Here is a 144179-nt window from a genome sequence, read left to right as displayed (position 1 = left end):
CATGATTCATATGCAACAAGTATTAAGAATTAAAAACAATATTATTGTAAAAAGTATATACAGTACATCTAACTGTAGAAATAAAGTACGCTGATTTCGGTAGAAGAATCAGAGTTATGCCGTGCACACACGATCGGAATTCTCGTCAAAACAAGCTCTGATGGTTTTCCTGACGGAATTCCGATGGAATTCGGCTCAAGCTGTCTTGCCTACACACGGTCACATCAAATTCTTTATAATGCGGTGACGTACAACACCCACGACGTGACTAGAAAAAGGAAGTTCAATAGCCAGTAGCCAATAGCTTCTGTCTCATAGTTGAATCTGAGCATGCGTGATTTTTTTTGTGTGTCGGAATTGCATACACACGATCGGAATTAACGATAGAAAGTTTTTCCATCTGGAAAATTGAGAACATGCTATCAGTTTTTGGCTGGCGGAAATTCGGACAGCTAAATTCCGATGGAGCGTACACATGGTTGCATTTTCCGATGAAAAGCTCTCATTGGTCTTTTTCTGGCCGGAATTTCCGATCGTGTGTACGCGGCATAAGGCTACTACGAGAGGAGAAAGGAGGTATGCTGTGGAACAATAGTTTTAGGTAAATTCATTTGTCTATTCTTTGGGATAATTTTATTATTTGATATGGACTAGTGACTATACTATCATTCCTCAGATCTCCAGGGCTCTTTTTCCTTTGGGGACCGTTTGGCTATATCAGTCACCTTCAACCTGAACACGTGGATGTTTATTCATATGAACTGAGTCCTTAGTATCTAATTTACAAAGGTACATTTTTGTTTGTGGTTTAGTTAAATCCCCTTTGAATTACCGTTTGTTACTAAGTTTTTGTTTGCACCTCCATCCTCATTTAGGCGTATCACCTACCAGTTCCCAAAATCAATAGGTTTCAACACATACCACCCTCTATGGTTACACCAGATGATCCATGTGTGGGCGTTCCTCTGACCAATTTGGCCTCCGTGCTAGCCTTCATATAGTCTTTTGATTTTGATCAGTCCATTTCTATACAGGTAATTTTGCCTCTAAATAGTCTGTCATTGTGGTATCAGTCAAAACATGGGGGTTTAACCACTTCAGGACCAGGCCTCTTTTTTTTACATGTTTAAAACAGTTTTTTTTTGCTAGAAAATTACTTAGAACCCCCAAACATTTTATATTGTTTTTTTTTCTAGCACCCTAGAGAATAAAATGGCGGTCATTGCAATACTTTTTTTTCACACCGTATTTGCGCAGCGGTCTTACAAGTGCACTTTTTTTGGAAAAAATTCACTTTTTTGAATTAAAAAACAAGACACCAGTAAAATTAGCCCAATTTTTTTATATTGTGAAAGATAATGTTACGCTGAGTAAATTGATACCCAACATGTCACGCTTCAAAATTGCGCCCGCTCGTGGAATGGCGTCAAACTTTTAGCCTCAAAAATCTCCATAAGCGACATTAAAAAAATTCTACAGGTTGCATTTTTTGCATTACAGAGGAGGTCTAGGGCTAGAATTATTGCTCTCGCTCTACCGATCGTGGCGATACCTCACATGTGTGGTTTGGCTACCATTTTCCTATGCTTCTGTGAGCGAGCTCGTCGGGACGGGGTGTTTTTAAAAAAACTTTTGTTTTTCTTATTTATTTTAATTGATTTTATTTATTTTTACACTGTTTTAACATGGATCACTTTTATTCCTATTACAAGGAATGTAAATATCCCTTGTAATAGAAAAAAGCATGACAGATCCTCTTAAATATGAGATCTTGGGTCAAAAAGTCCTCAGATCTCATATTTGAACTTAAATGCAATAAAAAAAAATGTAATTTGAAAAAATGACATTGAAAAAATATACCTTTAAGAGGTATGGGCGGAAGTGACGTTTTGACGTTGCTTCCGTCCTCCTATGGTATAGAGACGAGTGGTATGGTACAGAGACAATCTTAGCCTCACTCGTCTCCATACCCAGCCATTGGTAGGACCCGATCACCTTCGCCGCTACCGACGGCTCCGGTAAGCGACGGAGGGCGCGGGAGAGCAGCGGAAGGGGGGGTGGCACCTCTCCCAAGACCGATAGCGGTGATCTCGCTGTGAATCCGCCGAGGAAACCACCGTTATCGCACACATGACCAGCGCCTGAAGAGATGGATATCTCGGTTGTGGCTGCCAAAAATAGGACATACATCGGCGTGCGCTGGTCGTTAAGTGGTTAAATAACCAATTTTTGTACTTTTTTGATTTTCTTGTTGCGTTTTTGTATTTGTTATATTGTAATTATGTGTCTTGTACCTTCCTAATTTCAGTAGATAGTGCCTGACAAATGTAATTCTCCTGAGGAAGCTACTAATTGTGGTGAAACATGTTGAGATTTTTTTCAGTCGCACATTCTGAAACTGTACTGTATAATGTTTGATGGACTTTTTTTTATCTGTCATGTTCTTAACTTTTCTAAATAAATATTATTTTTGATATATTTACTGTGTTGAATCTTCCACCCTAAAAATCCCATTATCCTTATCCTTTATGTTATACACTGTTCCACAGATAAACAGTATAAAAATAAAGCTTTAAGAAATAAATCAGGCTGAAAAAGTTCAACAAGGAAAGCTCATTGATAAAGAAAGTAAGACAAATCTTTTTGTCTTATAAATTTGTCTTATTAGATTATAAATACTAAAATTAAAAATTCTAATTTATATATATATATAATATATGTATAAAAAAAGCTTAAAAAATATTAATGTAGACAATCAAGAAGAGTAGCTGAATGGCCGCACACCAAATTACCACCTTTATTTGCAAAATAGAATAAAATCCAAAACAGTCAATCCATGGACAAAGGAGGTACAGAAAGGAATGCTAACGCATTTCACATCATTGTAGATGCTTCATCATAGTTGATGATCATGATCTGATTGTAAAAATAAATAGGGTTTTACCAATCAAGGAGTAAAAGTTCCTAGAGACTCCTCCTATAGACAATCAGACTATAATTGAAAATAAATGTGCAAGTAAGGACATCAGGGAAACAGAGACTCACAGATCAAGCTTCGAATACGATATAGTTAATTAATAATCACAGATTCTCTGTAACAACTGATAGTCCCCCTGCCAAAAAAACATAAAAAGTGTATATATGCAAAATTATATACAAAAATGGAAAATAAAAATGTGAGACACAAAACAATACATTGTTAGGTTTGTGTTTTCAGTTACCGCAGACCGCAAGAAACAATCACCATCTCAATCTATAATAATAAAATCCATACAGTCCAATAATATTAAATCAAAATTACAATTATGATACATTTTAGACGGTAATTTAATTATATAACATTGTCATTAAATGATGTGCTCTTTTTCTTGTTCAGCGTATCTGCAGTAAAAAGAGGACCCTATATTGCATAAAGAAGAAAAAAAGAGAAAAAAAGAGAAAAGGGAAAGAAATATATATATAAAATATATGAGAGGAAAAAATAAATACAAAAAATAAATAATATATATATATATATATATATATATATATATATATATATATATATATATATATATATATATATATTTATATTTATTTTTTCTTTTTTTCTTTCAAAAAAGAGAAAAATAAAATAAAAATATATAAAATATATGAGAAAAAAATATATATATATACACACACGCACACACATTATATATATGTATATATATATATAATATTTTTTTTCTCATATATTTTATATATTTTTCTCTAATTTTTCTCTTTTTTGAAAGAAAAATATATATAAAATATATAAGAGGAAAAAAATAAAATTAAAAATTATATATATATATATATATATCTATATATCTATATATCTATATATCTATATATCTATATATCTATATATCTATATATCTATATATATATATATATATATATATATATATATATATATATATATATATATATATAGATATATATATATATGAGAGAAAAAAGGGAAGGAATGTATATAAGGAATATATGCAACCACAAGATTGCACACATAATCTACATTAAAGATCAAGACAAAGTTCAAAACAAAAATAAATAATATATTAGGTTTGATCTAATAGAAAAATCTAATGAACCAAACTTGATTGAATTTAATTAAATATATGGAAAAAAAATTAAGCAATTAGAATGAAATTACATATGGACAAATGAAAAATGATGAAGGCATCTACATATTCATAAAAATAGGAAACAAATGTAAGCCCACTGCCTTTCTGGCGTGTAAAGTAAATATCCAGAAAACTTCTTTCCTGCATAAAATGCCAAATTTATCACCAACTCTAGTGGGCATAGTGATTTTCTCCATGACTTGGATAACATGACTTGATACATTTTTCTTATGATGTTGAACCCAAAGCCTGGCCACATTTGTGGAATGATCTTTTTCTATATCGTAGAGATGATTGTGTAAATGATCTCTCAATCTCCGAGTGGTCCTACCTACATATTGGACCTGGCATGCGGTGCATGTAATGACATAAACCACATAACGTGTGTAACAGTTAATAAAGGACCGAATCCCAAATGATTTACCTGTGGACACTGAGAGAACATTATGACCCTTTTTAATAAGTGAGCAGCTGCCTAGTGCCGCATTTGAATATACCCTTAAATTGCAACCAATGTGCAGGTGACCACTCACTTGTAAATAAGCTCGGGGATAACCATCCGCCTAGGGTAGGTGCCCTTCTCGAGACCACCTGTATGCCATTTGATAGAATCTGTGCATAGGTGCGATCATTGGACAAAACTGGAAGATATTTCCTAATAACATTCCTTATCTTTTCAAACTTCACACTATAGGTCAGGGATATGCAATTAGCAGACCTCCAGCTGTTGCAGAACTACAATTCCCATGATGCATAGCAAGACTCTGACAACCACAAGCATGACACCCAGTTGCAGAGGCATGATGGGATTTGTAGTTTTGCAACAGCTGGAGGTTCGCTAATTGCATATCCCTGACTATAGGGAGTTGAGAAAACTGGAACCCTCGAAAATTGTGCAAACTTGTTTAGTCCAATGTCTATTACCTAGGGATGTCTTGATATAAACTTAATTTGTGTACAGTGTTGCATATCTGAGTATTTGTCAATCAAATTATCACATTGCAGAAAAATGGAAAAATGACCTGGACAGGAAGGAGATTTAACATTTACGTGGTTGAATTAGTTGCCTGTAAAATACATGAGGCTTAATTCGCAAAGTTTTTTTTCATATAAGAATCATAATTTTTTCCATATGACTGTTATTTTCTAATCTCATTTTATGTTTTTATTATTTAAAAATTTTCACAATAATTATATATAAATATATATATATATTTTAATAAGTATCCCTTTTCTAATTTTTCAGCTTTGTGTTTTAAACCTAAATTAAATGCTTTTTTTTATTGACTACATAACTGCATTAAATGGTGTTCTTTAAAAATGTCCGGTGTTCAGTAATTCCTCATGTTGGGGGTCACACTTTAGCACATAGATTAGGAGTTAAAACTGTAAACAAAATATCCAACATAAATGAGAAGATTCCAAATTGATTATTATGAACACATTTCATGATTCATATGCAACAAGTATTAAGAATTAAAAACAATATTATTGGGGGTTACTTTTAAAGTAAAAAGTATATACAGTACATCGAACTGTAGAAATAAAGTGCAATGTTCCACAGTTAAAAAGGATAGAAATAAAACTTTGAAAAATAAATCAGGCTGGCAAAGTTCAACAAGGAAGGCACATTGATAAATATAGTAGTATAGTAGTATAGAGTAGTATAGAGTAGTATAGACAAATCCTATATAAGAAATAACTGAGGTTTTTGCATTTACAGTAGTTCTCCTAAAAAATGACAATGCTAGGCTGGTAACTGGAGACAAAGGACAGCATTATTATAAACCACTTGAGTTCCAGGAAGGTTTTACCTCCTCCATGACCAAAGACTTTTTTGATATTCAGCACGGCGCTACTTTTACTGGCAATTGCATAGTCATGCAACACGCTACGCCAATTAACTGTCTAACATTATTTTATTACATTTTTCTCACACAAATAGAACTTTCTTTTGGTGGTATTTGATCAACAATGGGTTTTATTTTATTTTATTTGTGATATAAATGAAAAAAAAAGAAAGAAAAAATTGAAATTAAAAACAATATTTTCTACTTTCTGTTTATATATATATATATATATATATATATATATATATATATATATATATATATATATATATATATATATATATAAATTGGCTCACATAAATTTGGGCAATAACATATTCTGCTAAATGCCTTTGATTAAAAAAAATCTCAATAAGTGTATATTAGTTGGTTTAGGAAAAAGTTATAGCATCTACAAACTATGGTATATACAGTTGAACTCAAAAGTTTGCATACCCTGCCAGAAATTGTGAAGTGTTGGCATAAATATTGAAAATATGACTGATCATGCCAAAAAACTGTCTTTTCTTTAAGGATAGTGATTACATGAAGCAATTTATTATTACATAGTTGGATCCCTTATAAATCATAATTATAACAGAAATCACCCAAATGGCCCTGATAAAATGTTTACATACCCTGGAATGTTTGGCCTTGGTACAGACACAGAAGGCGGCACACACAGGTTAAAATGTCAATTAAAGGTTAATTTCCCTCATTTGTGGCTTTTTAAATAACAATTAGTGTCTGTATATAAATAGTTAATGAGTTTGTTATCTCTCACATGGATGCACTAAGCAGGCTAGACACTGAACCATGAGGAGGTAGAAAAGAACAGTCAAAAGACCTGCGTAACAAAGTAATGGAACCTTTATAAAGATGGATATAAAAAGATACCCAAAGCCTTGAATAATCCAGTCAGTGCTGTTTAATCACTTATTTAGAAGTGGAAAATTCAGGGCTCTTTTGATACCAAGCCAAGGTCAGGTAGACCAAGAAAGATTGCAGCCACAACTGGCAGAAGAATTGCTCAGGATACAAAGAAAAACCCCACAGGTAACCTCAGGAGAAATACAGGCTGCTCTACAAAAAAGATGGTGTGGTTGTTTTTTAGGAGCTCAATACGATGTTACTTGAATAAAAAAGAACTGCATGGTTGAGCTGCCAGAAGCCCAATGCCACAAATGCCACAAAAAAGCCCAATGAGGCATGTCAAGGTGTTGTTGGGCATATAGTAACCATTTTTTTTTTGTGGAACTTGTACAGTAAAGGCTGCATTCTGGCAACTTGACCATGCAGCTCTTTTTGTTTAAGTATCATCATATTGTGCTCCTTAAAAATAACCACGCCATCTTTTTCCAGAGCAGCCTGTATTTCTCCTGAGGTTACCTGTGGGGCTTTCTTTGTATCCCAAACAATTCCTGTGGCAGTTGTGGCTGAAATCTTTCTTGATCTACCTGACCTTGGCTTGGTATCAAGAGATCCCCAAATTTTCCAAATGATTGACTGGCATATTCAAGGCTTTGGATATCTTTTTATATCCTTTTCCATCTTTGTAAAGTTTCATTACTTTGTTAAACAGGTCTTTGGACTCTTCTTTTCTGCTCCCTGTGGCTTAGGCTTATCTAGCCTTCTTAGTGCATCCATGTGAGAGCTAACAAACTCATTAACTATTTATACACACTAATTGTGATTTAAAAGGCCACAAATGTGGGAAATTAACCTTTAATAGACATTTTAACCTGTGTGTGTCACCTTGTTTGTGCACAGGTGCGCAGTCATGTTGGAACAGGAAGGGGCCATCCCCCAAACTGTTCCCACAAAGTTGGGAGCATGAAATTGTCCAAAATGTCTTGGTATGCTGACGCCTTAAGAGTTCCCTTCACTGGAACTAAGGGGCCAAGCCCAACCGCTGAAAAACAGCCCCTCACCATAATCCTCCCTCCACCAAATGATTTGGACCAGAGCACAAAGTAAGGTCCATAAAGACATAGATGAGTGAGTTTGGGTTGGAGGAACTTGACTGGCACATAGTCCTGACCTCAACCCGATAGAACACCTTTGGGATGAATTAGAGCGGAGACTGCGAGCCAGGCCTTCTCGTCCAACACGAACGCGCTTCTGGAAATATGGTCAAACATTCCCATAGACGCACTCCTAAACCTTGTGGATGGCCTTTCCCAGAAGAGTTGAAGCTGTTTTAGCTGCAAAGGGTGGGCCAAATCAATATTGGACCCTACGGACTAAGACTGGGATTCCATCAAAATTCATGTGTGTGTAGAGGCAGGTGTCCTAATACACTTTTGGTAATATAGTGTGTGTGTATATATATATATATATATATATATATATATATATATATATTATATTCTTCAAAAAGAAACAGTGAGGGCAGGAGAAGTAGTAATTGGTCGTGTCTAAGCCCTTGTACACATGGTCGGACATTCCGACAACCAAATCCATCGGATTTTGTTCGAAACTGTTGCATACACACGGTCGGACAAAGTTGTCAGAAAATCCGATCGTATTTAACGTGATGACGTTATTTCATTAGGACAGGACTACGTTCAGGCTAGTAGCCAATAGCTCTGGTCTCGTAATTTGGTCTGAGCATGCGTGGCACTTTGTCCGAATGGAATTCTATACACATGATCGGACAAAGTCCAATCGGATCATGTTGTCGGAAAATTTTATAGCCCAGCTGGAAAACTTGGTCCATCGGATACTCCGACGGAAACAGTCCGATGGAACCCACACACTGTCGGTTTATCCAACAACACGGTCCTATCGGACATTGTCCATCGGAATGTCCGACCGTGTGTACAAGAGCTTAGAGTGTCATGTGACTAGTCTCTCTGGCAAGCCAGCTGACCTTGCAGTTTAGTATAAGAGTTGTGATTCTGTGATGAAGATGGCTGGGAAACGTAAAAAATAAATAAAATTGTGGAAACTTTTTGAAGATCCCTTGTATACACACATATATTATATGGAAGTGAGGACACAAATACAGCCATGTTATTTTTGTTTGATATTGAACGATTCCTGTAAACTTGCAAGAGCCTGATCCTCTGTGATCTTCTTCCAGACTCTTGGAAGGTTGGCTGGCTTTGCAGAATATGCATCTGCAAATTTGGTATTAAAAAGTACAAATACGTATTTCCAGTAATCGGAGGATTTGAGGTTGGTGTCAGGCTGAATGGCCCAGTCTGGATAGTATTTACGGTAGTCTTTGTATGGGTGATATTCCCCTCCTGTGTCAGAATTTTTGAATTTACTATTAGACACCACAACAGTGGAACAGATGTCAGTGATTAAAGTCCTTTTTTTGTACCATTTGTACCATCTGCATCCTCCCAGTCCCTGAGGTCTATGGAGAGAAGCAGAGTGCTCCTTGTGGTCGCCCCCGACATTCTCACAGGGGACATTACAGAAAGGACACTGCTTCCCACAGCCAATCACTTTCTTCAACAATTCCTCCTGAGCCTTCGGTTTGACTTTGGAGAGAATTAATTCAGTGTCCTGCAAATCTTTGTCTGATAAAAGTTCCTGCTTCATGTTGAGGACAAATAAATAAATGTCCTCAGAGAACTGGATGACACTTGATTTATTGTGAAAAGTTATAACTGCCATTTCATTCTGTGAAATAACTAATTCTTTATCCAGTAACTTACAGAAACTTTCCAGAAATGTCGCAATGGACTCTGTTTTCACACATTTCTCACTCTTCAGGACTTCTTTAATTTTTTCAATGATTAGAGATAAAAGTTTTTCTGCTAAGATGTTTAGAGTTGGCAGACCCTTATATTTCTCAGTAATGTACTGGGAGATCCATTCTTTCAAAAAGACCCTATATTTATTAATGTACAAAAAATATTGTTCAACTTCCTTTTTCTTAAGCAAATCCTTTAGCACAGCAAACTGAAAAGCGCTTCTGCTGTTAAATATGTGACTGTCAGAATTTTGTAGAATGTCGTTAATGATTTCCTTGCCGAGATGCTCCAGAATATAATCAATTAGTGCGGGTTTCAGGCAATGATCACAGAATCTTTTGGCCCTACTCCGACACTCGTCTTTCTCACGGAATATGCTCTGAAATGTGGCCAAGTATTTCGGTTTAAATTTTTCAAGGCAAGTTTTGGGGTAATTTTCTTGAATGAATCTGTCATGTAATTCCTGAAATTCTCTGGATGCTTTGCCAAAGATAAAAAGTTTTATATCTAGCTCAAACTTGGAAGATAAATTAAGTTTTTTTGAAGTTTTGTCTTTAAGTTTATCATTGATCATGCGTAGCAACCCCTGAAAGTAAGTATCATCGTAATCCCCTTTGTTGACTACCTTCTCTTTGATGTAGGTGTCACACATATCTATCAAAGCTGTTGAAAGGCCTTCTATCTTGTCCAGTTGGCGTGAACAGACTGGATTGCGAGATATATAGCTTTTGTCAGGAACAAATTGATTTTTCCCATAGTCATCGAAGCTCATCACATTTGTTAGGTTTTTATTAATATCACTTCCCTTTACAGCCATTTCGTTCTTAAGTTGCTGAAGAATCGTTTGTCCGATGTTACGTTTTTTTAGCTCCTCCATTTGTATATCAGAGAGTGTTTTCTTCCACATCTCTTCAAATTCTCTCTCTATATCTATGTCACCGAGTTCGCAATTTCTTTCTCTGCAGCTATTCAGGAGAATTGTTATTTCTTTCTCAATCCGTTCCAGAGATGTCTTCTGAATATCCAGAATCTTGAATTTGCATTTATGGATTGAAATTGCTTCGGCGAGTTTATTTAGAGTATTCCTTTCCAGTTCTTTCTTCAGGAACCTCACGCCCATGAAGAAATCTTCCTTGTATCGCTCAATGAGATGAACGTTCTCACGTTTACTGTCAAAATATTTTTCTAGTAGCTTCAGCATTTTATTTTCCTCTTCTACTAGTAAGCTCTGAAGATCAGTTTTAAACATCTCAGCATTGAGACTGGCTGCAGATTGATTTCTGATGTAAGTTTCATTGCTGATCATCCAGCTATGGATCTTTTTGGAGAATTCCCATTCCCACAGGGAGTATTGCATAGACAGTTTGGTATAAGCTTCAGCCACCAGACTGTTTCTGAAATTAAAGATGAATTTCTCATGTTTCACTGCACTCCATAAACTTTTAATCCATATGATGAAGTCAAGGATTTTGCACTGAGTGTTGTTGGAGTTTTGTGATTTTAAATATTCCAACAAATATTTCTTTAATTCATAAACATTTTCACTGTAGCCAATGTTTACCGGAGCCATTGGTGGAACCCCTTGCCACAGTCCAGGAATGTACCAAGTGTGCTTATCAGGATCATAATCCATCACATCACTGAAACATGTAATTCCACATTTCATTTCCATATTTGCAGCTACTCTTGTCATTTCATCAAGTTGTTCCAGAAACTTCTTCCTGTCTCTCACATTCTTTTCATGAGCGGACACATCACTGACATTCTGATGTACAAACTGGCAGTTGGGTTTCTTCCCAATTTCTTTCATCCGAAGAAAAGCATGGACCACAATCTGTAAAATATCCTTCATTTCTGATGTGTTTTCTGTGGCCATATTAATGATGGTGATATCACTCAACCCAACCACTAATGTGGCCAGTTCATTGTCATGTTTGTAGCTGTGCTCCAACAAGGCCAACTCTGGAGCCTTCAGCCCCTCAGTGTCAATCACCAGAATGAAGTGACAGCCCAGCTCCTCCTGGAGGTTCTCTTTTACTTTCAGAAGAGTCATGAAGGCTCCTCTTGTACATCTTCCACTGGCCACCGGGAACTGCAGACCAAACATGGTGTTCAGAAGGGTGGACTTCCCTGTACTCTGCACTCCCAGCACAGTTATCACTCTCATTTTACATTGTCCTCCTATCTTATTGTCTAGCTCAGTCAGAACATCAGTTATCCACTGTAAAGGAATATTAGAGGCGTCCCCATCAATCAACTCCAATGGAAACCCATCTAGTAGAAGACCAGCAGCAATTCCTGGAAGTTTGGTGAATTGTCTTGTGATTTTTTTTTTCTGTTTGTTAGCAACCATGGAATACTCGGCCTCATAAAACTGTCCTAGTTCACGTAGAAAATGTTCTATTCCTAAAGAACTGTCTGAGATCTTCTGATCCAGCTGCTTAAGATTTGATATATCGGATTTATCATTAAATTTTTCCTTGTATTCAGACTGCAACAAGGAAATACTATTTCTTGCAATCAAATCCAGTTTAAATTTCATCCATCTCAAGAAATAATGTTTTTCAGCCTTGGAGAGGTTAGTTATTGCTTTAGTAAAATCTGATATGCCTACAGGAATATGATGCTGGTATTGATTTTCGTGGAGTGAATTGCGCTTTTGTTTGAGCTCAGATTGATATTCTTGTGCATCTTTTCCTCCTTGTTTCTCCATTCTGCAAAGTTCTTTCTCTACTTTAGACAATTCTTTCCACAGATCTCCCTGTAATTTCAGGGTTTCCTTTTTATATCCTTCCACATCTTTTATTACAGAAGTAATTTGGTTTGCTTTTTTTTTCGCTTTCTGACATTCAGCAGAATTCTCATCAACAAAAATATGAAGTCCTTCGGTATTATTTTTAGCACTACACAGGTTTCTCTTTTCTTTCTGACAGTTTTTTAAAACATTCTCAATGCCATTTCGAACTTTTTTCACTAACGCTGCATCATTTTCAGTGCTGATTTTTTGAATAATATTTGTTTCACTCATCTTTAAAATTGGCATTAGTATATTTTTGTATTTTAAGGTCTCCGTGTTTATTTCTTTACCCTTTTTTGGTGTAAGAATGAGATAAAACTGGGTGCCAGCGTTACTGAAGGATGATAACAGTTTGAATTGTTTCTCAGAAATACTTTCAATGAATATAAACACAGCTGATGAGACTCGAGTTAGAAACATAAACTGGTCCCAGTTGGTCTCCAGGCCTCCACGGAGGTTGGTCACTGCGATGGGTTCTGGGAAAACATCTGACTTACCACAGGGAAAATACCAGGACATTTCCACCAGTCCATCAGATATTTTCCTCTCAATATTTCCTCCCTCCATATCATTGTGTATGAAGAAGTTTTGGTCTTGTTGGGTTGGATTAAGTACTTGATTCAGGATTTTAGATTTGGATAATTTGGTGTCACCCAGTCTGATGAAGGAGAAAACTGGCATGGAAATATTCACCACGTTTTCCTCACTGAACCCTTTGCTGTCAGATAGTGACTGGGGTCTCCACTTCTTAACAATGCCCCTCATTGCCCACAGCATAAGGATGCAGTGTGACCCATCACCAGCAGGGAGAAGCAGAGGGATGCCAAATTGGCACATGGATAGTTTGGATACAATTTCTTGTTGTAGAAAACTGTCTGAACAATGGAGGAGAACACACAGGATATCCAAAGGGTGAATAGATTCAGCTGAACTACTTTCCTCTTCGATCATTGATAAGTCAAACAAGGTGTCTTCATTGAAATTTGTTTCTTCAGCTTGTTCATACTGAGCATTAAGTGCAGCTCTGTTCAAGGCCATCAGCTTTCTCAGAAAATGCCATGGTACATCTTGAATGGTCTGGGGATGGACATCACTCAGAATCTCTGCTCCAATCCCTAGGACATGACTCAATGTCAGTTTGGAATCGATTAAATGCTCCATATTTAAACTGACAATAAGTTCTTGGAAAATCTTCAATTTATCTGAAAAAAGAACATAATGTTGTTAACATATAACCTAATGCTAAGCTTTACCAATACAAGGGATTTTAAATAATGAATGTGTGTTTGAATGATTTTCTTGAAAACCAATGGCAATCATCTGTTTTCACTGGAGAAATAAGGCCATCAAATTACTTGAAGCTTCTCACATTTTTTTTTTTTGCTACCCAGCAGTGGATTTGGAAACTCAGTAAAATTAAGCAATGATTTTATAATATGCTATGTAGACAAGGAATGTCAGGTCTCTGGGCCATTTAGGGACTGTGGGAATGGAACAACAGGCATATTACATATACCAACAACACAAACCTATTCATATATTACAAGAGCCTGAAAATGACTAGTTGGCAGACGATGAGCCCTCCTGTGCTTATGACAGGTGCAAAAACAAAAACAAAAATTAAAAATTAAAAAAATTAAAACCAACCTAAAAATAAAAAAAATATTATTCACCAATGCCAGGAATGGCACTAGGCCAGGGATATGCAATTAGCGGGACCTCCAGCTGTTGAAGAACTACAAGTCCCATGAGGCATAGCAAGACTCTGACAGCCACAAGCATGACACCCAGAGGCAGAGGCATGATGGGACTTGTAGTTTTGCAACAGCTGGAGGTCCGCTAATTGCATAACCCTGCACTAGGCTATCAGCACTCAACCACTCATGGGAAATATGAATGATGACGTTAAACAAATATCCCATAAAGGGATTATTGTGGTGCCTGTCATTCAAACCAATAGACAAATTGTTTTTGTTTAAAAAATATATAAGAAATTTTTATTACAACGTGATTAAGTAACAAATATTGCATTCAAATGTAAAGAATAAAGGTCATTAAAATACAACATGGGAAGCACACAAAGAGTATGTTGAATAGGGCCCGAGATGGTGGCAGCCTTAACCACTTCCCACCTGGCCAATGTACATATACAGCCGGGTGGGAGCCGCCTCCTTCTGACTGGACGTTCCTAAACGTCCATCAGAAGGAGGGGGATCGCGCACGTGCCCGCGCACGCGCCCGCGCACGTGCCCGCGCAGCGGCACGATCCCGATGTGCTCGTGTCACCCGGACACAGCGTATCTCGGATCGGCAGGAGGGCTCTGTGATTGGCCCTCCTGAGCACATGACGGCCGTGTCCAATCACGGCCGTCATGTGATGTAAACAAACAGCCGGTTGCTAGGCAATCGGCTCCTCCTCACACGGAAGTCATCGCTGAGGAGAGAAGAGCAGATTGCTGCAGCCGGCTGATGATCAGTGAGTATGAACTGTTTTTACAGCTTTTTACTCACTGATTACCAGTCTAGTGTAAACCTACAGTGTAAACACACATGTCACCACAATACATGTCACCACACTTGTCCCCAAAACACACATGTCCCCAAATAATGAAAAGACATGTCCCCAAATAAAAAAACACATTTCCCCCACATATGTCCCACTAAAATCACATGTTCCAATGATTATCTCCACACTTATGTCCGTGATCACCTGCACACATATGTACATGATCATTTGCGTACATATGTCCGTGATCACACAAACCAATTATTATACACTTAACAGAGTTTTTTTTACCAAAAACATGTAGCAGAATACATTTTGGCTTAAATTTATGACAAAATTAGATTTTATTGGATTTCTTTTAAAATAGAAAAAAGAAAATATTGTTTTTTTTTTCCAAATTTCCACTTTTTTTGTGCTTATATCGCAAAAAATAAAAAACAGAGTCTTGAATAAATACCACCAAAATAAAGCTTTATTTGTGCGAACAAAATGATAAAAATTTCATTAGGGTACAGCGTAGCATGACCGCGCAATTGTCATTAAAAGTGCGAGAGCGATGAAAGCTAAAAACTGGGCTGAGAAGGAAGGGGGCGAAAGTGCCCTGTATTGTAGTGGTTAAGGGACTATTGGGTCAATCCGTCCCTACATGTTTCACCATAACAATGGCTTCTTCAGGGGAAATAATTGGGTACGTATGGAGGCCATGCTGGCTCCAATCTATAACTCCAACTGGAGTTTGTTTATTTATTTGTTTAATTTGAACCTGTTATTGTCCCCTTTTTCTTTAGTTTTAGGGCTACTGGTTGCCTTTTCTGCCCCCTGCAGTCACATCAAGGTGGCCCTTAGGTTGGGGTGCTTCCCACCTGGGGGGGGGGTTGCCCTATTCATCTTACGTTGAGGGAGAAGTTTGGGATATGTATGCACTTATTTTGATTTGACGCTGATATATCATCTAACGGGGAGATAGAAAATTTGGGGAGGAATTTTTTTGATCAATTTCATCTGATCGCTTTTATATAATAGCCATGCAGCAGTTAACCCAAATCCACTAACAATTTGTTATTTATCTTTTGTAGCCTCTTTTGCTTTTTTGCCGGTCAAGTTTTATTTCCCCTGAAGAAGCCATTGTTATGGTGAAACATGTAGGTACAGATTGACCGAATAGCACCTTAAGGCCGCCACCATCTCGGGCCCTATTCAACATACTCTTTGTGTGCTTCCCATGTTGTATTTTAATTACCTTTATTCTTTACATTTGAATGCAATATTTGTTACTTAATCATGTTGTAATAAAAATTTCTTATATATTTTTTAAGCAAAAACAATTTGTCTATTGGTTTGAATGACAGGCACCGCAATAATTCCTCTTGTTCTAAACATTCAATTTTTCCAATAACTCAAATTTGAGATGAGGTGCCATATCTGAAACGGACCCTTCTGCCATTTCCATCCATTCCTTCTTTTTCTCAAATATCCCATAGAATAAACAAATACAATGATACAAACCCAAAAAAATACTGACCAAAATTGGGGAGGGGGGGGGCTTTATGAGTGGGTAGCGCTTATAACTAGACAAAAGGAACTGATGACCTAGGGGTGCTGCTGTCAAAATGGAGGGGGGGGGGCTTCATCTGTAAAACAAAGACCACTCTGGTGTACTAAGTTCCAACAAGGTTTAATTACAAAGAAAAATGAATACCCACAAAAGTATAAAAACCACACATACTGTATATATATTGGAGTCCACAGGAAAGGATGAGCCTGTGGTGGAGGCACAGTCCTGAAAAGGTACAGCTGGATGGATGGATGGATGGATGATGAGCTGCTGCAGGCACAAAGTCCAGATCTCTGTGCCTCTGACTATTAATAGGGAAATGGTTCTGATAGCCCAGTAAGCATGTGCAGTGCCTCGGCTTCCTTGTTCCTGGTGTCAATGGCCGATGGATGGTAATGTCCACCTGCAGTCCAGGGTCACAGGATGTATTTCGAGGGACCTTCCTCTTCTTCAGCTGACCCCAATGGGCTACCTGCTCTGTTTAAATAGCCCCCCCCCCCCCCCAGGAAACAACCTGGGACACACCAAATACCTGAATAAGCTATATCAATTACTGTAGCTATGGGCTAAATACAAGATGTGGACTGGAGCGATCCATCCCAAGTACAGCCTTTCCAGGCAGCCATCCAGTCTCCCTACACCCTCAGCAGCCTAGAGCTGATAGAGAGCGACTATCCAGCTGTACCCTTTCAGGACTGTCCCTACACCACAGGCTCACACTGTCCCGTGGAGTCCCATATATGTATATGTATATATATATATATATATATATATATATATATATATATATATATATATATATATATATATATATATATATATACACATATATACATATACATACACAACATCTCACAAAAGTGAGTACACCCCTAACATTTTTGTAAATATTTTATTATATATTTTCAAACTGAAAAAATGACACTTGTCTACAAAGTGAGTGTACGGCTTGTATAACAGTGTACATTTGCTGTACCCTCAAAATAACTCAACACACAGCCATTAATGTCTAAACCGCTGGCAACAAAAGTGAGCACACCCCTAAGTGAAAATGTCCAAATTGGACCCAATTAGCCATTTTCCCTCCCCGGTGTCATGTGACTCGTTAGTGTTACAAGGTCTCAGGTGTGAATGGGGAGCAGGTGTGTTAAATTTGGTGTTATTGCTCTCACTCTCTCATACTGATCACTGGAAGTTCAGCATGGCACCTCATGGCAAAGAACTCTCTGAAGATCTGAAAAAAGAATTGTTGCTCTACATAAAGATGGCCTAGGCTATAAGAAGATTGCCAAGACCCTGAAACTGAGCTACAGCACGGTGGTCAAGACCATACAGCGGTTTAACAGGACAGGTTCCACTCAGAACAGGCCTCGCCATGGTCGACCAACAACGTTGAGTGCACATGCTCAGCGTCATATCCAGAGGTTGTCTTTGGGAAATAGATGTATGAGTTGTGCCAGCATTATCTGGGTTACTACAGACTACAGATGCCCATTAAGGACTCTTTACTGTGTATACCTAATGCACATATAAAAAAAAGCAAGAGAGGGTGCCTCCATCTAAGGCTCGGTTCACACAGGGGCGACTTGTCCAGGCGACTTAGCCGCCTGACAAGTCGCGCTCTGTTCTGTACTATGGAACCGTTCTAATAGGAGTGACTCAAGTCGCTCCGACTTAGAAAAAAGGTTCCTGTACTACTTTGAGGCGACTTCAGGCGACTTGCACTGACTTCTATACAGAAGTCGTTTTGCAAGTCGCCGCTGATTGTGTGCAGGTCGCGGCGCTGCAAGTCGTGCCGCCCCTGTGTGAACCGAGCCTAAGTGTAAACTGTTTTATTAACAAAAAAAACCCCAAAATAAATATTGAAAATGAAGTCATTTGTGGAGCGGCTCAGTCATGGAGAGATCGACAGGCCAGCGGCTGTTCCAAGGTGCAGAGGAGTGGCAGGCAAGTGGCTGGTGTATGCAGAGTTCAGCCAGGAAGCTGCTGGTTGGAGGAGAAAGAGTGATGTCAAGGTGGAATGAGTTGGCTCAACAGCAGCTTCCGGGAGACATCCATATAGGAGCGGCTCAGCTCTGGGAGGGGGCATGGCTACACATTTCAGGGAGAAAATCCTTTCTGGCTTGACAAAGGGGCGTACCTTGTGCCATGAAATGCTTATGCCATGTAAACACGACCGGTTTTCCCGTTGGAAAACACTCTGAAGGTTTTTCCAACGGAATTCCACATAAACTGTCTTGCGTACACATGATCACATCAAAGTCCGACCGTCAAGAACGCGGTCACGTACAACCTGTAGGACGGGACTAGAAAAAGGAAGTTCAATAGCCAGTAGCCAATAGCAGCCGTCTCGTACTTGCTTCAGAGCATGCGTCGTTTTTGGTACGTCGGAACAGCATCGGTTTTCCTGATAGGAATTGGTCCCGTTGGAAAAATTTAGAACATGTTCTATTTCTAGGTCCGTCAGAATTTTCGACGTAAAAAGTCCAATGGGGCATACACACGATCGGAATATACGATGGAAAGCTCCCGTCTGACTTTTTCTGTCGGACATTCTGCTCGTGTGTACACGGCATTAGCCATGGCCCCTTGCATGCAACAACTGCTTGCCTTGCCGATATCTGCACCTTCGAACAGCCACTTGTCTGTTGATCTCTGCATGATTGCGCTGCTCCACAGATCGGAGACATGCTGACTTAACCTGTCATGCAGTGAATGCATATATTTATTTATTATATTTATATTATATTTATATTTATATATTTATTTTTTTATTTTTTTCTCTTAATAAAACAGTTTAACCACTTGCCGACCGCCGCACGCCGATGTACGTCGGCAGAATGGCACGAGCAGGCATAAGGGCTTACATGTACGTCCCTTGCCTCCCGCGGGTCGGGGGCCCGATCGGGCCCCCGCCCGGTGCCTGCGGCGCTCGGTATTCGTTCGGGAGCGATCCCGGACGAGGGGACGGCCATTCATTCATGGCCACCCCCTCGCGATCGCTCCCGGCGAATGAAATTGTCCGGTGACATCACTTCCTCTCCTGTAATGTAAACACAGGAGAGGAAGTGATGTATTCTCTCCTCCGTGTCGGTAGTTTTCGTTCCGGCACCGAGGAGAGAACATCGGTGAGTTGCACAAGCACTACACTACACAGTAGAACATGCCAGGCACACTCACACCCCCCCTTTACCCCCCGATCACCCCCCAATTACCCCTGCCCCCCCAGTCACAGTGACACCAATTGCTTTTTTTTTTTTGCATTGGTGTCATTTGTGACTGTAATAACTGTTAGGGCAGTTAGGGTTAGCCCCCTTTAGTTCTAATGTGCCCCCCTAACCCCCCCAATAAAGGTTTAACCCCGTGATCACCCCCCGTCGCCAGTGTCACTAAGGCAGGGTTCACATTGCAGCGGTTTATGAGAACGAATGTGATTCGCACCGCACTGCAGTGCAAATCACATCCGATCTCTGTGCGATTCGAGTTCAGCCATTCGCCGCACCCGCCGCAAAATCGCACGGGACCCTTTTTTTGGCCCGCAGCAGAATCGGATCGCATGGGTGTTCACACCATGCGATCCGAGTTTGCAGATCGCACTGCGATATGCGAACTGATCTGGGGGTGTCATTAACATTTCACTGACACTCCCAGCAGTTCGCATAGGGCAGTGTGAACTGCCGCCGGGAGGCATGCGATGCGGGAACCCGCCGCGGATTCGCGGCGTTTCCGCATCGCTCCAGTGTGAACCCAGCCTAATAAGCGATCATTTTTCTGATCGCCGTATTAGTGTCACAGGTGACGCTAGTTAGGCAGGTAGGTATTTAGGTTCGCCGCAGCTTTTTATAGCACCAGGGACCCCCATATACTACCGCATAAAGCCCCCTGATTGCCCCCTAGTTAACCCTTTCACCAGTGATCACCATATAACTGTTACAGGTGACGCTGGTTGGTTAGTTATTTTTTTATAGTTTCAGGGCACCCGCCATTTATTACCTAATAAAGGTTTAACCCCCTGATCACCCGGCGGGTGTCATTTGTGACTGTAATAACTGTTAGGGCAGTTAGGGTTAGCCCCCTTTAGTTCTAAGGTACCCCCCTAACCCCCCCAATAAAGGTTTAACCCCGTGATCACCCCCCGTCGCCAGTGTCACTAAGGCTGGGTTCACATTGCAGCGGTTTATGAGAACGGATGTGATTCGCACCGCACTGCAGTGCAAATCACATCCGATCTCTGTGCGATTCGAGTTCAGCCATACAGATAGTATGGCTGAATTCGTGTCGCACCCACCGCACCCGCCGCAAACTCGCACGGGACCCTTTTTTTGGTCCGCAGCAGAATCAGATCGCATGGGTGTTCACACCATGCGATCCGAGTTTGCAGATCGCACTGCGATATGCGAACTGATCTGGGGGTGTCATTAACATTTCACTGACACTCCCAGCAGTTCGCATAGGGCAGTGTGAACTGCCGCCGGGAGGCATGCGATGCGGGAACCCGCCGCGGATTCGTGGCGTTCCCGCATCGCTCCAGTGTGAACCCAGCCTAATAAGCGATCGTTTTTCTGATCGCTGTATTAGTGTCACAGGTGACGCTAGTTAGGCAGGTAGGTATTTAGGTTCGCCGCAGCTTTTTATAGTGCCAGGGACCCCCATATACTACCGCATAAAGCCCCCTGATTGCCCCCTAGTTAACCCTTTCACCAGTGATCACCATATAACTGTTACAGGTGACGCTGATTGGTTAGTTATTTTTTTTATAGTTTCAGGGCACCCGCCATTTATTACCTAGTCTCACTAGTGTACCCCTAAATTTAGGGGTGTCTACTTTCTAAAATGGGGTCATTTGGGGGGGGGGTTTGTGCCATCTTGGCATTTTATGGCCTTCAAAACTGTAACGCCCTTAGAAAGCCTGAAGGCGGTGCTTGGTTTTCGGGGCCCCGTACGCGGCTAGGCTCCCAAAAAGTCCCACATATGTGGTATCCCCGTACTCAGGAGAAGCAGCAGAATTTATTTTGGGGTGTCATTTCACATATGCCCATGGCATGCGTGAGCAATATATCATTTAGTGACAACTTTGTGAAAAAAAAAAAAAAAAAAAAAGTTTGTAATTTTCCCGCAACTTGTGGCAAAATATAAAATATTCCATGGACTCAACATGCCTCTCAGCAAATAGCTTGGGGTGTCTACTTTCTAAAATGGGGTCATTTGTGGGGGTTTTGTGCCATCTTGGCATTTTCTGGCCTTCAAAACTGTAATAGGTAGTGAGGAGTGAAGTCAAATATTTACGCCCTTAGAAAACCTGAAGGCGGTTCTTGGCTTTCGGGGCCCCGTACGCAGCTAGGTTCCCAAAAAGTCCCACATATGTGGTATCCCCGTACTCAGGAGAAGCAGCAGAATTTATTTTGGGGTGTCATTTCACATATGCCCATAGCATGTGTGAGCAATATATCATTTAGTGACAACTTTGTGAAAAAAAAATAAAAAAAAATTAAAGTTTGTAATTTTCCCGCAACTTGTGGCAAAATATAAAATATTCCATGGACTCAAAATGCCTCTCAGCAAATAGCTTGGGGTGTCTACTTTCTAAAATGGGGTCATTTGTGGGGGTTTTGTGCCATCTTGGCATTTTATGGCCTTCAAAACTGTAATAGGTAGTGAGGCGTGAAATCAAAAATTTACGCCCTTAGAAAGCCTGAAGGCGGTGCTTGGTTTTCGGGGCCCCGTACGCGGCTAGGCTCCCAAAAAGTCCCACATATGTGGTATCCCCGTACTCAGGAGAAGCAGCAGAATTTATTTTGGGGTGTCATTTCACATATGCCCATAGCATGTGTGAGCAATATATCATTTAGTGACAACTTTGTGTAAAAAAAAAAAAAAAAAATTTTTTTGTCATTATTCAATCGCTTGAGGCAAAAAAAAAAAAAATATTCAATGGGCTCAACATGCCACTTATCAATTTCCTCAGGGTGTCTACTTTCCAAAATGGGGTCATTTGGGGGGGTTTTGTACTGCCCTGCCATTTTAGCACCTCAAGAAATGAGATAGGCAGTCGTAAACTAAAAGCTGCGTAAATTCCAGAAAACGTACCTTAGTTTGTAGATGTGACAACTTTTGCGCAAACCAATAAATATACAATTATTGACTTTTTTTTTACCAAAGACATGTGGCTGAATACATTTTGGCCTAAATGTATGACTAAAATTGAGTTTATTGGATTTTTCTAATAACAAAAAGTAGAAAATATCATTTTTTTTCAAAATTTGCGGTCTTTTTACGTTTATATCGCAAAAAATAAAAATCGCAGAGGCAATCAAATACCATCAAAAGAAAGCTCTATTTGTGGGAAGAAAAGGACGCAAATTTTGTTTGGGTACAACATTGCATGACCGCGCAATTACTAGTTAAAGCAGCGCAGTGCCAAAGTGTAAAAAGACCTCTGGTCATTTACCAGCAAAATGGTCCGGTCTGAAGGTGGTTAAACCTAGTGCCGGTTCACACATGGGCAACCCCGACTTACAGCGCGACTTTACAAGGCAATTTGGAGGCGACTTCAGCGCGACTTTGAGCAACTTACAGACTTAAAGTTGCCTCCAGGACAGGCGACTTTGGCTGTGGCCAATCACAATATAATCAGCTCTGTGGGAGGTAGGGGGTTGCCTGGGTAAATGTGGGAAGTACCTGGGTAAAGTATTTTATTTTTCCTGTAAAGTCGCTTCAATATAGATGGAGATCCGACTTGGGGGCAACTTCCATTGAAATCTATGGGTACAAGTTGCCTAGAAGTCGCCTTGAAGTAATACAGGATCATTTTCTGAAGTCGGAGAAACTTCAGTAGTGTACATTAAGACGGCTCTCATTCACTTCAATGGAATTTCTTAAGTCCAGCGACTTGGGGCAAATTGAGGTCTGACAAGTCGGATCCCAAGTCGCTGTAGTGTGAACCGGCACTTAGATGGTGGCTCTCTTGCTTGTTTTTAGAAGCTCAGTAGACAAACAGATAATACCCAACCTCTAATATTCCTATAGCTGAGATGACTTACTTTCTGGAAAGTGTTGGGACAGGTCACTCAGGGCTGGAAATTTGGGGATCATTTCCTCAAAATGACACAGGAATGTCTGGCAGTGTTCTTCTTTCTGTAGTATGAGGTTCATAATTTTTCTGACTCTCCCTCTTGGATCTTTATCATGTTGGAGTTGATTCCTCTCATCCGGGGTTATGAGGCCTTGAGACCCCAACTCATCACACAGACCCTCCGCGTCCTCCTCAAATGATTTCCTTCTAAGACGCTTCATCGTCTCTGCGGAATCTGTGGCAGAAGCCATGACTTCTTTATTTCAGAATCTAAAAAAGAAACCAGCATAAATAAATAATTAAAGAGGAGGTCCACCCAAAAAAAAAAAAAAAAATTAAAAGCCAGCAGCTACAAATACTGCAGCTGCTGACTTTTAATAATCGGACACTTACCTGTCCCAGGGTGCCCGCGATGTCGGCAGCCGAAGCCGAGCGATCGCTCGTCTCTCGGCTGCCCCCGCCGCCATCCTCTGTGATTGAATCGTTGCGGCCTCACTTCCCAGTTCCCTACTGCGCATGTGCGAGTCGCGCTCTGCATCCTCACTGGTCCCCACTGTGTTCTGGGACCCGTGGGTTTCCCAGAACACAGTGGGGGGGGGGGGTGATGCAAAGGGAAGTGGGTGCAGATACATGTATTATACAGGTATCTGCACCCCTACCCCGTGAAATGCGCCAAATGTGACACCGGAGGGGGGGGGGTTTCCGAAAAGCGGAGGTTCACTTTTTGTGTGAACCTCCGCTTTCAGTAAATAAATAAATAACCAGTTAGTCTGTAATTATTAGTATGCAACCAGTATTTGGTTTTAAAGGAAATATAGTGCATTTTTACTGAACGTCACATTAGTCTATCTTAACCACTTCAGCCCCAGAAAGGATTTCCCCCCTTAATGACCAGGCCATTTTTTGTAATACGGCACTGCGTCGTTTTAACTCACAATTGTGCGGTCGTGCGACGCTGTACGCATACAAAATTCACGTGCGTTTTTTCCCCACAAATCTTTTTTTGGTGGTATTTGATCACCACTGAGGTTTTAATTTTTTGCGCTATAAACAAAAAAATGAGCGACAATTTTGAAAAAACAAAACAAAAACAATATGTTTTATTTTCTGCTATAAAACATCTGTAATAAAAAAAGTTGAAAAAAAACGTAAAATTTATACATAAATTTCAGCCAATATGTATTCTGCTACTTATTTTTGATTAAAAAAAAATCCCAATAAGCGTACAGTATATTGATTGGTTTGCACAAAAGTTATAGCGTCTACAAACTATGGGATATTTACAGGAATTTTTATTTAATTATTATTTTTTTTTATATATATATACTAGTAATGGTGGCGCTCAGCAGCTTATATTGGGACTGCAATCTTGCGATGGGAAACTTTTGAAACTTTGAGGGAACCAATGACACTAATACAATGATCAGTGCTAAAAATATAATAAGTAAATATAAATATATACGTACTAATGACACTGGCTGGGAAGGGGTTAAACATCTAGGACAATCAAAGTGATAACTGTGTGTCTAGCCAGTGTTTGTGTGTACTGTGTGGTGCTTTTCTAAGGGAAGTGATGAATGTTCTTCTCTGCCTTGCTTCCCCCCACTGTCAGAACGGAGCTCTGTCTTGTTTACATAGGCAGACCTGCATCCTGTATCTCTGCCCGACGATCAGCAGGTGCCCATGGACATCCGAAAAACAAAGACAGAACATTCCATAGCTCAACTCACCAACCAGTCTGCTAACTGATCAAATTAACCTTTCCAACAGTCTGCGTTAAGAACAGGGGTTTAGTTAGCACGCATTTGCAAAAGCATGCATAAGCTGCAAGGCCTCTTCACGGCACCCTGTGTATGCTTGCAGTCCTAACGCTAATGAATTTATGTTTATAAGTGCCTCCACAATGGAAGCACATGCATTAATGGATAGATGAGGGGCAGGTGGACCATGGAGGAAGCCCAATCCCCCTTAAAGGACCAGGAGCACACTGGACGCCCAGCAAGAGCACAATGGAAGCGAAGGTGTACAGTGTGTCTCCGGACCATATTATATACCAGTAACAAACCAAAAGGTCCCTGCCCCCACCTATAACTGGCCTTTACAGCAAGGGCAATAAAGTATGTTATTTGACCATTCAAGAAGTATTAAAGTGGTTGTTACGCCACTTGTACCTACAGGTAAGTCTATATTAAGGCTTCCCTGTAGGTACTGGAAATAGCTGGTAAACCTACATGGTTTAGCAGATATTTACCATATACTCCTGCGCACTGAAGGAAGGGCACGATTGTGCAGTTTTTAAAGGACCCGTGCCATAACGGCCGCCCCGTCTGATTGACGTCATCACGGATCCGGCCAATTACAGCCCTGGAGCCCACGAACCCGAAAATAATTCCGGGGGACCGCTGCAACAGCTTTGATCTAAGGGAAGTATTTCAGAATGAGCTAGTGTGCGATGCATACTAGCTCAATATGCCTTTGTCTTATGCCGCGTACACACGAGCGGACTGTATGGCGTACTTAGTTCGTCGTACAATCCAACGGACAGTCCGTCGTACTTTCGACTGAACGGACTTGACCACACACGGATGCACAAACAGTCCGTCGAAAGCTTGCGCGATGACGTGTACAGCACGTACAACGGGACTAGAAATAGGAAGTCCAAGACACAGCAAAGCACCCTTCCGCCGTGTAAATCCTTTCTGGGCATGCGCCATTCTTAGTCCGTCGAACTAGCATACTGACGAGCGGATTGTCCGCTGAAACCAAAGTACGACGGACAGAATTTCGAAAAATCAGAAATTCTTAGTACGCCGGACTGCACGCTGAAAAAGTCCACTGAAGCCCACACACGAGCGGATTGTCCGCTGAAATGTGTTTCGACGGACTAAGTACGCCATACAGTCCGCTCGTGTGTACGTGGCATTAGTTACATAGTTAGTAAGGTTGAATAAAGACACCAGTCCATCCAGTTCAACCTGAGTTAGTGTCTACAATTGTCCCTATCCCTGTACATTGCCCACTCACATCAGTCCCTACCCTCAAGGAGCCCACAATCCAAGGTCCTCATTCATATACTAGGGCCAATTTTGGACAGAAGCCAATTAACCTACCTGCATGTCTTTGGCGTGTGGGAGGAAACTGGAGTACCCGGAGGAAACCCACACAGACAGAACATGCAAACTCCAGGAAGGTAGTGTTGTGGTTGGGATTTGAACCAGCAACCCTTCTTACTGCTAGGTGAGAGTGCTAACCCCTACACCACTGTGCTGCTGCAGAATAATTTTTTTTTTTTACAACCACTTTAGGATAAAAAGCCTGCTCTGTGCAGCAGCCCCCCCCCCCTAATACTGAGGTCCATCTAGATCCAGTGATGTTGTAGAATTGTCTCAGCTGCCCGGCTGAGACAGTAGCGTGGCACCATTGCCTCCATTGCCTCCTGCTACTGTCAATCAAAGCCAGTCAGCCAATGAGGAGAGAAAGGGGGTACGGACCAGGCCACGGCTCCGTGTCGGCATGGACACACAGAGCAGCGGCTCGGCTCGGGTGCCCCCATAGCAATCGGCTGGCTGTGAGGGGCACTCAATAGTAGGGACTTGCCAGGAGCACAGAAAAGGGATCGGAGAAGAGGAGGATCCGGGCTGCTCTGTGCAAAACCAACTGCACAGAGCAGGTAAGTTTAACATGTTTTTTATTTTTAACAAAAAAAAAAAAAAAGAAAAACGAGACTTTACAATCACTTTAAGATCAAATGTATTTGGTTAACCAATCAGGAACGGCTCCAGTTTCAGACACTAGTATATCAGCGAAAGGTTTTAGCGGCTGAACACACATTCATTCTTCTCCGCGATGAAAGCACAGGTCTAGCTTATGACGCACGTTATTGCAAGTATGGAAGCTACTTAGGTGCATATTATAGACTGGACATATGCTGGATTGCATTGTCCTATGACATTAATAATGAGTGGGACTCTGAAGGCTGCTGTTCATTGGAATGTTTACAATTGCTCTGCTGGATTTGGTCATCAGTGTTAATTTTGTCAACTAAAACGACTAAAACATTTTAGTTGACTAAATTAACCACACTCCGACCGGGCCATAGCCAAAAGATGGCTACAGTGCGGTCGGCTTATTCTGGGTGGACGTCCGTTGGACATCCTCACAGAATCTTGCTCCTGCGCGCCCACTGGGGCGTGCACCCGGGAACATCCATGACCGCCGGGTCCAGAGGACCTGGCGCATCACTTTAAACGGACGCTGATAGTGCCCGTTTACCACTTGATCGCTCCGTCAAATGACGGAGCGATCACTTGTAAACAAACCAGCGTCACGTCATTGATGCCGGTTCCTCCTTTCCCTCTCTGTACCGATCAATACAGTGAGAGGGGAGAGGGGGAGAGATGGCAACAGCGCTGCGGGCTGGATGTGTTGTGCCCACAGCGCTGCTCATTGACAATACTCTGCCCGTACTCTGTATCACTGTGCAATACTCTGCAACAATGTGTAATACTCTGCCAATACTCTGCAATACTGCAATATTCTGCTAATACTCGCCAATACTTGCCAATACTCTGCCAAAGAAAGCTCTATTTGTGAGAAAAAAAAAGGACAAACCTTTCATATGGGTACAGTGTTGCATGACTGAGTAATTGTCATTCAAAGTGTGAGAGCACCAAAAGCTGAAAATTGGTCTGTTAGGAAGGGGGTTTAAGTGCCCAATGGACAAGTGGTTAATATTATTTTATTTTGACTAAAATACGACTAAAACTAAAACAACAAAAATGACTAAAATAAGACTTATGTAGCGTACACACAATCGAAAATGCTGCCAGCAAAAGACCAATTTGAGCTTTTGGTCGGAAAATGCGACCGTGTGTATGCTCCATCGGATTTTTCCTGGCGGCATTTCCGCCAGCAAAAGATTGAAAGCATGTTCTCTATTTTTCCGACGGAAACAGTTTCTATCGGAAATTCCGATCGTTTGTAGCCGATCAATTCCGACGTGCAAAATTCCTACGCATGCTCGGAAACAATTCGACGCATGTTCGGAAGCATTGAACTTCCTTTTCTCGGCTCATCGCGGTGTTGTACGTCACCGCATTCTTGACGGTCGAAAAGCTCAGCGAACTTTTGTGTGACCCGTGTGTATGCAAGCCAAGCTTGAGCGGAATTACCTTCCAAGTTTTTTCCGATGGAAAATCCACTCGTGTGTACGGAACATAAGACTAAACTAAATTGAAATTTGACTTCAAAATGAACACTGGTCTGTAGTGTATGTTCATACCTCAATGTAATAATAAATAATATATTAGATTTTTCACTCCAGCAGTATATAATGAGTTTTCAAATTGTAGAGAATTGTTAACTAATGCATTACAATTGAATTACACCCATTGGATTTTAGACAACTAAAATGAGTTTCTAGAGTCGACTAAAATGCACTGGAGATTGTTGACTAAATACGACTAAATCTAAAACAATTGCAGAAGATTAATATGGAACTAAAACTAAAATGCCATTTTAGTCCTAATACTAATGCTCCATACACACAATCGCACATTCCGACAACAAAATACATGGATTGTTTTCCGATGTATGTTGGCTCAAACTTGTCTTGCATACACACGGTCACACAAAGTTGGTTGGAAATTCCGAACGTCAAGAACGCGGTAAGGTACGACGAGCCGAGAAAAATTAAGTTCAATAGCCAGCGCGGCTCTTCTGCTTGATTCCGAGCATGCGTGGAGCTTTGTGTGTCAGAATTGTGTGCATGCGATCGTAATTTACAAGACCGGATTTTATCTGAAAATTTGAGATCCAGATCTCAAATTTTGTGTGTCGGAAATTCCGATGCAAAAAAATTCTGATGGAGCCCACACACGGTCGGAATTTCCAACAACAAGCTCCGATCGAACATTTGTCGTCGGAAAGTCCGACCGTGTGTACATGGCATAAGACTAAAACTAAATCAAAATTTGCTGCCAAAATGAACACTGTTGGTCATCTGTTGCAATTATCTGAACTTGGGTTGGGATTCCATAAATGCATCTCTCTGGATGAACCGAGTTGCTGCCGGAATAATTCACTCGTGGGTTAGCCCTTGTACACACGGTCGGACATTCCGACGGAAAAAAATGTCCGTTCGGACCATGTTGTTGTCGGATAATCCGACAGTATGTGGGCTCCATCGGACTGTTTCCGTCGGAATATCCAACCGACAAAGTTTTAGAGCTGGGCTATAAAATATTCCGTCAACATGATCCGATCAGACTTTGTCCGATCGTTTGTAGAGAATTCCGATCGGACAAAGTGCCACGCATGCTCAGATCAAATTCCTAGACCAAAGCTATTGGCTACTAGCCTGAACGTAGTCCCATCGTAAAGGAATAACGCCATAACGTTACGAACGATCGGATTTTCCGACAACTTTGTCCGACCGTGTGTATGCAACACCAGTTTCGGACAAAATCCTTCAGAAAAAATCAGACGGATTTTGTTGTTGGAATGTCCGACCGTGTGTACAAGGGCATAGAGGAATTTTGCATTCCATACTCGCTAGTAAACAACAACAATAATTATAATAATTATCACTACTCCTCCCTTTACTATAGGACAACAGGAGGCTGTATGGGGCCCCGTGGTTTCTAACAGTCACCCCATAGCTCCCTGATTTGGAACAATGTCCCTTCTGTCCCTCCTTCCTCCTCATTTGTCCCTCATTTTGGCATGATCTATGTAGTTGTATATAAAATTATCCATATATCTTTTAAAAAAAGTTTTTCCCAGTGCTAAACCTTTCATCCAATTTTTAATTGCTGCATTTGTAAATTCCAGAAGCTGATATAAAGGAATAGTAGTGGTAAGAAAAAGCACTTTTAGGTTTAACTAATCTTTTTTGTTTGTATAATTCCCCTTTGAAGGGCTGCGGTAGGGGGAGTAACCTATATCTTCCTAATAGGTGTCCCTTGTTCCCATCTCAAAGTGTTGGGAGATATCCCACCCTGGTACCTACCTCTAACCCCATGAACACGATCGGTTTGCTCTCAGCAGTGTCTCTGCAAATTCCTCAGTGCTGATACTGCACTCCGGTTTTACAGGTTGTGTAACCAGAAGTTGGGCAGGGCAGGACCTCACAGCAATCAGACTATTTACAATACATGAAAATAATTCTGCTTTCACTTTCACTCACTGTGATATACATGGGGGGGATTTACTAAGACCCCTTTCACACCGAGGGCGTTTTGCAGACGCTATAGCGTTAAAAATAGCACCTGCAATCAACCCTCAAACAGCTACACCATTGTGTGAAAGCCTGAGGGCTTTCACACCGGAGCGGTGCGCTGGCAGGACATCAGGGAAAGTCCTGTCAGCAGCTTCTTTGGAGCGGTGAAGGAGCAGTGTGTTTACCTCTTCTCCACCACTGCTCCCCATTGAAATCAATGGGGCTGCGCGGCTATACCGCCAGCAAAATGCCGCTATTGCAGTGTATTGCGGGAGGTTTTAACCCTCTTTTGGCCGCTAGCGGGGGTTAAAAGCGCCCGAAATGCGCCGCAAATCCGATGGTAAAACGCCGCAAAAAATATGGGTGGCGCAATGTGAAAGGGGCCTAAAATTGGAGAGTGCAAAATCTGGTGCATGCTGGCCAATCAGCTTCTAACTTCAGCTTGTTCAGTTACGTTTTGGCAGGTCATTGGTTTATGTGCAGAGCTGCACAAGATTTAGCATTCAGCAGTTTAAGAAATCAACCTCTATATGTCATCATTTTGAGTATAAAAAATAAGTCCTATGTACAACTAAATGTACAAGTAACACTTCTCTTGTCCTGTATGTCGGGTGTAATTCTCAGTATCTGTTCTTATTCTGTATGTATGGACTCTGCACAGTACTACTTCTCTTGTCCTGTATGCCAGGTGTAATTCTCGGTAGCTGTTCTTATTCTGTATGTATGGACTCTGCTCAGTACCCCTTCTCTTGTCTTGTATACTGGGTGTAATTCTCGGTATCTGTTCTTATTCTGTATGTATGGACTCTACACAGTACTACTTCTCTTGTCCTGTATGCCGGGTGTAATTCTCTGTATCTGTTCTTATTCTGTATGTATGGACTCTGCACAGTACCACTTCTCTTGTCCTGTATGTTGGGTGTAATTCTCAGTATCTCTTCTTATTCTGTATGTATGAACTCTGCACAGTACCACTTCTCATGTTCTGTATGCCGGGTGTAATTCTCTGTATCTGTTCTTATTCTGTATGTATGGACTCTGCACAGTACTACTTCTCTTGTCCTGTATGCCGGCTATAATTCTCAGTATCTGTTCTTATTCTGTATGTATGGACTCTGCACAGTACCACTTCTCTTGTCCTGTATGCCGGGTGTAATTCTCAGTATCTGTTTTGTTATTCTGTATGTATGGACTCTGCACAGTACTACTTCTCTTGTGCTGTATGCAGAGGCGTATCTAGTGAAAATGGCACCTATGGCAAGAATTGAAACTGAGCCCCTGTCAAAACATTTGAAACCCATCTTTCAGATAACCTTAACAAAAAAACAGCTAACAAAACTGCAAGCCAAACTCTTTAATCTTCCAATTAACAAATTGCAAATGCAGTAACATCAGCACCCATAAATGTGGCCTCACCAGCACCCATATAAGCAGTGAAATAGATATTTTATAGATAGGCAACTCTTATCCTCATATTGATTAGTGGTTCCAAATTAATAATAACTACTGCAGTAGGGAACAGACACAAGATACGCTCAGCATCTTTCCACATAACCGTTCTCCTTTATTATGACACAATTGAAGGTTTTTATACACATGATTACGTAGGTATAACATTAATAGTACAATTGTATGTTTATGGTAAGAAGGGGCGTTACATAGGCAGGCTAATTCTAATCAGAACTCGAAAGAATGCAAAACATGTACTGAAAACATTGTTAGTGCCGTGTGCACAGTGAGGGCATTGTGCAATACATATAAAATAGAATACAATTATATACAGAACTTACACATTTCTATTACAGTCTCCTCTCTTTTAATCAATATTTTAATCACTAACCATACCTGCTATCACCTTTAACCTGGAACCTCCACACGCTTAGGTGGAGGTAGTCCTGGCCAAAGAGGCAAAAACTCCATTGCGGAGAAAATAATAGCTGAGCAGCTTTTTTCATTACAAAATGACTTTTCATTGTGAAAAACAAATGATTGATAAGACATATTTACAGAGTACTGGCTGTACACTCCTGTGGCTAGAATGACCTTCTAGCTTAATTGTTGGTATGCTGACTTATCAGCACATGTAAACACAGACAATTCTACATACAATGGAAGACAAATATGACTTCAACGTGGCTAAACTACTTTTCAAATATATATATATATATATATATATATATATATATATATATATATATATATATATATATATATATATCCCTTACAATTAAAGTAATTGAATCATAAAGTACCCTAGACTGTGATTGCAAGAGGGAAACAAATCAAACACAGAGATTTCTTTAATTTAGTAATTTTTGCAGTGTCTGGTGTGGATCCAGGTGACTTTTCCTTCAAGTTTTGCACAACTGTACATGAAATAGATGCTGTATTGAGTCTTCAAACATTTCCTTAACAATCCACAAGTCACCTGGCTTTAGTTTTAGATCCTTCCAAACTTTTAGGATCTGGAATTGGGGAGAAAACACATAAATTAATTTGTCAAAAACCTTAAAAGATCAGCAACATTATCTGTGAGATCCGAATGGAGGACTTCAGCTGCTGAGACAAAATATAAGCAAGTGAGTAACACACTCCCCAACCAAATCTCATAGGGAGAGAGTCCAACATCCACTTAGGGGCTTGATGAAATATAATAAAACATTCAGGCAAAAGTTTTCTATTTTCTTACTCTACTTTGTCCTCTACATTGTAGACAGTAGGGGGTGTAAAAATAAAACCTCAAAACTTCTAATAAGGACTCTCCTATAAAAATGATTTCCTCTGCTACTCTCTGTAGATTCTGCACTCTGTACTTATGAACTACTTCTGATAGCAGTTTTTTACTGAGGCCTTTGCAGTAGCATTTGCCACTGGACATCCATAAAACATGTCCATACAAACAAAATACATACTCGTAACATCCTGACTTGGGCATTTGGATATATCTTTTTGTTATCTCTGGAAGGGATGTTCAGCTTTTGGTAACACCTTTGGTAACAGGGAAAACAAGAAGTGGTATGTTATAAAAACAACTGTGGTGAACCCTGGCTCTATCCCACGCTCATTTACTAAGGCAGCCATAACTGCTTGTGACTGATGACACGGTCCATGTGTCAAGCTGAAGGGAAAATAGTGTCTTACAAATATGAATGATCACCTTTTCCAAAGTCTTGTTTCGTAAGAAGTTGCCCTCTGTGGACCACTTGTGCTTCTAGTTCTGGGGTCCTTAAAGTTGAATTATTAATCCCAGCTATACTGGGCCAGAACTCGGGTGGAATCTGTGAGTTGCACAGACCCAGCAAGTGTCCGGGGCTGTAAATGCAGCATCCTTAGAGTTGCCTGGTCTGCTTCCATATGTGAGTTTTACTGTTAGTATGGCTACCTCAGCAAGAACCTGGAAGGCTGAAAACAGCCAATCAAATTAACTTGGCGTGCTTGATTGGTTTACCTGCTGAAGTAAAAACAAACTTCTGGCCCTTCAAATGGAACCAAAAACTCTCTATATCTTGACTATCTATATAAATATATACTCTTTTTATAGCTCACAGGCTTTGCTAAAACATGGAGCTCTGCTTCTTGAGCTGATGGAAAGAATCCAATGACTCTAAATACAGAGAATCCTTCTGGGTCATAAACTTCATACTCAGTATGGGTATTGCCATCCTCAGTATAAAACCAGGAATAACACTACAAAAAAGTAAATATCTGGGTCTTCAGGGAGTGTGTCCTGCACGGGGCTTACAGCAGCTGATTCCTATGTCATCAATGTAACACATGTGCTTTTTCTTTGTCTCCAGCCTCCTCCAATAGAGGCAATAAGGTGGCTGGATTCAAATGTACTCATTTTTCATTGCTAGATTTGTACATAAACACACAAAACAAATTCATATTTTGAACCTTTCATTAGACAAACATTTAGTTAGCTATATATTTGCTGTGCAGAATGTCGGACCATTAAAAATTCAATATTTGACCAAAATAATATCTGTAACTTTGTCTAATAGCAACTTTGCATAAAGCTACAGCTCTGATATATCGGAGTGAACCCTTCATTACTGGGTCCAGCTTGCAATATATAAATATAAATAAATATAACAATGGCTTGTTTTCTATCATGCTGTTTGTGTAAGAACTCCAATTTCATGTTTCAAAAAGGCAACTTTTTCCTGGCAATATTATAATACATGATAAGAATACCCTGCGGTCATGCAGAGATGTCCATAAATCCAAAATATTCTTCTACTTATACCCACTGCACTTACAAGGAAAGGGGCACATCATTTCACAATCCACACATTCTGCTTTGGTTTTCAAAAATAAAAATACATAAAAACAAAAGGACCAACAATATGTATGATGGACCAGAAAGCACTCAGCCATCAAAAACTATAAAACAACTGGCTGCAGGCAGCAGCTTTCCTAACAGGATGTATGGACTTGATGTAATGGGTCTGTTATACTTAAATGTTATTTATTATTACTCTCACATCATGGACCGCACATTAAGTTATTATCAGACTTTAAGATTTCATTTCTGTAGAAAAACTTTATGTATCCCATCCATCTCGGCTTTGTTAAACATTATGGCAGCTGTATTTAAATTAACAACCTCATCTTAATCTTTCCACTCAATAAATGTAAAATTACAAAATTTTTATCTTAATCTAAACTAATCCCATTTTTACCAATTTCCCCATTAACCTGATTTCATTTCCAACCAAAGGTTGTCTAAACCAGTTTCAATATATCTATATTTATTTAAAAAAATTGTTAAACTCATATTAGAAATTAATACTCATATGATAATTTCAATAATTTCAATATCACACACTAATATATATGGACAGATAAATGTCCTTAAAGGGGGACATAATACTTAATTTTACTCAATTTCTCTTTTTTTTAGTGCACTGTTTCCACTATCACAGGATATTCAATTTGTGTAAGACACGGTTAAATGTAACCTTCATTTTACCATGTTTGGAAAACAGATTAAAAAATAATTGTGATCACATTATTTATCATTAGATTCGTTAACCCGGCACATTTTGTTATAAATGTTTTGTCTAAAAAACTGAAATTGGCATGGTGTCCTTCCAGCTTATCACCAACCTCTCATCCCAGCTACATTCTTTCATGAGAGCACAAAGGAGGGGGCCACATCTGCGTACATGACACACACAAGCGATAGAACTAAAGGTTCCAGCATTCACACACATACACCAATATCTCTCTCACTTTCTTTTAACCTTTTTAATACTTCCTTGCTTAACCCTTTCATGACTAAGCCTATTTTTGGAATTTGGTGTTTACAAGTTAAAATCCATATTTTTTTGCTAGAAAATTACTTGGAACCCCCAAACATTATATATATTTTTTTAGCAGAGACTCTAGAGAATAAAACGGCGATTGTTGCAAAATTTTATGTCACACGGTATTTGCGCAGCAGTGTTTTTTAAACGCAACTTTTTGGGAAAAGGGACACTTTCATGAATTTAAAAAAATTCAAACAGTAAAATTAGCCCAATTTTTTTGCGTAACGTGAAAGATAATGTTACGCCGAGTAAATAGATACCAAACATGTCACACTTTATAATTGCGCGCACTTGTGGATTGATGACAAAGTACGGTACCTAAAAATCTCAATAGGCGACGCTTTACATTTTTTTTACGGTTACCAGGTTAGCGTTACAGAGGAGGTCTAGTGCTAGAATTATTGCTCTCGCTCTGACGAACGCGGCGATACCTCACATGTGTGATTTGAACACCGTTTACATATGCGGGCGCGACTTCCGTATGCGTTTTCTTTGCTTCGCGAGCTCACGGGGACAGCGGGCGCTTTAAAAATTGTTTTTTTTTATTTATTTAAAAAAATAATAATTTGATCACTTTTATTGCTGTCACGAGGAATGTAAACATCCCTTGTGACAGTAATAGGTGGTGACAGGTACTCTTTATGGAGGGATCGGGGGTCTAAAAGACCTCCCACCCCTCCTTTACACTTCAATGTATTCAGATCGGCGAAAACGGCAATTCTGAATACCGTATATCTTTTTAAAACCGGTGCCATTGGCAGCCGAGTAAACGGGAAGTGACGTCATGACGTCGCTTCCGTGTTTACTATGAGGAGACTGGAACGAAGCCGATTACGGCTTCGTTCCAGTTCCTCCCCAGCAGCCGGAGGCAGCGCAACTTGAATCGGTGCTCCCGATCGAGCGGGAGCACTGGTAACAGCGGCAGGAGGCGGCGGGAGGGGGGGACGGCATAACAGCCGAGCGGCTTTTAGCTGCATCGGTTGTTATGCCTGGATAGCCAATCGCCTGCTGAAAAAAACGGTAGTGGGATGATGCCTGCAGGTGCGGGCATCATCCCGGTATACCCCCCGGAAGCCGAGTACGCACATCTGCGTACGCTCGGCGGGAAAGGGTTAAACTTCTGCTTTCTTTATTTTGTTCTGATATCCTTTGCATCCAATGTATTGTAATACTATACTTCACATACTGTACATTCTATGATCAGACGGGCAACCATAGTGCTCATCCCATCTTCCCTCTCTGACAACATATAAAGCATTCTGTTTTAACTCTCATTACTGTTTCTTGACTTTACTAGTTGTAATGCCTGACCCCAAATTCATCCCACAACTTAACATCAAAAAGTCCCTTTCTGTCTCGTGTTAATGTCTCTCTTGATCCATCCTGCTCACATATAGTGATGGCCGAACGGTTCGCCCGGCGGTCGTTTCGCGGCGAATTTCCGACTTTCGCCGTCCGCGGGTTCGAACGCCTTTTTCCGTCGTTCGCCCCGGCGGACTTACGTGTTTAATGTATACAAGAACTTTAACCTTTCGTGACACGTTTATCATGTGTTACAGGACAACCAATTGAGACATGACAGCTCATGGACACTTGGACATTCCCCCTAACCTATAAATACACCCGATCCGGTGGCCATTTTACATTCTTTCTTCTGTCACTGTAGGGAAAGGATCCTGTGTGGAGTAGGGACAGAGAAAACGCTAGCTATTTGGTACACAAAAGTTCTTTTCAGGACTGGTATAGGTGTTAGGTCAGCAGCCTGAGTTTCTTTTGTCAGTTTAGATAAAGGGACAGAGCGCTGTATGCTGCTATTTTAGGGACAGCTCAGCCAGATTAGTCTTTCTTCATCATCATCATCATCATCATCATTAGCTGTTACTATCAGGTCCACAAAAGAGCTGTTCCAGCTAATCGTTCCAGCCTACTCTTTTTTGCCAATTTGTATAGGGACAGGCAGGAAGCAGTGTGTCAGGCAGTGAGGATAATTTTAAAGACTTGCTGTTACTATTAGTTCCACAAAGGTTCTTTTCAGGACTGGTATCAGTGGTACGGTAATAGGCTTGTACACGTATAATATTCTTTCTTCCAAATATAGAAAGAATATTATACTTGACTGCTGCCCTTCTGCTGCAGTCTGCTAATCATTCACAACTCACTTGTTCCACAAAGCTCTTTATCAGGACTGGTAACTTGGTCTGTCTAGGGTGCTACGGTACATAGGCTTGGGTGCGGTACAGTCTGCTGTTCTGTAAGGACCGCTATCGGTCCACAATACATAGGGTTGCCGTGCACTACTGCTGACCGCTGCCCTATACTGCAGCAGTCCTTCATTGGTATAGGGACTGACGTACAGTCTGCTAATCACTAACACACAACCTGCTTGGTCCACAAAAGTTCTTATAAGGACTGGTAACTTGGTATAGGGTGCTACGGTACATAGGCCTGAGTGCGTTACAGTCTGCTGTTCTGTAAGGACCGCTATCGGTCCACAATACATAGGGTTGCCGTGCACTACTGCTGACCGCTGCCCTATACTGCAGCAGTCCTTCAGCGGTATAGGGACTGACGCACAGTCTGCTAAACACTAACACACAACCTGCTTGGTCCACAAAAGTTCTTATAAGGACTGGTAACTTGGTATAGGGTGCTACGGTACATAGGCCTGAGTGCAGTACAGTCTGCTGTTCTGTAAGGACCGCTATCGGTCCACAATACATAGGGTTGCCGTGCACTACTGCTGACCGCTGCCCTATACTGCAGCAGTCCTTCATTGGTATAGGGACTGACGTACAGTCTGCTAATCACTAACACACAACCTGCTTGGTCCACAAAAGTTCTTATAAGGACTGGTAACTTGGTATAGGGTGCTACGGTACATAGGCCTGAGTGCGTTACAGTCTGCTGTTCTGTAAGGACCGCTATCGGTCCACAATACATAGGGTTGACGTGCACCACTGCTGACCGCTGCCCTATACTGCAGCAGTCCTTCAGCGGTATAGGGACTGACGTACAGTCTGCTAAACACTAATACACAACCTGCTTGGTCCACAAAAGTTCTTATAAGGACTGGTAACTTGGTATAGGGTGCTACGGTACATAGGCTTGAGTGCGGTACAGTCTGCTGTTCTGTAAGGACCGCTATCGGTCCACAATAGATAGGGTTGACGTGCACCACTGCTGACCGCTGCCCTATACTGCAGCAGTCCTTCAGCGGTATAGGGACTGACGCACAGTCTGCTAAACACTAACACACAACCTGCTTGGTCCACAAAAGTTTTTATAAGGACTGGTAACTTGGTATAGGGTGCTACGGTACATAGGCCTGAGTGCGTTACAGTCTGCTGTTCTGTAAGGACCGCTATCGGTCCACAATACATAGGGTTGCCGTGCACTACTGCTGACCGCTGCCCTATACTGCAGCAGTCCTTCATTGGTATAGGGACTGACGTACAGTCTGCTAATCACTAACACACAACCTGCTTGGTCCACAAAAGTTCTTATAAGGACTGGTAACTTGGTATAGGGTGCTACGGTACATAGGCCTGAGTGCGTTACAGTCTGCTGTTCTGTAAGGACCGCTATCGGTCCACAATACATAGGGTTGACGTGCACCACTGCTGACCGCTGCCCTATACTGCAGCAGTCCTTCATTGGTATAGGGACTGACGTACAGTCTGCTAATCACTAACACACAACCTGCTTGTTCCACAAAAGTTCTTATAAGGACTGGTAACTTGGTATAGGGTGCTACGGTACATAGGCTTGAGTGCGGTACAGTCTGCTGTTCTGTAAGGACCGCTATCGGTCCACAATAGATAGGGTTGACGTGCACCACTGCTGACCGCTGCCCTATACTGCAGCAGTCCTTCAGCGGTATAGGGACTGACGTACAGTCTGCTAAACACTAATACACAACCTGCTTGGTCCACAAAAGTTCTTATAAGGACTGGTAACTTGGTATAGGGTGCTACGGTACATAGGCTTGAGTGCGGTACAGTCTGCTGTTCTGTAAGGACCGCTATCGGTCCACAATAGATAGGGTTGACGTGCACCACTGCTGACCGCTGCCCTATACTGCAGCAGTCCTTCAGCGGTATAGGGACTGACGTACAGTCTGCTAAACACTAATACACAACCTGCTTGGTCCACAAAAGTTCTTATAAGGACTGGTAACTTGGTATAGGGTGCTACGGTACATAGGCTTGAGTGCGGTACAGTCTGCTGTTCTGTAAGGACCGCTATCGGTCCACAATACATAGGGTTGCCGTGCACTACTGCTGACCGCTGCCCTATACTGCAGCAGTCCTTCATTGGTATAGGGACTGACGTACAGTCTGCTAATCACTAACACACAACCTGCTTGTTCCACAAAAGTTCTTATAAGGACTGGTAACTTGGTATAGGGTGCTACGGTACATAGGCTTGAGTGCGGTACAGTCTGCTGTTCTGTAAGGACCGCTATCGGTCCACAATAGATAGGGTTGACGTGCACCACTGCTGACCGCTGCCCTATACTGCAGCAGTCCTTCAGCGGTATAGGGACTGACGTACAGTCTGCTAAACACTAATACACAACCTGCTTGGTCCACAAAAGTTCTTATAAGGACTGGTAACTTGGTATAGGGTGCTACGGTACATAGGCTTGAGTGCGGTACAGTCTGCTGTTCTGTAAGGACCGCTATCGGTCCACAATAGATAGGGTTGACGTGCACCACTGCTGACCGCTGCCCTATACTGCAGCAGTCCTTCAGCGGTATAGGGACTGACGTACAGTCTGCTAAACACTAATACACAACCTGCTTGGTCCACAAAAGTTCTTATAAGGACTGGTAACTTGGTATAGGGTGCTACGGTACATAGGCTTGAGTGCGGTACAGTCTGCTGTTCTGTAAGGACCGCTATAGGTCCACAATAGATAGGGTTGACGTGCACCACTGCTGACCGCTCACCTATACTGCAGCAGTCCTTCAGCGGTATAGGGACTAAGAGTTTTGTCACAGGGTCATTTAAAAAATGACATGCAGAGGAAGAGGCAGGCCCTTCCGCAGGGGTGGTAGGGGTAGGGCAGGAGCAACAGGCTTGAGCCAAAGTGGGAAGTTGCAGAAGGTGCGTTCAATTACTTTAAAGGATGCACCAGACTTGGTTGAGTGGCTCGCTCAGCCTTACTCTTCTGCACCCTCCTCATCCTCTCGATCTGCACCCTCTTCTTCACTCTCTGCTATGTGCACCCCCAAAGACACTACCACCAACAACACGACCACCACCACCACCACCACATACCTTCCGCTTGAGTCACTGGAATTATTTTCCGATCCATATCAAGAGGACATTTCTGATGCGCAGCCACTCTTGGTATTGGATCAGGAAGAGGAGGTAGCAACAAGCGCTACTCAGCAGTCTGACGCCAGTACCCAGATCAGCCCAAGGAGGAGGTTGGTCCCCGGTGTTGCTGCCTACTCTACTTATAGCGGTGGGGAAGGTGACGTTGATGATGACGTGTCTAGTGATGTCACGTGGGTGCCCACAAGAGAGGAAGAGGAGGGGAGTTCAGAGGGAGATATGGACCAGCAGATAGGGAGGAGAAGCAGCAATGACTTACATTGCACAGCAGGGACAAAGCAGACTGCAAATGTATCAGGAGCGAGTCATCGACCATGTACGGTCACATCTGGCGCTCCCAGGACACCGGCACATGGCTCCGCAGTGTGGGCTTTTTTTAACGTGTCCGCTGCTGACAATAGCGTTGCCATCTGCAATCTTTGCAGTCAACGCGTTAGTCGCGGTAAGCCCAATACTCACCTAGGGACGACCGCCTTAAGAAGGCACATGAGCAGCCATCACCGAGCCCAGTGGGAGCAACGGAACACACAAAGCCACACTGCAGGCTCTCACCGTCCAGCCTCGTCTTCTACTTCTCCTTCTCCTCTCTCCTCACAATTGTCCTCCACTCCACCTTCCATCACGCCAAGCTCACATTTTTCTGCAAAAAGGCAGGCTTCCGTGGGCCTAATGTTTGAGCGTAAAAAAATGATGACGCCGGATAACCCTCTTGCCCAACGGTTGGCGGCTGGCTTGTCAGAACTCATAGCCCGCCAACTACTGCCATATAAACTGGTGGACTCGGAGGCCTTTCGCAAATTTGTGGCCATTGGAACACCACAATGGAAGGTCCCAGGAAGGAAGTATTTCTCAGAGAAGGGCATCCCAGAGCTATATGGCCATGTTCAGCGGCAAGTGAATGTATCTCTGGCACACAGTGTCGGTGCCAAGATACATCTGACCACAGACACGTGGTCTAGCAAACACGGGCAGGGAAGGTATATCAGTTTTACTGCCCACTGGGTGAACCTTCTGACGGCCGTCAAGCATGTAACCCGTGGCACCCGTGTAGATTTGGTTTTACCGCCACGGATTGCATGCAGGCCTGACTCTTCTTCTCCTCCTCCTACTCCATCCTCCTCCCTCTCCTCCTCAGCTGCCTCCTCCTTTTCCGCTGCTAGCGTCTCTTCCACTGCACCGCCCAAGCTCCCCAGAACCTATTCCACATGCCAGGTGAGACGTTGCCATGCCGTGCTGCGTCTGTTGTGCCTGGAAGCAAAGAGCCACACTGGCCCGGCACTCCTTTCAGCTTTGCGTTCACAGGCAGATGAGTGGCTAACACCGCTCAATTTGACAGTTGGTAAAGTGGTGTGTGACAACGGTGCCAATCTGCTTAGCGCATTGAAACAGGGCAAAATCACGCACGTGCCGTGCATGGCACACGTCTTAAACTTGGTCGTGCAGCGATTCCTTGTCAAATACCCTGGGGTCCAGGACATCTTGCGGCAGGCAAGGAAAATCTCGGCCCATTTCAGAAGATCTTACACGGCCATGGCTCGCCTTGCTGACATTCAGCGGCGACACCATCTGCCGGTCAGACGTCTTATTTGCGATTGCCCGACGCGATGGAACTCAACCTTCTATATGCTTGATAGGCTGCTCCAGCAGAAACGTGCAGTTAACGTCTACCTGTATGAACTCTGCGAAAGAAACGGTTCTGGGGAGCTGGGTTTTTTTTCACCGCGCCAGTGGCTGCTCATGCGCGACACATGCAGACTTCTGCGGCCATTTGAGGAGATCACCAAACTGGTCAGTCGCAGCCATGGCGCCATCAGTGACATGGTACCTTATGCCTTCTTTCTGGAGCGTGCATTGCGTCGTGTCATTGATCAGGCTGTGGAGGAGCAGGAGCGGGAAGATGAGGAAGTCGCAATGCTGGATGAATTCCCAGGGGGGGCTACTCTATCTGAGACAAGTCAACAACAGGAGTCTGATGAGGAGTCAGAGGAGGATGGTGCCGGGGCGGATGAGCAGGAGCAAGAAGAGCATGCTTTAAACCTTTCTGGGATCCCTGTTGTGCGAGGATGGGGAGAGGAGAATGAAGAGGACGACATTATCCTGGATGATGAGCAGGAGCCAGGCCACCACACCGCTTCCACTTTAGTGCAAATGGGGGCCTTCATGCTCCAGTGTTTTAATAGGGACCCCCGTATAAAAAGCATGAGGGTCAAGGACCAGTACTGGGTGGCAACGTACTTAGACCCCCGGTACAAACACAAAATGGCGGAAATGTTACCGCCGTCGCAGAGGGCTGTCAGAATGCAGCACTTCCAGGCCTTGCTTCGAGAAATGCTGCATTCTGCTTTTGCGTGCGCTGGCAGAGGAGCAATTCCCACTCCCAGAGAAGGATTTGCGGGTACCAATCCAACAGCGCCTGCAAGAAGAGGCCGGTTTGAAGATGTGTTGGTGACTTCGGATATGAGGTCATTCTTTCAGCCGACCCATCGACAGGTGTCATCCGGATCCAGCATCAGGGAACGCCTAGACCGTCAGGTGTCCGACTACATTGGGTTAACGGCCGATGTGGACGCTCTGAGGAGTGATGAACCCCTAGACTACTGGGTGGGCAGGCTTGACCTCTGGCCAGAGCTTGCCCAATTTGCAATCGAACTGTTGGCTTGCCCCTCATCCAGTGTCCTGTCCGAAAGGACGTTCAGCGCAGCAGGGGGGATTGTGACCGATAAGCGTACTCGCCTAGCTCACCACAGTGTTAACTACCTCACATTTCTAAAAATGAATGAGGCATGGATCTCGGAGGAATTCAACACATGTGATCAGTAGACCATGTATATGTCTATAAACAATTTTTGGAATCAAGCACACAGACCTTCTTAATTCATTTGGCTCACTTCCCTGACCCAAAAAAGCACACCGTACTATATGCCCCTACCCTCCTCTTTGAAGAGGTTGAGCGGTGTCATATTTCTACTGGGGCTGCTTATTATGAGGGGTTCCCACCATCCCTGTGCTGTGCTGACTTCCTCCTGGGTGTTCTTATTATGAGGGGCTCCCACCATCCCTGTGCTGTGCTGACTTCCTCCTGGGGGTTCTTATTATGAGGGGATCACACCATCCCTGTGCTGTGCTGACTTCCTCCTGGGGCTGCTTACGGTGCTGCTGTCAGCGCTGTATGTCACGGAGCTGCTGTCAGCGCTGTATGTCACGGAGCTGCTGTCAGCGCTGTATGTCACGGAGCTGCTGTCAGCGCTGTATGTCACGGAGCTGCTGTCAGCGCTGTATGTCACGGTGCTGCTGTCAGCGCTGTATGTCACGGAGCTGCTGTCAGCGCTGTATGTCACGGAGCTGCTGTCAGTGCTGTATGTCACGGAGCTGCTGTCAGCGCTGTATGTCACGGAGCTGCTGTCAGCGCTGTATGTCACGGAGCTGCTGTCAGCGCTGTATGTCACGGTGCTGCTGTCAGCGCTGTATGTCACGGAGCTGCTGTCAGCGCTGTATGTCACGGAGCTGCTGTCAGCGCTGTATGTCACGGAGCTGCTGTCAGCGCTGTATGTCACGGAGCTGCTGTCAGCGCTGTATGTCACGGAGCTGCTGTCAGCGCTGTATGTCACGGTGCTGCTGTCAGCGCTGTATGTCACGGAGCTGCTGTCAGCGCTGTATGTCACGGAGCTGCTGTCAGTGCTGTATGTCACGGAGCTGCTGTCAGCGCTGTATGTCACGGAGCTGCTGTCAGCGCTGTATGTCACGGAGCTGCTGTCAGCGCTGTATGTCACGGTGCTGCTGTCAGCGCTGTATGTCACGGAGCTGCTGTCAGCGCTGTATGTCACGGAGCTGCTGTCAGCGCTGTATGTCACGGAGCTGCTGTCAGCGCTGTATGTCACGGAGCTGCTGTCAGCGCTGTATGTCACGGAGCTGCTGTCAGCGCTGTATGTCACGGTGCTGATGTCAGTGCTCTGTATTACGGTGCTGCTGTCAGTGCTCTGTATCTCCTGCACCCTCTTGTTTGCCTACCCTGGTCCCTGACCTTCCCTCTCCTCCATTGCCTTCATTAGCTCCATAGTCCTGAATTGTCAGAACAATTTCCCAAATAAAAAAAAAATGCTTGTAGTTATCGATCCCAAATTCACCTCATACATGTATTATGCTATTGTCCAGGTGGTGGGACTACGTGCTACCCCCTAATAATTACCCCGTGGCCGCAAATTCGACCTAAAGGTTTGCGAAATTCGCCTCCCATTGAAGTCAATGGAGCCCGCGGCGAACGGTCGTTTTCGCGAACGTTTGTGTCCGTTCGCGTTTCGCGTTCGCGAAACGTCCCGTCGGAAGTTCGTCCATCACTACTCACATAGATAGCTGTTTCTCTAGCTGTATACTCTGCATGATTCTTCGTCCCTATGGATTTTGGTGGTAACCCAGTTACCCATTGTGGATCCCTGTCCACTTTAACCATTAATCTAGGGGCTCAGTATAGGCAGAACCACTCCTTCGGTTCATATATAGCGCTTCTCTTGCGCTGGGCATTTTTGAGGGTCTCTTACCCTTCATTCCCTTACTAAATTTAATGCCCATAATGACTGGCCAGTCTTCTCTACGTGTACCTATACCCTTTTGCCTCTAAACTACTTTATCTAGCAGATGTACTACATATACCTGTGAACAGCACTATTCTTCCCTTTCTTATCCATAACACTCTGATGGACAGTAGACAGTGACAACATAACATATATCCACCAATCAATACATTTCGATTAAGGGGAGTAAAATAGGTACCCTTTGTCCCAAAAATGCCTTACCGATCAAGGAAGTCTGATAACTCAAATGTAAGCAATAGGCTTACCTCAGCCGGCTGATTATCAGAAATTCCCGGATCGTCTCAAGCTCCTCCTTTCAGATACTCAGGGTCACCTGATAACCCTTCCTCGGCAAAGCTCGCCACCTGAAATAGATAATTTGTAGATAGGCAACTCCTATCCTCATATTGATTAGTGGTTCCAAATTAATAATAACTACTGCAGTAGGGAACAGACACAAAAGATACGCTCAGCATCTTTCCAAATAACCGTTCTCCTTTATTATGACGCATTTGAAGGCTTTTATACACATGATTATGTAGGTATCACATTAATATTACAATTGTACGTTTATGGTAACAAGGGGCGTTACATAGGCAGACTAATTCTAATCAGGGCTCGAAAGAATGCAAAACATGTACTGAAAACATTATTAGTGCCGTGTGCACAGTGAGGGCAGTGTGCAATACATATAAAATAGAATACAATTATATACAGAACCTACAAATTTCCATTATAGCAGTAACATCCACACCCATAAATGCGGCCCCACCAGCACCCATAAATGCAATAACATCAGCACCCATAAATGCGGCCTTACCAGCAACCAAAAATGCAGTGACATCAGCACCCAAAAATGCTGCGCCAGTGCCTCTGACACTGTACCAAGGTAGAGAGGGAGTAGGATCACCAATGGCTGGGTGCCCTAGGCTGCCTAGTTTGCCTAGTGGTAGCGTCGGCCCTGTCTGCTTGGCACACACACAGAATTGCACATGATGACTTTAAGACCCCTTTCACACTGGAGGCATTTTTCAGGTGCTACAGCGCGAAAAATAGCGTGGCATAGCACTTGAAAAAAGCCTCAGCTGCAAACCCAGTGTGAAAGCCTGAGTGCTTTCACACTGGGGAGCTGCTCTGGCAGGGCATCACAAAAAGTCCTGCCAGCAGCTTCTTTGCAGCTCTGTAGGAGCGGTGAATACACCGCTCATTCGCAGCTTCTGCCCATTGAAATGAATGGGGCAGCGCTGCCATACCGCTGGTAAATCGCCGATGTAGTGGCGTTTTGCGTACGGATTTAACCAACTTTACCGCTAACACCTGGGGCGCCTCAGTGTGAAAGGGGTCCAAGTCATCATCATGTGAGATTGTGTGTGTGTGCCAGGCCCAAGCAGAAGCAAGCAGCCAATCAAATATAGTGCTCAATATGGATTAAATAAATATGCTTAGCCATTGATATCATAAATAAATAATAAAGTGATTTGTGCAACAGCAGGTACTACTTGCACAAATCACTTTATTACACTATATGGTATCGATGGCTAAGCATATTTATTTAATCCAAATAGTTTGAGCACTATATTTGATTGCTTGCTTTGCAGTTGCCACTGGTTACTGGTACACTGTACACATGCTGCATGCACATGATGATCAAGATCGTGGTGACATGTACTGTAGTAGTACCTGCTGCTGCTGCCTGGGGGGGGGGGGGGGGTTCCAATTATTTTTCTTGTCTCTAGTGAGGTCTCTTTCTTCTCCTGGTCTCCAGCCTCCAGGTTCCACTTCAGAATCCTCACCGGTGTCACCGACCACGTCACACAGACCCGGGAGACCCAGAGAAGAGAAGATGAAGCAGACAGCAGTTGCGCAAAGGAGGGTAGGCGGAGCTTTAGGCTCCGCCTCTGCCAGTTTTCCTATGGCTACAGCCGGTCACTCTGGCCAGAGCCAACTCATCGGCCATCATTAGTGCGCCTGTTGCCTCCCTCCTCACTTGCTAATGAAGTGCTGTGCCGGCGCCGTGCTCCAACAGGCCGGCCGTGGCGCTGGGGACTAGATTGTGCAGAAGGCGGCCACGAGAAGACGGGTGGGACTTTGTGCGGGGAGGTGGCTTTTTTTTCCGACCCCCCCCATGGCGCCCATGGCACTTGCCATGGCTGCCTTACCCTAGATACGCCTCTGCCTGTATGTTGGGTGTTATTCTCAGTATCTGTTCTTATTCTGTATGTATGGACTCTGCACTGTACTACTTCTCTTTTCCTGTATGTCGGGTGTAATTCTTGGTATCTGTTCTTTTTCTGTATGTATGGACTCTGCACAGTACCACTTCTCTTGTCCTGTATGCCGGGTGTAATTCTCAGTATCTGTTCTTATTCTGTATGTATGGACTCTGCACAGTACTACTTCTCTTGTCCTGTATGTCGGGTGTAATTCTCAGTATCTGTTCTTATTCTGTATGTATGGACTCTGCACTGTACTACTTCTCTTTTCCTGTATGCCGGGTGTAATTCTCAGTATCTGTTCTTATTCTGTATGTATGGACTCTGCACTGTACTACTTCTCTTGTCCTGTATGCCGGGTGTAATTCTCGGTATCTGTTCTTATTCTGTATGTATGGACTCTGCACAGTACCACTTCTCTTGTCCTGTATGCCGGGTGTAATTCTCAGTATCTGTTCTTATTCTGTATGTATGGACTCTGCACTGTACTACTTCTCTTGTCCTGTATGCCGGGTGTAATTCTCGGTATCTGTTCTTATTCTGTATGTATGGACTCTGCACAGTACCACTTCTCTTGTCCTGTATGCCGGGTGTAATTCTCAGTATCTGTTCTTATTCTGTATGTATGGACTCTGCACTGTACTACTTCTCTTGTCCTGTATGCCGGGTGTAATTCTCAGTATCTGTTCTTATTCTGTATGTATGGACTCTGCACTGTACTACTTCTCTTGTCCTGTATGCCGGGTGTAATTCTCAGTATCTGTTCTTATTCTGTATGTATGGACTCTGCACTGTACTACTTCTCTTGTCCTGTATGCCGGGTGTAATTCTCAGTATCTGTTCTTATTCTGTATGTATGGACTCTGCACTGTACTACTTCTCTTGTCCTGTATGCCGGGTGTAATTCTCGGTATCTGTTCTTATTCTGTATGTATGGACTCTGCACAGTACCACTTCTCTTGTCCTGTATGCCGGGTGTAATTCTCAGTATCTGTTCTTATTCTGTATGTATGGACTCTGCACTGTACTACTTCTCTTGTCCTGTATGCCGGGTGTAATTCTCAGTATCTGTTCTTATTCTGTATGTATGGACTCTGCACTGTACTACTTCTCTTTTCCTGTATGCCGGGTGTAATTCTCAGTATCTGTTCTTATTCTGTATGTATGGACTCTGCGCAGTGCTACTTCTCTTGTCCTGTATGTCGGGTGTAATTCTCAGTATCTGTTCTTATTCTGTATGTATGGACTCTGCACAGTACCACTTCTCTTGTCCTGTATGCCGGGTGTAATTCTCAGTATCTGTTCTTATTCTGTATGTATGGACTCTGCACTGTACTACTTCTCTTGTCCTGTATGCCGGGTGTAATTCTCAGTATCTGTTCTTATTCTGTATGTATGGACTCTGCACTGTACTACTTCTCTTTTCCTGTATGCCGGGTGTAATTCTCAGTATCTGTTCTTATTCTGTATGTATGGACTCTGCACAGTACTACTTCTCTTGTCCTGTATGTCGGGTGTAATTCTCAGTATCTGTTCTTATTCTGTATGTATGGACTCTGCACTGTACTACTTCTCTTTTCCTGTATGCCGGGTGTAATTCTCGGTATCTGTTCTTATTCTGTATGTATGGACTCTGCACAGTACCACTTCTCTTGTCCTGTATGCCGGGTGTAATTCTCAGTATCTGTTCTTATTCTGTATGTATGGACTCTGCACTGTACTACTTCTCTTGTCCTGTATGCCGGGTGTAATTCTCGGTATCTGTTCTTATTCTGTATGTATGGACTCTGCACAGTACTACTTCTCTTGTCCTGTATGTCGGGTGTAATTCTCGGTATCTGTTCTTATTCTGTATGTATGGACTCTGCACAGTACCACTTCTCTTGTCCTGTATGTCGGGTGTAATTCTCAGTATCTGTTCTTATTCTGTATGTATGGACTCTGCACTGTACTACTTCTCTTTTCCTGTATGCCGGGTGTAATTCTCGGTATCTGTTCTTATTCTGTATGTATGGACTCTGCACAGTACCACTTCTCTTGTCCTGTATGCCGGGTGTAATTCTCGGTATCTGTTCTTATTCTGTATGTATGGACTCTGCACTGTACTACTTCTCTTGTCCTGTATGCCGGGTGTAATTCTCAGTATCTGTTCTTATTCTGTATGTATGGACTCTGCACTGTACTACTTCTCTTTTCCTGTATGTCGGGTGTAATTCTCGGTATCTGTTCTTATTCTGTATGTATGGACTCTGCACAGTACCACTTCTCTTGTCCTGTATGTCGGGTGTAATTCTCAGTATCTGTTCTTATTCTGTATGTATGGACTCTGCACTGTACTACTTCTCTTGTCCTGTATGCCGGGTGTAATTCTCAGTATCTGTTCTTATTCTGTATGTATGGACTCTGCACAGTACTACTTCTCTTGTCCTGTATGTCGGGTGTAATTCTCGGTATCTGTTCTTATTCTGTATGTATGGACTCTGCACAGTACTACTTCTCTTGTCCTGTATGTCGGGTGTAATTCTCGGTATCTGTTCTTATTCTGTATGTATGGACTCTGCACAGTACTACTTCTCTTGTCCTGTATGTCGGGTGTAATTCTCGGTATCTGTTCTTATTCTGTATGTATGGACTCTGCACAGTACTACTTCTCTTGTCCTGTATGTCGGGTGTAATTCTCAGTATCTGTTCTTAAAGCGGGAAATATCCAGGACAACAGACTTTTAGGAAAACAGATTTTCTTTCAAACCGGCCAGCATGGCATCCAGCCCGACTTGTGCCAGAGCCAAATGCGTCATCTATGGACTCTTGCGGTGTATACCAGGGATGTGCAGTCAGGGGAGGCAGAGCCATCTGCTTGAGTACAGTTTTTGAAAATATAGTAAATGACCTCAAAAACAATATCTAATAATTATTTGTATATTATTTATGGTAATTAACCCCTCGCCACCCAGACCAGTTCTGGCACTTCTCTCCTACATGTAAAAATCATAATTTTTTTTGCTAGAAAATTACTCAGAACCCCCAAATATTATATATATATATATATATATATATATATATATATATATATATTTTTTTTTACCCTTTTTTGGGATAAAAAATGTGTGCAGACTAAACCCCTGTTTTTACACATACTGTTAGATAGGTTGATTCGGTTTGTCAGCGGGCTGGCCGGTGACTAGGGCTGGGGAAAAAATCTATTTAAATCTTGAATCGAGTTGAGAGGTCAAATCGATTAAAAATTTCAGCAAATCAATTTCTTTTGATTTTTTTTTAACCAGGACTGGCACCGACACCGCGCCGGTACCGAGGAGCTGCGGGCAGGAGTTTTTAGGCGAGGCCTTGCCTACAAAACTCCTGCCCGCAGCTCCTCAGTACCGGCGCGGTGTCCATCAAATAAATAAATAAACTCGATTCGAATCGTGAATCGGGTTTCTTAAAAAAAAAAAAAAAAATCGCATATTTTTTTTTTATTTGAGAAAATCGCTCAGCTCTACCGGTGAGTAAAGCTTGGATCCTTCCTTGGATTTACTCACTGAGGGGATTGAAAGCGATTCAGCTGGCATAATTACGCATGGGGTGCTTATATACCACCCCCCTGCATCTGCAATCTATCTTGCTCTCTGACAGGTCACTCATCGCACTGTTCTTATGTGTGGGGTAAGTCACCGGTCTACCTTATCGGAACTTCTCTCACTAGTCTATACATAGCTTAGTCTGCAGTAGGTCCATGTTAACCTCTGTTTATTTTCAGACCCAGGGCCTTTTACATTCTGCGGCAATACAAGACTGAAAGGGGCTATTTCGCAATTTTTAAAAAAAAACTTATTTACTACTTCTATTACAAAGCCTTTTTGGGTGTTGTTACTACTGCTGCATTCACTTGATACTATTTATCAGGTATATACACACAGCTTTATTCTATAGTCACTTGAGTTCCACTGGGTTATGTTTAATCGCCCAGTCATGTGGGGCTGTGGTGGATTCTGCCACATGGGAATTTTTCTCTCACCCACTTTAATTCACCTTATCTTCCTTTCCTTCACTAGTTGTTATATTTTGTTATCGTGGTTTCTTTTGGTGAATTCACACCAATGGGTTCTTAATCCTTTCTTGTCTATTTCTTATTCTCTGGCTGCACTTTCATCTTCAATTAGTATGCTTCACTCTAGCACTCATACACCCCTTCTCACTCTGGTGCACTTCCTGTTTCTTCATATGGTGGGGGCACCTTTGTAATAGTGACTCCCCTACATATATATATTCCATATATATTTTTCTTTTTTCTGTTTACTTTTTCATCATAGGTTGCCCTCCCCTTGGCCCCTGTCTACCTACACCTATACCTTCCTCCACTGTATCTTATATTGGAGGGGGTAATAGGGATGTGATCCCCTGTAAGCCATTTAATCTTTTGGACTCCGCTTTCCCGCTCCCCTTATCGGTAGAGCACAGCGACGAATTCCAGCCACACAAGTCTGGGCTCATCTACGAGGGATATGGGAGAGGCGGTGGACTCCATATTTTAAAGAGGACCTCCCATGTGCACTATATAGGTATTCATTTGTAATGTATATCAATTGTTCACTAGCCATGTAATCATGTTATGTTTGATGTATACTTTGCTTACAGCATACTGTTTTTGTCTACTACAGTATATTATGTATGGATATATATTTATATTTGTCTTCTTTTCTATAATAGACAACAACCTTCTGAAGAAGACCCCCGAGAGGGTCGAAACGCGTAAAGGGTCTATATTATCTATTATCCATTTTTTACTGCAATCATAGCTATAACAGGGCTTAAGTGTTATAAAATTTGTACACATATGTAATACCATACATTTTTATCCACACAGTGGAGCTTTGTCCCTGACCATTGTGTCACTTGTCTAACCCTCTTTTTTATTAATAAAACATTTGTATCATTAACCATCTGCGTCATGGTGGCATCTATTATATATATATTTACTAGCATCTACAGCAGGGGTCTCAAACTGGTGGCCCTCCAGATGTTGCAAAACTACAAGTCCCATCATGCCTCTGCCTGTGGGAACCATGATTGTAACTGTCAGCCTTGCAATGCCTCATGGGACTTGTAGTTTTGCAACAGCTGGAGGGCCGCCAGTTTGAGATCCCTGATCTACAGGTAATACATGCTGTTAAAAACCCCACTTCGGGGATATTTTTTCTTTTTTTGTTTTCTATGCACTAGGGGTGATCAGCGCCCTCTGACCCTACATTGGGGTGTTACTGTCCATTTTTTCTACCTTCCTTGGATTTATCCTCCGTCTTGTTTATACCCTATGGGATTAAATGGTGGTCATTGCAACTTTTTATGTCACACGTTATTTTCGCAGCTATTTTTCAACTGCGTTTTAAAAAACAAAAACAAAACAGTTTCATGAATCTAAGAAGAAAAAGAAATTCGTCTAATTTTTTTTTTGTATGTGAAAGATGATGTTACCGCGAGTAAATACCTAACATGTCACGCATTACAATTCTGTACACTCGTAGAATGGCGCCAAACTTTGGTAAAATCTACAAAGGCAATGCTTTACTTTTTTTTTTTACAGGTTACATGTTTAGAGTTACAGAGGAGGTCTAGTAGAATTATCGCTCTCACTCTAACGATCGCTGCGTATATGTAACCTGTGTGTATCTGGCTCTGATATTAGCCAGTGCCTCGCCAGCCACCCATACTTACCGCACGTCCCTGGTGTATACATATTTTACAATTATGGCACAAAATATAAAACAACTTAAACCTAATTTTTTGCAAAAGTTCTCTTTAAGGGTTTCCTGTAGCTTTGTGGTTTTCTTCATTTGCATACATCTATCTGTATTAGATAACTAACCGCAGTGTTTTACACATTGATTAACTAACTGTAAAACATCCTGCTTTTGCAGAGCAGTCTAAGTTTCGTGGTATGGGTGAGTGATAGAGATAGGTGCCCCGAAGCTCGTCATACATCAGAAATATGCTATAACTGCACAAGTAAAGAAAACATATCATCCATTTCGCATACTATATAGAATTCACTAATTTTGTCTTTTGTCAGCCATTAGCCCCACCTACCACAATCTGTATGTATGGACTCTGCACAGTACCACTTCCAGGGCCGTCTTTAATACTGATTGAACCCTGGGCAAAAATTTTTTTGGGCCCCCACCCCATGCAATTTCACTCTCTACCTGCTCTGAGACATACAATAAACAGCAGCTAGACTCAAAATTTGTTTACTGTATCAGATCAGGCAGCAATTGCGATTGGTTGCCGGAGGTTACATATCATTACCGCTTACTGACTGGTTGCTAGAGGTTACAGCATATGATTTATGTTTTTTGATCGGTTGCTAGAGATTACTGTACAGCAATACTGCTCACTGATTGGTTGCTAGAGATTACTGTACAGCAATACTGCTCACTGATTGGTTACTAGAGATTACTGTACAGCAATACTGCTCACTGATTGGTTGCTAGAGATTACTGTACAGCAATACTGCTCACTGATTGGTTGCTAGAGATTACAGTACAGCAATACTGCTCACTGATTGGTTGCTAGAGGTTTACAGCACATCATCGCCTCACTGCCTGCCCCCCATGGACTGGGGAGGTGAGGGAACCCATCAATCGACAGAAAAACCCTAGGGATCCTAGAACTCCTGGGATTAGTGGCAGTGCTGGGTGGAGTGGAGATCAATGGCCATGCTATTTTTTTTTTTTATTACCGACTACCAATATAAAGAGGAGTTTTAGCACTGGCCACCAATGTAATAGAAGCATTCACAGAACACTAATGTAATAGGGGTTTACACTGGCCACCAATGTAACAGGGGTTTACACTTACTACTAATGTAATAGAAGCATTCGCAGTAACCACCAATGTAAGGAGGGATTTACACTGACCACCAATGTAAGGGCAACATTCACACTGCCCACTAATGTTATATGGGTTTACACTGACCACTAATGTAATAGGGGTTTACACTGACCAATAATGTAATAGAAGCATTCCCAGTAACTACCAATGTAAGGAGGGATTTACACTGACCACTAATGTAAGGGCAACATTCACACTGCCCACTAATGTAATAGGGGTTTACACTGACCAATAATGTAATAGGGGTTTATACTGACCACTAATGTAATAGGGGTTTACACTGATCAATAATGTAATAGAAGCATTCACAGTAACTACCAATGTAAGGAGGGATTTACACTGACCACTGATGTAAGGGGAACATTCACACTGCTCACTACTGTGAATGAAAGGATTCTACACCAAGCCCCAATGTAATGAAAATATTTACACTGACCACCAATGTAACTGAGACATTTAGCCTGCGTTCATATTTGTGTGTGTTGGGAACGCATGCAAAATCGCTTTCCTGACACCACAGAAATGTGCTGCCCTTTAGCAGATACACAGCAGTGCCATTAATTATTAATAACACCCTCATGCATCCGCTCACATGTGCTTTGGCACCATGTGATTTTGAAAAAGGGTTTGGGACCTTCTTCCGCATTTCTATTGCATTGAGCAGCCCATTGAAATGAGTGGACTGCCCTACACATGACCTACGTTTTTATCCACCCTGTCAATACACCTTTGCATCCTAAAACCCCTGCTACCCCTGCACTCCAAACCTCCCCCGTCCTCTCCACTCCAACCTTTCCCTCCATTAACTCTACCTGCCTCCTCTGCTCATCTTTTCACCCACCTTCCTTACCTCCATACATCCCCTCCTTCCTCACCTGTGCACCCTAAACTGTAATTCCTTCTCTGCCTACCTCTGCACACCCCACACTACCCCCCCCCCCCACCACCATTTGCTTACCTTTGCAGAACAAGCGGATGTTAAGTTTAATGAACACAGGTGCCGGCAGGACTTTCAAGCATGCCCCTTTATCTCCCCAGTGGGCAGCATTCCATATAGGTGATGGTGGATATGATCATGATTTACATATGAATGCCACCTTTATTTACATATCAGTGCCTCTGGCTATTTACATACAAATGCCACCACTGTTTACATATGAATGACGGTTATATGCCATTTTTTTCAATGACTTTTATCTGTATTGCCGGGACCCGACAATTCATTATGGCCGCGGGTAGTTTTAAATTACTTTTTTTCCTTTAGAAATGTAATTTTCCTCTCGGACTGATCTAAACACGGGAACAATGCGGCACTTTACAGGCATACTGTAGACACCCCCCAGATACGAAATTTAAAGGAATATTTCACTTTTATTGTTTCACTTTAAGCATTATTAAAATCACTGCTCCCGAAAAAACTGCAATTTTTAAAACTTTTTCTTGCATTGATACATGTCCCCTGGGGCAGAATCCGGGTGCCCAAATTCTTTTTATGACAATAACTTGCATATTAACCTTTAAAATTAGCACTTTTGATTTTTCATTTTCGCATCCCATAGACTTTAACGGTATTCGAACAAATTTTTTGCTCCAATGAAATTCAATAAATTCAATAAAAAGTGAAATAACGATCGTGGAGAATCTTGAGTAAATATCCAAATACAGAGTGAGTGACAAAGGAAATCCACCACCAGAAGCACTAGCCACTTACCGGAAAGCGTGGACTACACCTGGTAAGTCAAACAAGCTTTAATGATGACCAAAGGGACCCAGACTCACTGGATGGATGAAATCTCCAGATAATCGTTCTCTTAAACATTGGATATAGCAGATTAATGATACATGGGTGAATGAGCCCAACCAGGAGGATATGGAAGAAGGAGAGAGGGGCACATAGCATATGCCCATAGGGAATATTTATTAAAAAATATATAAGAGTAACACTTACATATTCCAAAAAAGATAAACGCTTCAAACAACTCAACGGTAATAAAGGGATCAGCGTAAGCAGCTGACGCATTTCGCCTCAACAAGCATCATCTGGGGTCAGATAACATATATAACAGATAACATGATCTTTCATATTTTACAGACAAATTGGGATAAATATTGCTTTTTTGTTTTTAACTCATCAAAGTGTATTTAAAAAAAAAAGTGCGTTTGAAAAACCACTGCACAAATACCGCGCGACATAAAAAATTGCAACAACCCCCATTTTTATTCTCTATGGTCTCTGCTAAAAAATATATATAATTTCTGGGGTTTTAAGTAATTTTTTTTGCAAAAAAATTCTGATTTCTACTTGTAAACATAAAGTGTCAGATTAGGCCTGGTCCTTAAAGAGAGGAACTGCGGTCTGCTCACATAATTTTTAATAAAAAAAAATCTTTGCCATTCTGAAGCTTCCCTCCAAACACTTTGCATATTATTTTATATATACTGTGATTCTGTACTAGCCAGATTTGCTGCAGAAATCTCCCTCCATTGAGTCTGGCTGCAGCCATTTTAACTGTGGGCATCTGAAGCTGCTGCCTGTTCACTTCCTGGATTTACACAGACGCACACCTCTAGCTATGCGAGAGAGAGAGAGAGAGAGAGAGAGAGAGAGAGAGAGAGAGAGAGAGAGAGAGAGAGAGAGAGAGAGAGATCTTCTCTATTTATTATATATATTCTTCTGTGTGTTAAACAGATGGTTCTCTAGAATATATCCCTCTTTATGGTATCATCATATGATCCTTGCTTTTATCCAACCACGTGTGGATTATACATATTAGTCCAATTGAAATGTACAGGTCAGCTTTTGAGGTCGAGACTTGTTGTCTCTATTAGAGGTCGACCGATATGGGTTTTTCTCTGGCCGATGCCGATATTTAGAAATCATGGCGGCCGATAGCCGATATATGATGCCGATTTTTTTTGGGCCGATATGTTAGGCCGATTTTATTTTATTTATTTATTTTTAATCCCCCTTGATCTAACACACCTTTCCCACTGGGGCGTTTTTCAGGCGCTTTTGGGCTAAAAATTGCGCCTGTAAAGTGCCTGCAAAATGGCTCCCCTGCAGTCTGTGTGAAAGACGGAGCGCTTTCACACTGAGGCGATGCGCTGGCAGGATCTTAAAAAAAAGTCCTGCAAGCAGCACGTTTGGAGTGGTGTACACCGCTCCTCCACCACTCCTGCCCATTGATATGAATGGGCACCACTGCCGAAGCGCATGCAATGCGATTTGGCAGCGGTGCTTCATGGGCGCATTTAACCTCTTCCTTGGCCGCTAGCTGGGTTATATGTGCCCCACTAGCAGCCAAATAGCACCGCTAAAATGATGGTAAAGAGCCGCTAAAACTTGCGTTTTACCATCAACGCTCCAGTGTGAAAGCAACTTCATAAGTGATACAGAAAATTTCTTACATTTAAACATTTATTAAACAAAACAAACCTCCAATCAGTTTACTTGTATGTATGATCTAGATTAAAAAACAAACAAACCTATATATTAAATAAAAACGGGTAGTCAAAACTTTTGGACAAAAAAAAAAAAAATGGGCTAACTTTACTGTTTTTATTTTATTTTTATTTTTTAAATGGTGTAATTTTTTCCCCAAAAAAATGCATTTGAAAGACCTCTGTGCAAATGCCGTGTGACATAAAATATTGCAACAACCGCTATTTTATTCCCTAGGATCTCTGCTAAAAAATATATATATCCTTTTTGGGGGGTCTAAGTGATTTTCTGGCAGAAAATACAGGATTTTTACTTGTAAGCAACAAGTGTCAGAAAAGATTTAGTCTTTAAATGGTTAAACTGAGAACTTCTACACACAGAGATGACTTCATTCATTGAAGTGTAAACATTGTATCATTTAGTTCTTTTCTTGGCATTCTGCCCAGAGAGGAGGAAAGTGTTACTATGACGACTCAGGCAACTTACACTGACTTCTTACAGAAGTCATTTCAAAGTCCCGCTGTAGAATCGGCTTTTTATCAGCACAATCAGCCGATGCCGATTATTTAAAAATCGGAAAAAAATCGGCCGATATATCGGTCGACCTCTAGTCTCTATGATATTTTGTGGTGCTAAATTGTATTGATTAGTGTTTTTGTGTGTTTTTTTGATTTCTTTCTATTTATTTCAGAGATTATATGCTTATGCGAGATAAATTAATTCTCCTGAAGAAGCCTTATGATGTATGGTGAAACATGTTGAGATGTATCCGCATTGCAATTGTTTATATTCATCTTATACTATTTCTGTACTGGTTTCAATTATGTATCTATATGTTTTTTCTATATTATATTAAAATGTATATTTTTTATATAATATGGTGTCATTGCGCTTAAAATGTCCCTTTTAGAAACCTTATATTTTTTATTTAAAAAATACCTTATACAGAATTTTTTTTAATTAAAACAACAACAAGGGCAGAAGATTTAACCACTTGCTTACAGGGCACTTAAACACCTTCCTGCCCAGACCAATTTTCAGCTTTCGGTGCTCTCACACTTTGAATGACAATTACTCAGTCATGCAACACTGTACCCAAATGAATTTTTTGTCCTTTTTTTCCCACAAATAGAGCTTTCTTTTGGTGGTATTTTATCACCTCTAGGGTTTTTATTTTTTGCGCTATAAATGAAAAAAGACCGAAAATTTGGAAAAAAAACGCATATTTCTTTGTTTCTGTGACAGAATTATGCAAATTATTAATTTTTCTTCATAAATTTTGGTCACAATTTATACTGCTACATATCTTTGGTAAAAAATAACCCAAATTAGTGGATATTATTTGGTCTTTGTGAAAGTTAGAGAGTCTACAAGCTGTGGTGCGAATCGCACAAAATTGATCACATCTGATGTACTGGTGGCCTATCTCGCTTCTTGTGACCCGAACAAGTCAGGAAAGTACAAATACCCCCCAAATGACCCCTTTTTGGAAAGTAGACATTCCAAGGTATTTAGTAAGAGGCATAGTGAGCTTTTTGATGTTGTCATTTTTTTCCCACAATTCTTTGCAAAATTAAGATTTTTCATTATTTTTTTTTTTCTCCACAAAATTGTCATTGTAATAGGTTATTTCTCTCACGTGGCATGTGTATACCACAAATGACACCCCCCAAAAAATTCTGCTACTCCTCCTGAGTATTACAATACCACATGTGTGGGACTTTTTCACAGCCTGGCCACATAGAGAGGCCCAACATGCAGGTAGCGCCATCATGTGTTCTAGGAACATAAATTACACATCTAACTTGTTGACTATTTATTACACTTTTGAAGCACCAGGACAATGACACGTGACACTGATGACAGATGGCACTGATACGTGGCAATGATGGCACTTATACGTGGCACTGATGACAGGTGGCACTGACAGATGGCACTAATATGTGGCACTGATGACAGATGGCACTAATATGTGGCACTGATGACGGGTGGCACTTATACGTGGCACTGATGACACGTGGCATTAATACGTGGCACTGAAACGTGGCACTGATGACAGATGGCACTAATACGTGGCACTAATATGTGCCACCGATGACAGATGGCACTAATACATGGCACCGATGACGCGTGACACTGATGACAGATGGCACTGATAAGTGGCATTGATGACACGTGACACTGACAACAGATGGCACGTGACACTGACAGGTGGCACTGATGACAAATGGCACTGATACGTGGCACTGATGACAAATGGCACTGATACGTGGCACTGATGACGGATGGCACTATGTGGCACTGACGACACGTGGCACTGGGGGCAGGTGGCACTGGGGGCAGGTGGCACTGGGGGCAGGGGGCACTGGGGGCAGGCAGCACTGGGGGCAGGCAGCACTGGGGGCAGGTAGCACTGGGGTGGATGGCACTGGGGGCAGGTAGCACTGGGGTGGATGGCACTGGGGGCAGGTAGCACTGGGGTGGATGGCACTGGGGCGGATGGCACTGGGGCGGATGGCACTGGGGCAGATGGCACTGGGGCAGATGGCATTGGGGCAGATGGCACTGGGGCAGATGGCACTGGGGCAGATGGCATTGGGGCAGATGGCATTGGGGCGGATGGCACTGCTGGGGGCGGATGGCACTTTATTTATTTTTTTTTACCTTTTTTTTTTCCCCCCACAGGCAGAACGGCTGCCGCTGCAGCCGTTCATCTCTCCCCTCTCCCCTCCTCGCACAGACAGTGCGAGGAAGGAGAGCGGCGCCGAGAGATGATCTCATATGTTTACATATGAGATCATCTCCCATTGGACACGCCGATCACGCTGTAAACGGCCGCTGTGATTGGCCGTTTACAGCGATCTGTGTTTGCCTGTCCCCGGGGGACACGGCGAACACAGAGCTTCCGCGATGCGCGCCCGCGGGGGCGCGCATTGCGGAAGTAAACATCGGGCCGTCCAGGGACGACCGCCCGGACGAATGCGCCTGCTCTACGGCCGTCATTCGGCCATAGGGCGGGCGCGAGGAGGTTAATAGATGGAAAGTTGAAAAATTGACTGTAGGTTCCGCTTTAAGCGAGAGCAAGTTATTATGTCTTGAGCAAGTTCTAAGCCTGTGCCTCTCAACATAATGAACATGCTGGTTTCAACAGCTCGGACACTTAGAAAAAGATAAAGAACTATTAACCACTTAAGGACCGCTGCATGTAAATGTACGTCGGCACAATGGCACCGACAGGCACAAGCACGTACATGTAGGTGCTTGCCTTCCAGCGGGTGGGGGGTCTGATCGGACCCCCTCCCGCTGGCTGCGGCAGTCCGTTTCGCTTCAGGAGCGATCCGGGATGAGGGGATGGCCGTTGGTTTCTGGCCATCCCCTCTCGATCGCTCCTGGCGAATGAGAAGCTTCCTCCGCCTGTGTAGTGTAAATACAGGCAGGGAGGAAGTGATGTCATTCTCCTCGGGGCGGTCTTTTTGACCGGACTGCAAGGAGAACAGAGAAAGTAAGTGCACCAAACACTACACTGACATGTAGGTACACATAGGCACACAAATCACCCCCCCCCCCCCCCCCCGATCACCCCCCCTCCCAGTCACAGTGTCACTGATTGCAGTGATCATTGATTTACTGATCACTGCATTTAGTGTCAGTTGTGACAGTAAAAACTGTCAGGGCAGTTAGTGTTAGGTCCAGGGTAGCCCCCTACCCCCCAATAAAGGTTTAACCCCCTGATTGCCCCTAGAGTTAACCCTTTCACCCCCTTTTGCCAGTGTCACTATGCAATCGTTTTTCTGATCGCTGCATTAGTGTCACTGGTGACGCTGGATAGCCAGTTAGTTATTTAGGTTCCCCGTCAGGTTTTTATATGGCGTCCGGAACCCCCATATACTACCTAATAAAGGTTTTAACCCCCTGATTGCCCCCAGGTAACCCTTTCACCCCCTTTTGCCAGTGTCACTAAGCGATCGTTTTTCTGATCGCTGAATTAGTGTCACTGGTGCCGCTAGGTAGCTAGTTATTTTTTATGTTCACCGCCAGGGTTTTATAGCGTTAGTTATAATACCTAATAAAGATTTTAACCCCCTGATTGCCCCTAGAGTTAACCCTTTCACCAGTGATCACCGTATAAGTGTTACGGGTGACTCTGGTTAGTTAGTTTGCTTTTTATAGCATCAGGGCACCCACCATTTATTACCCAATAAAGGTTTAACCCCCTGATCACCCGGCGGGTGATATTAATTAGGTTTTAGGGTCAGGGTCTGCATTGCCCCAGGCAGCGCTAGGTTAGTGCCAGTACCGCTAACACCCACACGCAAAGCATACACCTCCCATAGTGGTATAGAATCTGAACAGATCAATATCTGATCTGATCAGATCTATACTAGCGTCCCCAGCAGTTTAGGGTTCCAAAAAAACGCATTGTTAGTGGGATCAGCCCAGATACCTGCTAGCACCTGCGTTTTGCCCCTCTGCCCAGCCCACCCAAGTGCAGTATCGATCGATCACTGTCACTTACAAAACACTAAACACATAACTGCAGCGTTTGCAGAGTCAGGCCTGATCCCTGCGATCGCTAACAGTTTTTTTTGGTAGAGTTTTATATTTAAATCCGGAAGGCAGTGCTTGGTTTTCGGGGTCCCGTACGTGGCTAGACTCCCAAAAAGTCCCCCACATGTGGTATCCCCGTACTCGGGAGAAGCAGCAGAATTTATTTTGGGGTGTAATTTCACTTATGCCCATAGCATGTGTGAGCAATATATCATTTAGTGACAACTTTGTGCAAAAAAAAAAAAAATTGTAATATTCCTGCAACTTGTGGCAAAATATAAAATATTTCATGGACTCAACATGCCTCTCAGTAAATAGCTTGGGGTGTCTACTTTCCAAAATGGGGTCATTTGGGGGGGGGGGGTTGTGTTATTTTGTCATTTTATGGCCTTCGAAACTGTGATGGGTAGTGAGGAGTGAAATCAAAAATTTGCACCCTTAGAAATCCTGAAGGCAGTGATTGGTTTTCGGGGTGCCGTACGGGGCTAGACTCCCAAAAAGTCCCACATATGTGGTATCCCCGTACTCAAGAGAAGCAGCAGAATATATTTTGGAGTGCAATTTCACATATAACTATGGCATGTGTGAGCAATATATCATTTAGTGACAACTTTTTGTAAACTTTTTTTTTTTTTTGTGTCATTATTCAATCACTTGGGACAAAAAAAATATATAATATTCAATGGGCTCAACATACCCCTCAGCAATTTCCTTGGGGGTTTGTACTGCCCTGCCATTTTAGCACCACAAGAAATGAGATAGGCAGTCATAAATTAAAAGCTGTGTAAATTCCAGAAAATGTACTTTAGTTTGTAGACGCTATAACTTTTGCGTAAACCAATAAATATACACTTATTTACATTTTTTTTTTACTAAAGACATGTGGCTGAATACATTTTGGCCTAAATGTATGACTAAAATTTAGTTTATTCGATTATTCTTCTAACAAAAAGTAGAAATATCTTTTTTTTAAAGAAAAATTCAGTCTTTTTCCTTTTATATTGTAAAAAAAAAAAAATCGCAGAGGCAATCAAATACCATCAAAAGAAAGCTCTATTTGTGGGAAGAAAAGGACGCAAATTTAGTTTGGGTACAACATTGCATGACCGCGCAATTACCAGTTAAAACAGTGCAGTGCGAAATTGTAAAAAGACCTCTGGTCCTTAGGCTAACAATTAGTCCGGGGCTGAAGTGGTTAAAAATACTCAAAAAATATTGTTTTAACACACGTTTACTTGTACACATACCCGCATTGCAAACAAGGAATCTGGGCTGAATATCTATAATGTCATCATCTATTGTCACGCAAGCTGGTTCTTCAGACACATTTGTTTTTGAAGCCTCCTGCACAGCAGCTATTTTGTTTTCTTCTATCTAGAAGTTAAAATATGTGGTCAAAGGTTGTAGCATAGAAAACCTATGTGCATTGAATAAAGCACAGATTATACAACCATATAAAAAAAAAAAAAAGAGGGGGGGGTGAAGAAATGCGCCAATGCACACAAATTGTATTTTAAGGTTGGTAATGGTTGATGGTTGAGCAGACTAATAGTCCATATAAAGAACAGAGTCCTCCTTTACATGACACCACAGTCACTCCACACACAAAAAGAGTGCCCGACCACGTATCATAAGCCCGCTTACCAGATAGCAAGCAAAAAAAAAGCATTTGGCTGTAACCCAGCCACGGCCTTTATCTTGCAATGTTGACCACTGGAACACACAGGAAGTGGACCGTAAAGCTGGAAATCCCCCTAGGCATCACACAGAGTCAGTGGCTGTACTTCAGTGATATGCTCAAGATATGCTCAGGAGGAAAGAAAGCTCACCATAGGGTAATACAGTCTCAAATATTTATAAAAAATTAGTAATGCACTTACATGCTAGTTGATAAAAAATTGCACGTAAAAACTAATGCCAGCGGGCAAATACAGGAGCCCGTCCTCCTCTAGAACGACGTAGTGATTTCAATAGGTGCCCTACCTGATGCGTTTCGTCACAGGTGATGGGGATGACACCTGTGACGAAACGCGTCTGGTGTTAGGTACCTGGGTGGTGAGCCTGACTTGGTGGAAGAAGACTTCTCTTACGACTCTGGTTCAGGGCCCACTGGAGTGAAGACAGTGGTCCCCTGAGCGCAGCTGGGTAGGAGTGTCTGAGCTGGATGCGGCAGCTGATGCAGGCAGTGGAGATGATCCTCCAGATGGCTGGAACTGCAGAAACTGGCAGAAGCTGGCGGAGCAGGAGGACGATCAGCAAGCCGGGTAGAAGAAGGCACAGGAACAGAGGCAGCGGATCCTGGATAGACTCAGCACACTTGGAACAAGCAGAGGGTTGGCCAGACAAGCTGGGTCAGAGCAGATAGGCAAACAGGCAGTAACGGCAGGCAAAGGCAAGGTCACAGACTAGCAAAGGTTCAGCATCAAATAGGCAGTCCATAAACAGAGTCAGGCAGGCCGGGATCAGGGCAGGAGAGATCAGCAGAGTCAGACGTAAGCCGGGTCAGTAATGGCAATCAGATGAACAGGTAACAGGAGTCTCAGGTACAAGTTGCAGTCAAACAGCACTGAACAAATGCAGCTGTACCTTTAAATAGGGCCACTGGCGCCAAACCGCGTTAGCCTGCACAGGTGTGCTCGCGGGATGTGTGCACATGCGCCCATTGCGCATGCCTCTGAGATGCATACTGGTGCACACACATGCGCCAATGCTTGGATTGCCTAACTGCGTGCATGCGCATGCGTGCACGCAGATTCGCCCGCAAATCGCGAGCAAAGCCCTGAAAGCGCCTGGGAGGGCACTTATTGACATCACCACATCGTTCTAGAGGAGGACGGGCTCCTGTATTTGCCGGTCGGCATCTGGTTCTTCCCTCCTGAGCATATCTTGAGCATATCACTGAAGTACGACCACGGACTCTGCGTGACGCCTAGGGGGATTTCCAGCTTTACGGTCCACTTCCTGTGTGTTCCAGTGGTCAACATTGCAAGATAAAGGCCGTGGCTGGGTTACAGCCAAATGCCTTTTTGCTTGCTATCTGGTAAGCAGGCTTATGATACGAGTTGAGGAGGTGCCAGAGGGATGGCTAGACCTAGCTGGTCGAACATCAGCACGTCCCAAGAAATTCCCTTGGGTGGTTCAGAGTGGGCGACTTGCAGCACAAACGGAGGTTGCTTGTCTGTAGTATGTGCTTTCATTAGTGTAGTAGTATCCAACAGAGGTTGCTGCAGAAGGGCTGGTACCAGAGAATCCAGGATAGGCAGGGGGGAACCACAGTGGATGAGTGCAGAATTGGTATCATGAACTAGAAGTGACCAGAACTGTGTGACTGCGACAGAGTGAACCAGACGTAAATAGGTAAAAGTAAGTTTATTAGAGAAAATGCATATAAATGTGAACACACCACCAATACAAACTGAGTGAACAAATCAAACAACCAAACAGTGAAGATAAACGAACAAACCAGCATATGTAGCAAAAGGGAATACCAGAATCCTAGTCAAGCCAGGCCAGGGTCATAAATAGGAGGTCAGCAGATGCGGGGGACAAGGAGAAAGGGATCAGGTTGTAACAGGTTCAGGAGGCAGGATGCAGGAAACAAGGATCGGTATCAGGTATCAGGTATCAGGTATACAGGCTGCAGGTCAGGGCACAAGGACAATACCAGGGCAAGGTGTGTGTGCACTTGCCGGGTATTTATACAATGGCTGCTATCAGTCGCCTGACTGCAGAAAGTAATACCTGCTCCACACTGCCGGGATCCCTCCGCTGGTGGACGCCAGTACTGCGGACCAAAGATTACATAATTCCAGCAGGGAAAAGCTCTTCTGACAGCTCCAAACTGCCAGGAGACACCTGCTGGTGGATCTTAGTACTGCACGCCAAATGATCGATATTACCAGTGGAGGGAACCTTTCCTGACAATTGGTGGTGATGGAACCTCATCATATAGGGTCTCCAGGGGAAGAACAGATGGAGACCCCACCTTGGGTGAGCAGGGCTGGACCCCAGGTTCGATTTTGGAGGCCACCCTAGGAAAGTCCCTCAGTGTTGGCCACAAAATCTTGGCTGGGGGTTCCTGGTGAGTGGCACTCCAGTGCTCTCGAATGTCACAGGTATGTTGGAGTCGGGGTCTGAACGAGATCACCTAGCATTGAGGGCAGCAAGCCTGTGGGAAGGGACAGATGTCTCCGACCGTGGGGCAGATGACCCAGAGTTCTTCACAGGGGCTTGTGTGACACTGGGTGAACCCTACTGCAGACATGTACTGAGCTCCGGTGTCAGTGGTAGACAGGTTATTCCCTGGCATCTGTTGTCCAGGTATAATGACTTGTAGCATGCACATGGAGGACCCAAGTGTGTTCAAGAATACGTTCCTATATACACCCCTCAACAACTTCTCCGCAAATCCAGTGATTGTACCTTGAGCAGGAGCCAAATCAGGAAGTAGACATGTGCTATCCACATGGGCTGTCACGGGTAATGGTCTCTTTAGAGGCGTAGCCCCATGTTGGGAGCCCAATATTGTAAGTGGGGTAGGGTGATAGGATAATCGCCCTGTCCTCCATGTTTGCCTCCTCGTTGGGCACCAAGCAAGGGTAACATAAGAGGCCTAACCTGGGGGGGTTTCTTCTGGGCTACACCAGGCATTAAACAGGTCACCAACCCTTGCACATGGGTAACACTTTGCCCAAAGTTGTGCACACCAATGCCCAGGATCAGACGGGAGCCTTGGTCATATGAAGAGTCTCCCAACTCAGAGATGAGCCACATGTGTGCAGTATGAAGTTTCTCCATAAGCTGCTTTGTCCCATGGTCTACACACTTGTACTGATGTATGTGTTGCATTCAGAGGGACAGACTGAGCCCCTGCCCACTCCACCAGTCAGCAGACCTTGGTTATCTCACACTCAGTAACAGAATGGGGTCCTGCTGAGCAGACCTCATGTATGCTCCCTCTTAACTCTTCTCTTCCTGTACCAAGTGACCAGGCCATAAATCTCCGTAATGTTAGTCCACTCTTGGTGACCGGCAGAGATGGACAGACAGAAACGGAGTCAAAGCACCGACCCCCTCGCTACCAGAGAATATGTCACCTAACCAGGTACCACGCCAATAACTCGTTTCTGTTCTTCCTTGCAATTCATGGCTACTACCTCTTCCTTCCTGTCTTGTTGAATAACCTCAGTCGTAGTGATGTTACACATACCCCATTTAGTGATTATGGACCCAAGTTCTCTAGTAATACACCAAGACCTCACATGCACCCCTTGAGTAACTTCATACCAGGCTCTGAGCAGTTGAATACATTTTTACTGTTAACTTCCCAGGTTCTCAGGTAGTGCCCACCACAAGAAGGGTACTTATTCGCACCCACTATACCACTGCGCAAATACCTTGTGACATAAAAATCAAACGATCGCCATTGTATTCCCTAGGGTCTTTGCTAAAAAAAAAAAAAAAAAAAAAGTATAATGTTTGGGGGCTATAAGTCATTTTCTAGCAAAAAATACTGATGTAAACTTGTAAACAAAGAGAGCCATAAAAATGTTGTTAATCAAGAGAGCAAGATAAATAAAGCATGTTTTTTTCTGCTTTGTGAAATGACATTTAGGAGATCTGACGCAGATAAGGTGTGGTGTTGAGAAAATAACACTAGAAAAATAGAAAAACAACTTTGTGAGCTATTTTAGTGTCTTAAAGCATGTATAGTATGTATTGGGGAAAATCCGTGAGTTGCAAGAATGAAATGGATGGGCGAGCCCTTATGTCACAAGACAAGACACTCATAGCTCCCAACTCTCCCTGATTTTGAGGGACTGTCCCTGATTTGGAGCAATGTCCCTCTATCCCTCATTCCTCCTCATTTTGGTCTGATATATATATAGTTGTATATAAAATGCACTTTTTATCTATCAAAAAGTGTTTTCCAGAGCTAAACCTTTGAATGAATGAATGAATGAATGAATGATTTGTATAGCGCTGCAAATGCAAACTCAATCACCTCAAGGTGCTTGGTCGGTCCTGGGTTGTCTAGCTTCTATGCCCCTGTACACACGGTCGGAGATTTCCACAACCAAATCCGTCGGATTTTTCCCGTCGGATTTTGTCCATTGGATCTTGTCCGAAACTGTTGCATACACACGGTCGGACAAAGTTGGCGAAAAATCCGATCTTTCAGAACGTGATGACGTAATTTCGTTACGATGGGACTTCATTCAGGCTAGTAGCCAATAGTAGCCAATAGTAGCCAATAGCTTTGATGTAGGAATTTGATCTGAGCATGCGTGGCACTTTGTCCGATCAAAATTCTCTACACATGATCGGAGTATGTCCGCTCGGCAAAGTTGGTCGGGAAATATTTCCAACATGTTGGAAAATTGAGTCCGACGGAGATTCGGACTGAATCAGTCCGATGCATACCACACACAGTCGGATTATCTGACAACACGGTCCGATAGGACACATTCCGACGGATTCTCCGACCGTGTGTACAAGGCTTTAGAAGAGGTGGGTCTTGAGTTTTTTTCTGAAGGCCCGATGGTTTTCTTCCATGCGGATGTTGGTGGGTAGAGCGTTCCATAGCCATGGTCCTTGGACTGCGAATCTTCGTTCTTCCCTAGATTTGTAGCGGGACTTGGGGATGAGGAGGCGGTTTTGGTTTGTTGATCGGAGGCTGCGATTGGGTATGTAGTGTTTTATTTTCTCACATAGGTATTGAGGAGCGTTTCCTTGTGTACATTTGTGGGTGAGGCAGAGGGTCTTGAATGTGATCCTATCCTTTACCGTTAGCCAATGGAGGGTCCTTAGGGATGCAGAGATGGATTCCCAGGGTTTATTTGCCGTGGCTAGTCTTGCTGCTGTGTTTTGGATGACTTGTAGACATGCAATCTGGTAATTAGGTAGTCCTATGTAGAGGGAATTTGCATAGTCGAGTCGCGAGTTGATGATTGTTCCAACTACTACTACTTTCTCTTTTTCTGGAATGAAGAGGATGAGTTTGTGTAGCAGGCGGAGAAGATGATGGGATCCAATGACTACTGATCCTATTTGTGCATCCATAGTCATCTCTGCGTCAAAGATGGCTCCGAGACTTTTGGCTTTGGTGCTTGGAAGGATGGTCTGTCCAAGGATGGTGGGTGGTGTCCATGGGGGTCTTAGTTTTTTTGCGTTGAGGAGCAGAAACTCTGTTTTTGATCCATTGAGTTTGAGGGAGCTAAACCTTTCATCTAATTTCTAAATTGCTGCATTTGTAAATTCCAAAAGCCAATATAAAGGAATAGTAGTGGAAACTGTGGAAACCTTTTGAACATTTACATTTTTTAATTATTTTCTGAATGCACCAAAGACTGAGCTTTGTTTTTCTCATAACTCACATCTCTCGGAGCTTTGACTGGACTTGTTATACCACAGTGTCTCCCGCTACCAGTGACGGCTGGTGGTGTATTTTTTTGACGGGGGAGCGGCAAACAATGCACCCATATCCAACCATACCCAATTACCCTCCCGGTCGATCGCACCTCCAACCATGCCCAATTACCCCCCCCCGGTCAGTCACTGGCCCCGCACTAACACCATCTAGGTCGCAGTGGCTATGGGTGATGGCTTCCCCTGTGTCTCCTCCTCCCCTGCATCACTCCGGTAGTCTCCTCCCTCCACTTGTCCATGTGCTGTGCATCTCCTTCCTCCTTCTCCTAGGCGGCCAATCGGATCACCTCTATTTTCAGGCAATCAGGTGACGAGTCTCGGGACCCATTTCCTGATTGGTCGGGAGGAGAAGCAGAAAAACAATAGCGAATATTCATTCGGTATAGTCACACAAGTGGGTGTGATTGGGGCGCAGTGCCCCCTATTAGGGGGATCTTTTTAACCACTTGCCGACCACATACTGTACATTTATGGTGGCAAGGTGGCTCTCCTGTGCAGAATCACATAAATCTATGTGATGCTGCACTTCCGGGTCTTGGGCGCGCACGTGTGCGGTCGGCAACCCGCTCCCATTGTGATTGGACACATCGGGAGCCAACTAGCTGGTCCTGGCGGACTCGATTCTCTCCGGGACCCGTTGTTTGTTCGGAAGAGAAGCAGAAGGGCGGTCTGCCTATGTAAACAAGGCAGATCGCCGTTCTGTGAGAAGGGAAGGTAGCGATCCTGTGTTTCTGCTAAGCAGGGACACGGATCTCTGCCTTCCCCAATACAAGCACCTCCCCCACAAGCACTGTTAGGCACACATTTAACCCTTTGATCGCCTTTGATGTTAACCCTTTCCCAGCCAGTGTCATTAGTACAGTGACAGTGCATATTTTTTAGCATTGATCACTGTATTAGTGTCACTGGTCCCCAAAAAGTGTCAGTTAGTGTCTGATTGTCCACCGCAATATCATAGTCCCGCAATAAGTCGCTGATCTCTGCCATTACTAGTATAAAAATAAAATAAAAATCCATAAATATATCCCATAGTTTGTAGACGCTATAACTTTTGCGCAAACAAATTAATATACTCTTATTGGGATTTTTTTTTAACCAAAAATATGTAGCAGAATACATATTGACCTAAATATGATTTTTTTTACATATGTAGCAAGGTCCCAGGCCTCCTTTTGTCTAATGAGAACCTCCAGAGCCAGGGACAACTGACATCCTTCTGTATACAGTGGGTTGCAAGGCATGGTGGGTGCAGTGCAAGGCATGGTGGGTGCAGTACAAGGTAGATTCATGGGCGCCAGACACTTCTTGAATGCAAAGAGATTTATTTTCTCTTGAACAGAACTGTGGGGGAGAGGGTTTAGTGCCAGGGCACCCTTAGGTAGTTACAATGTCAATTGGTAAACTTAGAGACTTCTACAGGTAGACAGCCATGCAGGGAAAGACATCCAGCAAGACACCACGTCTGCATGTGTAGGAGTGCTGTCTCCTATGGCAATAGTCTTAGAACAGTTCCTAACACAAATTGTAACAAACTCCTTTACTTTCATACAATCACTTCTTGTAGATTCTCAGCCCACTGAGCTCCCTGTCTCTCTCCCTAGACTTGCTGATTCACTGCCTCTGGATCTTGTGAGCTCTTCTAATTTTCTTACTCAGTATCTTCCTCAAGCGTCACCCCAGCTTCCCTGCTGGGTTCCTGGCTTGGCACTCCAGATACTCCTCAAGTGTCACCCCCACGGGCTGGGTCCCTGGCTTGGCACTCCAGATACTCCTCAAGTGTCACCCCCACGGGCTGGGTCCCTGGCTTGGCACTCCAGATACTCCTCAAGTGTCACCCCCACGGGCTGGGTCCCTGGCTTGGCACTCCAGATACTCCTCAAGTGTCACCCCCACGGGCTGGGTCCCTGGCTTGGCACTCCAGATACTCCTCAAGTGTCAATCCCACGGGCTGGGTCCCTGGCTTGGCACCTGCTGAAGTTTCCCAACTCTTCACCATCCCCGGTTGGTAAGAATACTGCTCTGATACTTCAGCTACTCTCTGTGGTCCCCGGTAATAAGGTGGTTGGTCCCTTAGTGGCAACAGCTTTCCCTTCTACCTCCAACCACGACAGGTTCTCCGGCCAGCACAACTGTCGCTTCTGGTTGGACTGCAAGCCACAATCCCAACCCAATGCTGCTCTCTTGCTTCGGGATAGGCCCTCAGACAGCCTAACACCCAGATGTGCCCGGGATGAGCCCAAACTTCAGTTTAGCAGCCCGGGCAATACAACACGCGACCACCTTGATAGCCGTCCAGAAGCCCCACCCCTCTTGAGTAAGTGCTCTCACTGGGGGTGGCAATCTCCGCAATGGTGATTGTGACAGAACAAACTGTCACTGTGTGTTTTGGAAGGGGCCGTGGGCTCGCCTCCTACCCACAGACTATGGCCCAGCAAAGAGCGTGATATTTGGAGGGCTATTTGCCATCTCCCACCACCTGGAGAAGTTGCCACCTCCAGACATTTGTGTGCAGATTCGCCAGTTATCAGAACCGGGTGAATGCGGTATCTGTGGCTGGGCTTGTGGAGTCGTTCCTGGCTACCTAAGATAATGAGATAATGTAATGTAATGCTGCATCCCTTCTCTCCCCCCCCCCCCCCCTTGTTGTTGTGTTAATTGTGTTGGGTCATGGCATGTAGACAAAAGGTCTGGTCTGGAGACACATCCCGGCAGGGGATGTGTAAGGAGGGGCTGCCTGCTTGTCATAATCCCTTCATGTGCTTCAACTGTAGTTGTTTGAATATACAAGTGTTGAGTTTCCATTGGTTCTTCCTTGTTCCCTACCCCCCCATGACCAGGCTAAGGGGAGTGTCCCTAGCTATGTTAAAAGTGTATGTTTGGCACTTAAAGCGGGAGTCCACCGTTTTTTTTTTTTTTTTAAAAGCCAGCAGCTACAAATACTGCAGCTGCTGATTTTTAAAATAAGGACACTTACCCGCCCAGCGCGCCCGCGATGTCGGCACCCGAAGCCGATCTCTCGATTGTCTCTCGGGTGCTGCCGCCGCCATCTTGGGTATGGGAATCAGGAAGTGGAGCTGCGCAATAAGGATGATCCCCGCTGTCTCTGGGATCCGTGTGTTTCCCAGCAGGCAGCGGGGGACCTTCGGAAAGGGGCGTAGATTCTGCGGAAAGGGGCGTAGCTTCTGCAGAATCTACGCCGGAAGTGGGTGCAGATACCAGTACTGTACAGATACCTGCACCCCCCTCCCCCCTGAAAGGTGCCAATTGTGGCGCCGGAGGGGGGGAGGATTCCAATGAGCGGAAGGTCCACTTTAGGGTGGACCTCCGCTTTAATAAACAGTTTATGCTCTGGATGTTTAACCCTCAACACCTGTGTGGCTTGTCTCATGATTGAGGGGGAAAGGGCTGGTTATGGCGAATCTGAAGGCTGCAGGTGTATTTGGAGGACAGGAGACACAGGTCTGGCAGAGATGCTCAGCAGGAGTATCCGAGATCCGTCACAGTGATATATATATATATATATATATATATATATATATGAGAAAAACAATCTCATAGCATAATTTTGTTCCCCAAAAAGTTTTCTTCCCCAAAAAATCCCTCAAGAATTACACTTACAAATGATATATTTCATATAGGCATGAAACAAAAGAATTCATCACAACGCTTGTGTCGCTCACACCGCTCCTGGATGGTATCAGTCGCGGTGCTACCCGGGTTGAGCTTCACACTGGTACGTCTGAATAGGTGGCCATGTGGACATGCCCTAATGCATTTCGTCATCGAAGGGCCCTAGAAATAGTGATGAGGTGATCAAATACCACCAAAAGAAAGCTCTGTTTCTGGGAAAAAAGGGACATACATTTTATTTGGGTACAGTGTGGCACGATCGCGCAAAAAAGAGGAGATTGAGTGGATATTTAATGATCTCCCACCGCTATCCATCTTTACACCCTCCATGAAGGTCTTGGGTTCCCAGGAGGGATGGGGGAGCTCGAGATACATGGTGACGGGGGGGCACATTCTTTACAATTCAAAAGGTTTAGTGTAGTGCTTAGATAAATAGAACAAACAATAAAAAAAATGTCATATATATTATCGCACAATGAAATCTTCAGTGAATAAAAGAAAGTTCATCTGTGCTTGTCCAGAAGATGAGAGAGGAAGACCGTCACCAGCACCCAATCACACTGACTCTTACCATCAGTGCATTTAACCACTTACTTACTGGGCACTTAAACCCCCCTCAGTCCCAGACCAATTTTCAGCTTTCAGCGCTGATGCACTTTGAATGACAATTGCGCGGTCATACAACACTGTACCCAAATGAAATTTTTATCATTTTTTTCCCACAAATAGAGCTTTCTTTTGGTGGTATTTAGTTACAGCTCGGAGTTTTATTTTTTGCTAAACAAACAAAAAAAGATGCAAAAAAATTTTAAAATAAATCATGTTTTAATAGTTTGTTATAAAATTTTGCAAACGGGTAATTTTTCTCCTTCATTGAAGTGCGCTGATTAGGCGGCACTGATAGGCTGCATTGGTGGGCACTGATGGGCTGCATTGGTGGGCACTGATAGGCTGCATTGGTGGGCACTGATAGGCTGCACTGGTGGGCACGGATAGGCATAGTTAAGGCGGCACTAATAGGCACAGATAAGGCGGCACCGATGGGCACAGATAAGGCGGCACTGATGGGCAAAGATGGGCACAGATAAGATGGCACGGATGGGTGGCACGGATGGGTGGCACGGATGGGCACTGATAGGTACCACTGATAGATGGGACTGATGGGCACTGATAGGTGGCACTGATAGGTGGCTCTGATAGGTGCCACTGCTGGGCACTGATGGGCGGCACTGCTGGGCACTGATGGGCGGCACTGCTGGGCACTGATGGGCGGCACTGGGGTGCAGCACCTTTGAGGCAGATTGTGGGCACTGTGGGTGGCACTGTGGGTGGCACTGCTGGGTGGCACTGTGGGTGGCACTGTGGGTGGCACTGTGGGTGGCACTGTGGGCACTATGGGCACTGCTGGGTGGCACTGACGGGGGGCACTTACTTTTATTCAGGATGGCACTGCAGGGGGCAGGTGGGCACTGGCAGGGGGCAGGTGGTCGCTTGTATTGCTGGCCGTGATTGGGACTGAGGTCCCGTGATCGCCTTTTTTTTTCTCTCCTCGCGCTGTCAGAGCGAGGAGGAATAATAGCCGATTACCGGCTCCGTTCTATCACATGATCAGCTGTCATTGGCTGACAGCTGATCACGTGATAAAGGGTCGGGATCGACCCCTTGCACGGATCGGTGATCAGGCGAGTCTCATGGACTAGCCAATCACAGAGCGCACCGCGCGCGCCCCTCAGGGGGCGCGCAGGCCGCTCGTACACGGGACGACGTCAATAGACGCCCTGCCAGCGCACCGCTCTAATGTGAAAGCCCTCAGCCTTTCACACTGGAGTGAATGGAGCCGCTTTTTTCAGGCGCTATACAGGTGTTATTTTTAGTGCTGTGGAGCCTGAAAAATGCTGGCAGTGTGAAAGGCGTTTAATACATTTTGTACGGCGTTTTACCGCCGGATTTGCGGTGCATTTCGGCGATTTTAACTCCCGCTAGCGGCCGAGAAAGGGTTAAAACTGCCCGCAATGAGCCGCAATAGCGGCGTTTTGCCAGCGGTATCGCAGCGCTGCCCCATTGATTTCAATGGGCAGGAGCGGTGGAGGAGCGGTAAACACACCGCTCCTTCACCACTCCAAAGAAGCTGCTACCAGGACTTTTCCTGACGTCCTGCCAGCGCACCGCTCCAGTGTGAAAGCCCTCGGGGCTTTCACACTGGAGACAATGGAGCAGCAGTTTGAGGGTGGATTGCAGGCGCTATTTTTCACACTATGCCGTTTTTCTGAAAGAAGCCTCATCTGCAATCCCAATGTAAAAGCCCGAGTGCTTTCACACTGAGGCGCTGAGCTGGCAGGGCGTCACAAAAAGTCCTGCAAGCAGCTTCTTTGCAGCGCTTTTGGACCGGTGAATACAACGCTCCTAAAGCTCCCCTTCCCATTGAAATCAATGGGAGGCGCCTGAAAAATGCTTTTGGCAGCTGCGCTTTGTGGGTGCTTTTAACCCTTTATTTGGCCACTAGCGGGAGTTAAAAGCGCCCCCGCTAGCGCTCAAAAACGCTGATAAAGCCCCGCTTTACCATCGTTTTTCGGGCGCTGGCAGTGTGAAAGCGCTCTTAAAGCGCTTGGGCTTTCACATTGGGATTGCAGATGAGGCTTCTTTCAAGAGCTTTATAGATGCTTTTTTTTTAATGCTAAAGCGCCTTAAAAAACGCCCCAGTGTGAAAGGGGTCTAACGCCTGCAAAACGCCCTCGGTGTGAAAGGGGTTTAAGTGAATGTCGGTGAAAGTGAAAGCTCTTGGCTTGTTTATTGTAGAAGTCTGCCCTGCCCAGATCTAGTTCTTGTTATACAGCGGCACAGTCTCAGCATAAAGGAGACTACCAAGGCTCTGCTAGGAGCTCGTAGATCATGTTCATGGAATACGAGGTGGGTACAGAAGGGTTGTGGTCGAGGGGGGGGGGGGGGGCATTTACCAATCCTGGTTCAAGGAAACATAATACTAAACAGCAGCAGTGAGACAGGTTTAATACACGGTTGTGGTCTGAGTGATAAATTCCTCCTTTGACTCACACTTGACAATGACACCTGACCCTGACCATCTCCTAATTCTGCATTTGGGTGGAAATCTTTTCTATCTCCAGTAATAAATCTGTATTTGAACTTTTCAAGCTTTGTCACTTGACTGCCCAGGAATATAGGCACATGGGTCTGTAGAAATGTCAATTATTACTAATTATTATGTTGGTAATTTGCTTGACTAATGTCCTCCTTTGTATTATGACTTCCTTTGCCTAATATCTGCAAATCATCTGTAGTGTAGTAAGATAGTATATTGCTGTGTGACGCTTACATTGTGTGTGTTTTGGAAGTGATGCAAATCTTCAGGTGTTGGGTGGAGAGATTGTTCAGCCTGAATCGTTGTTCCAAAGGGGTTGATTTACTAAAAGCAAATAGACGGTGCATTTGCAAAGTGCAGTTGCTCCAGAGCTTAGTAAACGGGGTAAAATTTCACTTTGCTAAAAAATACCCAATCGCGTGCAAGGAAAATGTAAAAAACTTAATTTTTCCTTGCACATGATTGGATGATGGAATTCAGAAAAGTTTCTGCTCCTTTATTTAGCTCTGGAGCAACTGCACTTTACTAAGTGTACAGACAATTTGCCTTTAGTAAATCAACCCCGATGTGTAGACGTAGACCTAAATGCAGAAGTTGTGTAGATAGCTGACTTTTGCCTTGTAAATGTAGTTGTTATTTACAGTGATGAAAATAAATATTTGATCCCCTGCAGATTTTGTAGGTTTGCTCACTTACATAAAAAAAAAAAAATGAAGGGTCTAACATTTTTTATCATAGGTGTATTTTAACCTCCCTGGCGGTACGATTATTTCAGATTTTAGGTGCTGAAAGCGGTACAATTATTTTTCATGGAAATTTGGTGTTTTATATTGTAGACCTGTAATTGTTAGGAATAACTCACTTAAATCTGTCCAAACCAGACATCCCGGGTATGATAAAGTTTGAAAAATGAAATCATAAATTATAATATAATAAATAACTATAAATAATTATACCAAATAATAATAAAAATTATTCAATAATGTAATCAAATCAAAAACACAGAAACAAATTTGCTCAGTTGCAGAATTGTCGCTGTCATTACTTTTCAGTATTTGATGACGGATTTCCCCACAAATCACTATCACTCAATTTGGCGAGAGATTCTAATTTATTATCGCTGTTTTCTAGCTGGTCTAAAATCATTTTTGATGTAAAGGGACAGTTTTGGTTGCTATGGACAATCTCCAGTTTCCAGGCATAAAGAACAGTTTTTATATCATAAAACTGTATGCAGGACACTGGACAGAACACTAGGGACAAAGGGGATGTGAAATAATTACATACAGCAATGTAATCTGTAAGATTACATTATACTGTATGTAATGTGTGTGTTTCACTTTTTGAATTTGGCGCCGTTCTCCGTCCCCGTGCGTCTCAACGCTCGCAGGGAACGGAGCTTGGCTCCGTGATAGATCAAGGGGACGGCTCGCTCGTGCAGGGGGGGACATCACTGGATCCAGGGGACAAGGTAAGTAAACTCTCCCTGGATTCAGCGATGCGGTCCCGAGTCTGGCTCGGGGTACTAAATTTCCACCACAATCCAGACTCGGGAATACCGCCAGGGCGGTAAATATGATATATACGGAATATCAACCAAAAATTCAGAGAAAAAAAAAACACACGATACAAATGTTTTAAATTTAGGTGCAGTTCAGTGAGTAAAATAAGTATTTGATCCCCAAGAAAAACATAACTTAGTACTTGGTGGAGAATCCTTTGTTGGCAAGCACAGAGGTAAGATGTCTTATAGTTTGTGAAGGTTTTCACACATCTCAGGAGGGATTTTGGTCCATTCTTATTTACAGATCATCTCTAAATCCTTAAGGTTTCTTGGCTGGCTCTTGGCAACTTGAAGTTTCAGCTCCTTCCATACATTTTCTATAGGATTAAGGTCTGTAGACTAGCTAGGCCACTCATTGACCTTAATGTGCTTGTTCTTGAGCCACTCCTTTGTTGCCTTGGCAGTACGTTTTGGGCCATCGTCATGCCAAAAGACCCATCCATGACCCATCTTTAGTGTTCTGGCTGAGGGAAGAAGGTTCTCATCCAAGATTTTACAAAACATGGCCTCGTCTATTGGCCCTTCAATGCTGCAGTCGGCCTGTAGCTTTAGCAGAGAAACAGCATAATGTTTCCATCTCCATGCTTGACTGTACGGATGATGTTCTTAGGGTCATTTCCAGCATTTTTCTTCCTCCAAACACAGCGAGTCAAGTTATTGCCAAAGAGCTCATTTTTGTTCTCATCTGACCACAGCAATTTCTCCCAATCCTTCTCTGAATGATTTAGATCAGTGATTCTCAACCAGGGTTCCTCCAGAGGTTGTAGGGGTTCCTTCAGCATTGGACAATTTCTGCCTCTCAGATAAGTTCCCACCGACACCATTGATCTTTTTAGCTATCTGTAAGGAGGTAATTCCTCCCAATGACCACAAGTGTAAGGACCATTCTTCCCACTGACCATCACACTAATGTATTATGAGTTGTAGATTTCTCATTTTTAGCAGGGGTTCCCTGAGACCGGAGAACTATTTCAAGGGTTCCTCCGTGTTGAAAACGTTGAGAAAGGCTGATTTAGATGTCCATTGCCATGACTAGACATGTACCTTCTTGAGGAGGGGGACTTGCTGTGTTTGGAGGAAGAAAAATGCTGACTTTGACCCTAAGAACACCATCCCTACAGTCAAGCACGGAGGTGCAAACATGATGTTTTGGGGCTGTTTGGGGGCCAATGGATGGGACCATGTATTGTAAAATCCTGTATGAGAACCTTCTTCCCTCAGCCAGAACACTGAAGATGGGTCATAGATAGGTCTTTCAGCATAACAATGACCCAAAACATACCACCAAGGCAACAAAGGAGTGGCTGAAGAAGAGGCACATTAAGTTCACGGAGTGGCCCAGCCAGTCTTCAGACCTTAATCCAATAGAAAATGTATGGAGGAAGCTGAAACTTCGAGTTACCAAGCGGCAGCCAAGAGAAGAATGATCTGTAGCTCCCCAGTGCCGGCAGCACTCATGCATCCCCAGACCATGACACTCCCACCACCATGCCTGACTGTAGGCAAAAAGCTTTGTCCTTCTCACCTGGTTGCCCCCACACACGCTTGACACCATCTGAACCAAATACGTTTATCTTGGTCACATCAGACCACAGGACATGGTTCCAGTAATCCATGTCCTTAGTCTGCTTGTCTTCAGCAAACTGTTTGCAGGTTTTCTTGTGCATCATCTTAGAAGAGGCTTCCTTCTGGGACAACAGCCATGCAGACCAATTTGATGCAGTGTGCGGCGTATGGTCTGAGCACTGACAGGCTGACCCCCCACCCCTTCAACCTCTGCAATGCTGGCAGCACTCATCCGTCTATTTCCCAAAGACAACCTCTGGATATGACGCTGAGCACGTGACCTCAACTTCTTTGGTAGACCATGGCGAGACCTGTTCTGAGTGGAATCTGTCCTATTAAACCGCTGTATGGTCTTGGCCACCGTGCTGCAGCTCAGTTTCAGGGTCTTGGCAATCATCTTATAGCCTAGGTCAGGGATATGCAATTAGCGGACCTCCAGCTGTTGCAGAACTTCAAATCCCATGAGGCATTGCAAGACTCTGACAGCCACAAGCATGACACCCAGAGGCAGAGGCATGATGGGACTTGTAGTTTTGTAACATCTGGAGGTCCGCTAATTGCAGATTCCTGGCCTAGGCCATCTTTATGTAGAGCAACAATTTTTTTTTCAGATCCTCAGAGAGTTCTTTGCCATGAGGTGCCATGTTGAACTTCCAGTGACCAGTATGAGAGAGTGAGAGCGATAACACCAAATTCAACACACCTGCTCCCCATTCACACCTGAGACCCTGTAACACTAACGAGTCACAAGACACCGGGGGAGGGAAAATGCCCAATTGGGCCCAATTTGTACATTTTCACTTAGGGGTGTACTCACTTTTGTTGCCAGCGGTTTAGACATTCATGGCTGTGTGTTGAGTTATTTTGAGGGGACAACAAATTTACACTGTTATGCAAGCTGTACACTCACTACTTTACATTGTAGAGAAGCGTCATTTCTTCAGTGTTGTCACATGAGAATCTCAATCTCAATAGCAATCGGTTTCTGCTCACTTTGAGACCTTCTTTAATAGGGTGACACCCAGCTCTCAATCCTGCAGGCCATTGGTCTTCCTGTGCTTTTATTCAATCCTGTGCAGTCAGTGCCCTCTACTGGCTGATCAACTACAGCTAGGACTATTTAGTAGCTAAGGGCAGCTTAACCTGTTATGGCGCGTACACACGACCGGACTTTCTAGCAGAAAATGTCCGACGGTCTTCCCGACGGTCTTCCGACGGAGTTACGACGGACTTCTGACCGAACGGACTTGCCCACACATGATCGGACCAAAGTCCGTTCGTTTTGAACGTGATGACGTACAACGGGACTAGAAAAGGAGATTCAATAGCCAGTAGTAGCCAATAGTTGCCCTTGTGTCGTATTTGGTCTGTCGGACCAGCACACAGACGATCGGTTTTCCCAATAGGAATTGAGTCCATCGGACAGATCTGAAACATGTTCTATTTCTAGGTCCATCTGATTTTTTTTAATGAAAAACGATTGGATTAGCCCACACACGATGGGATTGGCCGATGGACTAATTCCGCCAGACCTAGTCACATCTGAAACATGTTCTATTTCTAGGTCCGCCTGAATTTTTTAAGAAAAAAGTCAGATGAAGCCCCACACATGATCTGAATATCCGTCGGACCTTTTCTGCCGGGAAAAGTTTGGTCGTGTGTACACGGCATTCCATGAAGTGGAAAAATAATGGATCTTCTGATTGGACCAAAAAATTATAAAAAATATATATTACAGGGTGGGCCTCAGAAAAACAAACAATGCTGTATGCTACTGACAGACAATAAAATACATGTATTTTTTTTTCCCTAGAGTTCCACTTTAACACAGGGACAACCCTTACATTTTTTAGGTTTTGTACAATAGGAAAATATATGGTTTGGGAAATATCAAGCTTGTAATACGGACCGCCCGCCATCCTTATACGTCGCTACTTTGAAGAAGAATACCGTTGTTATGGTAGCAGCAGCTAGCTACCATAACCCTGGTATCCTCTTCAAGAGCGGGCGGTCATCCTTCAGATAAAAGTGGTCTCTGTGGTGGATTCACCGCGAGATCACTTTTATCAGTGGTGGGAGAGGGCCCCTCCCAACGCTCTCGGGTGCTTTCCGCCGCTTACCGGAGCCGTCGGCAGTGGCGGAGGTGATCAGGTCCTGTCCCTGGGCTGACTTGGAGCTGAGTGAGGGGAAGATGGCCCCCCGCCCGTCTCCATATAATTGCAGGGTGGAAGCGATGTCAAAACGTCACTTCCGCCCAATGCTCTTAAAAGGGACACTTTTTTTTTTAAATGACATTACATTTTTATTTATTTTTTTTATTGCATTTTATTTTTTTATTTTTTTTTTTGGGCTGGCGACGCTCTTTTTTGGTAAAAGTGATCCTAGTGGCTAATTAGCCGCTGGATCACTTTTACAAGCAAAGGGAGACAGTCCCCACTTCTGCTGCCTTCTTGGGCTCTCCTGTCCCAGCAGGGAATACAGAAGGTCCTCGATCAGCTCTAAGGTCTAAGAAACCCCGGAAGCGACAAAGTCACTAAAGCCCCATACACACTATCAGATTGTCTGCTGATTTTTTCCTTCAGGTTTACCAAAACCATGTAGTACAAGGGCCTGCCTGATTGCATACACATTGAAACCCCTAAGGTTTGACCTCATATTATATGGTTTTGGTAAATCTGATGGAAAAAATCAGCAGACAATCTGATAGTGTGTATGGGGCTTAACTGTTTTGTGTTTACTCTCTGAGTGTCGGCCAGTAAAGCAGCCAATTAGACTGACCTGCATCTGATCGACCTTTGAAAGCCAGAGGAGAGGTCTGGGATCTAATAGACTTTAGATCAGGGGGTCTCAATCTGGCGGCCCTCAAGCTGTTGCCAAACTGCAAGTCCCCATGAGGCATTGCAAGGCTGACAGTTACAAGCATGACTCCCACAGGCAGAGGGATGATGGGACTTGTAGTTTCACAACAGCTGGAGGGCCGCCAGTTTGAGACCCCTGCTTTAGATCTCTTCATAAAGAGTACCTGCCATTGCCTAATTCTATTACAGGGGATGTTTAAATTCCTTGTGACAGCAATAAGAAGTTATAAAAAAAAAAATGAAAGAAACATTGTAAAAAATTTTTTTTTATCAAAGCCCCACCCCCCTTTACGAGCTTGCATACATAGGTCACGCACGCATATGTTACCGGCGTTTGCATCACACATGTGAGGTATCGCTGCAAACCATATAGCATGAGCACCAATTCTAACACCAGACCTCCCGCGCAACTCTAAATTGGTAACCTGTAAAGGCTTTTAAAGCATCACCTATGTCGATTTTTAGGTACCGTGGTTTGGCGCCATTCCACAGGCGTACGCAATTTTAAAGCGCACTGGTATCTATTAACTCAGCGTAACATCATCTTTTATATTTTACTGAACAATTGGGTGCATTAAAACTCATTAAATTGTAGCAACTAGTAAAAACATATTATACAAAAATTACAAAAACAATACTTATAGGCATATAAATAACATACAATAATAAACGTGCCCAACACTATGAAGCAGTAAAACCCCTACACCATAGAGGACATATATATATATATATATATACCTAAATAACAAAAAACAATATATCCACTTAAGGACCGCCTCACGCCGATGTACGTCGGCAGAATGGCACGGCTGGGCACAAGCACGTACCTGTACGTTGCTCTTTAAGTGCCCAGCTTTAAGTGTGGCGCGCTCCTGACCCGGTAGTGAGCTCCGTGACCGCGGCCTCGGGACTAGCGGACCCGATCGCCACTGGTGTCCTCCGATCGTGTCACAGAGCTGAAGAACGAGGAGAGGTCTGTGTAAACAAACCTCTCCCCGTGCTTCCTACTGTGTCTGTCACTGATCGTCTCTTCCCTTTTATAAGTGAGTGACGTCACATGCCAGGCCACGCCCCCTACAATAAAAAAAACACATAACGTCACACATAACGCCTACACTGCCCCCTAGTGGTTAACTCCTTCACTGCCAGTGTCATTTACACAGGAATCAGTGCATTTAAATAGCACTGATTGCTGTATAAATGACAATGATCCCAAAAATGTGTCAAAAATGTCCGACGTGTCCGCCATAATGTCGCAGTCACAATAAAAATCGCTAATCGCCGCCTTTACTAGTAAAAAAAAATATTAATAAAAATGCTATAAAACTTTCCCCTATTTTGTAAACACTATAACTTTTGCGCAAACCAATCAGTAATCGCTCATTGCATTTTTTTTACCAAAAATATGTAGAAGAATACGTATCGGCCTAAACTGAGGGAAAAAAATGTTTTTTTATATATTTTTGGGGGATATTTATTATAGCAAGTAGTAAAAAATATTGCATTTTTTTTTAAAATATCGCTCTATTTTTGTTGATAGCGCAAAAAATAAAAACCGCAGAAGTGATCAAATACCACCAAAAGAAAGCTCTATTTGTGGGAAAAAAAGGACGTCAATTTTGTTTGGGAGCCACGTTTTGAGACTGCGCAATTGTCAGTTAAAGCGACGCAGTGCCGAATCGCAAAAAGGGGCTTGGTCCTTTGGCTGCAAATTGGTCCGGGGCTTAAGTGGATATTCAAGTAATCATAAATTGAACAGGTGATAACTAGTCAATCAAATCAATCATATCAGTTTCTTGTATATAGTGTGTAATTACAGGTATATATTATTATTATTACTATACAGGATTTATATAGAGCCAACAGTTTGCACGGCACTTTACAACATCAGCGAAGACAATACAGTTACAATACAATTCAATACAGGAGGGATCAGAGGGCCCCGCTCGTTATGCCGCGTACACGCGATCGCACATTCCGACAACAAAATCCATGTTTTTTTTTCCGACGGATGTTGGCTTAAACTTGTCTTGCATACACACAGTCACACAAATCTTGTCGGAAATTCCAATTGCCAAGAACGAGGTGACGTACAACGTGTGTACGACGAGCCGAGAAAAATGAAGTTCAATAGCCAGTACGGCTCTTCTGCTCGATTCTGAGCGTGTGCGGAGCTTTGTGCGTCGGAATTGTCTACACACACGATTGGAATTTCCGACAACGGATTTTGTTGTCGGAACATTTGAGATCCAGATCCCAAATTTTGTTTGTCGGAAATTCAGACGGAAAATGTGCGATGGAGCCCACACACGGTTGGAATTTCCTTCAACAAGCTCCCATCGAACATTTCCCGTCGGACAATCCGACCGTGTCTACGGGACATTAGAGCTTACAATCTAGAATATAGGCACACGGAGCCAGTCAGGGCTGGACCAAGACATTGTGCTGCCCGGGTCCAAGAATGATAGAAAGAACTTTTTTTAACATAACCACTTATTAGATTTAGGCAGCGCCATTTTACCTCCTTTTCCTTATATATGATATTTTATTTATTTATTTTTGTTTATTTTTAGATTCTGAAATAAAGAAGTCATGGCTTCTGGCGGAAAGGCCACAGAGACGATAAAACGTCTTAGATGGAAATTGCTGGAAGTGTTTGAGGAGGACGCGGAGGGTCTGTGTGATGAGTTGGGGTCTCAAGGCCTCATAACCCCGGATGAGAGGAATCAACTCCAACATGATGAAGATCCAAGAGGGAGAATTGAAAAAATGATCCTCTTCATACTTCAGAAAGAAGAACACTGCCAGGCATTCCTGTGTCATCTTGAGAAAATGATCCCCAAATTTCCAGCACTGAGTGACCTGTCCCAACACTTTCCAGAAAGTAAGTCATCTCAGCTATAGGAATATTAGAGGCTGGGTATTATCTGTTTCTCTTCTCAGCTTCTAAATCTACCATTCTATAGCCAGTAGAGCGGAATGTTACTTGATCTGCAGAGAGTCTTGCAACTCCACCAAATAGTCCCTGTGTCCCCTTTTAGTGTATCTTCAAAGCACCCAATTCCTGGTTATTTCTCAATTAGCTGCAGGAATACTTAGATCCTCACTGTGTGGCATCCCAGAACTGCACAGCCTCCAACATCTACCTAGTGACCCCCTGTGCCAGAGGCATAACTAGAACATTCAGGGCCCCGGTGCAAGAAACCATGAAGGGGACCCCCCCAATTCTGACAGGGGCCCTTTACTCTGAGCCCGGGACCCTCAAACTCTATCTCTGCAGCCTCAGCTGCACAGAATGAATGGGCAATAATAACTCCGTACAGAGTTTCCCATTCATTCACAAACAGAAGCATAGTAAACACAGTTACTATGCTTTATGAATGGACACAGTGAGTGTGGCACCGATAACTCACTATGTCCATTCAGAAAAGGAAGGGGCCGGAGGGGGGCACTGTAAAAGGAGGGGGGAGGTATAACAAGAAGGGGGCAGTGTGACAGTAGGGGGGCAGTGTGATGGGGGAAGTAGTATGATAGGGATATTGTGACAGAAGGGGGGCAGTATGACAGGGCAGTGTGATAGGTAGGGGGGCAGTGTGATGGGGGACAGTATGACGGGGGCAGTGTTATAGGTGGGGGGGGGGGCATTGTGATGGGAGGCAGTATGACAGGGGCAGTGTGATAGGTGGGGGGGGGGCAGTGTGACAGCAGACAGTATGACAGGGGCAGTGTGATAGGTAGAGGGACAGTGTGACAGGAGACAGTATGACAGGGGCAGTGTGATAGGTAGGGGGGCAGTGTGATGGGGGACAGTATGACAGGGGCAGTGTGATAGGTGGGGGGGGGGGCAGTGTGACAGGAGACAGTATGACAGGGGCAGTGTGATAGGTAAGGGGGCAGTGTGATGGGGGACAGTATGACAGGGGCAGTGTGATAGGTAGGGGGCAGTGTGATAGGTAGGGGACAGTGCGATGGGAGACAGTATGATAGAGGCAGTGTGATAGGTAGGGGGCAGTGTGATGGGGGACAGTATGACAGGGGCAGTGTGATAGGTAGGGGGCAGTGTGACAGGAGACAGTATGACAGGGGCAGTGTGATAGGTGGGGGGGCAGTGTGACAGGAGACAGTATGACAGAGGCAGTGTGATAGGTAGGGGGCAGTGTGACAGGCGACAGTATGACAGGGGCAGTGTGATAGGTAGGGGGGCAGTGTGACAGGAGACAGTATGACAGGGGCAGTATGATAGGTAAGGGGGGAGTGTGATGGGGGACCGTATGACAGGGGCAGTGTGATAGGTAGGGGGGCAGTGTGACGGGGGACAGTATGACAGGGGCAGTGTGATAGGTGGGGGGGGGGGCAGTGTGACAGGAGACAGTATGACAGGGGCAGTGTGATAGGTAAGGGGGCAGTGTGATGGGGGACAGTATGACAGGGGCAGTGTGATAGGTAGGGGGCAGTGTGACAGGAGACAGTATGACAGGGGCATTGTGATAAGTAGGGGGGCAGTGTGACGGGGGACAGTATGACAGGGGCAGTGTGATAGGTAGGGGGGCAGTGTGATGGGGGACAGTATGACAGGGGCAGTGTGATAGGTAGGGGGGGCAGTGTGATGGGGGACAGTATGACAGAGGCAGTGTGATAGGTAGGGGGGCAGTGTGACAGGAGACAGTATGACAGGGGCAGTATGATAGGTAAGGGGGGAGTGTGATGGGGGACAGTATGACAGGGGCAGTGTGATAGGTGGGGGGGGGCAGTGTGATGGGGGACAGTATGACAGGGGCAGTGTGATAGCTAGGGGGCAGTGTGATGGGAGACAGTATGACAGGGGCAGTGTGATAGGTAGGGGGGCAGTGTGATGGGGGACAGTATGACAGGGGCAGTGTGATAGGTGGGGGGGCAGTGTGACAGGAGACAGTATGACAGGGGCAGTGTGATAGGTAGGGGGGCAGTGTGATGGGGGACAGTATGACAGGGGCAGTGTGATAGGTAGGGGGGCAGTATGATGGGGGACAGTATGACAGAGGCAGTGTGATAGGTAGGGGGGCAGTGTGACAGGAGACAGTATGACAGGGGCAGTGTGATAGGTAGGGGGGAAGTGTGACAGGAGACAGTATGACAGGGGCAGTATGATAGGTAAGGGGGGAGTGTGATGGGGGACAGTATGACAGGGGCAGTGTGATAGGTGGGGGGGGGGCAGTGTGACAGGAGACAGTATGACAGGGGCAGTGTGATAGCTAGGGGGCAGTGGGATGGGAGACAGTATGACAGGGGCAGTGTGATAGGTAGGGGGGCAGTGTGATGGGGGACAGTATGACAGGGGCAGTGTGATAGGTGGGGGGGCAGTGTGACAGGAGACAGTATGACAGGGGCAGTGTGATAGGTAAGGGGGCAGTGTGATGGGGGACAGTATGACAGGGGCAGTGTGATAGGTAGGGGGCAGTGTGACAGGAGACAGTATGACAGGGGCAGTGTGATAGCTAGGGGGGCAGTGTGATGGGCGACAGTATGACAGGGGCAGTGTGATAGGTAGGGGGGCAGTGTGATGGGGGACAGTATGACGGGGCAGTGTGATAGGTAGGGGGGCAGTGTGATGGGGACAGTATGGCAGGGGCAGTGTTATAGGTAGGGGGGCAGTGTGATGGGAGACAGTATGACAGGGGCAGTGTGATAGGTAGGGGGGCAGTGTGATGGGGGACAGTATGACAGGGGCAGTGTGATAGGTGGGGGGGGGGCAGTGTGACAGGAGACAGTATGACAGGGGCAGTGTGATAGGTAAGGGGGCAGTGTGATGGGGGACAGTATGACAGGGGCAGTGTGATAGGTAGGGGGCAGTGTGACAGGAGACAGTATGACAGGGGCAGTGTGATAGCTAGGGGGGCAGTGTGATGGGGGACAGTATGACAGGGGCAGTGTGATAGGTAGGGGGGCAGTGTGATGGGGGACAGTATGACAGGGGCAGTGTGATAGGTAGGGGGGCAGTGTGATGGGGACAGTATGGCAGGGGCAGTGTTATAGGTAGGGGGGCAGTGTGATGGGAGACAGTATGACAGGGGCAGTGTGATAGGTAGGGGGGCAGTGTGACGGGAGACTGGGGCAGAGCCAGGGGTCCTGTCAACTGACGACTGCCAAAAACACCTAGCACCCGGCTGGATAGGAGAGGCGGCGGGGTAGGCATATAGCTGAACTGATGCCCTACATCTTGCTCCTGCAGCCACTGAATGTCTGCTTCTCCTCCTCTCACTTCTGCAGGCATTCAGTGGCTTCAGGAGCAAGATTCAGGACATCGGTTCAGCTATATTCTGCCACCCCTGCTGCCCCTGTCATCAAGATGTAGACACGGGACCCCCTAAAGCATTGGGTCAGGTCTCAATTGCGACCTCTGCGATCCCTATAGTTACACCTCTGCCCTGTGCCTGCACACTTTTTATTAATTTCATTCGCTGCCTGAAATTATGAGAAAATTTGGCATGCATGGAAATGGGATGTACTTCCTGAATGTAATTCCTGAACGAAAATCACATACGCTGCTCAAAATTCGTTCATTCTATATAAATTTCCATCCTGCTCATTTAAATTTTCTCTTCACTGTGGTCGAAAGCAAATACCGATTTGACTATAATTAGAAAATCAAACAAACGTTCTTAAAATTTATTTTTTATTTAAAATCTATGTGTGTATGGCCAGCATTGTTCTTTAAAGTGTTACTAAACCCGGGACCCTGCATTCACTATATCTGGTCTCCCACAGTACGCAGAACATGGAAATTTTAGTAAATATAAACTATATAAATACCTTTTTTTATCAGCAGTATATCATAGCTCCCAACTGTCCCTGATTTTGAGAGACTGTCCCTGATTTGGAACAAAGTCCCCTTTCCTCCTCATTTATCCCTCATTTTGGTCTGATATATATATAATTGTATATAAAATTGGGTGTGGCTTAACCACTTCAGCCCCGGACCAATAAACAGCCTAAGGACCAGAGGTCTTTTTACAATTTCGCACTGCACTGCTTTAACTGGTAATTGCGCGGTCATGCAATGTTGTACCCAAACAAAATTTGCGTCCTTTTCTTCCCACAAATAGAGCTTTCTTTTGATGGTATTTGATTGCCTCTGCGATTTTTATTTTTTGCGATATAAATGGAAAAAGCCCGAAAATTTTACTTTTTGGTATAAGAAAAATCGAATAAACTCAATTTTAGTCATACATTTAGGGCAAAATTTATTCAGCCACATGTCTTTAGTAAAAAAAATGTCAATAAGCGTATATTTATTGGTTTGCGCAAAAGTTATAGCATCTACAAACTAGAGTACATTTTCTGGAATTCACTGCTTTTAATTTACGACTGCCTATCTCATTTCTTGAGGTGCTAAAATGGCAGGGCAGTACAAACCCCCCCAAATGACCCTATTTTGGAAAGTAGACACCCCAAGGAAGTTGTGGAGAGGCATGTTGAGCCCATTGAATATTTTTTCTTGTCCCAAGTGATTGAATAATGACACAAAAAAAAAAGAAAAGTTTACAAAAAGTTGTCACTAAATGATATATTGCTCACACATGCCATAGTTATATGTGGAATTGCACCCCAAAATATATTCTGCTGCTTCTCCTGAGTACGGGGATACCACATATGTGGGACTTTTTGGGAGTCTAGCCGCGTACGGCACCCCGAAACCAATCACTGCCTTCAGGATTTCTAAGGGTGCAAAATTTGATTTCACTCCTCACTACCTATCACAGTTTCGAAGGCCATAAAATGGCAAAATAACACAAACCCCCCCCAAATGACCCCATTTTGGAAAGTAGACACCCCAAGGAAGTTGTGGAGAGGCATGTTGAGCCCATTGAATATTTTTTTTTTGTCCCAAGTGATTGAATAATGACACAAAAAAAAAAAAAAGAAAAGTTTACAAAAAGTTGTCACTAAATGATATATTGCTCACACATGCCATAGTCATATGTGGAATTGCACCCCAAAATATATTCTGCTGCTTCTCCTGAGTACGGGGATACCACATACGTGGGACTTTTTGGGAGTCTAGCCGCGTACGGCACCCCGAAAACCAATCACTGCCTTCAGGGTTTCTAAGGGTGCACATTTTTGATTTCACTCCTCACTACCCATCACAGTTTCGAAGGCCATAAAATGCCAAAATAGCACAAAACCCCCTCAAATGACCCCATTTTGGAAAGTAGACACCCCAAGCTATTTACTGAGAGGCATGTTGAGTCCATGAAATATTTTATATTTTGCCACAAGTTGCAGGAATTTTACAATTTTTTTTTTTTTGCACAAAGTTGTCACTAAATGATATATTGCTCACACATGCTATGGGCATAAGTCAAATTACACCCCAAAATAAATTCTGCTGCTTCTCCCGAGTACGGGGATACCACATGTGGGCGACTTTTTGGGAGCCTAGCCACATACGGGCCCCCGAAAACCAAGCACTGCCTTCCGGATTTAAATATAAAATGCTACCAAAAAAACCTGTTAGCGATCGCAGGGATCAGGCCTGACTCTGCGAACGCTGCAGTTATGTGTTTAGTGTTTTGTAAGTGACAGTGATCGATCGATACTGCACTTGGGTGGGCTGGGCAGAGGGGCAAAACGCAGGTGCCAGCAGATATCTGGGCTGATCCCGCTAACAATGCGTTTTTTTTGGAACCCTAAACTGCTGGGGATGCTAGTATAGATCTGATGAGATCAGATATTGATCTGTTCAGATTCTATACCACTACAGGAGGTTTATGCTTTGCGCATGGTTGTTAGCGGTACTGGCACTAACCTAGCGCTGCCTGGGGCGATGCAGACCCTGACCCTAAAACCTAATTGATATCACCCGCCGGGTGATCAGGGGGTTAAACCTTTATTGGGTAATAAATGGTGGGTGCCCTGATGCTATAAAAAAGTAAACTAACCAGAGTCACCCGTAACACTTATACGGTGATCACTGGGGAAAGGGTTAACTAGGGGCAATCAGGGGGTTCAAATTTTTATTAGGTAGTATATGGGGGTCCCTGGCGCTATATAAAAACCTGACGGGGAACCTAAATAACTAACTGGCTAACCGGCGTCACCAGTGACACTTATACTGTGATCGCTGGTGAAAGGGTTAACTAGGGGCAATCAGGGGGTTAAAACCATTATTGGGTAGTATATGGGGGTACCTAGTGCTATAAAAACCTGGCGGTGAACCTAAAAAAATAACTAGCTACCTAGCGACATCAGTGACACTAATGCAGCGATCAGAAAAACGATTGCTTAGTGATACTGGTAAAAGGGGGTGAAAGGGTTAACTAGGGGCAATCAGGGGTTAAAACCATTATTGGGTAGTATATCGGGGTACCTAGCGCTATAAAAACCTGGCGGTGAACCTAAAAAAATAACTAGCTACCTAGCGACATCAGTGACACTAATGCAGCGATCAGAAAAACGATTGCTTAGTGATACTGGCAAAAGGGTGTGAAAGGGTTAACTAGGGGCGATCAGGGGGTTAAAAACATTATTGGGTAGTATATCGGGGTACCTAGCGCTATAAAAACCTGGCGGTGAACCTAAAAAAATAACTAGCTACCTAGCGACACTAATGCAGCGATCAGAAAAATGATTGCTTAGTGACACTGGCAAAAGGGGGTGAAAGGGTTAACTAGGGGCAATCAGGGGGTTAAAACCATTATTTGGTAGTATATCGGGGTACCTAGCGCTATAAAAACCTGGCGGTGAACCTAAAAAATAACTAGCTACCTAGCGACACTAGCGACACTAATGCAGCGATCAGAAAAATGATCGCTTAGTGACACTGGCAAAAGGGTGTGAAAGGGTTAACTAGGGGCAATCAGGGGGTTAAAGCCATTATTGGGTAGTATATCGGGGTACCTAGCGCTATAAAAACCTGGCGGTGAACCTAAAAAAATAACTAGCTACCTAGCGACATCAGTGACACTAATGCAGCGATCAGAAAAACGATCGCTTAGTGATACTGGCAAAAGGGGGTGAAAGGGTTAACTAGGGGCAATCAGGGGGTTAAAAACATTATTGGGTAGTATATCGGGGTACCTAGCGCTATAAAAACCTGGCGGTGAACCTAAAAAAAATAACTAGCTACCTAGCGACACTAATGCAGCGATCAGAAAAATGATCGCTTAGTGACACTGGCAAAAGGGGGTGAAAGGGTTAACTAGGGGCAATCAGGGGGTTAAAACCATTATTTGGTAGTATATCGGGGTACCTAGCGCTATAAAAACCTGGCGGTGAACCTAAAAAATAACTAGCTACCTAGCGACACTAGCGACACTAATGCAGCGATCAGAAAAATGATCGCTTAGTGACACTGGCAAAAGGGTGTGAAAGGGTTAACTAGGGGCAATCAGGGGGTTAAAGCCATTATTGGGTAGTATATCGGGGTACCTAGCGCTATAAAAACCTGGCGGTGAACCTAACAAAATAACTAGCTACCTAGCGACACTAGCGACACTAATGCAGCGATCAGAAAAATGATCGCTTAGTGACACTGGCAAAAGGGGGTGAAAGGGTTAACTCTAGGGGCAATCAGGGGGTTAAACCTTTATTGGGGGGTGGTAGGGGGCTACCCTGGACCTAACACTAACTGCCCTGACAGTTTTTACTTTTACAACTGACACTGAATGCAGTGATCAGTAAATAAACGATCAATGCAATCAGTGACACTGTGACTGGGGGGGAGGGGGGGCGGGTGGGGGATCGGGGGGCGATCGGGGGGGTTTGTGTGCCTGTGTGTGCCTACATGTCAGTGTAGTGTTGGTGCACACTTACTTTCTGTCTTCTCCTCGTAGTCCGGTCAAAAAGACCGCCCGAGGAGAATGACATCACTTCCTCCCTGCCTGTGTATACAATACACAGTGGGAGGAAGCTTCTCATTCGCCAGGAGCGATCGAGAGGGGATGGCCAGAAACCAACGGCCATCCCCTCATCCCGGATCGCTCCTGAAGCGGAACGGACCGCCGTATCCAGCGGGAGGGGATCTGATCGGACCCCCCACCCGCTGGAAGGCAAGCACGTACATGTACGTGCTTGTGCCTGTACATGCCATTGCAATGACGTACATTGGCAATACGGCGGTCCTTAAGTGGTTAAATGGGGTGTGGCTCAAAAGGGGTGTGGTCAGAGTCTGAGATGAACAAGGGAAGGAGGGAGAACGTAAGGGAGAGAGAGAGAAAGTAAGAAAGAAAGAAGTGAGAAAGGAGTGAGAAAGGAGTGAGAAAGAAGGAGGGATGGAGGGACAGCAGGCCCAGATCCTACACAACAATAGAAATATGTGTATTCCAGAAGGTTTAATAATCAGCATATAAAGATACTCCAAACACGTGGTGTTGGCACTTCAATCATCACGGCACCATGTTTGTTATGGTGTCAGGATGATTGAAGCACATTATTTATATTATTACATTGTAACATTAAATTAAATCATTCAACTCACTATAATGCAGAATCAGTTGGAGCCCTGAGCGTGTCACTTGTCACCGTCACCTGCCACCAGATGCCAACAGGTGTCCCCAGTAGAGTCCCTCCTTACACCAGCCATTTCCAGTAGAGTCCCTCCTTACATCAGGTGCCCCCAGCAGAGTTTCTCCTTACATCAGGTGCCCCCAGCAGAGTCCCTCCTTACATGAGGCATTCCCAGCAGAGTCCCTCCTTACACCAGGCATTTCCAGTAGAGTCCATCCTTATATCAGGTGCCCCCAGCAGAGCTCTTCCTTACATCTGGAGCCCACAATAAAGTCCCTCCTTACACCAGGTGCCCCCAGCAGATTCCCTCTTTACATCAGGTGTCCCCAGCAGATTCCCTCCTTACATCAGGTGTCCCCTCTTCACCCAGGTGCGGGTCACCGGTAATTTGGTCTCCACACCATTTACAGAAGACCAGCTCGTGGAGGCCGAAGGGAAGAATCAAGAGGTGGAGCCTGTGGACCACTCAATCTCCCTGGGGCTTGTAGTTCTCCTCCCGAGTGTATACAGTGGAGAGGGGAGGGGCCTGTGACCCCGGCAGCTATCAGCAAGAGTGTATAAGTAGAGCCATTCACTTGTACACTGATGAGTGAAACTGATAGCTGCCCGGGTCAGAGGCCTCTCTCCTCTCCCCTCCGGCTCAGCACAGCACACACTCCACACCCAGCACAATCTGTATACTCAGCACTGCACACACCCTACACCCAGCACAATCTGTATACAGTGGAACCTCGGATTACGAGCATAATCTGTTTCCAGGAGAATGTTCGTAATCCAAAGTACTCGCATATCAAAGGGAGTTTCCCCATTAAAGTCAATGGAAACTAAAATAATTTGTTTCGTGTTGACTTCAATGTCATGTAATACCGCATGCAGCCAGAGGTGGGGGGTGCCGGAGAGTCTTGAAAACGGCCGGAAAATGCCCGAGGACACCTCGGCTGACCTCGGCTAACCCCGGAAAGACTCCGTTCCCGAGGTTTGCCAAGGTCAGCCGAGCTGTCCTCGTGCCTTTCCGTGCATTTCGGAACGTTGGCGATTGGCGCCGCTCGGCTCCGGCGCCATCGCCACCTCAGGCCAAACGCGGTACTGCACACTCTTTGGCCTGAATCGTGCTCGTTTTGCGAGACAACACTCGCAAACCGAGTTACGATTTTTAAAAAACGGTGCTTGTATTGCGAAACGCTCATTAACCGCGTTACTCGCGATTCGAGGTTCCACTGTACTCAGCACACACCCAGCACACTCTGTATACTCAGCACAGCACACCCTACACCCAGCACAATCTTTATACTCAGCAGACACTCCACACCCTACACTGAGCACAATCTGTATACTCAGCACACACTCCACACCCAGCACAGCACATTTAACACTTTAACCAACACGTAATCTACACCTGCCACAATCTGTCCACCCATCACAGCACACATGTTACATCCAATACAATCTGTATTCCCATTACATAAACGCACTATAACACCCAGCACAACACATACTCTGCACCCGACACAATCTGTATACACATATACTGTATAGTGTCATTCTTCTCCAGACTGATTTCCTCTGCAGTGTCTTAAATGTTGCATGACACAATTACATTACAAAAAAACTAATATTGAATCATCATACAACAGGACCTAATCTATGTAAAGCTAGATATACACTATGGACATTTTTGAACTTCCAGATAATATAGAAATATTATTCATTATCTCCCATGATACTTTAATTTGATGGCCATGTATAAATACCTTCCACAATAAAGAAAAGAACTCTCTTCCAGTTATCCTTCTGATCCCCAAAAAATACGGGACTATACAAAACGAATGTTTGAGGTCAGGCCACTCTCAATCAATCCACAGACATCCAAGAACTTCCTATACCGTCTGCCGCCATCACCACTGTCACCGTCATACATGAGGCCACCAAGATAGCTGGTCTTTAGTAAAACGGTGGCTGGCGTAGACTTTTTACCAGTGTTGGTCACGGACCTCTAGCGGCGGCAGCGGGAAAACCACGAAATGGTGATTTCCAGAGACATTTACCGGGAAATGGTAAGACCGGGATAAAGATCTAAATCCCGGGAATTTCGCGGGAAATTCGGGACAGTTGGCAACTATGGACTATGCAAGAAAGATCAACTTTCAACTAGTTTATAAACGGAGGGAAAAAAAAGTAGTTGTACATTGCTCGACCAGTGTTGGCTATGGACCTCTAGCGGCGGCAGCGGGAAAACAGCGAAATGGCGATTTCCCGGGACATTTACCGGGAAACGGTAAGACCATCTGCAGCCACCACCACTGTCACCGTCATACATGAGGCCACCAAGATAGCTGGTCTTCAGTAAAACGGTGGCTGGCGTAGACTTTTTACCAGTGTTGGCCACAGACCTCTAGTGGCGGCGGCGGGAAAACAGCAACATGGCGATTTCCCAGGATATTTACCGGGAGACGGTACGACCGGGATAAAGATCTAAATCCTGGGAATGTCCCGGGAAATTTGGGACAGTTTGCAACTATGGACTATGCAAGAAAGATCAACTTTCAACTAGTTCATAACTAGTTCATAACCGGAGGGAACAAAAATTAGTTGTACGTTGCTCGGCCAGTTATGTACAGCAGTCTCATTCAAAAGGGAGAATTTCACAATGCATGTCCACATGAAGCAAAAAATTGAGGGAGCTGTAATTCTCTGAAAGACCCAGAGGTGACAGCAGGGCTCAAGTCCTGCGGGAACGCATGGGAACGGAGTTCCTGTACTTTTTCCACAACAGGAACTCAGTTCCCGTTAGCAGACAAGACTTTGAAGTATGCAAGCTGTGTGGCAGGTGCTACACCAGCAGCCGCCGGCACAGCTTGCAATAGTAAGTGCCGCACACTAGGGGTGGACTGACCATTCAGGCATTGCCAGTAGGGGGCCCCATGACTAGTGAAGGACGAACTTCCGACGGGACGTTTCGCGAACGCGGACCGCGAACGCGGCCGATAGTTCGCGAACCGGAACATTCGCAGCGGGCCCCATTGACTTCAATGGGAGGCGAACTTCGCAAACCTTTAGGTCAAATTTGCAGCCACAAAATAATTATTAGCTGTGCAAACATAGTCCCACCACATGGCCAATGACATAACACATGTATGAGGTGAATCTGGGATCGACAACTACAAGCATTCTTTTTTTATATGGGAAATTGTTGTGACAATTCAGGACTGTGGAGCGCATGAAGGCAATGGAGGAGAGGGAAGGTCAGGGACCAGGGTAGGCAAAGAAGAGGGTGAAGGAGATGATCACCAGCAGCGTGACATACAGCAATGACACCTGCACCGTGATAGAGACATCTGACAGCAGCACCGTGATACAGAGCACTGACATCAGCAGCGTGACATACAGCAATGACACCTGCACCATGATAGAGTCATCTGACAACAGCACCGTGATAGAGAGCACTGACATCAGCAGAGTGACATAAAGCACTCACACCAGCACCGTGATATACAGCATTGACAGCAGCACCGTGATAGAGAGCACTGACATCAGCAGCGTGACATAAAGCACTCACACCAGCACCATGATAAACAGCACTGACAGCAGCACCATGACAGAGAGCACTGACATCAGCACCGTGATATACAGCACTGACACCTGCACCGTAAGCAGCCCCAGGAGGAAGTCAGCATAGCACAGGGATGGTGGGAGCCCCTCATAATGAGCATAGCACAGGGATGGTGGGAGCCCCTCATAATAAGCAGTCCCAGGAGGATGTCAGCATAGCACAGGGATGGTGGGAGCCCCTCATAATAAGCAGCCCCAGGAGTAAGTCAGCACAGCACAGGGATGGTGGGAGCCTCTCATAATGAGCATAGCACAGGGATGGTGGGAGCACCTCAAAATATGCACAGCAGAGGTACAGCCCCAGGAGGAAGTCAGCACAGCACAGGGATGGTGGGAGCCCCTCATAATGAGCATAGCACAGGGATGGTGGGAGCACCTCAAAACATGCACAGCAGAGGTACAGCCCCAGGAGTAAGTCAGCACAGCACAGGGATGGTGGGAGCCCCTCATAATGAGCATAGCACAGGGATGGTGGGAGCACCTCAAAATATGCACAGCAGAGGTACAGCCCCAGGAGGAAGTCAGCACAGCACAGGGATGGCGGGAGCCCCTCATAATATGCACAGCAGAGGTACAGCCCCAGGAGGATGTCAGCACAGCACAGGGATGGTGGGAGCCCCTCATAATAAGCAGCCCCAGTAGAAATATGACACCGCTCAAACTCTTCAAAGAGGAGGGTACGGGCATATAGTACGGTGTGCTTTTTTTGGACAAGGAAGTGAGCCAAATGAAGAAAGAAGGTCTGTGTGCTTGATTTAAAAAATTGTTTATAGACATATACATGGTCTACTGGTCCCATGTGTTGAATTCCTCCGAGATCCATGCCTCATTCATTTTTAGAAATGTGAGGTAGTTAACACTGTCGTGAGCTAGGCGAGTATGCTTATCGGTCACGATCCCCCCTGCTGCGCTGAACGTCCTTTCGGACAGGACACTGGATGAGGGGCAAGCCAACAGTTCCATTGCAAATTGGGAAAGCTCTGGCCAGAGGTCAAGCCTGCCCATCCAGTAGTCCAGGGGTTCATCACTCCTCAAAGCGTCCACATCGGCCGTTAACCCGATGTAGTCAGACACCTGACGGTCTAGGCGTTCCCTGATGCTGGATCCGGATGACACCTGTCGATGGGTCGGCTGAAAGAATGACCTCATATCCGAAGTCACCAACACATCTTGAAACCGGCCTCTTCTTGCAGGCGCTGTTGGATTGGTAGCCGCAACTCCTTCTCTGGGAGTGGAAATTGCTCCTCTGCCAGCGCACGCAAAAGCAGAATGCAGCATATCTCGCAGCAAGGCCTGGAAGTGCTGCATTCTGACAGCCCTCTGCGACGGCGGTAACATTTCCGTCATTTTGTGTTTGTTCTGGGGGTCTAAGTACGTTGCCACCCAGTACTGGTCCTTGACCCTTATGCTTTTTATACGGTGTCCCTATTAAAACACTGGAGCATGAAGGCCCCCATTTGCACTAAAGTGGAAGCGGTGTGGTGGCCTGGCTCCTGCTCATCATCCAGGATAATGTCGTCCTCTTCATTCTCCTCTCCCCATCCATGCACAACAGGGATCCCAGAAAGGTTTAAAGCATGCTCTTCTTGCTCCTCCTCATCCGCCCCGGCACCATCCTCCTCTGACTCCTCTTCAGACTCCTATTGTTGACTTGTCTCAGATAGAGTAGCCCCCCCTGGGAATTCATCCAGCATTGCGACTTCCTCATCTTCCCGCTCCTGCTCCTCCACAGCTTGATCAATGACACGACGCAATGCACGCTCCATAAAGAAGGCATAAGGTACCATGTCACTGATGGCGCCATGGCTGCGACTGACCAGTTTGGTGATCTCCTCAAATAGCCGCAGAAGTCTGCATGCGTCGCGCATAAGCAGCCACTAGCAAGGTGAAAAAAAACCCAGCTCCCCAGAACCGGTTCTGCCGCAGAGTTCATACAGGTAGACGTTAACTGCACGTTTCTGCTGGAGCAGCCTATCAAGCATATAGAAGGTTGAGTTCCATCGCGTCGGGCAATCGCAAATAAGACGTCTGACCGGCAGATTGTGTCGCCGCTGAATGTCAGCAAGGCGAGCCATGGCCGTGTAAGATCTTCTGAAATGGGCCGAGGTTTTCCTTGCCTGCCGCAAGATGTCCTGGACCCCAGGGTATTTGACAACGAATCGCTGCACGACCAAGTTTAAGACGTGTGCCATGCATGGCACGTGCGTGATTTTGCCCTGTTTCAATGCGCTAAGCAGATTGGCACCGTTGTCACACACCACTTTACCAACTGTCAAATTGAGCGGTGTTAGCCACTGATCTGCCTGTGAACGCAAAGCTGAAAGGAGTGCCGAGCCAGTGTGGCTCTTGGCTTCCAGGCACAACAGACGCAGCACGGCATGGCAACGTCTCACCTTGCATGTGGAATAGGTTCTGGGGAGCTTGAGTCAGCTGAGGAGGAGAGGGGGGAGGAGGATGGAGTAGGAGGAGGAGGAGAAGAAGAGTCAGGCATGCATGCAATCCGTGGCGGTAAAACCAAATCTACACGGGTGCCACGGGTTACATGCTTGACGGCCGTCAGAAGGTTCACCCAGTGGGCAGTAAAAGTGATATACCTTCCCTGCCCGTGTTTGCTAGGCCACGTGTCTGTGGTCAGATGTATCTTGGCACCGACACTGTGTGCCAGAGATACATTCACTTGCCGCTGAACATGGCCATATAGCTCTGGGATGCCCTTCTCTGAGAAATACTTCCTTCCTGGGACCTTCCATTGTGTTGTTCCAATGGCCACAAATTTGCGAAAATCCTCCGAGTCCACCAGTTTATATGGCAGTAGTTGGCAGGCTATGAGTTCTGACAAGCCAGCCGTCAACCGTTGGGCAAGAGGGTTATCCGGCATCATCATTTTTTTACGCTCGAACATTAGGCCCACGGAAGCCTGCCTTTTTTGCAGAAAAACGTGAGCTTGGCGTGATGGAAGGTGGAGTGGAGGACAATTGTGAGGAGAGAGGAGAAGGAGAAGTAGAAGACGAGGCTGGACGGTGAGAGCCTGCAGTGTGGCTTTGTGTGTTCCGTTGCTCCCACTCGGCTCGGTGATGGCTGCCCATGTGCCTTCTTAAGGCGGTCGTCCCTAGGTGAGTGTTGGGGTTACCGCGACTAATGCGTTGACTGCAAAGATTGCAGATGGCAACGCTATTGTCAGCAGCGGACACGTTAAAAAAAGCCCACACTGCGGAGCCATGTGCCAGTGTCCTGGGAGCACCAGATGTGACCGTACATGGTCGATGACTCGCTCCTGATACATTTGCAGTCTGCTTTGTCCCTCCTGTGCAATGTAAGTTATTCCTGCTTCTCCTCCCTATCTGCTGGTCCATATCTCCCTCTGAACTCCCCTCCTCTTCTTCTCTTGTGGGCACCCACGTGACATCACTAGACACGTCATCATCAACGTCAACTTCCCCACTGCTATAAGTAGAGATCTCGGAGTAGGCAGCAACACCGGGGACCAATCTCCTCCTTGGGCTGATCTGGGTACTGTCGTCAGACTGCTGAGTAGCGGTTGTTGCTACCTCCTCTTCCTGATCCAATACCAAGAGTGGCTGCGCATCAAAAATGTCCTCTTGATATGGATCGGAAAATAATTCCTGTGACTCAAGCGGAAGGTATGTGGTGGAGGTGGTGGGGGTGTTGTTGGTGGTAGTGTCTTTGGGGGTGCACATAGCAGAGAGTGAAGAAGAGGGTGCAGATCGAGAGGATGAGGAGGGTGCAGAAGAGTAAGGCTGAGCGAGCCATTCAACCAAGTCTGGTGCATCCTTTAAAGTAATTGAACGCACCTTCTGCAACTTCCCACTTTGGCTCAAGCCTGTTGCTCCTGCCCTACCCCTACCACCCCTGCGGAAGGGCCTGCCTCTTCCTCTGCCTGTCATTTTTTAAATGACCCTGTGACAAAACTCTCAGTCCCTATACCAATGAAGGACTGCTGCAGTATAGGGCAGCGGTCAGCAGTAGTGCACCTCAACCCTATGTATTGTGGACCGATACCAGTCCTTATAGAATATCAGACTGTACCTCACTCAACCCTATGAACTGTAGCACCCTAGACAGACCAAGTTACCAGTCCTTATAAGGACTTTTGTGGACCAAGTAGGTTGTGTGTGAGTGATTAGCAGACTGTACGTCAGTCCCTATACCGATGAAGGACTGCTGCAGTATAGGGCAGCGGTCAGCAGTAGTGCACCTCAACCGTATGTATTGTGGACCGATACCAGTCCTTATAGAATAGCAGACTGTACCTCACTCAACCCTATGTACTGTAGCACCCTAGACAGACCAAGTTACCAGTCCTGATAAAGAGCTTTGTGGAACAAGTGAGTTGTGAATGATTAGCAGACTGCAGCAGAAGGGCAGCAGTCAAGTATAATATTCTTTCTATATTTGGAAGAAAGAATATTATACGTGTACAAGCCTATTACCATACCACTGATACCAGTCCTGAAAAGAACCTTTGTGGAACTAATAGTAACAGCTACTGTTTAAACTGACCCTCACTGCCTGACACACTGCTTCCTGCCTGTCCCTATATAAACTGGCAAAACAGAGGCTGCTGGAACAATAACTGGTTACTGGAATAGCACTTTTGTGGACCTGATAGTAACAGCTAATGATTAAACTCACTCTCCCTGCAGCACACACCATCCTGTCCCTTTCTCTAAACTGACAAAAGACACTCAGACTGCTGCAACAATCACTAGCACAGCACTGCCTATCCTGAACTACACCTAACACCTATACCAGTCCTGAAAAGAACTTTTGTGTACCAAATAGCTAGCGATTTGGGTCACTGTAATCTCTCCCTGCTCCACACAGCAACCTCTCCCTATAGTGACAGAAGAAAGAATGTAAAATGGCCGCCGGATCGGGTGTATTTATAAGTTAGGGGGAATGTCCAAGTGTCCATGTGCTGTAATGTCTCAATTGGCTGTCCTGTACCCCATGATGGATGTGTCATCAGGTCAAAATTCTTTTACACAGTAAAAAAACGGAAGTCCGCTGGGCGAATGGTGCCAATAGTCCGCCGAACGGGCGGACCGTGAACAGCCGAAATTCGCCGCGAAACGACCGCCGGGCGAACTGTCCGGCCATCACTACCCATGACAGCTTCTGCTTCGATCTACCTGTCAATCACAGCTAGCTGACGGGTAGATCAGGTCCCTGCTGCTAAGAGACTGTATTTAGTCAGACCTCTTGTGATGCGCTCCTCCCGCCGGCCCCTCCTGAATTTCCGTCTCCTCACCTGCCCCCCCCCCAGTCTCTTGCATACTTGCTCTGTGTGTCCCGCTGAATCCCCCCTCCTCTTTCTTTAGTGCCATATGATGAGAGAACCTAGAGGAGGAGCACAGCTATTCTGCTCACAGGACATGCAGGGAGAGAGGTGAGCTGAGGGAGGAACATCATTTTGGGGTGGTAAGCTGAGCACAATACCTGGCAAAGTTTAATGCCAGGAGGGAAGTTTATGTGGAAATATGTGAAGGGTTGGAATAGCAGCGAGTGTGTGTTGGAGCCCCTGCAAAGTTTGCAGTCCCCCCAAGCTAACATACATCTCCTAAGCAGGAACACATCACTATCTCCCCAAGCATTCTGTCCAGATAATGTGCAGTTCATTTATGACCTTTCTGTTCAATGAAAAGTGTAAAATCACCACATAAACACTCTATATACAAAATAACATTCCCCAATAAAGATCAGAACATGATGGTCACATTTGCATGGAAGCACAATTGAATGAATGCTGATTATTCAGAGAATTACCGTATTTATGTTTATTGAGGATTGTTTTTTTAATGTACTAACAGTTAAGCTTCATACACACAATACGAAATTGGATGAAAAATACCACTTTTGAAGCGTTCATGCATATGAGTGTATCATTTTTTATTTTTTTTTGGTGGGGGAGTGGATCTTGGGTGGGAGTTCCCACACTTTTCCCCCCAAGACTTGACCCATGGGTGACAGCGTGTGCAGTCCGTAGCAGTAACACCGATCTGGCAATGGATTTAGCCGCAGAGTAGAGCCTTATATTTCTCTAGTGAAACAGATGATTGACATTGGTTTCCAAGGTGGAAAACCATTCAAACACACAATTATTGTTTTAAATTATTTATAATGGTAATGGTTAGCATTAACATAATCTTATGTTCTTTTTACAGATAAATTGAAGATTTTTCAGAAACTTCTTGTCAGTTTAAATATGGAACATTCAACCGATTCCAAACTGACATTGAGTCACATCCTAGAAATCGGAGCAGAGATTCTGAGTGATGTCCATCCCCAGACCATTCAAGATGTACCATGGCATTTTTTGAGAAATTTGATAGCTTTAAACAGTGCTGCACGTAATACTCAATATGGAAAAAATACACAAATAAGCAATTTGAATACAAGCAACACAATGTCTGATATACCAACGAGTGCAGAGAAAAGTGGTTTATCTGAATCTATTCACCCCCTGGATGTCCTGTGTGTTCTCCTGCATTGCTCAGACAGTTTTCTACAACAAGAGATTGTATCCAAACTGTCCTTGTGCCAATTTGCTGTCCCTCTGCTGCTCCCTGCTGCTGATGGGTCAGACTGCACCCTCCTGCTTTGGGCAATGAGGGATGTTGTGAAGAAGTGGAGACCCCAGTCACTATCTGACAGCAAAGGGTTCAGAGAGGAAAACGTGGTGAATATTTCCATGCCTATTTTCTCCTTCGTCAGATTGGGTGACACCAAACTATCCAAATCTAAAATCCTGAATCAAGTCCTTAATCCAACCCAGCAAAATCAAAACTTCTTCATACATGATGATATAGAGGGTGGAAACATTGAGAGGAAAATATCTGATGGACTGGTGGAAATGTCTTGGTATTTTCCATGTGGTAATTCTGATGTTTTCCCAGAACCCATTGCAGTGACCAACCTCCGAGGAGGCCTGGAGACCAACTGGGACCAGTTTATGTTTCTGACTCGAGTCTCATCAGCTGTGTTTATATTCATTGAAAGTATTTCTGAGATACAATTCAGACTGTTATCATCCTTGAGTAACACTGACACCAAGTTTTATCTCATTGTTAAACTAGAAAAGGGTAAAGAAACAAACAAGGAGATCTCAAAATACATAAACAATCTAATGCCAATTTTAAAGATGAGTAGACCAAATATTATTACAAAAATCAGCACTGAAAATGATGCAACATTAGTGAAAAAAGTTCGAAATGGCATTGAGAATGTTTTAAAAAACTGTCAGAAAGAAAAGAGAAACCTGTGTAGTGCTAAAAATAATACTGAAGGACTTCATATCTTTGTTGATGAGAATTCTGCTGAATGTCAGAAAGCAAAAAAAAAAGCAAACCAAATTACTTCTGTAATAAAAGATGTGGAAGGATATAAAAAGGAAACCCTGAAATTACAGGGAGATCTGTGGAAAGAATTGTCAACAATAGAAAAAGAACTTTGCAGAATGGAGAAACAAGGAGGAAAAGATGCACAAGAATATCAATCTGAGCTCAAACAAAAGCGCAATTCACTCCACGAAAATCAATACCAGCATCATATTCCTGTCGGCATATCAGATTTTACTAAAGCAATAACTGGCCTCTCCAGGGCTGAAAAACATTATTTCTTGAAATGGATGAAATTTGAATTGGATTCAGTTGCAAGAAATAACATTTCCTTGTTGCAGTCTGAATACAATGAAAAATGTAACAGTAAACCAGATACTTCAGAACTTAAGCAGCTGGATCAGAAGATCTCAGACAGTTCTTTAGGAATAGAACATTTTGTACGTGAGCTGGGACAGTTTTATGAGGCCGAGTATTCTACAGTTGTTCGCAAACAGAATAATGAAGCCAAAAGACAATTTACTAAACTCCCAGGAATTGCTGCGGATCTCCTACTAGATGGATTCCCATTGGAGTTGATTGATGGGGACGCCTCTAATATTCCTTTACAGTGGATAACTGATGTTCTGACTGAGCTGGACAATAAGACAGGAGGACAATGTAAAATGAGAGTAATAACGGTGCTGGGAGTGCAGAGTACAGGGAAGTCAACCCTTCTGAACACCATGTTTGGTCTGCAGTTCCCGGTGGCCAGTGGAAGATGTACACGAGGAGCCTTCATGACTCTTCTGAAAGTGAAAGAGAACCTCCAGAAGGAGCTGGGCTGTGACTTCATCCTGGTGATTGACACTGAGGGGCTGAAGGCTCCAGAGTTGGCATCTTTGGAGGACAGTTATGAACATGACAATGAACTGGCCACACTAGTGGTTGGGTTGAGTGATATCACCATCATTAATATGGCCATGGAGAACACGTCAGAAATGAAGGATATTTTACAAATTGTGGTCCATGCTTTTCTTCGGATGAAAGAAATTGGGAAGAAACCCAACTGTCAGTTTGTGCATCAGAACGTGAGTGATGTGTCCGCTCATGATAATAACATGAGAGACAGGAAGAAATTTCTAGAACAACTTGATGAAATGACAAGAGTAGCTGCAAATATGGAAAAGAAAGGTGGAATTACCAGTTTCAGAGATGTGATGGATTATGATCCTGAGAAGCACAACTGGTACATTCCTGGACTGTGGCAAGGGGTTCCACCAATGGCTCCGGTAAACAATGCCTACAGTGAACATATTTATGACTTAAAGAAGTATTTACTGGAATTTTTAAAATCACAAAAATCTAACAGTACTCAATGCAAAATCCCCGACTTCATCACATGGATAAAAAGTTTGTGGAAGGCAGTGAAACATGAGAAATTTATCTTCAGTTTCAGAAACAGTCTGGTGGCCGAAGCTTATACCAAACTGTCTATGCAATACTCTCAGTGGGAATGGGACTTCACCAAAAAGATCCATAGCTGGATGATCAGCAAAGAAACTTACATCAGAAATCAATCTGAAGCCACTCTCAATACTGAGATGCGCATGCAGTTTAACGGAGATCTTCAGAGCTTACTAGTAGAAGAGGAAAATACAATGCTGAAGCTACTAGAAAAATATTTTGACAGTAAATGTGAGAATGTTCATCTCATTGAGCGATACAAGGAAGATTTTTTCAAGAGTGTGACGTTCCTGAAGAAAGAATTGGAAAGGAATACTCTTAATAAGCTTGACAAAGCAGTTTCAATCCAGAAAGGCAAATTCAAGATCCTGAATATTCAAAAGACATTACAGGAACGGATTGAGGAAAAAATAACAAATCTCTTAAAAAGTTGCAGAGAAAGAAATTGTGAACTTGGTGACGTAGAGAAAGAATTTGAAGAGATATGGAAGGAAACACTCTCTGATTTACAAATAGAAGACCTAGAAAAACGTAACATTGGACAAACAATTCTTCAGCAGTTGAGGAAGGAAATGGATCTAAAGGGAAGTGATATTAATGAAGATCTATCCCAAGTGATGACATTGGATGACTATGGGAAAAATCAATTTGTTCCTGAAAAAATCCACATTAACAAAGTACATGATTCTCAAAGGCAAAATGAATTTGATATAAGTCAGAAACACCTGGACAAAATAGGAGATTTTGCAATGACTCTGATAGATATGTGTGAGACACACATCAAAGAGCAGGCAGCCAACACAGGGGATTACGATGATACTTACTATCAGGAGTTGCTACACATGATTAATGCTAAACTCAAGGACACAACTTCCACAAACCTTAATTTTTCTCCCAGGTTTGAGCTAGACATAAAACTTTTCATCTTTGGAAAAGCATCTAGAGCCTTTCAGGACATGCATGACAGGTTCATTCAAGAAAACGACCCCAAAATGTACCTTGAAAGATTAAAGCCTCAATACTTGGCCTCATTTGATAAGAGTCAGACTAGGGCCATACCTTTCTGTGAACATTGCCTGAAGCCCGCACTAACTGATTATATTCTGGGGCATATAGGCAAGGAAATCATTGAGGAAATTCTGCAAAGTCCTAACTGTGGCATATTTAGCAGCAGAAGCGCTTTTCAGTTTTCTGTACTGTTGTACTTGCTAATGAAAATGGAATTTAAACAATATTTGTTGTACATTAATAATTATAGGCTCTTTTTAAAACGCTGGATCCATCAATATATTGTTGAGACATACAAGAGTCCATCCACTCTAAAAGAATTAGAAGAAAAACTTCTATCCCCAATCATTAAAAAAATCGAAGAAGTCCTGAAGAGTGAGGAATGTGTGAAAACGGCATCCGTTGCGACATTTTTGGAAAGTTTCTGCAAATTACTTGAGAACGAAATTGCGATTTCACAGAAAGAAATGAAAGTGATCACTTTCTGCAATACAGCCAACGTCATCCAGTTCTCCAAGGAAGTTTTTTCATATCTTCCTAACATAATGGAGCAAATTTTATCAGACACGGAATTGTTAGACATCGAACGCCTTCTCAACAGAGTCACACTGAAGCCTCAGGAGGAATTGCTGAATAAATTTATTAGGTGCAGTAAGCAGTGTCCGTTCTGTAAAGTCCCCTGTGAGAATCCCTTTGGTGACCACAAGGAGCACTTTGCATCTCTCCATAGACCCAAGGGACTGAGAGGTTTCAAATTGGAAGCAAATGGAATTTTAGACACTGACATCTGCTGCACCGCGGTGGTGTCTAAAGCTAACTTTGGAAATTCCGACACAGGCGGAGATCTTTGCCCATACAAAGACTATCGTAAATATTATCCAGATTGGGTAATTCAGCCTGACCCCAGCCTCGAATCGTCTGATTACTGGAAATACATTTTTGTACAATTTAATCGTGAATTTGCAGAAGAATATATTGCAAAGCCAGCAAACACTCCAAAAGACTGGATGGAAATCACAGAAGAACAGGCTTTTCAAAGTATACTGAAAGCCTATATTTTCGATTTAACCTCTTCCAGACTGATCCGTTTATGGATTGATTCGTTTGTGCAATTAACCACTTAAGCCCCGGACCAATATGCAGCCAAAGGACCAGGCCCCTTTTTGCGATTCGGCACTGCGTCGCTTTAACTGACAATTGCGCTGTCGTGCGACGTGGCTCCCAAACAAAATTGGCGTCCTTTTTTTCCCCACAAATAGAGCTTTCTTTTGGTGGTATTTGATCACCTCTGCAGTTTTTATTTTTTGCGCTATAAACAAAAATAGAGCGGCAATTTTGAAAAAAATGCAATATTTTTTACTTTTTGCTATAATAAATATACCCAAAAAATATATATAAAAAAAATTTTTTTCCTCAGTTTAGGCCGATACATATTCTTCTACATATTTTTGGTAAAAAAAAAAATCGCAATTAACGATTATTGATTGGTTTGCGCAAAAGTTATTTCGTTTACAAAATAGGGGATAGTTTTATAGCATTTTTGTTAATATTTTTTTTTTTTTTTTACTAGTAATGGTGGCGATTTTTATTGTGACTGTGACATTATGGCGCACACATCAGACATTTTTGACACATTTTTGGGACCATTGTCAGATATACAGATATCAGTGCTATTTAAATGCATTGATTTCTGTGTAAATGACCACTAGGGGGTAGTGTAGTGTTATGTATGACGTTATGTGTTTTTTTATCGTAGGGCGGTGTGGCCTGGCATGTGACGTCACTGATCGTCCTTCCCTGTAAAAGGGAAGAGACGATCGTGACAGCCACACAGGGAAGCACGGGGAGAGGTTTGTTTACACAGACCTCTCCTCGTTCTTCAGCTCTGTGACCCGATCGCGGGACACCAGCGGCGATCGGGTCCGCTGGTCCCGCGGCCACGGTCACGGAGCACACGTGATTGTGCCCAGCCGTGCCATTCTGCCGGCGTACATCAGCATGAGGCGGTCCTTAAGTGGTTAATAAGTAAAAATTAATTAATAATTAATAATTTTTTTTTTTACTAGTAATGGCGGCGATCAGCGATTTTTATTGTGACTGCGACATTATGGCGGACACATCGGACATTTTTGGGACCATTGTCATTTATACAGCAATCAGGGCTATACAAATGCACTGATTCCTGTGTAAATGACACTGGCAGTGAACGGGTTAACCAGGGGGTGGCAGTGTAGGGGTTAAGTGTGTCCTAGGGGCGTGTTGCTAACTGTAGGGGGAGTGTGGCTGTGTTCTACAGATCACTGATCTCTGCTCCAATCACAGGGAGCAGAGAACAGTGTCACTTGTTGCTAGGCAGAACGGGGAGATGCTGCTTACATCAGCATCTCCCCGTTCTTCCTCCTTGTGAGACGAACGCGGGTATCACCCATGGCGATCGAGTCTGCGGGACCCGCGATCGGACTCACGGGGGTCCTGACCGGCACGCGCGATGGCACGGCGGCAAATTCAAAGGGACATACCTGTACGCCCTTATGCCTGTACATGCCATTCTGCTGTCGTACATCGTCGTGCGCCGGTCGGGAACCGGTTAAAGTGGAGGTCCACCCTAAAAAAAAAAAAAAAAGCATAAAAAGGCTCCAAAAAAATAAAGAAATAAAAGACTTACCAGAAATGGCTTTTGCTAGACAGAGCATCCTAATCTGCCTCTTCCTATTCCGCGGTGATCTTCGGTCTTCTCCTTATCACATTGTCTTCTGGGGAACGGGGCGCGGTGTGTTTTGGGAACTGTGTGTGTCCCAGAACACAGCGCACCCTATTCACAAAGCGCCGCGCGACTCGCGCATGCGCAGTAGGAAACGGGCAGTGAAGCCGCAAGGCTCCACTGCCTGTTTCCCTTACTTTGAATGGCGGCGCTGGGACCCGAGAGCCGAGGGACAGGTCGGCCTTAGGCGGCCGACATCGCGAGCACCCTAGAAAGGTAAGTGCTTATTAAAAGTCAGCAGATACAGTGAACTTTAAAATAACATGGCTGTATCTCTGTCATCACTCACATATACAATATTCATGTTTTTCTGAACATCACAGTTATACGTTTTCTAAATCATTTTTTTTTGTGTATTGACTTTAATTTGCCTAAATTCCTCTTTTGCATACTCTTGTCACTCTAAACCCGAAGTGCCCTACAAATAGTAAGCGAGGATGCCAGTAAACAGATATAAAATTAGGTATGGAAATGAAGCTGGATTCGAAGCTTGTTTTTAAACATTTCCCCAAGCCTGCACTGCGTCTTAAGAACTGAGCCCTAAAAACCCAGTGGAACCCAGATTGGGTTCAAGATCTAAATTGTCTTTGCTTTAACTATTATGGCAACCATCCCCAACTTTTACAAATTTTAAGAACTATAGTACATGTTCAGAATCAGAACGGACATCAGAGCTGTTTGATTTTTTTGTTCTTGTATTTCAGTGAACATCCTTTAACATCTTTAACCACTTGCTTACTGGGCACTTAAACCCCCCTCAGTCCCAGACCAATTTTCAGCTTTCAGCGCTGATGCACTTTGAGTGACAATTACGCGGTCATACAACACTGTACCCAAATGAAATTTTTATCATTTTTTTCCCACAAATAGAGCTTTCTTTTGGTGGTATTTAGTTACAGCTCGGAGTTTTATTTTTTGCTAAACAAACAAAAAAAGATGCAAAAAAAAAAAAATCATGTTTTAATAGTTTGTTATAAAATTTTGCAAACGGGTCATTTTTCTCCTTCATTGAAGTGCGCTGATTAGGCGGCACTGATAGGCTGCATTGGTGGGCACTGATGGGCTGCATTGGTGGGCACTGATGGGCTGCATTGGTGGGCACTGATAGGCTGCACTGGTGGGCACTGATAGGCATAGTTAAGGCGGCACTAATAGGCACAGATAAGGCGGCACCGATGGGCACAGATAAGGCGGCACTGATGGGCAAAGATGGGCACAGATAAGATGGCACGGATGGGTGGCACGGATAAGTGGCACGGATGGGTGGCACGGATGGGCACTGATAGGTACCACAGATAGATGGGACTGATGGGCACTGATAGGTGGCACTGATAGGTGGCTCTGATAGGTGGCACTGCTGGGCACTGATGGGCGGCACTGCTGGGCACTGATGGGCGGCACTGCTGGGCACTGATGGGCGGCACTGGGGTGCAGCACCTTTGAGGCAGATTTTGGGTGGCACTGTGGGTGGCACTGCTGGGTGGCACTGTGGGTGGCACTGTGGGCACTGCTGGGTGGCACTGTGGGCACTGCTGGGTGGCACTATGGGCACTGCTGGGTGGCACTGACAGGGGGGCACTTACTTTATTTCAGGATGGCACTGCGGGTGGCAGGTGGGCACTGGCAGGGGGCAGGTGTCCGTTTAAATTGCTGGCCGTGATCGGGACTGATGTCCCGAACACGGCCGCCGGCGATCGGCTTTTTTTTTTTCTCCTCGCGCTGTCAGCGCGAGGAGGAATACTAGCCGATTACCGGCTCCGTTTTATCACATGATCAGCTGTCATTGGCTGACAGCTGATCACGTGATAAGGGGTCGGGATCGACCCCTTACACGGATCGGTGATCAGGCGAGTCTCACGGACTCGCCGATCACAGAGCGCGCCGCGCGCGCCCCTCAGGGGGCGCGCAGGCCGCTCGTAACCGGGACTACGTCAATAGACGTAGTCCCGAAAATGTGGGTCCGCGCTATTGCCGTCATTTTGCAATAGCGCGGATCCCAAGTGGTTAAACAGCATTCTCTTTGCAGGGATCAAAAATAAAAAGTTGATAGCAATGCCCAGAGAAGTAACTCTTGATGAAAAGGTTAAGTTATTATACAATCTCCCTTCATCACCGTCCACCCATTGAAAAGCCATATTTTCATGGCAATGTGGGTCCTTTTTCTGACTTCAAGCCATGTGATCTGCTCAACAGTAATCTTTTTGTGCAAGTAGGGGAAATTAGTATAAACTACTCAACAAAAAGGAATGGACCTACCAAACCCCCTTACCTGTCTGGAGTATATTCCACTTTAGGCATGCCCAAAGGTTTTAGCTGAAAAAAAACACTCTGCTTGATAACCCTGTATATTTTCCTTAGGACAGAAATCTCCACTTCCACAATTAATTTGACTTCCACAATCAAGCCCACGATCAGTAGAGCCTATATCAGTGATGGCGAACCTTGGCACTCCAGATGTTTTGGAACTACATTTCCCATGATGCTCTGGCACTCTGCAGTGTAGTTGCGCGTCATGGGAAATGTAGTTCCAAAACATCTGGGGTGCCAAGGTTCACCATCACTGGCCTATATAGTGTGCAGTCTTACATTACAACAGTGGCTCTATGGTGCTGGATGGATATCTGTCTGACTCATGATATATTAAAGTAGAAGTCCAGCCTAACGCTAAAATATCTAAATCTACCGACATCCACGATCTAACAATAACCTATCTAGCCCTGTAAAAAAAAAAATCACTATACATACCTTTTTTGAAGCCATTCCGGTCCGGTCTCCAGCGGCAGAAGCTCTGCAGAGGACACAGCCGTCAACGGCTGTGAAATGAATGGGAAGTGACGTCACTCATAGAGTTACTATGGGGCTTCTGTTGTTGGCTGCCTCCTCTGCACCCTCCTCCACAGCAAAGCCGCGGCTGACAGCCCATCGTGGGTTTGGGTCAGTTCGGCTTCAAAAAAGGTATGTCAACTGATTTCTTCTTTACAGGGTTAGATAGGTTAGTGTTTACATGTAGCTGTCTGTAGATGTAGAGATTTTAGTGTTAGGCCGGACTTCTCCTTTAATATACTGGCCCATATCAGATCATGGACATTGGCTTCCTTGACTTTGGAGCTTGAAGGAACCCTTAAAAGAGAAGTATGTTTTTTTTTTTTTTTCCCTCCATTATACTTACCTAGGTGGATACCATCAGTGCGATATTGCATCTGTCCCCCCGCCGCCTCTGCACTGAGAACCGAGCGATCAAGCATCGCCGATGGCTCGATTCTCACAGCTCCCCAAGCTGAGCTGTGGAGGGGGTGGAACGGCCATCTCAGGCTCTCAGCGGCTTGCTGAGAGGCTGAGACAAGTGTCAGTCCAGGCACCTGGTGGATCCCGACTTCATTGTCCTGATGACGCAGTGCCTGGACTGATTCCTGTGATGTCAGCATAGAACGGAGCTTCAGCCCACTCTCTGCTGAAAACGGGTCACATGAGTGCAAAATGAATTTCATACCTGTGACCCTGAGGAGAAACCCAACCAAACGAGCTCAGGCTGGACTTCTCCTTTAATATATGCTGGAGTTCTGTCCTAAGGAGCATATTCAGTGTCAACAAGCTGAGCGGCAAAATCTGACTTATCACCATTCTTAAAGCGGTAGTATAGTCATATTTGTAACCTTGACCTACAGGTAAGCCTATAATAAGGCTTACCTGTAGGTAAAAAGAATCTCTCCTAAACCTGTACAGTTTAGGAGATATTCCCCTCACAATGAGCCACTGACTTCAGCGGCGCATGCGCTCCGGGGATTCTTGGCTGAAAGTCCCGCAGACGCCAGACCCTGCCGGGAAGAGAGTTCCCATGTGCAAGTGCGGGAGTGACGACATCGCACTGCATACTAGCTCATTATGAAATACTTACCCAACAAGGCGCTGGCATCTCACTCGGTCCACGCGAGGGAGCTGACATTTTCCCTTGGCTATCGCGGCTCTGACGCTGTGAGTGGCCGGAGCCGCGATAGCCGAGGGAAAATGTCAGCTCCCTTGCGTGGACCGAGTGAGATGCCAGCGCCTCGTTGGGTAAGTATTTCATAATGAGCTCGTATGCAGTGCATACGAGCTCATTATGTCTTTTCCCTTACAGGTGTAGACATTTTTTTTTTTAAAGTCAGCGGGTTTGCTACCGCTTTAAGGATTGCTTTTTGGCACATTAGTTACCCAATGGATGATTTTCATGTTATTTTCTTTTTTTGGCAAGCCTTGCTTTTTATCTCTTACCAATGAAAATAATAATTTTTCTTCACTGTCTATGAGTGATATATGGCTAATTTTTCCAGCTATATGTTGTCCACCTATTGCCGATTCTTCATGCAGAGTTATAGAAAATTAGCCATCAACTGTATATAATATTGTCCACATACCTGTTGGCACTCTTTGTCTCATGTACTGTATGTCTTCATAGAGAGCGGTTTTGATCTTTCATATTTTCCATCATGATACATATGTATGCTTTTAATGATGCCAATCCCCATTTGAAATATTGTTTTAGTCTCCACCTCTGGAATTTTTTTTTGTCCTGGGACTGATAACATTTTTTAAACAATATGGGTGTGTTTTGGGGAGGAATGATGGGTTTAGTTTTAATAGAATTTATTATACCTTGGTAATTGTTTAAATTTAATACAATAAAAGATCTTAATAAAGTATGTTTTGATTATTTATCAATTGTTTTATATACCTGTATAATAGATATATACAGTATATTAGGGATGCACTGATTCCCTTTTTTAATCGGAGAGTATGAGTACCGATCCTTTCGGTCAAGTACTTGCAGATACCGACATAGAGGATCGGACCCTATATAGGATAATGTAAAATCTCTGATATATATTCAGTATCTCAAAAGGTATGATCCAACCAGTCCTCCATGTTTGCTTGTCTGTTATCTGTTGACCTTGTCAAGTAATAGGGCAGTGATGGCGAACCCTGGCACCCCAGATGTTTTGGAACTACATTTCCCATGATACTCTGGCACTCTGCAGTGTAGAGGAGCATCATGGGAAATGTAGTTCCAAAACATCTGGGGTGCCAGGGTTCGCCATCACTGTAATAGGGTATTGTTGGTTAGTTATATGTTTTTTTTTCCATTCAAAATTTTATTGAAAGTTAAAGAGAAAAAGAACATGGTGCACAATTTGCAACAAGCAGATGCAACTGCATAAGTATTTTGTCATTGCGTCATGTATATGCGTATTACATATAAATCATGTATTTTGGCTATGTTCATTGCAATCCATATGCATGTAAATCAAGCTTAGTATGATTGAATAAAGAATTTTTCGCATGAAGGCGTGATTGGAGCGAAATTATTCAATTTGGTCTGAAACAAAACTATTGACATAAACATATAATCAACGGCATCCACCATCACGGTTAATGCTGCGATCTGTTAGAAGAAAAGAAAGAGGGTGAGGTAAAGATGGATAAGGAAAGGTAAAGTGAAAAGGTTAGGTCATTTGCTTCTAGAGTGTTACGGTAAGAATCTGCGAACCAAGAGACCCTTAGAGGAAGGAGTCAAGGGGAGAGTCTAGCGGCTTCAAAGTCTTGAGAGTATTTAAAGATCAGACAAGGCTGCCAAGTTTTGTGGAATCTCTTCACAGTGTCCTTATCTTGTGCCAGGGTGTCTTCCATTTCGTAAATGTCCCCCACTCTGTTCAACCACTCGGCAGGGCCATCTTTAATATTGATTGGACCCTGGGCAAAATTTTTTTTAGTGCCCCCCTCCCCCCATGCAATTTCGCTCTCCACCTTCTCTGAGACATACAATAAATAGCAGCTAGACTTAAAATCAGTTTACTGTATCAGATCAAGCAGCGATTGTGATTGGTTGCCAGAGGTTACAGCATATCATTACTGCTTACTGACTGGTTGCTAGAGGTTACAGCACTCCTTAAGGCTCACTGATTTGTTGCTAGAGGTTACAGCACATTTCTGCTTGTTGATTGGCTGCTAGAGATTGCTGTACAGTAATACTGCTCACTGGTTGCTATAGGTTACAGCACATCTTCTCCTCACTGCAGGGGGGCATGATATACCTATGAATGCTGCCTTTATTTACATATCAATGCAGTTGGCCTCAGCTATTTACATATGCATGTCACTGCTTTTTACATATGAATGCCAGTATTTACATGTAAACACAGGGTCTGCAGGTGAGTCATCTGTACACAACAATAGGGCAGAGCTGGGCAGCATTAGTAGCAGCACAGGACTAAAACGTCAAGGGACAAGGGAATGTAAACTGGGATAGTTGGCAAGCAAGCTGCTTTGGGCCCCACAACAATGACAGGGCCCAGGGCAGCTGCCCCTTTTGCCCTGCCTTAAAGACGGCCCTGCCACTCGGAGATGGAAGGGACCCGGGGTGAGATCCAGTGTCGGGGGATCAGTGACTTGGCAGCATTAAGAAGATGTTTTGTCAAGGAATGCTTGTATTTCTTAAAGGAGAAGTTGGCTACGTGCAATAAACAGCAGGCGGCATTTAAATCTGAGTTGGTTTCAGTGATTTTTTGTATTAACCTCCGTACTTCTATCCAGAAGGGGGTAATCAAGGGACAGTGCCACCAAATGTGGATCAGAGTGCCCCGTGTAGAATTGCATCTCCAGCAAACCTCTGGTTTAAATACATTCCATTTGTGAAGTTTATCAGGGGTGTTATACCAGTGTGTCAACAGCTTGTAATTCGTTTCCTGCATGTTCACGCTAATCGAGCATTTATGTGCTAGAATACAAGCATACCTCCAGTTCTTCTCCGAGATCTCCTCCCCCAGATCTGCCGACCACCTCCTTTCTTAGTTTACCGGTCCCCACAGGTCTCGAATGCTGTAGCCACGCGTAAGTGACTGACGTGGCCTTTTCTAAAGACGTTTTGTCATGGCATATCGTCTCTAGATCAGTCAGAGGTCTGTGTAGGTTTAGAGAGGAAGCTACGGATCTGAAAGTAGGTCCAGAGCTGTAGGTGTGGCAGGTTCTTTTCAGATTTGAGAGATGACCACTCTCTGAATTTGTCATTTATGTAGCAGTCACCTGCCAATAGCGGGGTATTCTGTCCAGTCGATTGGAGTGTTATGTTATGTAAGCCTGGGATAAAGGCAGGGTTGTCCTTCAGTGGGGTCAGTGGGCTCGGCGAAGTGGTGATCTTACTTTGTTTAGCTAACGTGTGTATTATCCCCAGCGTGGTACCCGTGAGGGGGTGTTTGCGTACTTCGGGTGTGTGGTTCCTCCAGGGGATCCACGGTGAATACCTGAGAGGGATTGAGCATGTGTCTGCTTCTAGAGAGACCCAGTCCTTCATGTGGTCATGACAATGCCAGTCAATCACTCTTGCTATGTGTGATGCATAGTAGTAGTGCTTGTAGTTCGGCAGTCCTATAGTTATGTTTTTCAACTTTTTGTAATAAAATAAATTTTCAATATTAATACTGCCTCATGATATGCCCACAGAGTCCGCCTATTTTTTGAGAGAGTTTTTCAACCCTTTCAACCTTGAATGTACCTATTGGATGTTGGCATAGAGGGGGTCCTCCCTTTCTACTTGTGAAAATCCTCTGTATTGGCACTGATACAGGTATCTGTGCGTCCCTAATATACACATATATACCGTATTTATCGGCGTATAACACACGCCGCCGTATAACACGCACCCCAAGTTTAGGAGGGAATTTTAAGGAAAAAAACTTTTAGGAGGGAAGTTTAAGGAAAAACACTTACATTTAAATGTCCATCAGTGCAGCCTTATCAGTGTCCATCTGGTCTATAACAGAAACCTGATATAGAAAAACAGGTGACATTCTATTAAGGACCAACATGAGCTCCATCCCGATACGTTCAACATGTTTCGCCTTAATCGGCTTCCTCAGGAACAAGGGACTAGGAGCATCCACATCACAGAAAAACAATATGTTACTCTCTAAATACACATAGAAAAAACAAAAAATCAATTAGTAAATAAATAACAATAAGACTCAAAACTTTGTAATATAGGTAACATAGCAGTATATACAAGAAATATGACACAACGTGTGACATAATATTCCAAGTCAAAGGTCAAAGATTGCAAATGAGTAAAAAAAAAAATAAAATATTTGACTTGGAATATTATGTCACACGTTGTGTCATATTTCTTGTATATACTGCTATGTTACCTATATTACAAAGTTTTGAGTCTTATTGTTATTTATTTACTAATTGATTTTTTCTTTTTTCTATGTGTATTTAGAGAGTAACATATTGTTTTTCTGTGATGTGGATACTCCTAGTCCCTTGTTCCTGAGGAAGCCGATTAAGGCGAAACATGTTGAACGTATCGGGATGGAGCTCATGTTGGTCCTTAATAGAATGTCACCTGTTTTTCTATATCAGGTTTCTGTTATAGACCATAGGCAACTGTATTAAATGTTGGATTTTATATGTATGTGGAGTATTTGTTAAATAAATTTATATTTTTTGATTATATTTTTCTTTATTCTTGATCTTTTGGTATCGTAAAAGTCCCTCACCTCCAAACTTTTTGTGTATATACAAAGTGCATAAGTGTGACGGAATAAACCTTGTGGTGTAAAAATAATTGTCCATAAAACCAATAATGGAAATGGGGACTGCGTTCTTAAAATCTCAACGTGTTTCGTCGATAATCCGACTCATCAGGAGCCGATGCTGGAGTGTCTGTAGATAATAAAAGATGGTCTAAATAAAAACTTGTGTTATGGGAAAGTTATATGTAAAAAAATTGTTAAATAGATGATCTAATCCACAAACTTACATCCCATTAAATGTTAGACCTGAGTGATACTGGTGTGTAAGAGTCGCCATATCAGTCTAAAAAAGGAAACAAATTTAGCCACCACATCTAAGGACCAGTAATTTGCAATATATTACATTTTTCCTCACCCTGCTCTGCACAGCCTCAGTTGCTCTCTATTCTTGCACTGTGCTGATAATCAGAGCCACTGGAAGCCGATATGCTGACAGCCTAAGACCCCTTTCACACTACACCGCCCATTGCGTCGGCGGTAAAACACCGCTATTTTGTGGTGCATTTCGGCCGCTACGGGGCACTTTTACCCCACGCTAGCAGGCGAAAAAAGGTTAAAACCGCCGGCAATACGTCACAATAGCGGCATTTTGCCGGCGGTATTACAGCGCTGCCCCATTGATTTCAATGGGGAGCAGCGGTGGAGGAGCGGTAAACACACCGCTCCTTCACCGCTCCAAAGAAGCTGCTGGCAGGACTTTTCCCTCGGGCTTTCACACTACAGACAATGGTGCAGCTTTTTTAGGGCGGATTGCAGGCGCTATTTCTAACGCTATAGCGCCTGCAAAATGGCAGCCTCTGGCAAGAAGAAACAGGAGCAATGCTGGAGGCAATTTACAACACACATTTACTTTGGTGGCATAATTAATGATGTGGAATGTTTATTCCTTGTTAAGAACATTACTTTTTATCAAGGTGTTATGGGTAAAATTCTGCTTTAATGTCCATTACAGAGTTAAAGTGATACTAAACAGTGAAGGGTTAATTGCCATAATTCAATCACATAAATCATATATATAATGCCACTGCATTTTTTTTTCTATCCTCTAAGTACCCTATTCCTGCAGATCAGTTGTGTGGTCACGTGACCTTTCCCTATTCTTTGACATCTGCAGGGAAAGATCCTTGGGGGAGGGGCTTCTATTACTCTGCTGATATATGCTCTCTACAGTGTGAGTCTGTGTCTGGCCAGCCCTGATTGGTGCTGTGTCGGTTACACTACTTAAAAAAAAAAAAAACATTTTCAAAAGAGCAATTCATATTCAAATATAAATATAAAAAAACTGTTGTACAGCTCCCTATAAATCTTTATTGAAGATCAAATGTGTATTTTTTTGTGCATTAATATGCTATAGGTGGAGTCAGATGACTGACACTAGCTTTCATTTTGTTCAGATGACATCTGTATTCAAGGTTTTTCTTTTTTACTTTACAGGTACTAGCAATTACATTTGATATTCGTAAAGGGTGGCTCCCTTTTCGTGGAAAAAACAAAAAACAAATAAAACAAAAAAAAATAGCATATACAATTTCTACACAAGTCATATTGCAATTGAATGTGAATAAAAATTACCTTTCCTTTTCAATCTGCAGCCTCTGTAATTTTCTGTAAAATGCAATATGGCTACCTGGAGGTGTTCCGTACCCCGAATGTGTACAGAACACCCCCAGAAACATCATTTCCTGCTTGTGTGATTGTCTCTGCGATTTTCCCAGCAATCTGCACTGAGATTTCAGGCATCCCCTGCAACAAATATGTCATTTTTGGTGAGGTACTCACAATTGGAAATCACATCAAAAGGGATGCAGACCCTGTAATTTTCCTCATTAGAGCCTTGCACGTGCAGCGGCATATTGATAATTATGAAACCGCTCCCATGCAGACCCACTGAACACATGGGCACAGACAAACAAACCGGGATTTCTTCAGAATAACAAAAGATAGGAATCTGCAAAAAAACTTTGTCCCTGCAATGTACATAGATCACCCAGAGGGGAGTGTTTTTTTCTCAACAAAAGTAGAGTTCATATTAGAGTTACCGATTCATATTAAGGCTGGGTTCACACTGCTGCGGGGGGAGATCCGGATGTGATTCGCACCGCACTGCAATGCAAATCACATCCGATCTCCATAGCGATGCGAGTTCAGCCATACAGATAGTATGGCTGAATTCGCATCGCTCCCGCAGCAAACTCGCACGGGACCCTTTTTTTGGTCCGCAACAGAATCTGTGCGAGTCGGCAGATCGCACTGCGATATGCGGACGGATCTGGGGGTGTCATTAACATATCATTGACACTCCCAGCCGTTCGCATAGGGCAGTGTGAACTGCCGGCGGGAGTAATGCGATGCGGGAAAACGCCGCGGATTCGCGGCGTTCCCGCATCGCAGCAGTGTGAACCCGGCCTAAAACTGAGCTTTTAGTGGGCAGTTTTAGTGAATGTAATCAATCAGCATTCTATATCCTGCCCCCATAGTGTTTAGCAATAGGAGGACAAGGAGGAGGGAGGAGGGGAGTGTAATTTATCACTGTGTATATGCCCACATGTCTGAAAAGCTTAGAAGGGAACTGAAGTATAAGCATGCTCAGTAGAGGACATTAGCTCCATCCCTGCATATATATGTATAAAAACCAAAGGGGGGGGATAGGATTGGGATTTTAAATGGGGCCTGTAGGTGTGTATAATAATATAATTATATCGCCTGAAATGAACCTGAGTGTCACAGACCCCAAGGGGCAGTTCATGGTAGTGATATTAAGAGGGTATAATTTTTTTTTAACAGAAAGGTTTTTTATTTTTTACAACAAAGAAGACAGTACAAACACAACAAGTATCGTACAGAGGATCTGACATCAGGTAAGTAGTTACATGACTTCAATATTGCATGTGCAGGGGGTATTCAACTACATCAACATATTTTCCAGGATATGCAGAGTACATATTGCAGAATTGTGTTATCGTATGGTGAGTATTACATCGAGGGGTGGTCATAGAAAGACTATAAGTAAGTCCCCCTCGTCCCCCCAGCCAGGAGCGCAAGGGGGAGGGGGGAGAGAGGGGAGAGAGAACCCCACCTCTGGTCCAAATCAAACAGGATATGCCCCTGAGGTCTAGAAGGAGGGAGCAACCACGGTTTCTCCCACAGACAAGGGTGGTTCCCTGGTACGAGCTTCCACATGAGCGGTCTCCCCTTAACAGGGGTCAAGAAAGCATAATTAGATAATATAAAAAAGCATTTATGATGTAAAAATACAATCATAGAAATTGAACATAAGTTGATATAATCATAATACATTTAATAATAAAGAATTAATCACTAGGACATGATTTGTGACAAACAGTAAAATTCATGACAGCAAAAGATTCGGACAAAAATGATATATACGGAATTCATATAATTAGTACAAACAAAGAACGTGATTAGTTGGGATTTATTGGAACAAGCATAACTTGGCATCACTGGATGGACACTCTACGCGTTTCATGGCCTTTCGCCAATCGTCAGGAGTTGGATGCATGCGTTGTACTGTAAAGTAATGAAATATAGGATTGTTTTAATGGTTAACTACGTATAAGGCCCCCTTGGCTTCTGTGACACTCAGGTTCCTTTCATGCGATATACTTATGTAGCGGTACCCCCATGGAGGCTGCTGATTTTGTTCATTTACCTTTTTACCAGCCTGCTCCGGTTCCGACCCCCCCCCCCCATGCAATTCTATAAACAACACTCAACGTTCTGAAATGTTATGTTGCTTTATTTGGGAATCGAGCTATAGGGCTATCCAATGAAGCATATGAGATGCCCTGCCAAACCCCATTTTTGAAGTGAAAGGGGATATTAATCAGTAGCCGTGGCCTTGTTAATTAAGTCCCTTCCAGCGATCCTTCCCTGGTTCCATTTCTCTCTCTCTCTAACGCGCTCTCAATATGGGCAGACGAGCATTACTCTGAATAATGAGGTGGATGTTGAACTCAAAGTCATAGGCCTCACCGCCTACTTCCATGACTTGCGGTGTCCAACTTCCTTCACTAGTCCCGGAAAGTGCTTGATACTGTGGTCCCTGGATACACAGCAAGTTCCTAAATAGATCCACTGGGCTTGCACTCCCTTTGCACTCTCCCAAACAACAGTCCATGTTCTACTCACAGAAGGTTGTTTTCCCAGTCTTCTTCCTCCTCTTAGTTCCTACTTCCACCTCTCATGCAGTCCGGTACATCCCGGCATGGGGCATCCCACATTCCTCCAGCGCTACAGGATGACTTCTGCTCAAGGGGCCCGACTTCAGCCATCCTGGAGTCGCCTCTGGCTATCTGGCTCCGGGATCTCTGAACTCCCGGCCTCAGCCTCACCCCGAACCTCCCGAGGACATGTGACCCCCCCTTTTATGAGAGACCTCCTGTCATGGTTATGCAATAGAGTTTGTCAGCTTACCTGTCTCCATGTGTTCATCTCTAGAGACCAGCCGACTCTCACCTGACTGCTTTTGTAATCCATCCTCTGGCATGGCTCCACCCTAGCTCCTATCAGAGAACTCTATATTAACCTGTGCACTGCAGGCCAACCCTGCTGATCAACCTTTGTGTGTTTGGCTTCCTGTTTCCTGCTGTGTGCTCTTGTTGTTCTGTTACCGACTTTGGCGTGTCCCTGGCTATCCCTGTTTGCCTGTGACCCTGACCTTTTGGCGTGTCCCTGACTATCCCTGTTTGCCTGTGATCCTGAACCTTTGGCGTGAACTCTGCTGTCCTTGTCTGCTTGTGGCCCCGACCTTGGCTTTATCCCTCACTATCCCTATCCACCTGTTGCCTACTGTGGGTGTGAGATGGGGGACACTGGGGGTCGCGACCTGGAGCCAGTTGCAGCCCAGTCCATCCTCACCACTAGAGGCTCTCGTGAACACCTGCTGGCTCTTAGACTCCGCGCCCCAGGGAATCTTATGCTCTAACCCCCGGTGGGATCCGTCTTGGTGTTCCGGCGGCCCTGCCTTCCTTATCACCTTGACTCCCGTCTGCAGCAGTCAGCCGTAGGGTCCACTACCTTGCGGTGCACTCCTGATCCCTACGGTGTGCATCTGTCACCTGGTCTCAAGGTGACCTGACACCTCCCTTTCGACCACTCAAATTAACCATTGGTCAGTTCTCTCATATGGGGTTTCCTGCCACTCAGGTCTTACCCCATCCTCTCTTTCCAGCACACTCACTGTCCAGCAGAGGAGGCATTCCTGAGCCCAAGTGTAGGCGGCCACACCCCCCTTTTTCCTGACACTCCCAACACTGAATCCACAACCAGGCCCAACAAAGGACATGGTCCTGGTTAAATTTACCTGTCTCTACACCCTAGTCTATCAAAAACATCACTAAGCCTCTACCTAAAACTAGAGGGCGCTACACTTATATTATTATACACACCTACAGGCCTCATTTAAAGTCCCAATCCAATCCCCCCCTTTTGGTTTTTATACTTACTTTGTATATTGTTTCTGGTGAACCTTGAACTCTTTGCTCATCCCATGAACTTTCTATTGAAGCCATGGCTCTGCCCTTCCTGGTTACCAGATTATTATGCATTCTTCAGAAAATACAGTATCTTGCTCTTTCCATACTTGCTGCTATCCTTATGTTCACTACCCCTGGCCTCTTATTGACTACACTTCCTGCTGATCCCATCCAGCTACGACTTGTTACTGACCTTCTGGCTTTGTCATCGACTACTCTTCTGCTTGTTCTTCATTTGCTTCATCTGCTACCTGACCCCCGCTTGCTCTCTTCCTGCTGGGGCAATCAGGAAGCAACAACCTGGCATAAGCATGAAGTGAAATCCATTTCCGCCATCAAGAGCTCTGGTAAAGACTGGCTAGTGCTTAGACCCTGCACCTCCTATGAGCCCGTGTCATTAGCTAGGTTGTTCTTCTTCTGTATTCATCCAGATGAGTACTGTGTGAACTTCTCTTCTGCTACACAGGGAGAAACAGCAGCACCAATCTGAGTGTAGTATTAAAATGTAAATGGTTTAATGAAAGGTAAACAACTCACAGGATAAAAGATGATAAAGCACATATCAAGCAGTAGACCTCTCTGCACTAGACTCACCTGAATCGATGTGATCTGTGTAATCCTCAGTCACGGTTGATCCCAGAGATCCAGAGCTGGTGGAGTGACACAGGGCGGACAGCTGAGACATCACCGGAAGGAAGGCGTGATGGCACACGTTCGGAGAAGGCTTTCATCTACTGCTACAGTAATCAATAAAGTGAAATATACATATAAACATACAAAAACATATAAGCACATCTGATGAAAAAAATAAAAAAATATATTACGTGTAATAAAAGTCCAGTGCAAAAATGTAATGGTGAACACAAATAAAGTTCTCATTGGTGAGATAAATAAGTGCTTCCCAAAGAAATTCCAGTGTCAGCATTCACAATCCAGTGCAAGATCCAGAGAAACATATAAACTCCACCACCATGTGCATTGGCCTTTCACCTCTAGTCCAAAGATAATGGGCATCAAACTGCTGGAGCGATCTCCAAATGGTGTAATCCATCACAGATCACCACACATGTGATAAGGAAAAGAACTCCTCATGGTGTAGTATTAAGATGTGTTTATTAAAAACAATATGCAGACTTCCAGTTAAAACAGTTGTTTTGCAAGTGGTGGTCAGGACCAAGGGGCCACACAGCAGCTGAATGCTGTGGAATCCGAAATTCTGGTTTTGGCTGTAACGGGAAGTAATGTCACCCGGCTTTTCCTGATGCATTGCGTCACTATCAGGTGACTTTCTCAAGAAAATCATGTGATAGTGACGCAACGCGTTGGGAGAAACACGGTTAACGGCACTTTCCGGTTACGGCCGAAACTGGAAGTTCATTTACCACAGCGTTCAGCTGGTCTGTGGCCCCTTGGTCCTGACTACCACTCGCAAAGCAACTGTTTTAACTGTAAGTCTGCATATTATTTTTAATAAACGCATCTTAATACTACATCATGAAGAGTTATTTTCCTTATTACATGTGCGATGATCTGTGATGGATAACACCATATAGAAATCATTATAGCAGTTTGATGCCCATTATCTTTGGACTGGAGGTGAGCGGCCATTGCACATGGTGGTGGAGTTTATATGTTTCTCTAGATCTAGCACTGGATTGTGATAGCTTACACTGGGATTTCTTTGTGAAGCATATATATATATATTTCATCAGATGTGCTTATATATTTTTTGTATGTTTATATGTGTATTTCACTTTATTGATTGATATACCGCCGCTCCATTCTTATTAACTAAATGCCTTTGATGGTGTAGCGACACTATAGGAATTGGCAGCTTTATTTCGTTTTAATACACTTTTTTAATTTTTCACTCATTTTTGTAATACACACACAGAGTAGTGCATAAGTCTTTCTGCTTATTTATTCATCTACTGCTACAGCCACTGACCTCTGAAAAAAAGCAGCGTTAAAAACGTGATTTTATTAGCATTTTGATTTGGCGTCAATTGGCGTTTAACAACGTTTTTAAGCATTGACGCTAAGGCACGTGTTTTTAAAAAAAATCCCTCTGCTATTTTCCACTCTCAAATTACCCACATAAACATTTTTACAGCTTAAATGCAGTTAATGCACGTTTTTAAGCTCTTTTGAGCTTTTTTTGGCATCAGCGTCAAAACAGCTCTAGTGCTGGAGCCTCTGAAGGCGCTGGTCCTTGTTTTTTTTTTTGGAACTTAAAAACGACCATGCCTGTTACAGCTCAAAAACGCCATGGTGTGCATGAGCCCATTGAATAACATGGAGTTGCCTTCTTAAAGTGGTTGTAAACCCTTACAAACCACTTTGACCTACAGGTAAGCCTAGATTAAGGCTTACCTGTAGGTCCAAGAAATATCTCCTAAACCTATATGGTTTAGGAGATATTTGCCTGAAGACAGGCACCGCTGTCTACGGCGCATGCGCCGTAGACAGCGACGCGCAGGCGCACTGAGCGCGGCATTTCCAACAATGGATCTGCCGCGCGTGTCGGCTCCCGTGCGCATGCGCGGGAGTGACGTCATCGCGGCTCCGCCGAATGACAGCGGCGGAGCTGCGAGACGCCACCAGCAAGATGGATGCGGCGGACTACAGGGGACAGCGGCGACTTCGCTGGCTCCTGTGTCAGGTAAGTGACACATAATGGGCTACTATGCGATGCGATGCATAGTAGTCCATTATGCTTTGCCTTTGCAGGGAATGAAAGAGGAAGTAAACCCATCAGGGTTTACTTCCTCTTTAAGCAGCAAAAAAAGCTCAAAAAAGCTGCTTTAACCACTTCAGGACCGCCGTATTGCCAATGTACGTCAGCACAATGGCACAGGCAGGCACAATCACGTAGATGTACGTGATTGCCTTCCAGCGGGTGGGGGGTCCAATCGGACCCCCTCCCGTTGGATACGACGGTCCGGTTCCCTCCAGGAGCGCTCCGTGATGAGGGGATGGCTGTTCGTTTTCGGCCACCCCCTCTGGATCGCTCCTGGCCAATGAGAAGCTTCCTCCCACTGTGTATTGTTTACACAGGAAGGAGGAAGTGATGTCATTCTCCTCGGGGCGGTCTTTTTGACCAGACTACGAGGAGAAGAGTAAAAGTAAGTGTGCACCAACACTACACTGACATGTAGGTACACACAGGCACACAAACCCCCCCCGATCCCCCCCCGATCTCCCCCCCCAGTCACAGTGTCACTGATTGCATTGATCATTTCTTTACTGATCAATGCATTCAGTGTCAGTTGTGACAGTAAAAACTGTCAGGACAGTTAGTGTTAGGTCCAGGGTAGCCCCCTATCACCCCCCAATAAAGATTTAACCCCCTGATTGCCCCTAGAGTTAACCTTTTCACCCCCTTTTGCCAGTGTCACTAAGCGATCATTTTTCTGATCGCTGCATGTGTCGCTAGGTAGCTAGTTATTTTTTTAGGTTCACCGCCAGGTTTTTATATCGCTAGGTACCCCGATATACTACCCAATAATGTTTTTAACCCCCTGATTGCCGCTAGTTAACCCTTTCACTCCCTTTTGCCAGTGTCACTAAGCGATCATTTTTCTGATTGCTGCATGTGTCGCTAGGTAGCTAGTTATTTTTTTAGGTTCACCGCCAGGTTTTTATAGCGCTAGGTACCCCGATATACTACCCAATAATGGTTTTAACCCCCTGATTGCCGCTAGTTAACCCTTTCACCCCCTTTTGCCATTGTCACTAAGCGATCATTTTTCTGATCGCTGCATGTGTCGCTAGGTAGCTAGTTATTTTTTTAGGTTCACCGCCAGGTTTTTATAGCGCTAGGTACCCCGATATACTACCCAATAATGGTTTTAACCCCCTGATTGCCGCTAGTTAACCCTTTCACCCCCTTTTGCCAGTGTCACTAAGCGATCATTTTTCTGATCACTGCATCAGTGTCGCTAGTGTCGCTAGGTAGCTAGTTATTTTTTTAGGTTCACCGCCAGGTTTTTATAGCGCTAGGTACCCCGATATACTACCCAATAATGGTTTTAACCCCTTGATTGCTGCTAGTTAACCCTTTCACCCCCTTTCACCAGCGATCACAGTATAAGTGTCACTGGTGACGCTGGTTAGCCAGTTAGTTATTTAGGTTCCCCGTCAGGTTTTTATATAGTGCCAGGGACCCCCATATACTACCTAATAAAAATTTGAACCCCCTGATTGCCCCTAGTTAACCCTTTCACCACTGATCACCGTATAAGTGTTACGGGTGACTCTGGTTAGTTTGTTTTTTATAGCATGAGGGCACCCACCATTTATTACCCAATAAAGGTTTAACCCCCTGATCACCCGGCGGGTGATATCAATTAGGTTTTAGGGTCAGGGTCTGCGTCGCCCCAGGCAGCGCTAGGTTAGTGCCAGTACCGCTAACACCCACACGCAAAGCATACACCTCCCGTAGTGCTATAGAATCTGAACAGATCAATATCTGATCTGATCAGATCTATACTAGCGTCCCCAGCAGTTTAGGGTTCCAAAAAAACGCATTGTTAGCGGGATCAGCCCAGATACCTGCTAGCACCTGCGTTTTGCCCCTCTGCCCAGCCCACCCAAGTGCAGTATCGATCGATCACTGTCACTTACAAAACACTAAACACATAACTGCAGCGATCGCAGAGTCAGGCCTGATCCCTGCCATCGCTAACAGGTTTTTTGGTAGCATTTTATATTTAAATCCGGAAGGCAGTGCTTGGTTTTCGGGGTCCCGTACGTGGCTAGGCTCCCAAAAAGTCCCCCACATGTGGTATCCCCGTACTCGGGAGAAGCAGCAGAATTTATTTTGGGGTGTAATTTGACTTCTGCCCATAGCATGTGTGAGCAATATATCATTTAGTGACAACTTTGTGCAAAAAAAAAAAAAGTTTGTAATCTTCCCGCAACTTTTGGCAAAATATAAAATATTCCATGGACTCAACATGCCTCTCAGTAAATAGCTTGGGGTGTCTACTTTCCAAAATGGGGTCATTTGGGGGGGTTTTGTGCTATTTTGGCATTTTATGGCCTTCGAAACTGTGATAGGTAGTGAGGAGTTAAATCAAAAATTTGCACCCTTAGAAATCCTGAAGGTGGTGATTGGTTTTCGGGGTGCCGTGCGCGACTAGACTCCCAAAAAGTCCCACACATGTGGTATCCCTGTACTCAGGAGAAGCAGCAGAATGTATTTTGGGGTGTCATTTCACATATGCCCATAGCATGTGTGAGCAATATATCATTTAGTGACAACTTGGTGCAAAAAAAAAAAAGTTTGTAATATTCCCGCAACTTGTGGCAAAATATAAAATATTCCATGGACTCAACATGCCTCTCAGTAAATAGCTTGGGGTGTCTACTTTCCAAAATGGGGTCATTTTGGGGGGTTTTGTGCTATTTTGGCATTTTATGGCCTTCGAAACTGTGATAGGTAGTGAGGAGTTAAATCAAAAATTTGCACCCTTAGAAATCCTGAAGGTGGTGATTGGTTTTCGGGGTGCCGTGCGCGACTAGACTCCCAAAAAGTCCCACACATGTGGTATCCCCATACTCGGGAGAAGTAGCGGAATATATTTTGGGGTGCAATTCCACATATAACTATGGCATGTGTGAGCAATATATCATTTAGTGACAACTTTTTGTAAAAAAAAATTTTTTTTTTGTTGTTGTCATTATTCAATCCCTTAGGACAAAAAAAATAAATATTCAATGGGCTCAACATACCCATCAGCAATTTCCTTGGGGTGTCTACTTTCCAAAATGGGGTCATTTGGGGGGGATTTGTACTGCCCTGCCATTTTAGCACCTCAAGAAATGAGATCGGCAGTCATAAATTAAAAGCTGTGTAAATTCCAGAAAATGTACCGTATATACTCGAGTATAGGCCGACCCGAGTATAAGCCGAGGCCCCCAATTTACCCCCAAAAAACTGGGAAACCTATTGACTCGTGTATAAGCCGAGGGTGAGATATGCCTGTCCATCCCTGTGTGTGTGTGTCCATCCATCCATCCATCCCTGTGTGTGTGTGTGTCCATCCATCCCTGTGTGTGTGTGTGTCCATCCATCCATCCATCCCTGTGTGTGTGTGTGTCCATCCATCCATCCATCCCTGTGTGTGTGTCCATCCATCCATCCCTGTGTGTGTGTGTGTCCATCCATGTGTGTGTGTGTGTGTGTGTGTGTGTGTGTGTGTGTGTGTGTGTGTGTGTGTGTACATTTTCTACATTCCCTAAAAGAGAGAACATGCAAATAAAGCATTGCATAGGGGGAGGATGCATGAAGTTGAGAGTTCCTGGGACATTAAGGCAGTGGACTGTGGAACTGGAGGAAGTAGGAATGTCAGCAGCACTTGCCAAACAGGTGTGGTAGTGATCAAAGTATGCAGATGGCACATAATGTGTGTGTGTGGCCTTGTGTGTCCAGCCTACCTGTGTCCCGAGCCTCCGTCCCGTCCCGAGCCTCCGTCTGGTCCCGTCCCGTCCCGAGCCTCCGTCCGGTCCCGTCCCGTCCCGAGACTCCGTCCGGTCCCGTCCCGTCCCGAGCCGAGACTCCGTCCGGTCCCGTCCCAGGATCACCGCTTTTCGTCGGCGCCCATTCCCCTGTTCAAATGCCGCGCCTCCCTGTCTGTGATAGGCGGAACACAATTTCCCAGCAGTCTGTGTTCCGCCTATCACGGACATCCTCTTATCCTCGTCCGTAGTATGATGATGAGCGGATGTCCGTGATAGGCGGAACACAGACTGCTGGGAAATTGTGTTCCGCCTATCACAGACAGGGAGGCGCGGCTTTTGAAAGTTAGAATGGCCGCTGTCTGTCTGCTCGACACGCTGTTCGGGCAGACAGACGGCGATGACTCGAGTATAAGCCGAGGGGGGCACTTTCAGCCTCAAAAAAGAGGCTGAAAATCTCGGCTTATACTCGAGTATATACGGTACTCTAGTTTGTAGACGCTATAACTTTTGCGCAAACCAAAAAATATACGCTTATTGTCATTTTTTTTACTAAAGACATGTGGCTGAATAAATTTTGCCCTCAATGTATGACTAAAATTTAGTTTATTCGATTTTTCTTATAACAAAAAGAAGAAAATATCTTTTTTTTTCAAAATTTTCGCTCTTTTTCCATTTATATTGCAAAAAAAAAAAAATCGCAGAGGCAATCAAATACCATCAAAAGAAAGCTCTATTTGTGGGAAGAAAAGGACGCAAATTTCGTTTGGGTGCAATATTGCATGACCGCGCAATTACCAGTTAAAGCAGCGCAGTGCGAAATTGGAAAAAGACCTCTGGTCCTTAAGGTGTTTATTGGTCCGGGGCTGAAGTGGTTAAAAACGTCTGTATTCATGAGGCCTAAGAAGGGAAATTGAAGGAAAAGGTAAGTGAACCAACAAGGCACTAGCTTAAACGAACCTATTTAGAAAATAAAAAACAAACCTTTACAACCTCTTTAATTCACAAAACTTTAAACACATAGATAAGAATTGTAAATGTAGCTTTATGACTACATTTTCAAATCTGATTGGATAAAAATAGCTGTCAATTTTTTTTCCGTATCCTTGTCAGTATTGTAATAAAAATTTAGCCTAATGACTTTTTTTTTTTTTTTAAATGGACTACATAAATGTATTCAATTACCGTATATACTCGAGTATAGGCCGACCCGAGTATAAGCCGAGGCCCCCAATTTACCCCCAAAAAACTGGGAAACCTATTGACTCGTGTATAAGCCGAGGGTGAGATATGCCTGTCCATCCCTGTGTGTGTGTGTCCATCCATCCATCCATCCATCCCTGTGTGTGTGTGTGTCCATCCATCCCTGTGTGTGTGTGTGTCCATCCATCCATCCATCCCTGTGTGTGTGTGTGTGTCCATCCATCCATCCATCCCTGTGTGTGTGTCCATCCATCCATCCCTGTGTGTGTGTGTGTCCATCCATGTGTGTGTGTGTGTGTGTGTGTGTGTGTGTGTGTGTGTGTGTGTGTGTGTACATTTTCTACATTCCCTAAAAGAGAGAACATGCAAATAAAGCATTGCATAGGGGGAGGATGCATGAAGTTGAGAGTTCCTGGGACATTAAGGCAGTGGACTGTGGAACTGGAGGAAGTAGGAATGTCAGCAGCACTTGCCAAACAGGTGTGGTAGTGATCAAAGTATGCAGATGGCACATAATGTGTGTGTGTGGCCTTGTGTGTCCAGCCTACCTGTGTCCCGAGCCTCCGTCCGGTCCCGAGCCTCCGTCCGGTCCCGTCCCGTCCCGAGCCTCCGTCCGGTCCCGTCCCGTCCCGAGACTCCGTCCGGTCCCGTCCCGTCCCGAGCCGAGACTCCGTCCGGTCCCGTCCCAGGATCACCGCTCTTCGTCGGCGCCCATTCCCCTGTTCAAATGCCGCGCCTCCCTGTCTGTGATAGGCGGAACACAATTTCCCAGCAGTCTGTGTTCCGCCTATCACGGACATCCTCTTATCCTCGTCCGTAGTATGATGATGAGCGGATGTCCGTGATAGGCGGAACACAGACTGCTGGGAAATTGTGTTCCGCCTATCACAGACAGGGAGGCGCGGCTTTTGAAAGTTAGAATGGCCGCTGTCTGTCTGCTCGACACGCTGTTCGGGCAGACAGACGGCGATGACTCGAGTATAAGCCGAGGGGGGCACTTTCAGCCTCAAAAAAGAGGCTGAAAATCTCGGCTTATACTCGAGTATATACGGTATGTTTTTTATGTGTTTGGAAATTACCGTATTTATCGGCGTATAACACGCACTTTTTTCCCCTTAAAAGCAGGGGAAAATCGTGTGTGCGTGTTATACGCCGATCCCCCGAAATTCTGAGCCTCTGGGCGGCTTTCAGCCTTTGGTCGTTCTCGGAAGCTTTCGACCGCTCTCGGAAGTCTTCGGCTCTTCTCGGTGGCCGAAAGCTTCCGGCTGCCTTCGGCTCTTCTCAGCGGCCGAAAGCTACCGAGAACGGCCGAAAGCTACCCGAGAAGAGCCGGAGGCCCGCCAAGAACTACCGCACGCCGCCGAGATACACATCCGGTTCTGTATCTCGGCGGTGGCATTTTTAAAAAATAAAATAGACACGGCTGCAATGGGGGACACGGCTGCAATGGGGGACAAGACTGCATAAGGCTGCAATGGGGGACAAGACTGCATAAGGCTGCAATGGTGGACAAGGCTGCATAAGGCTGCAATGGTGGACAAGGCTGCAATGGTGGAAAGGACTGCAATGGGGGACAAGACTGCATAAGGCTGCAATGGTGGACAAGGCTGCATAAGGCTGCAATGGTGGACAAGGCTGCAATGGTGGAAAGGGCTGCAATGGGGAACAAGACTGCACTGGTGGACAAGACTGCATAAGGCTGCAATGGTGGACAAGGCTGCATAAGGCTGCAATGGTGGACAAGGCTGCAATGGTGGACAAGGCTGCAATGGGGGACAAGACTGCACTGGTGGACAAGGCTGCATAAGGCTGCAATGGTGGACAAGGCTGCAGATGACACTGATGGGCATATAAATGTAAGGTTTTTTTTTCCCTTAAACTTCCCTCCTAAAAGTTTTTTTCCTTAAAATTCCCTCCTAAACTTGGGGTGCGTGTTATACGCCTATAAATACGGTACTCATTTTGAGGGTTTCATTTCAGCACATAGATTAGGAGATAAAATTGTAAACAAAAGATCCAACACAAATTAGAAGGTTCAAATCTAACTTTATTTTTGAACACATTGCACAATTTAATGCTATGTGCAATAGTCTTAAAGATTAAGAACAAATTATTGTGGGTTACTTCTAGTATAAAAGGCAAACAAATACGTAAAGTTCATAAAAATAAACACATATTATTCCAGAATTGCAAAAGATAGGTAAGAAACTTTGATAAAGAAATCAGGTTGGCAAAGGATTAACATCAAATGTTGCATCATATTGCTAAAGATAGTAAGACAAATACTATTAAAGAAATACCCCCCCCCCCCCCCGTACAAAAAAAGAAAAACATTGTTGTTAATAGTACATCTTAACATGTAGAGTTCCTAAAAAATTACAATGCTAGACAAAGGACAGCAATTGTATTAAATATCTCACTTGTGTTTAGTGAATGATGATGATGTCACAATGGCAAATGACCTGCCTGGGCCTAACAGTGATACATTTCAGGGAGAACTGCACAAAATAATTTTAATGGATGTACCCGGACCAGAATATTTATATCCATGAGTTCTAGAAGAACTAAGCTGAATAATTTAATTGTTTCTATGTATTAAAGATTTTCTAGTGCCCAATCTGGTATCAATAAATTGATGTGAAGCCATTGTAATATCTCTTTATGAAAGTAATGCAAATATAGACATGTTTGTTTTGCTGCTAATGTTGAAAAGATAAGGGAGGAGTTGGTAAAGGTCATATATAATATACGATGAAAAAAAAAAATGATATCCTAAATGGTAGCTAGCTAGAACTGAAAATCATTAATAACACCATGGATTTATAAAAGTCTAATTCTATTTGTTAATGGGTTAAAGGCATGTAAGCACCCAGAGTAAATATAAGAATATCCCAAACTGAAAATTAAGTGGAAAACCTTTAGACATTATTACGTTTACGCTTTTTTAAAAAAATTTTTAGTTTTGTACTTTTGTACTTTTTTATTTTGTATAACATAGGGAAATGTTAAAACCCCTATTTTTTTATCTGTCCAAATTATTGGCTTTAGATACACTTTGAATATACACATATAATAACCTTCAGTTGAAATTGAATGAAAAGTGTAATTTTAGGCTGCAAAGGATTCCTTGCTGCAAGAGCTGTGAAACTATCAAATACAGTAGGTGGTTTAAAAAAAGGGATTGGGTCGATTTCGCAGACTAGCTGTTAATGGTCAGTCCTCGCCTAGACTGTCAATCCAACACACTATTTAGGCTGTGCTCATACCACCATCCATTGCCTGAGCAATAGGTATCATCCCTGGCTACAGGCCCCAGAACCTGATTGTTCCCAGTTCCTGTCTTCAGTCCTCTCCTCATTGCCTCCAGTCACTCTGTTGTCACTGTGCACTCTTGTTACCTTAGGCCCCTTGAACGATATCTGCACCCTTGTGTTCCCACTGATTCACTGACCCCAGTGTCGCTAGTGATCTCTACACCCTTGTGTCTCTAGTGGCCATGTGTTTCCAATGGCTCCAGTGTCTCCAGTGACCACTACACCCTTGTGCCTCTAGTGGCCATGTGTTTCCAATGGCTCCAGTGACCACTACACCCTTGTGTCTCTAGTGGCCATGTGTTCACAATGGCTCCAGTGTCTCCAGTGACCACTACACCCTTGTGTCTCTAGTGGCCATGTGTTTCCAATGGCCCCAGTGTCTCCAGTGACCACTACACCCTTGTGTCTCTAATGGCCATGTGTTTCCAATGGCTCCAGTGTCTCCAGTGACCACTACACCCTTGTGTCTCTAGTGGCCATGTGTTTCCAATGGCCCCAATGTCTCCAGTGACCACTACACCCTTGTGTCTCTAATGGCCATGTGTTTCCAATGGCTCCAGTGACCACTACACCCTTGTGTCTCTAGTGGCCATGTGTTTCCAATGTCTCCAGTGACCACTACACCCTTGTGCCTCTAGTGGCAATGTATTTCCAATGGCTCCAGTGACCTCACCCCATGCCCTTCCATCTTCACAGAATCCTTTGTCACTCACCAAGTGACCTCCTAGAGCAGGGTATCTCAACCAGGGTTCCGTGGAACCCAAGGGTTCCTCCAACGGTTGCTAGGGGCTCCTTGAGAAATTATCAATTTCTGCCCCTTAGATATGTTCCCACTGACACCATTAATCTTTTTAGCTATCTTTAAGGGGGTAATTCTTCCCAGTATCTACAAGCGTAAGGAGCATTCTTCCCACTGACCATTACACTAATGTATCATGAGTTGTAGATATAGACATTTTTAACAGGGGTTCCCTGAGACCAGAAAGTTATATCAAGGGTTCTTCTGTGTTGACCTAGAGCAGTGATGGCGAACCTTGGCACCCCAGATGTTTTGGAACTACATTTCCCATGATGCTCTTGCACTCTGCAGTATAGTTGAGCATTATGGGAAATGTAGTTCCAAAACATCTGGGGTGCCAAGGTTCGCCATCACTGACCTAGAGCATTCTGTGTCACCCAGTTACCCCACAGCATCCCATGTCACCAGTGCTTCCCGTGTCACCCAGTGGCCCCCCTCCCCCTGCCATATTGCAGAGTTCTTGTATCTACAGTTATTGAATTGAGCTTTGCAACTTACTTAGTTCACTGTCTGCCCTGCCCTTAAGGTGATACTAAACCTAAAAACGTTTACCTTAATTTATTGCTTGCATTAAGGTAAAAAACTTTTTCAGTTTCCCTGTGCCCTCCTTCCCTGTGTAAATGGTAACCATTGGCTCTTGCTGCTGTCAATCAATTGCAGTGAAGAGGAAGTATGTGGCGGGCCTAAGTCCTGCTGTGTGAGGCCTGGTTCACACCTATGCAGGTTGCAGTTTGCATATTCCAGGTGCATTTTGCGTTTTTCAATACTAATTTTTGATCCACTGAAGTCTATGGAACCAAAAAGCAGAAAACAGTCCCTGGCCCTGTCCATAAAACACACAGATGTGAACTACATCCATAGGAAACCATGTTACCTGGACTGTAGTGTGTTTCAGAGGGATGCCATAGGTGAAGGAGTTCAGCCTGCCCTGGATGCCAGCACTGACCAGAATGATTGGGAAGCATGATATCCTTCTCTCAAAGACATCCTCTACTTAGCCAGCTGCTTCTCCCCCACATGCTTGTTATTCTACCATGGGACCCCAGCTCTACACTCTGCTGATAGGGGCTGAGGGGACGGTCGGGGGTGCTTTGCTGGGCTGATTATGCAGCAGGTGTCCCGGAGTGACCAGTACCAGCTCCTTCCCCTAACATTTCAGAGCCCACACACTCCTGTTGCCTGCACTTACTTTCCCATCTGAAGCTCCGCCTTTATCCTGCAGGGGTCACCTGTTCAGAGATTATGGAGGAGCAAAAGGGCAGTCTGTCTCCTGCCGAGGATTATGAGCTGCTGTTTGCTGACATGGTCCAGGCTCGGGGACGATGCACACAGGCAAATTGGCATTTGTACCGCCCCCTCCTGGAGCCGGGGGCCAGGCCCCTTGGAATGTCTGGACCCCTTACATGTGTATGGGCTGTACCCCCCTGATGGCGGCTCTGGCTATCAGCCCTATACACGGTTGCTAGCATTGGTAGAATCTGCCTCCCTATCTACATGGTGATTCTCTGATGATCATTTGGGAGATCTCCATATGGAGATAATCTTATGCCGACAAGGTAATGAGACCTGTTCCTTTCAACTACCCCCAAGTGTGTCCTGATGAAGCAAAATAGCGAAACACGTTGACACACAAGGGCTCACTGCTATCTATTTGGTGTCAACCTTCTGTTCACATCATATACCTGCGACCATTATGTGTTTACTGTATGTTTTTTAATTATTTTTTTTTTACTTGACTTGTCTGATAAAGTACCAATTTTATTATACTCTCGTCCATCTTGCCTATAAAGTCCGATTTAATCACAGCAGAAGTGGTGCGCCAGTGGTGTGCACGCGTTCTGCCCGGTGCGGAAGTGCAGAATTACGTATATAGAGTATACCTGATTATGCACAGAAGGGCCGCCCTGTAGCAGTAAATCTGCTATAGGGAAATCAGCAAGTGGTTAAAAGTGTACAGTGCATCATGATGCAAAATATGAAAGAATGGAACCCCTCCCTCTATATAGATATATACTGTATGAGACAGAGTCCCAACAGATATGTGGAAAATCGTATATACAGTTGCCACAAATTTTCTAGAACTTTGCATGAATGAGTGAATATATAGTTAGAGAAATTAGTTATGTATCACTAATGAACGGTGAGGAAAAATAATAATTCTTATTGGTAAGAGATGAAAAGCAAGGTTTCCCAAAAAATAGAACAACATGAAGCTTCTCCACTGGGTGACTTAATATGTCATTGAGCAATCCTTAAAGGGGTTTTTGTAAAGGTTCAGGTTTTTTTTTTTTTTGTAAAACAAACATATCATTCTTACCTCCGCTATGCAGTTGGTTTTGTACAGAGTGGCCCCGATCCTCCTCTTCTTGGGTCCCTCAGCAGAGCTCCCGGCTCCTCCTCTTCACGCGTGCAACAAAAAAAAAAGCACTCTCCTTCATGGACAACCATGCGGGCATGCTTCTGTGTCCTGCTGCGGCGTCTGTTGACACAGACAGCAGGACTCGGCTCCACGCCCCCCCCCCCCACGTCATTGGATTTGATTGACAGCAGCGGGAGCCAATGGCTGCGCTGCAATGAATCTATCCAATCAGGACACAAAATACTGGCTGGATCTGGTGTGCTTGTTCTCGTCATGGGAAACACAGGGCTCAGGTAAGTAAAATGGGGGCGCTCTGGGGGGATTTACCAACGGAAAATGTGCGACCGGATCTTGTTGTCGTTTAAATTCCGATCGCGTGTAGACAATTCCGATGGACAAAGTGCCACGCATGCTCAGAATAAACGATGAGATGAAAGCTATTGGCTACTGCCCTGTTTATAGTCCCGTTGTACGCGTTGTACGTCACCGCGTTCTGAACGATCGGATTTTCCGACAACTTTGTGCGACCGTGTGTATGCAACACAAGTTTGGGCCAAAATCCGTCTGAAAAAAATCAGATGGATTTTGTGGTCGGGATGTCCAACTGTGTGTACAGGGCATAACAGGTAATATGGGAAAAATGTGTCTCCACTGATGCTTTATCACCAATCCTTGTTTCCCTAATAACCCAAAATTTTCAAAATCAATTTTTCATTGGGACAGAAAGTGAGGCGAAATCTTCTGAACAGGGGCACAGACAACAAAACCAATGTTACAGGGGTGATAACCCTTCCCTATGTTATCCAAAAATCTTTAAAAAAAATTTTTTGGGCTGGAGCTACACTTACAAAATGTACCAGTTCCAAATTACAAACAGATTCAACTTAAAGAGGGATTCCACCAAAAAAAAAAAAATATTAAAAGCCAGCAGCTATAAATACTACAGCTGCTGACTTTTAATAAATGGACACTCACCTGTCCCGGGCTCCAGCGATGTCGGCAGCCGAGGCCGATCGATTGCTCGGCTCTCGGCTGCTGTTGCCACCATTCTAGGTGAGGGAATCAGGAAGTGAAGCGAATCGGCTTCACTTCCCGGTTCCCTACTGCGCATGCGCGAGCCGCGCCGCGCCGCGCAATAGGAAATCTCCGCGCTGTCACTGGCACCCGTGTGTGTCCCAGCAGACAGCGCGGTAGGGCAGGAAATGGCGTAGACTCCCACGGGAGTCTATGCCCGGAAGTGGGTGAAAATACCTGTCTTTGACAGGTATCTCCACCCCCCTCCCCCCTGAAAGGTGTCAATTGTGACACCGGAGGGGGGGAGGGATCCGATCAGCGGAGGTTCCACTTTAGGGTGGAATCCCACTTTAAGAACAAACCTACAGTCCCTGTCTCATTTGTAACCCGGGGACCGTCTGTATAAAGAAATAGCAGTGGTAAAAAAACAATTGAGGGTTTAACCGCTTGCCAACTTTCGCACGTACATATACGTCGGCAGAATGGCACAGCTGCGCAAATGGGCGTACGCCGTGTACCTATATGTCCCTTTGAATTTGCCGCCATGTGGTCACGTGCGCCGCACTGGCAGCACGTGCGCGACCCTGCCATGAGCTCTGTGAGTGTGATCGTGGGTCCTGTGAACTCGATGACCACGGTGATACCCACAATTGTCTCATGGAGCTGAAGAACAGGGAAATGCTGATGTAAACACTGATCACCGCTCACAGTAATCGGGAGCGGTGATCAGTGTCATATCACACGTAGCCCCAAACTTAACCCCTTCAGTGCCCCCTCCTGGTTAACCCCTTCACTGCCAGTCACATTTACACAGTAATCAATGCATTTTTAATTGCACTGATCACTGTATAAATGTGAATGGTCCCAAAATAGCGCCAAAAGATCTGTCAGAAATAATGTCGCAGTCGTGATAAAAATTGCAGATCTCCGACATTACTAGTAAAAAAAAAAAATATTCATAAAAATGCCATAAAACTATCCCCTATTTTGTAGACGCTATAACTTTTGCGCAAACCAATCAATATACGCTTTAGTAAGTTGTCAGGAAGCTGCCAACTATACTGATTTTCTTGGGAAGTACCGTATATACTCGAGTATAGGCCTACCCGAATATAAGCCGAGGCCCCCAATTTACCCCCAAAAAACTGGAAAACTTATTGACTCGTGTATAAGCCGAGGGTGAGACATGGCTGTCCATCCCTGTGTGTCCGTCCATCCCTGTGTGTGTGTCCGTCCATCCATCCCTGTGTGTGTGTCCATCCATCCATCCATCCATCCCTGTGTGTGTGTCCGTCCATCCATCCCTGCGTGTGTATCCATCCATCCATCCATCCCTGTGTGTGTGTGTGTGTGTGTGTGTGTGTGTATTCATCCATCCATCCATCCCTGTGTGTGTGTGTGTGTGTGTGTGTGTATCCATCCATCCATCCATCCCTGTGTGTGTGTGTGTGTGTGTGTGTGTGTGTGTCCGTGCAGCCTTGTGTGTGTGTCCAGCCTACCTGTGTCCCAAGCCTCCGTCCCGAGCCGCCGTCGTCCCGAGCCTCCTCTGTCCCGTGCCTCCTCTGTCCCGTGCCTCCTCTGTCCCGTGCCTCCTCCGTCCCGTGCCTCCTCCGTCCCGTGTCGTGCCGATGGATCGCCGCTCCAGGATCGCCGCTCTTCTCGGCGGCCATTCTACAATTCAAAAGCCGCGCCTCCGCCTGTGATAGGCGGAACACTCAATTTCCCAGCAGCCTGTGTTCCGCCTATCACGGACATCCTCTCATACTCGTCCGTAGTATGAGAATGAACGGATGTCCGTGATAGGCGGAACACTGACTGCTGGGAAATTCAGTGTTCTGCCTATCACAGGCGGAGGCGGAGAAGGAGGCGCGGCTTTTGAATTTTAATGTCCGCCGTCTGTCTGCTCGATACGCTGATCGAGCAGTCAGACAGCGGTGACTCGAGTATAAGCCGAGGGGGCACTTTCAGCCTCAAAAAAGAGGCTGAAAATCTCGGCTTATACTCGAGTATATACGGTAATATTTTGGTTGTGCGCGTTAGTACATTTATTTTAATCAATGTACGCTTATTGCGATTTTTTTACCAAAAATATGTAGAAGAATACGTATTGGCCTAAACTGATGAAAAAAATTTTTTTTTATGTATTTTTTGGGGGCTATTTATTATAGCAAAAAGTAAAAAAATAATGCTTTTTTTTCAAAATTGTCGCTCTTTTTTGGTTTATAGCGCAAAAAATAAAAACCGCAGAGGTGACCAAATACCACCAAAAGAAAGCTCTCTTTGTGGGGAAAAAAGGAGGCTAAATTTGTTTGGGAGCTACGTCACACGACCGCGCAATTGTCAGTAAAAGCGACGCAGTGCCGAATCACAAAAAGTGCCCTGGTCTTTGGTCAGCCAAATGGTCCGGGGCTTAAAGGGGTTGTAAAGGTAAATGTTTTTTCACCTTAATGCATTCTATGCATTAAGGTGAAAAAACATCTCACACTGCCTGCGCCCCCCAGCCCCCCCCGTTTTACTTACCTTACCCCTCGAAGGTCCCGTGCTCGCCCCCGCCGTCCTCTTCGCCGCTCAGCCTGGCTGGTGTGGATGGATTGAAAGCAGCGCAGCCATTGGCTCACACTGCTGTCAATCACATCCAATGACGCGGAGTGCCGGGGGTGGGGGCCGTGTGATACAGTGAGCGGCTATAGCCGCCGGCTGTATCAGGGAAGCGTGCCCGCAGGTGCTTCTCACCATGTGAGGGAGCTCGCATGAACGTGAGAAGTACCTGTGGGAGGAAGCAGAGACAGCCGCCGAGGGACCCCAGAAGAGCAGGTCCGGGGCCACTCTGTGCAAAACAAGCTGCACAGTGGAGGTAAGTATAACATGTTTATTATTTAAAAAATTACTTTACAATCCCTTTAAGTGTTTAACCATTAATTTTTTTTTTGTCCAATTCTCCTTTAATTCGGGGTGTGTCCTCTGCGTGCATACTTTTGCTGTCCCTCATTCCCATCTCAGAAAGTTGGGAGGTGTGAACCCGCACCCCACAGGGACTGAATCGCAGGTGGGATGTGGATATTTTAATTAAATCTGATGCTTTCTGTATTGTAATGTAACTGTACTGTCTGTTCTCATGTTGTAAAGCACTGCACAAAGTGTTGGCGCTATACAAGTCCTGTATAATAATAAAATATGATCTTTATTTAGTATACAGGCAGTGTCTGTGCTCTTTATGAAGCACCCACCAATGTAATTAGGTTCTGTTTTGAAACAATATAAACTATACATGCTATTGTGGATCATTTTTTATATGCCTGGATTTTCATATATCTACATTTTCTCTGATGTGTTTTATTACATTGAATCCTGTCGGGTTTATAAACCACGCATTCTACTGGGGATCGCTTTTCATATACATACAATGTTTTTTTTTATGTGTTTTTTTTAAATGATTCTTATTAATTTAATGTCCAGGCAGTATCATCTTTATGAAGCCCTCCCTGATATTATGATATTCGGTTTTGAGATAATATAAACTACGATTGTGGATCGCTTTTTATATGCCTGGATTTTCATATGCTTACAAATGTATCTATTTGTTTTCTGTGATGCGTTTCTTAAATGATTCTTATTAATTTAGTGCCTAGGCAATATAATCCCTATGAAGCACCCACTAATGTTAAGATGTTCTATTTTGGAATAATATAAACTATGCATGCTATTGTGGGTCACTTTTTATATGCCCGGTTATTCATATGCCTATACCTTCTGTGATGTGTTCCATTGCACGTCAGGTTTTCCCTTTTGCATTTTTATTTCATGTTGGTTTCATAGTTAGGTTGAATAAAGACACCAGTCCAACCTGAGTGAGTGTCTACAATTGTCCCTATCCCTGTACATTGCACACTCACATTGGTCCCTACCCTCAATCCAAGGTCCCCATTCATATGCGAGGGCCAATTTTGGACAGAAGCCAATTAACCTACCTGCATGTCTTTGGATTGGGGGAGGAAACCGGAGTACCTGGAGGAAACCCACACAGG

The 144179-nt window shown here is 44.3% G+C and overlaps 2 protein-coding genes across 2 annotated transcripts; one reads left to right on the top strand and one right to left on the bottom strand.

The window, feature by feature from the left end:
• Positions 1 to 7638: 7638 nt before the first annotated feature.
• Positions 7639 to 30716, bottom strand: LOC143923480 (interferon-induced very large GTPase 1-like). Its single transcript, XM_077447166.1, has 3 exons — positions 30606 to 30716; positions 23565 to 23866; positions 7639 to 13665 (listed from the first exon to the last, which is right to left on the bottom strand). Exons 2-3 carry the CDS (start codon positions 23845 to 23847, stop codon positions 8972 to 8974), a joined length of 4977 nt encoding a protein of 1658 aa, XP_077303292.1. The 5' UTR covers positions 23848 to 23866; positions 30606 to 30716; the 3' UTR covers positions 7639 to 8971.
• Positions 30717 to 76982: 46266 nt separating this feature from the next.
• LOC143923479 (interferon-induced very large GTPase 1-like) lies at positions 76983 to 111668 on the top strand. The gene is made up of 3 exons (XM_077447165.1): positions 76983 to 77097; positions 85849 to 86159; positions 104557 to 111668. Exons 2-3 carry the CDS (start codon positions 85868 to 85870, stop codon positions 109305 to 109307), a joined length of 5043 nt encoding a protein of 1680 aa, XP_077303291.1. The 5' UTR covers positions 76983 to 77097; positions 85849 to 85867; the 3' UTR covers positions 109308 to 111668.
• Positions 111669 to 144179: the final 32511 nt, after the last annotated feature.

This window comes from Lithobates pipiens, unplaced genomic scaffold (assembly GCF_037356315.1).
Source record: "Lithobates pipiens isolate NorthernLeopardFrog02 unplaced genomic scaffold, aLitPip1_a1.2 Scaffold_22, whole genome shotgun sequence".
NCBI lineage: Eukaryota > Metazoa > Chordata > Amphibia > Anura > Ranidae > Lithobates > Lithobates pipiens.
Note: the sequence above shows the minus strand (reverse complement) of the source record. Positions and strands in the feature narration are given on the sequence as shown.

Excerpts from the sequence above, each read along its gene's own strand:
- LOC143923480 (XM_077447166.1), bottom strand. The coding sequence starts at position 23,847 with ATGGCTTCTGCCACAGATTCCGCAGAGACGATGAAGCGTCTTAGAAGG. Across the intron at positions 13,666-23,564 it reads GTCCCAACACTTTCCAGAAA|ATAAATTGAAGATTTTCCAA; the intron begins GTAAGTCATCTC and ends TTCTTTTTTCAG.
- LOC143923479 (XM_077447165.1), top strand. The coding sequence starts at position 85,868 with ATGGCTTCTGGCGGAAAGGCCACAGAGACGATAAAACGTCTTAGATGG. Across the intron at positions 86,160-104,556 it reads GTCCCAACACTTTCCAGAAA|ATAAATTGAAGATTTTTCAG; the intron begins GTAAGTCATCTC and ends TTCTTTTTACAG.